Here is a 144,179-nt window from a genome sequence, read left to right on the forward strand (position 1 = left end):
AATGTTGGACATGTGACTTAAAAATGTGGCAGGTCACTGTGATTGGACTATTTCATTACCATACTTTGACTCAGAGGCAAATGTGGCTTATTTAAACTCTTAACTGAAACATTGGTATGACGTAAGATTATAACAATAAAAGACATAAAATGACTGTTTATTGGGGACATCTTGAAGGACCAGGGGAATCCTTGTTTTCTTATCATCTCCCATCTTGCACTTGTTGATAGTTATTCATCATTCATTTGGCATTTACTGAAAGTTTACCATATCTCAAGTAATATGCAAGGTGTCAGAGGTGGCAATAAGGAGAATACAACTGAGTAAGATATAGTATCTGCACTCAATAAAACCAGCTAACAACGAGCACTTATATAGTGTGTACTATGTGCCAGACTTGTTCTAGGTAATATAATATATATATCCTCACCCAATCCTCATAACAACCCTGTGAGGTAGGTACTATTATTATCCCCATTTTACAGACAAGGATACTGGGATACAAGAGATTATGTAACTCGCCAAAGATCTCACAACTGTTAAGTGGCAGAGCAATATTTGAAAGCAGACAGTCTGGCTCCAGAAATGATGCTTCTAGCCTCTGTGCTAAATAGCCTCTCAAGGAATTTATGATTTCAGTATACATAGTTAAGTACCTCACCTTTCAGGGTAAGGCAGTGGGGAATGGTGTATAAAGAAGCAAAAAGTGACTCAGATTAAGTGTTTCCGTAAACTAACACCAAGGGTGTCTGACTCAAGAAATGCTTCAGTTTGTGCTCCAGAGAGAAGAATGGAGTAACAAGAAAGTATTAAATGCAGCAAAATGTTGGATATATTTACCAGTGGATAGCCATCCGGTTTAATTTTATGTCCAAAACTACAATCCTGCATCTTCCTTTCATATATACAGTATAAGGATTAATGATTACAATCAATCTGATAACATTTCTTTTCTCCCTTTGTCTCTCCTTTGGTAGAGGTACTTGTATGAAGCCTGCTTCACTATGGAGGTTTGGTTCTGTATAGGCATGTCTGGTGAACTGATGGGATGGGTCTGCTGGGATAGTACTTACAGAATACTGGAAACCTTAGGGAGAAAATTCCTGGGGGTGGAGAATTGCAGAAATGATAATAAAGCCTCAGTTATTTCAGGAGAGGAATGATTTCAATACTTGTGATACAGAAGCAGTATAGAGTCAAATTATAAGAAAAACATGAGATGTATTTCTGTAGATCTGCCTGTAGACCATTTAGTAGTAATATGTAGTCAATAAATATTCATTATTATTTGTATCACAGTGCTTACCCCAGGCTGTCCTTATAAAAACATATTTGCAGAGACCTAAGAGAGAAAATGTAAACATGCCAGGGGGCTTCTTAAGACTTTACATGTGCCCTTTAATGACCCTATACATTTCTAAATGTTATCAACAAATGTTAGTTATAATAAAATATTGGTAGTAATTATCATTATTACTCTTATTATGTCCTCATTTCATGTTATCACTAATTTTACCTTGGGGTTAGTGAGAAAATAGGATTTAATTTTCAAAATATTCAAATATTTTAGTAGATTTATTATTTATTTATTTATTTATTTATTTATTTATTTATTTATGGCTGTGTTGGGTCTTCGTTTCTGTGCGAGGGCTTTCTCTAGTTGTGGCAAGTGGGGGCCACTCTTCATCGCAGTGCACGGGCCTCTCATTATTGCGGCCTCTCTTGTTGCGGAGCACAGGCTCCAGACGCGCAGGCTCAGTAGTTGTGGCTCACGGGCCTAGTTGCTCCGCGGCATGTGGGATCTTCCCAGACCAGGTCTCGAACCCATGCGCCCTGCATTGGCAGGCAGATTCTCAACCACTGCGCCACCAGGGAAGCCCCTAGATTTGTCTATAAACAGAAAGAAAAGGATGAAATTTATACATATAGACAATTAACTTAATTGTCATTCCTGCGCCTTATGGATTTTGCTTTCCTACAGAAATGAACTCCTGAACTATGACTTTATTACCATAGAATTAATTTCTTGCTAAGAGGCGCTTTCTGCTTATCTCACCTTTGGATATTTGCTAGATCACTAATATTGCCTCTATCCATCCTAAATAAATACATAAATGAGTAAATAAATACCTTACTTCCTCTTTCCAGACAAGTAGAAATTTCAAAAAGATGATGAAGAAATTCTTTTCCTTCTAATTGGTTCTTTGGCCGTTTTAATCTCCCCTCCACTCCCAGCAAGGGGTAGTCATTAAAATGCCTCAGAAAACTGTGGAGCTTTCATGATAATAACTATGATATGATCATGTTACACACCCATTCAAAGTCCTCTGCTTCAGGACCAAGGTTTGGGTGATACCACATAGCCTGTGGACTTCCTGCTTCCTGGAACGGCTTCACTGTTGTGAGGACAGGAAATGAGAGAAAGACGAGCCTACTGTAATTCTGAGGATCAGATTTAATTAGGGTCAGGTAAATCTTGAGATATTTCCATGTTGATAAATTTATCTAATGTATTCCTTTTAACCTAGTGTGTAATAATTCTGTCATCTGAAAATGTCACATTTTATTTATCCATATTGATGGATATTTATTTAGGTTCTTCCTAACTTTTTGCTATTTCAAATAATATTGCCATGAAAATCCCTACATGTTTTCTTATGCACACGTATGAAAGTTTTTCTAGAGTAAGGAATTTTTTAACTATTTTGCTAGCTTATCCCACAAACAATTTGGACAAACTTTTCTTCCTTACACATTTTAGAATTGGAATGAGACTTTTCATTATGAGTTTAAGTAGTTACAAAGGAAATAATTTCCTTGTAATGTAAACATTAACGTTTAAAAGTAGAATTATTAAATGTATCTAATGGAATATAAATGCCGTAGTGATTTGATATATTCATCATTATCCATCAAAACATTAACAACATGGACAAGTGCTTCTCTTATAGTGGGAAATTTTACATCACTTCATTTTCTCTTTGCACTTGAATTTTCTTTCCACTCCTGCCACAGATTTTTATCTGAACGTAATATACATTATGTGTGAATATCTTTAATGATCACTCTATCGTACTTCTCTGTAACAAATTTTATACATAAATTTAAATTAAATTATGTTAAATTCCTTTGACCATAATACTTCTAAGTGTTAAATTATTCTGAATTATCATTAATTATTTTTAGTTCATAATTTATCAATTAAATACTTTAAAATGTTGTAACTATTAAACATAAAAAAGAAATCAATAGGGCTTTAAAAAATTATATATCATAAGTGAACTTTACTTATTTCCAGAAGGAGACAGGTTCACACATCGGTTTATTTCTAGTGTTTACTTTTATATTATGAACACTGAGGAATATTGTTTACATAGATATGTGATTGGAAGGAATTGTTTTAGTGATGTCACATTTATTGGAAAGCTTTCCAAGTTGTATGCCACACATCACTTAGTGATCTTATCTTTAATAATTTTTCAGTGGACAATATAAATAGGTCTTCCTTCAACTTACTAGAAAACATGTATTGTTAAACAATCTAACTTTCAAAAGGGTTTGTTAGTCAGTAAAATCATTTAGCCTCTCAACACCAGTATCATTATTTCAGAATGTCTCTTCAGGTCCTTGCAGGTTTTTACACTTTGGAGCAGTACACCACTTTAGCATTTAGGTAGAGGTATGCCTTTCTCTTTTAAAGTGGGAGAAAGGGCCAGTGTGAAAAAGGAGGTGGGGCTAGGAACCACAAGGGCCACTTAACTACACTGGTTCTCAGGAAGATCAGATTTGGGAGGAAGTATATATTGAAGTTAAAGATCTGGAATTGATCGCCTTAAAACTATCTGAGTGTCTCAGTTCCCTAGTTTGAAGACCACTACTCTGAGAATTATACCCAGAAGTGAAATTACTACTGTTGGAGTCTCCTAAGCTATATGACTGTTTCACTGAACCCTCATCACTGAGGACATTGCTATGCCTCTCAAGGACTTGGGAGAAGTCCCTCCAAAGTTCCCTGTATGTGAGTCATAGGAATTTTCTAATTTGGGGAAAATCCCATGGTCACTTTATTTAAATAACTGGTGACCAATGTGTAGTAACCCACCAGGGCTCTATGAGACACTTTATTTCTTTCTATAATTTGCTTTGTGACAACCTCTGGAAGTATGTATTTTTTAAGATTTTTTTGATGTGGCCCATTTTCAAAGTCTTTATTGGATTTGTTACAACATTGCTTCTGTTTTATGTTTTTGGTTTTTTGGCTGTGAGACATGTGGGATCTTAGCTCCCTGACCAGGGCTCGAACCCACACCCCCTGCGTTGGAAGGTGAAGTCTTAACCACTGGACCGCCAGGGAAGATCCCCTCTGGAAATATTTTTATCCATGATTTTCTTTCTTTAAAGGGCATCCTTAGTCTACGTGAACAAGGATGGTAGAAAGATAGCAATATAGTTGGTTTGCATTCTGTGCCCTGAAGCAGAAATGTCTTTAAGGCCTCCTTTACCCTCTGTTAACTGCAAAATAAACAGATGTCTAGTAGAAAAGGCTATTAGCAATATTCTGTGCAGTTTGGGAGAACAAGAAGTTGGGATCGCTTGACCTAGCTTCCAACAGCAAACTCAGGCCAAGTAAACTACCAAGCTAAGTATACTACCAAAGTAGCTTACTCTTAGGGCAAAATTTTTCTGGTTTACAAGTTTCTGGATGTAGTTGAAAAGGATAGTACATTTCAAAAATAGAATAATGGCCATTCTCAGTCAGGGACCAGTTTAATTCTACTTAAAGACTGAGAACACTTAATGTGCCAAATTCAATTCATAAGAAAAAGTTGACCAGTTAATAGAACAAATGCCTCAACAGTATAAAATAAACAGAATATGAAATGCAGACAGTCCTATTTTACAGCTACAAGTTATTTTAAAAATCATTATAAAGACTATAATAAAATAATAAAATATAATATTTTACAGTTAGTAAGTCCACAAGAACACATTAATAATAAGACATCTCAATTAAGGGTTCCTTTGTACTTGCTTCAACAGGTAATTTAGGAAAAAGGTGGTCTCATGAGCTTTAGCAGCCAATGGCCTGGGGCTGCACCTTGGGAGGCATCCAAGACAAAGGTATTATGTCCAGGAAAATTTCAGATAAAACTTAGGGCTCAGAGCTAGGTAAATGAGAGTTTTGTTTTGTTTTTCTCAGAAAATAGACTGTTTCTATCCATTAGCTTTCTCTCAGTTTCCCAGCTTCATGAAATTTATGTTAAGGACCTGAAATATTCCCAAATTAATTTTTAAGTACCATGACCTTTGCTTACAGACCTCCTTTTCCTCGAGAGTTTCCTGAAATATAAAACCTGTACATCCTTTAAGAAATGCAGTACATTCAAGTACAATTAATTAGGAAAAATTCACAGAAGAGAATTGTTCATCTATTGTATTTAGAATAGGTAAAATTTTCCATCTAAGTTAGGTCTGACAACATTAGATTTTTCTGTGGTTTCTTTCTGAAGTTCTGCAAGGTAGAAAAATCTAAATCACAATGAGAGTACCTTTAGAACTTATTTTATTAATCCTAAGAAATTGTTAATAAGAAACTGATAACTGGGTAAGGTCCAGAACTGCTTTATTTTATCATTAAATGGAAACACGGAATTAACCAGTGGCCTACCGTTGGGCCGCTAAGGTTAGGTTTTAAACAATTAAATATAAACTAAAGATACTACATTCATGTGGTTGAAAAATCAAAAAGCAAGACGTAGCAGCATCCCATACAATGTGGATTGGGGCCCTTGGAGCTGTGTAACTTGGCAGTCCTGTAAATGTCACCTTCCCACCTGGTCTCCTAGCCATATCAGTTTCTTGTACATTAATAAAGAGAATCTAGGAACATAGAGGTTAGGAGGAGGAAAATGGGATAGGAAGAAAGAGAATGGTAAGAAAGAGGGCAGGAGAAAAGAGAGCGGAAGGATGCTGGAAAGAGGGTGTCTTAGTCTATTCAGGCTGCTATAGCAAAATGCCACAGACTGGGTGGCATACGAAGAACAGAAATTTATTTCTCAGTTTTGGAGGCTGAATGTCCAAGATCAGCGTGCCCACATGATAAGGTCTGTGTCTAGCAAGGGCCTGCTTCCCAATTCATAAATGCTGTCTTCTAGATGTAACCTCACCTGGCATGGCAGAAGGGGAAGGGAGCTCTGTCAGACCTTTTTTATAAGGGCACTAATCCCATTGGTGAGGGCTCTGCTTTTGTGATCTAATCACCTCACAAAGGCCCTACCTCTTAATACCCTCACCTTGGGGTTGGGTTTTTTTTTTTTTTTTTTTTAATAAATTTATTTATTTATTTATTTATTTATGGCTGTGTTGGGTCTTTGTTTCTGTGCGAGGGCTTTCTCCAGTTGCAGCAAGTGGGGGCCACTCTTCATCGCGGTGCGCGGGCCTCTCACTATCGCGGCCTCTCTTGTTGCGGAGCACAGGCTCCAGACGTGCAGGCTCAGTAGTTGTGGCTCATGGGCCCAGCCGCTCCGCGGCATGTGGGATCTTCCCAGACCAGGGCTCGAACCCGTGTGCCCTGCATTGGCAGGCAGATTCTTAACCACTGCGCCACCAGGGAAGCCCCTTGGGGTTGGGTTTTAATGTAAAAATTTGGAGAGGGCACACTCAGACCATAGCAGAGGGGAAAGGCTAAGTCTTTATATAAAGGATCAGCAACTTTCTCCCAGCCCTCTCTTGCAATTGTCCTTTGTGTGTATATTTGTATGTGAATATTAGAAGAAGAGTAAAAAGGAAAAAAAAAAAAAGACAGTCTGGGGAGTGGTAGTAGTGAGCCACTGGGAATTTTTAACCCTGTGCATATGTTATATGAATAAACTTCTTTGTATTGCTTTTTCCTCTCAGATCACTTTTATCTTGTCTCAACCAAGTATATTTAATTATTTTGAGATTTAGGTTTTGGGAAAAAATTCAGAGCTAATAGGCATAAATATTCATAGAAGAAAGGGGAGCAGGGATGCAGGCCTCTACCATCCTCACAGTAGAGACAAGCTGACCTTTCTCTACTACAGATTGGCCTGATGAAATCCAGAACTAAACTTTCTCTCTGCACTGACCTGCTCAGACTGCAAATAGATTCGTTAACTGATTTTTAAAAATTAAAAAAAAATTTTTAAACATCTTTATTGGAGTATAATTGCTTTACAACGGTGTATTAGTTTCTGCTGTATAACAAAGTGAATCAGCTATACACATACATATATCCCCATATCTCTTCCCTCTTGCTTCTTCCTCCCTCCCACCCTCACTATCCCACCCCTCTTAGGTGGACACAAAGCACTGAGCTGATCTCCCTGTGCTATGCGGCTGCTTCCCACTAGCTATCTATTTTACATTTGGTAGTGTATATAAGTCCATGCCACTCTCTCACTTCGTCCCAGCTTACCCTTCCCCCTCCCCGTGTCCTCAAGTCCATTCTCTACGTCTGCATCTTTATTCCTGTCCTGCCTCTAGGTTCTTCAGAACCTTTTTTTTTTTTTAGATTCCATATATATGTGTTAGCATACGGTATTTTTGAGCCCTGCAGGAGATGCTCCCTCTAACCGTGCCTGGCACCACTTTCATTGACTCCAACTCTTCAGCAGGTGGCAGTGTTTCCCTCTATTCCGGGAAGCTTTTGGCATTTCCTTCCTTTCAAAAGAGCACAGTCCCTTTTCTTTTTCTCAATCCACGTATAACAGTTGCCTCCTTTCCATCCTTGTTTGGAAGGTATTCTCCCAATGATCTTAGGAACTGAGGAGGAGAAGCAGAATTGTAACATGCAGCAATTCATGTTTGATCTTTAAGGCCCTAATTCTCATGGTTCAATTTCAGGACACTTGAGGACAGAGAGTAAGCGTCAGTCACCATCTTTCCCTATTCCAAACCCTATTTACTGTTTCTGGTTAGGTAGTCTTCTTGTTGCCTTCATTCTCCCCTGTACAAGCTTGAAAATACCACTAACAGCCTTCTCCAGTGAAATTTCTAATTAAGTCTCTAAAAGCGAGGTTTTCTTCCCATCTTTATTCACTGATGGGAATTTATTCAAGAAATTTCCCAAACTCCAATCCAGGATCCCTCATTGAGTAGCTATGTAATCTGGGCATATAAACTCCTTGGGCTTCAGTTTCTTCCTTTGTAAAATGGGATTGGTGAACTAAGGGACCTTTGAGATTTCTTGGATCATAAAGTAATCTGCCACTGCTTTGAATGGTGGTATTGCTGTGGTACCAGATGATTATTTCTGGAGCATATTTTCTTTGAGCAGCAAAAGTCATTAGATAGTACAAAGAGTGAAGAGTAGATCTAGTAGAGATGGTTGATCTAGGGAGAGAGGGTACTCAGGGTAAGATATAACCTGTCTACTATACAGCATCTCTACTAGACAGCACTTATAGCAGTTATTCTCATGTATTTCTGTTGGGCAGCAGACATCAAACAGACCTTTAGGCTTAAATGCTGGAAATTCCTTAGTGAGCTCATTTATTTAAAAATGAAATTACAGTTGAGCTCTTTCCTTGGTTGATTTGATATTCTTTTGATAATAGGTATTTGTTTATTTTTAGTCTTAATTCTATTTGATGAAATAACTTTTTCATAATAATAAATGATCATTGTAAAGAACCTTCAAATCATATAAAAATCAATAAATGAAAAGAGAAATTCCTCTCCCTCTGAGGCCCTCCCTCCCCATCCTAACCTCAGAGATAACCAGTGTTATCTTCTCTCTGGTTTATTCTTCCATATATTTTCCATGTAATTATGTGAACATATATATGTATACATGTATTATCACTTTTTTTATTTTACTGAATTTTAATGAACACTTTTGTGAAATAAATTAATCCTAGAGTAGAATTATGCATGTGAAATAGATGAGTGAGGAAATGAAAAGATTACATGATTAAGGAACAAAATAGGTAACAAACTGAAAACATTCAGTTGCTAATCAAATTGTCAGCTGATAGTGGTGATTCTTAAATGATAGAGTCTAGGCAGAATTGACCATGGAAAACTGTCTGATTTGAAGAGTCATTTATAAGGAAGAGAGGGCTTCCCTGTTGGCTCAGTGGTTAAGAATCCTCCTGCCAGTGCAGGGGACATGGGTTCGAGCCCTGGTCCGGGAAGATCTCACATGCCGCAGAGCAACTAAACCCGTGCACCACAACTACTGAGCCTGTGCTCTAGAGCCCACGAGCCACAACTACTGAGCCTGCGTGCCACAACTACTGAAGCCCATGTGCCTAGAGCCCGTGCTCTGCAACAAGAGAAGCCACCGCAATGAGAAGCCCGCGCACCACAACAAAGAGTAGCCCCCACTTGCTGCAACTAGAGAAAGCCCGCGGGCAGCAACAAAGACCCAACGCAGCCAAAATTAAATTAATTAATTAATTAATTAATTAAAAAAAATTTTTTTGAAATAAGGAAGAGAGCTAGGGTCACAGTGGTAGATGACCATCAACAATTCCTCCATCTCTCTACAAGCTTACCACCAAGAGGCAAAGTCTTTTTCCCCAGTCTTGAATCTTGATGGGTCCGGTACTTGCTTTGGTCAATGGAATGAGGCAAAAATGATGCTACTACAGTTCTGGGCCTAGACCTGGCAACTTTAGTTTTTTCTCTCTTGGAAAATAATGACCACGTGAAGAAGTCTGACTACCTTGCTGAAGAGAATGGCCTCGTGGAGGCAGTGTGCCTCTTTTTTAGAGGATAAGAGAGTAAGGAGGGAGTTAGGTCCAGCCAGCTCCTAGCTATCCCAGCCACTCCAGCTAAGGCATTAGACATGTAATTGAATCCATCTTGGATCCTCCAGCCCAAATCAAGCCACCCCAAACAACATTACACGACGGAGAGACAAGCTGTCACCATCATCCTGTCCATATTGCAGAATGGTGAGCAAAAAAATGGTTGTTGCTATTTTGAGCTGCTACATTTATTTAAAATGCTCATTTATTTAAAAATGAAATTAGGGGTAGTGTGTTATGCACAACAGATAATAGAAATTGATGTTTGAAAGTTGGACCCTGGCATAACAAAGATCTAAAACATGTGGCATTGATTTTGGGACCCAGCATTGGGTGGAGGTTGGAAAGGTGATGAGGGAACTCTAACTCCTAAAATTTTTTTTTTTTTTTTTTTAAAGATTTATTGATTGATTGATTGATTGCTATGTTGGGTCTTCGTTTCTGTGCTAGGGCTTTCTCTAGTTGCGGCAAGCGGGGGCCACTCCTCATCGCAGTGCGCGGGCCTCTCACTATCGTGGCCTCTCTTGTTGCGGAGCACAGGCTCCAGACGCGCAGGCTCAGTAGTTGTGGCTCACGGGCCCAGCTGCTCCGCGGCATGTGGGATCTTCCCAGACCAGGGCTCGAACCCGTGTCCCCTGCATTAGCAGGCAGATTCTCAACCACTGCGCCACCAGGGAAGCCCCTAAAATTTTTTTTTTAATTTAGTTTTAAAAAATTTATTCTGAAGCAATTTAAACTTACAGAAAAGTTGCAAAATGGTACAGAGTTCATGTATATTCTTTGCTCAGCTGCCCTAATGTAAATAGATTACATAGCCATAGAATAATTATCAAAATCAGGAAATTAACATAAGGTACAGACCTTATATGAACTTTACCAGTTTTTCCAGTGATGTTCTTTTTCTGTTCCAGGATCCAATCCAAGATCCCACATTGGCATTTAGTTGATATGTCTCCTTAGTCTGGGCAGGGGCTCTTTTTTCTTTCTTTTTTTAAAATTGAGGTGTAATTGACATATAACATTATATTACTTTCAGGTGTACAACATAATGATTCGATATACACTGAGAAATAATCACCACAATAAGTCTAGTTAACATCTGTCACCATAAATAGTTACAAAAATTTTTTTCTTTTTTTCTCCTGATGATGACTTTTAAGATGTATTCTTTTAGCAACTTTCAAATATGCAGTACAGTATTATTAACTATAGTCGCCATGCTGTACATTACATCCCCAGGATTTATTTATTTTATAGCTGAAACTTTGTACCTTTTAACTTCTTCACCCATTTTACCCACTCCCACTTCTCCCCTTCCCTCCAGCAACCACCAATCTGTTAATCTGTTCTCTGTATCTATGAGCTTGTTTTTTTTATTATTATTATTGTTTGTTTTGTTTTTTAGATTCCACATATAAGTGAGATCATACAGTATTTGTCTTTCTCTGTCTGACTTATTAATATTTCACTTAGCATAATGCCCTCAGGGTCCATTCCTGTTGCTGCCAATGGCAAAATTTCATTCTTTTTTATGGCTGAATAGTATTCCATTGTGTGTGTGTGTGTGTGTGTGTGTGTGTGTGTGTGTATTTATATACATATACTACATCTTCTTTATCCATTCATCCATCAATGAACATGTAGGTTGTTTCATATGTTGGCTATTGGAAGTAATGCTGCAACGAACATAGGGGTGCACATATCCTTTCAAATGACTATTTTTGCTTTCTTCAGATAAATACTCAGAAGTGGAATTGCTGAATCATGTTGTTCTATTTTTAATTTTGGGGCGGACCTCCACATTGTTTTACAAAGTGGCTTTACCAATTAACATTCCCACCAACAGTGCACAAGTGTTCCCTTTTCTCCACACCCTCACCAACACTTGTTATTTCTTGTTTATAATAGCCATTCAAGTAGCCAACAGATTTGAGGTGGTATCCAATTGTGGCTTTGATTTGCATTTCCCTGATGATTAATGATGCTTAGCATCTTTTCATGTGCCTGTTGGCTATCTGTATGTCTTCTTTGGAAAAACATTTATTCACATCTTCTGCCCATTTTTTAATTGGATTGGTTTTTTTCTTTGTTTGTTTTGCTACTGAGTTGTATGAATTCTTTATATATTTTGGATATTAACCTTGTATCACATATATGATTTGCAAATATTTTCTCCCACTTCGTAAGTTGCCATTTCATTTTGTTGATTTCCTTTGAAGAGCAAAAGCTTTTCAGTTTGATATAGTCCTGCTGTTCATTTTTGCTTTTGTTGCCTTTGCTTTTGGAGTCAGACGTAAAAAATCATTGCCAAGATCAATGTCAAGGAGCTTACCACGGATGTTTTCTTCTAGGACTTTTATTGTTTCAGGTCTTACTACATACAAGTCTTTAATCCATTTCAAGTTAATTTTTGTGTATGGTGTTAGATAGTAGTCTAGTTTCATTTTTTTGCATGTGGCTGTCCAGTTTTCCCAACAACATTTGTTGAAGAGATTGTCCTTTCCCCATTGTATGTTTTTGCCTCTTTTGTAGTAAATTAATTGACCACATATGCATGGATGTATTTCTGGGCTGTCTATTCTGTCACATTGGTCTATGTGTCTGTTTTTATGCTAGTACCATACTGTTTTAATTACTATAGCTTTGTAAGATAGCTTGAAATCAGGGAGTTTGATGCCTGTAGCTTTGTTCTTCTTTCTCAAGATTGCTTTGGCTATTCGGGGTCTTTTGTGGTTCCATGCAAATTTTAGGATTGTATGTTCTATTTCTGTGAAAAATGCCTTTGGAATTTTGATAGAAATTGCATTGAATCTGTAGATTGCTTTGGATAGTATGGTCATTTTAACAATATTAATTCTTCTAATCCAAGAGCACAGATTATCTTTCCATTTGTTTGTGTCTTCTTTGATTTCTTTCATCAGTGTTTTATAGTTTTCAGTGTACAGGTCTTTCACTTCCTTGGTTACATTTATTCCTAAGTATTTTATTCTTTTTGATGCAATTGTAAATGGAATTGTTTTCCTAATCTCTCTGATAGTTCATTGTTAGTGTAAGAAATACAACTGATTTTTTTTTAATTTATTTATTTTTATTGATTGATTGATTGCTATGTTGGGTCTTCATTTCTGTGCTAGGGCTCCCTCTAGTTGCGGCAAGCGGGGGCCACTCTTCATCGCGGTGTGTGGGCCTCTCACTATTGCGGCCTCTCTTGTTGCGGAGCACAGGCTCCAGACGCGCAGGCTCAGTAGCTGTGGCTCACGGGCCCAGTTGCTCCGCGGCATGTGGGATCCTCCCAGACCAGGGCTCAAACCCGTGTCGCCTGCATTGGCAGGCAGATTCTCAACCACTGCGCCACCAGGGAAGCCCCCTGCAACTGATTTTTGTATGTTGATTTTTAAAAAAAATTTTAAATACATTTACTTATTTATTTATTTTGGCTGCATTGGGTCTTTGTTGCTGCGTGTGGGCTTTCTGTAGTTGGGGCAAGCAGGGGCTACTCTTCATTGCAGTGTGTGGGCTTCTCATTGCGGTGGCTTCTCTTGTTGCGGAGCACGGGTTTTAGGTGTGTGGGCTTCAGTAGTTGTGGAACACAGGCTCAGTAGTTGTGGCACACGGGCTTAGTTGCTCCATGGCATGTGGGATCTTCCTGGATGAACCCGTGTCCCCTGCATTGGCAGGCAGATTCTTAACCACTGCACCACCAGGGAAGTCCCTGTATATTGATTTTATATCTTGCAACTTTACTGAATGTGTTTATTAGTTCTACCAGTTTTTTGGTGGAGTCTTTAGGGTTTTCTATATATAATCTCATGTCATTTGCAAATAGTGACAGTTTTACTTGTTCCTTTTTGATTTGGATGCCTTTTATTTCCTTTGCTTGCATAAATGGTTTGGCTAGAACTTCCAATACTGTGTTGAATAGAAGTGGTGAAAGTGAGCATCCTTGTCTTGTTCCTGATCTTAGAAGAAAAACTTTCAGCGTTTCGCTGTTGAGTATGTTAGCTGTGGGATTGTCATATATGGTCTTTATTATGTTGATGTATGTTCTCATTATACCCACTTTGTTGAGATTTTTTTAATCATAAATGGATGTTGAATTTTGTCAAATGCTTTTATTGTATTTATTGAGATGATCATATGATTTTTATCCTTCATTTTGTTAATGTGGTATATATCATGTTGATTTATTTGTAGATGTTGAACCATCCTTGCATCCCTGGAAAAAATCCCAATTGATCATGGTGTATGATCCTTTTAACGTATTGTTGAATTTGGTTTGCTAATATTTGTTGAGGGATCTCAATGGAAGCTATAAGAGTAGTGAGGAAATTGCTATTGGAGGCTGGCTAAGTGGTGTTATGTAGTGGCAAAATGTTTGGAAACATTTGCACTTGTGTGCAGTAAAACATAGAAAATGTACCTAATGAACTTGTAGACCTAGCGAAGATTTTCAATGTGAATGTTCAAAGTGTCAGTTGGCTTCTTTTAGTGATGTGTCATGTATCACAAGAGAGAAATGTGTCAAAAAAAAAAAAAGAACTATTCAGTTTTTAAGCAGAATGTAGAAATATACAGGGCCTAGGAGAGTCTTTATAGTCAGCAAAAGGTCTCAAATTAAGAAATGGCCTTAGGGACTGCCTATAAAATGTGACCTCAAGGAAAAGATTTAATCAAAACTCTGTTGAGACCTCTAAAAAATTTAAGACATTGCTTCGTAGACCCTCTCATCTAGACAAAAAGGGCTTCTAAGAATCTTAAGGGTGGTCCAACAGCAGTCACCTAGATAAAGGCCCAATGTAGACAGAGGTTTGTTTTTGAAAGAATTCTGGATGTTGCTTTGTGGTCAAGGAGTGAACTCCAATTAGAGTCATAGAAAACCCACACACTTTTAAAAAGAATTTTATTGATAAAAGCACCAGGAGCTTGGACCAAAGAAGCAGGAGACAGTTCAAAATGAAAAAAAGCCTCTGGGCCCCCAACTTTCTATGGGCAAGAAGCAGGCTGAGAGAGTTATTCAACTGTAAAGGGCAGGCAGTTTTAGTTTATGAAAAAGGAAGATTGACTCAGAGGTCAACTAGACCCCAGAGCAGGGAGCCAAGAACAGTGGATTAGGAAACTACTCCCAGGGAGAAGAACCAGGCCTAATGGAGAACTAGATCCTTAGAGTCAGGATGACAGCGCTTGGCTGGCTTTCAGAATTGCTACAGACTAATGACTGCTATGCGCCTTCCATTTCCCCCTGCCGACCTTTGAAAAGAAGTATCTATTGCAGTTATTCTATCCCTGTTTCAGCATTGTATGTTGTGTATTGTAACTTGTCTTTTTAGTTCATGGATCTCCAGATGAAGAGGAGCAGCATCTGAAATGCCTCATTCACATCTGGGCTTAGTGTGTATTACCAGATCCTAGACCTTAGAGCCAATGCTAATACAGAATGATAATTTGGGGGGGAGGACGTAAGTGTCTTTTGCATGTCTGTGTGTGGGTGTGTATGTGTGAACATTTGTGGCCAGAGGGTGGATTATGGTAGAGTGCTTCCAAATATGACTGCCAATAATTCCTCTCATCCCAGCCACTCCTTCCATTAAGAAGTGAGACTCCTCTCCCCTTGGATCTGGGCTGGCCTTGTGACTTGCTTTGGCCAAGAGAATAGAATGAAAGTGAGATTCTGGGACTTCTGAACCATGCCTTTGAGAGGCCTTGAAGCCTCCGCTTTCTTCCTCTTGGGATTCAGTCACTGTGCAAAGATGCTTGGGCTGGACCACTGAATGATGAACGATCACACGAAGAGAGGGAGGCCCCCAGGCATTTCAGGTGCTCCAGCTGAGGTGCCAGACATGTGGGGAATGTCACAGACATTCCAGCCCTAGCCAAAGTCATAGCTGAACGTAACCACATGTCTGACCCAGCTGACATCATGGGGGAGCTGAAGAACTGTGAAGCTGTGATCTTCCCAAATTGCAAAATTGTGAGAAAATAAATGGTGGTTGTTCTTTTAAGCCACCAAGTTTACAGTGGTTTGTTATGCAGCAATAGATAATTGAAACAGTTATCAAATATTAGGGTATTTTCTACAGCTTTAACTTTACTCCTAGACTGTGAAGAGGTTGCAACAGTGTCAGACAAAGAAGCCAAGTTTTCAAGGAGACTAAATTCCATAAAGGCTGGACCCTCTATGCTATAGTCATTGCTCTGTCCACAAAGCTTAGCATTATTAGTACTGGCACATAAGACTCCCACATATTTGTTGATTGAATCATTAAATGACTGAATGGAGTTAAGACCCTGTACCATCAACACAGACAAAAAAGCTACCTTAAATAGAGTTTTTTTTTTTTTTTAATTTTTAAATTTTTATTTATTTGGCTGTGTCAGATCTTAGTTGCGGCATGTGGGATCTTCATTGTAGCATGTGGGATCTTTCGTTGTGGCGTGGGCTCTTTGTTGTGGCACACAGGCTTCTCTCTAGTTGTGGCGGGCAGGCTCCAGAGTGCACAGGCTCAGTAGTTGCGGTGTGTGGGCTTAGTTGCCCCCTGGCATGTAGGATTTTAGTTCCCCAACCAGGGATCGAACCCACGTCCCCTGCATTGGAAGGTGGATTCTCAACCACTGGACCAGCAGGGAAGTCCCTTAGATAGAGTTTTAACCATGAATTTTCTCTTTCAAAAAGGTTTTTTGTTGCTTTTTGTTACCAGAAAAAGTGATACCTCAGAAGCCAGAAGGATGTTCTGAAGGGAAAGATTTGTAGGAGTGAGGCAATAGTTAACTTTGACTCCTTCTCAGTGTCCCTCCTATACCTGGACAAACGAGGGCTACTCCGTGAAGCACCTGGTAAATGCCCCAATATCTGCTGGTAACATAAAAATTATTATCTTTTTCTATTATCGGAAGAGCTAAAAGGCAAAAAATGTGTTCCTAGGGCTAGAGTTAGTATTAAGGGGACCAAAGTGGAATATCCAATAGCCAGTGTTAGATCGGAGACTAAAACAATCAAAGCTGTCTTGTCATGTTAGGTCTTTCTTTTCTATCACTCTCTAGTCCAAGTCACAATTTCTAAATGCCACTTGGACATAGTGAGTGCCTAGTCTGCTCTGTGGTTCTCCCAGTAGCACCCAGCCCAGCCCTTATTTCTCTTTGTGTGATATTTCATACAGCACACCTCTCTACTGAGATGTGAAAGGAGACACAAGTGCCATCTGAAATAGCTCCAGGAGATTAGGGCATGAAGAACTTGTAGGCAACAATGGAAAATTCTCTTTTAGGATGTGGTTGCTTTTATGATCCATACTGGTACCTTCTGGAGAAATGTTGTAAGCAAAATGTCTTTATTTAAAACAACAGGAACATTTGTAATTAGGATAACTGAAATAAGGGAAAAGTCTTCAGACCATTGGAAGAATGGGATGGTTTAAATTAAAATATATAATTATTATATACTTTTTACTCTGTATTATTTAGAAAACAGTGGTTAAGCAGATAAAAATAGAGAAGATTACTTAAAAATTGAAGCCATTGCTTTAGATCTCTATTTGAAAGGTCAGTGTGTGGGAGATGAGAAAGGTACTATAGCAATCAGTGTTCAACAAAAGACATTTTAGCAGCAGGACCTACAAAGAGCACATCAACTATTTATATCATCCCCATTGAGTTGCTGGTCATTTCACTTATCAAAGAAAATAAGAAAGGAATTTTCTTTAGATATTCTCTGGGTGCAGTAGCAATACAGTTTTGGAATCAGCTGTTAGAAACTATAATTAAAGCTGGTTTTTCCTGTTCACTAATTATTCTGTATGGTTAGTCTCCCTGAAGCTTTATATAATTCTCCCTTTGTTACCAGCTTCTGTTTCTCCCCAGGGCAGTCTGAATCCAGACAGGTAAATAACTGAAGTGTTTAGAAACCAATGTATTGTAATATCTGTACAGCCAAGCAGATATTTGCAACTGAACTTGAAAAAAAAACTTAAAAAATCTTTCTGTACATTAGATAGGGTCAGCTATTTAAAGGTTTCAGCTCTACCACCTGGGTATGGAGACCTCTTGGGTAGGAGGACAAAGTGAAGAAAAACCAAAATTAAAAAAGGATTTCCTTCAGGAACCCACTTAACACTGGGAAGGGGAGGAAATTTTTTACCCAGCAACTTCTAAGAACCACCTGATATTGCTGTCAGGCTGGTCAAATATCTGCCAACACTGGTGGTCCTTTCACTCACCATGGAGATAAGTAGAGGGACCTGATGTTTAGAGTAGCAGCAAAACTCATTTTCCAGTTTCTTCTTTCAGCAGATGGAAGTGCTTGTGGGCCAGTCTCCTATTCCAGCATGTTAGTGCTGGTGACGCACACCCTCTCTGCTCCAGAATAACTCTGTGCCACGGGAACTGAAAAGGATTCTCTCTCCTCATGCCTAACACCAAAACACCAACAGGGCAGGAATGAATCCACTTTCTTCCTAGGAAGTGGATTTCAGAACTTCTCAGATACTGTGAGACTAATCTTCACATGGAGTGGGGGGAGAGGGGTGGGCAAAGTAGGGCAGTGCTAATAACAGGAACTCTGGGGACAAGATCAGCAACTGGAAAAACAAATGTGGGACATTTTACCCCTCCCTAATTACTTGCCTTCATTTAACTTTATCTTCATTTTCCCTTTCCTCACCAAGCAGTAGTTGATAATCAATTGAGCGTAGCTCTCAGGTTCTTGCCATGCAATCTAGTGGAACACCTAGAAATCAGGGACTTATCCTTGGTTATTTATAAAATAAAGAAATCTCTAGGGCTTCCTTGGTGGCGCAGTGGCTGAGAATCCGCCTGCCAATGCAGGGGACACAGGTTCGAGTCCTGGTCCGGGAAGATCCCACATGCCACGGAGCAACTAAGCCCGTGCGCCACAACTACTGAAGCCCGTGCCACAATGAGAAGCCCGCGCACTGCAACAAAGAGTAGCCCCTGTTCACAGCAACTAGAGAAAGCCCATGACCCAACACAGCCAAAAATAAATAAATAAATAAATTTATTAAAAAAAAAAATCTCTAGCTTATCTAGGCTGTGTGGTCAGGACTTTCATCTTTGGAAACCAAATGGAGGCCTTTCTCCTACTCTTTCTAGGTTGCTCTCCATTTCTTTTTCCACTTGTTGCCCCTCCTTCCCCCAAGATGACCAGGACCATGCACAAAACCAGGCTCCAATAAATATCAAGACTGAAGATTCAGCAGGTGGCTAACTCCTGCAGAGCTATCTTAAAAGGATGTTGCATATAAATTCAAAGTTTTATGAAGCCTCAGAGATCTCTAAGAACAGTGTAAATATCCCTGGTTTAATTAGTAAGTAGTCCTGGAGTTAGGTAATGGTCTGTGGCTTCTAAGGTAGCTCTCTTGAGATTTCTAGTCTTCAGGGGCTGCCTGCAACTATGATGTGTTCTTTCTCATACACTGAATAAATCCTCTTTTAGACCTTCCTAGGCATCTATTCACAATAACTGCAACACACATGCAAATTGATCCCATTCTCTCAGTTCTAAAAAACGACCAGCGCCTCAGTCTAGGTATCAACTTAAATACTTTTGGACTCAAATTCTCCTTGAGTTCTACTTCCCAGGGGAAAGAAAGAATTCCTACGCTGGTACTGATGCCCACTCTCTCCAAGCAGACGGTGGACCACTCACTTGGCAGCCGATCGATGTCAGGGTAAATGCGCTCTAGTTTTCAGCATTTCCGAACCAGATCTTTCGCGGTTTAGGTCAAACAATCCGAGCTCTAAGCAGACTTGACAAGTTTGTTCTGGGCTGAAGGCCATGGACTAGGTTCTCCGACCAGATAAGTCACTAGGCTGAGTCTACAGTAGGTGGGGCGCGCTCACCAGCTCAGAGGTAGTGACTGAAAGTTTGTCGCAACATCGTTGAATTCAATCACCGGGCTGCTGCAGGAGATACCCTTTGCACCGCGAGTGCAGCACCAGAAAGGTTCGTCCTAGGGGGCAGGGCACTAGCAAGGAAGATGCGCCAGACCCCCGGGGCCCAGCCCCTTCTCCCACGGTTTGGAAGGCGCGGTGGTAGCGGATCCAGAGCTCGGAGTTTCAGGTCTCCGTCCTCTAGCTTGCTCTGTGGGTAGCAGGAAAGGGTGCGACCAGCTTGGGAACTCTTGCTCTGAGATCTGCAAGAATCAGCGGCGGCAGCCAAGGTGAGGGGAGGCGGGGGCACGTGCTTGGATGTGGGTGCTTGTGTAACCAGCTCCTCAGGCGCCAGCACCGACAGCGCTCCGGCGGGAGGATCGTCTGAGCCTATTCTTCCGCCGAAACCGGGGAGGCTCCGGGGTTCAGCTACCCGTACATGGCGGGAGCACACTGGGCAGAGGAAGCGAAGCACTTGCCTCTAGAGCTATCAAATGGGAGTGGGAATTTGGAAAGTTCCCCAACTAGGAACACACGTGACCTCCTCCTGAAAGTAGTTCCGACTGTGGCCCGTGTATCCCTCCACCTCCTTTTGAACCCTCCTAGGTCTCCTCGGCTCCGCCCACTCGCTGGGGCTGCAGAGTCCTACCGTCCCGTAATTCATACTCCCGCCCTGCAACCCCGGTCTCTAGCGTGCACTGACCCGCTAGAGGAGCGCGGAACCTGGCCCCGGGGCGATCCACCCAGCCGGGTTTTCACTGCGGCCCAAAAGGGGCGGGGCGAGGAGCCGCTAAGGGTCGAGCTTGAGTTCGAAGCGGTGAACCCAACTGGAACCCCGAGGGGAGAGATGCTCGGCTCTCCGGGGGAAATGCAGGGGGCTGCAGCGTGCATACCATCCTCGGGGATCCGCTTTCAGTTCACCTGGACAGTTGCCCTTTGGGATCTAGAAATTCAGGGGCGATGTGCTCACACTCAGCGCGCTCTGCTGGGAGCTTTCATTTTTAGGGCAAATGAACCGAGTACCGGGGAAGCGGGAGGTGGGGCGGTGAAAGGGAGCCGGATGAGGTGATACACACTGGAGACACAATAGGGGGTTATTCTTTGTACTAAGACTGACACCTTGAGGACACGGGTGGGGATGGGGGGAGAGGTGGGATTTCTCGGCAAGGGCTGCTGCAGTCACATCCCTGCGAACGATTGTGATCCGACATCCGTGCAAAAGGAGAAGGAGGCTGAAGGCCGTGCCGGGGAAATCTGGAGGTGGAGGCAGGGGGAGGGGTGTCCTCGCTGCAGGGATCTTCCCTGCGTTTTCCTGTACCCCGACCATAGCAGTCACCTGGTCTTTTCCACCTGTTCACAGGTAACCTCAGACTCAAGTCAGTGACACTGCTCAACGAACCGGCCACAGCCTTCACCTTCGCTCCCCCTCTCCCCCTCGCAACAGCCTACTCTGCCTGTGGCTGGGTTTTTCGGCCGTGGCTCAGCTCGTTCCCCCCACCCTGGGCTGCTGCAGAAGCAGCCGCGGCAAGTGCAGCTACAGGCGGGCGCCTCGAAACAAGCCCGAGCGAGCTCCAGGCAGTCATACTGGGCATGCTCAGTGCGCCTGCCCGTTGGGGACTCGGCGCTCGCACCCGGAGCTGCTGCTTCTGCCCCCTCCCTACAGCCCCTGCCCTGCCCTTCCCTCCCCCGGCGCGGTCCGTCCGCCTCCCGCCTCCCCTCGGGCTCCGAGGCGCCTGGGCTCCCGGCGCGGCGGCGCAGGGGGCGGGCAGGCCGGCGGGCGGTGATGTGGCGGGACTCTTTGTGCACTGCGGCAGGATACACGTTCGGGTGCCGGGACGCGGCTGCGCTCAGTTCTCTCCTCTCGGAAGCTGCAGCCATGATGGAAGTTTGAGAGTTGAGCCGCTGTGAGGCGAGGCCGGGCTCAGGCGAAGGAGATGAGAGACGGCGGCGGCCGCGGCCCAGAGCCCCTCTCAGCGCCTGTAAGCAGCCGCGGGGGCAGCGCCCTCGGGGAGCCGGCCGGCCGGCGGCGGCGGCAGCGGCGGCGTTTCTCGCCTCCTCTTCGTCTTCTTTTCTAACCGTGCAGCCTCTTCCTCGGCTTCTCCTGAAAGGGAAGGTGGAAGCTGTGGACTCGGGCGGGAGCCGGCTGAGGCGCGGCGGCTGCACCTCCCGCTCCTGGAGCGGGGGGGAGAAGCGGCGGCGGCGGCGGCGGCTGCAGCTCCGGGGAGGGGGTCGGAGTCGCCTGTCACCATTTCCAGGGCTGGGAACGCCGGAGAGTTGGTCTCTCCCCTTCTACTGCCTCCAACACGGCGGCGGCGGCGGCGGCACATCCAGGGACCCGGGCCGGTTTTAAACCTCCCCTCCGCCGCCGCCGCACCCCTCCTGGCCCGGGCTCCGGAGGCCGCCGGAGGAGGCAGCCGTTCCGAGGATTATTCTTCTCCCCATTCCGCTGCCGCCGCTGCCAGACCTCTGGCTGCTGAGGAGAAGCAGGCCCAGTCGCTGCAACCATCCAGCAGCCGCCGCAGCAGCCATTACCCGGCTGCTGTCCAGAACCAAGCGGCAGCAGAGCGAGGGGCATCAGCCACCGCCAAGTCCAGAGCCATTTCCATCCTGCAGAAGAAGCCCCGCCACCAGCAGCTTCTGCCATCTCTCTCCTCCTTTTTCTTCAGCCACAGGCTCCCAGACATGACAGCCATCATCAAAGAGATCGTTAGCAGAAACAAAAGGAGATATCAAGAGGATGGATTCGACTTAGACTTGACCTGTATCCATTTCTGTGGCTGCCGCTCCTCTTTGCCTTTCTGTCACTCTCTCTTATAACGTGGGAGTAGACGGATGCGAAAAATGTCCATAGTTTGGGTGACTATGACATTTAACCCTGGTCGGATTTCTAGATCATGTATATTTTGTGCCTCTTTTGAATGCATTCACCCTAGGGTGTGTTCGGCTATTCGGAACTCTTGCCTGGATGCAAGTGTCAAGGCACTGATGGGTTTCTTAGTCTGTCTGTGGGGACTCTCCCTAAGGGCTATTGTCCGTTAATAAAGAATACAGTACACTGCTAGTGGATTAGTGAGCTCGGTAATCCGGTCTGCTAAATGAACAGAAAAGTAGATGCTTTGAGGTTGAGCATATTTCGATTAAATCTTGGCTTTAGGCCCTAGATCAAGGGTATAGATCAGATTAAAATGAAAATTAGTGTTGCGCGTACGCATATTGCATCAGAATCTTGCAGTGATTGCTTTTAGTTTCCTGAGTTGCATTGATAGATTCTTTTAAAATGTGAGTTGTGAACCGAACTGATTTGCATAACTTTAGAGAGAGAATCATTTTAGCATATATGGTGCTCATTTGAAGGCAAAAGTAGGTTTGTGTGTTAAAACTAAGTTAATTACAACTTTGAATCGCATTTAGAAGTTTTGTAGCTTGAAATCAATAGCACCGTGTTACATCTCAAAGGCGCTCTTACTAGATCTTTGTTAAATTTGCTTTTTTTGTCTCGTGTTGGGGTGAAGTGGGATAGGGCATGAAATTTGCAGTTCAGTAGCACTGTATATTCAGTGCTCTTGTGATACATAATAGAATGGAGATTGAGTGGTTTTTGATCCCAGATGATAATGTTGTGTAGGTTCAAGGGTATTGTGTGTAGCAAATGGTGATTGCAGAGATTAAACTTCAGTTTCACTTGAAATTTAAGTATTATTGTGATACCAGAATTAACACTCACCTTATTTAGGTTTCAGGTCCTGTGACACCTTTGGGTATCCATTAACTTTACTCTGGCTTGTGTAGAATATCAGTATAAGTATAATTTACCAGCTAATAACCAGAAATGCTGGCAAGAGTGGATTACTCCAGTTTCGGATTGTAGGTGTGTTCGCTTTTTTCATATGGTGTATTAAATTTACTGAGTCAGCTTGTTGGATAAGACAGAAACCCAAGAGTTTCAGTGGTATATAATTGGTTGCCTAAAAGTTAGGCCTTTATATTTCAAAAGATAGTGGTTATCGAAAGGCATGAGTCTTTGCAGTTTCAGGTATAATAAACCGGTTTTGATCAAGGATGGCGATAGAGCCCTCCTTTTTTGCAGAATGGAAAGTATCGTAGGAATTGAGAGTCACTGGTAGGCCAGTGTAAGGCATGAAGAACAGGATTAAGTTATTGGTCTGAGGTGACTGAAGCATTTTATTAAGGCCTCTATTTAAGATAAAAAATTTGGTGCTGTGAGTTGTAGCAGTGGACAATACTTAGTTAAAACTACATAATTGCATAGGTGTTAATAGTCTTAATAAAAATGGTTTCTTAGCAAGTATCAGTAAACATTTTGCCTAAAGGTGGAGTGACACTCAGTGTCTATACGTCCAGGTAAAAACTGTGGGGAAGATTTTTTTGAAGAAAATGTTACATATCTGAAGAGGTTTTATTCCTTTGGATTATGTGCCCACACATAAATGTGCACAGCTAATTTTGCCCCAGTTTTTGATATGAAATGAAGATAAAAGTTACTGAAGAAGTAGCTTTACAACACACACAACGTAAGTTTTCTGTTAGGTTAAAAAATGCTATTTTAAAAGAATATTTGGAAATTTTGGAGTTGCATTAATTGAAAAACTTTACTAAATCTGAACTTGACCCGGTTGCCCAGAAGATAATTAACTATGAAAAAACTCTACTGATTTGTAACCTATTTCAAAAATAGTCTACTATTGGTGTGACTTGACAGTCATCTAGATGTATAGGAACAAATTAATTAAATGTTTAACTTTTTAAAATAAAGCCCCATTCAAAAAATTTTCTAGAATGCTGTTTGTTGGGCAGATTGCTTTTAGTATTCAGAATATGTTTATGCTATTTTTGCTTTACCCATTCGATTTAAAATTATCAGAGTTATAAGACTACCATTATTCTACCAGGTTCTTATATGTGAGCAGTGAGGTGATTAGCCATTTCTCCTTTGATTTCAGAGTGTGTGTGCCTCTATGTATGAAATTTATGTGACTTACAACTTTCTCTAAAACTGTCCTTTTAGTTATGGTATGCATAGAAAGCATTATCATATATTGCATCAAATGACTAATAACACTTAATTTCTAGAGTTGTGGTTTTATTGAGCCAAATGTTTATATGAAAAAAAATCACTTAGGGAAGTCAGTAAAGGGTTTACTTTTTTGGTAGTTGCACTTCCAATAATTTTGAAATACCAAAGCACTTTGGTTTGCTTGGTTTCACTTTAGTGTTTATTGTGGTGGGGGGAAAATTAAAATGGCCATTGAAGGCTTTGTCTCTAGCAGGTTGTAGTATCTATTTCAACAGCTAGCCTGTTCAAAGTTAAATTCTTTTATGAAAATAGTGATTGGAGTATTTTTATAAAGATCAATAATGAAGTGATTTCCTCAGAGGAAAATTGAGGACCATAATTTAGTTAATTTTTTTTGCAGCATTGAATTATTCTAAAAATAATTTGTTGGTGGGGTTTTATCCTTAATGTTAGTCTGGAAAGTAGTATTAAACATGAGACTATAAAAAATTCATTGTCTTTAGATTTCATGGAAACTTTAGGCTTCTATTGTATTTTAATTGATAAGTTTGCGTCTTCATAGGGAATACTTTTTAATTCGTAGAGAGTACAGGGACTATTGAAGTTAGCTGTATTATCTTTTAAGATTAGTGATTACTGAAATGACTGTATTGTGAGGTTTTTTTAAAAAAAGATTCTACTCACGATTTTTATTTTACACTGTTTTGTATCTGTTAAGTTGTATTTCTTTCCTGTGCAACATAATTGGGCCACCTAATTGCTATACAATAATTTATAAACTTCATTTTCATAAAGCGTATTAAAGAATAAAGCGCATCTGAGAGGAATTTACAGTTTATGTAACTCTTAATATAAGGAAAAAGGAATTTTATTGCTGTTCATTGTAAAAGTTTGCACAGTAGTACAGTCATCAGTGCAGATTTAACATTGCTTATGATACACTAAATAAATACTAAGTAAATATAAAGTGTGGTGAGGTATAACCACCTTAATTTGAAATAGTTTTAGAAAGATAGTAGAGAAAGGTGCATTTGTGTGTATTACCTTTCAGAATTTTATTTTAACAATATTCAGGGTAGCTGGTGATATTTTAATTCTTGTGTGGAACAGTATAGTATCTGCTTTTTCCCATTAACCACACACACAATAATATAAAACTCTTAATGTTACAAAATTTCTTACTTTTTGGAAGTCTTTAGTACCGATTTTCAAAGGTCCTCATTTTGAGATTTGCCCCATTTGCTATTTGTTCATTTGATGATAGCTTAATACTTTTTAATAATTCCTAAGCAACTTAAGAAGTAATCACTTCAGTGACTTTTTAATGTAGGAGTATTTATTATGGGAAAATCACTTCACAAAGTTTCTACGTTAAATCACTCTCACTAAACATTTTATTTTTAAATTTTTCCCTTAGCATTTTTAGTAAGACAGCAGTGTAGGAAATGTTTTTATATTAATATTGTATGTGAAATTTGAGTTTGTGAAAAGAAATTTAGAAGTTTGCATGCATATGACAGTTTTTCACTTGCTTGAAATGTTAGGCCTTGGCTGTACTATAAGAATTTAGCTTCCAGAAACATACGTTATTAATGATGGTGTAAGAAATTTATTTGGTGTGTTTTTTTTCCTGTAGCCACTATTAGTTCTGAAGTTTTATTTCTATTTCATAGAACCGTCACTCTTACCTTTTCTCCTGTCTCTTTTTTTGTTAGATAAACTTGATTTTAAGTAAAATCAGTATTCTTTTGTGGTATGAATTCATTAAGAAAAGGTGTTAGGATTTGTTCTAAGGATAGTGACTTAAGACATTTGTATCAGCTTGTGAGATTGAGGTCAGAAATGATTTCAGTAAATATTCAGTTTTATGATATTAAATATTCTGTTTTACAGTTGCTTTCTATGTGGTAGCTTTGAGGTTAACACAGTTGCTATCAGAAATACCAATAATGTTAGACTGAACAACCCTAAGTTGTTAAGGATTTGCTGAGCAAACTGATGTCCTTAATTCCTTTATTTAGGCCATATTAGTGCCACATGCATTCTTTGCTAGGTGGTCAAAAGTGTTTTGGTCTGTGATTCTCTAAGTATTGAATATATATATGCATTTACTAATGTAAAGTACTTTCGTTTGTCAGGAAAGGTGAAATTAGTATATTGGATTTGACTATTCACATATCCCCAAATTTTTGGAATTTTTTCATGGGTTACAGAAAAGCTATTGGCAATTTGGTTCTTTTAAAATAATTTGCACTGGCATTAAAAAAGGCTGTTAGAAAAATATTAGTATAAGAAGAATAAACATAATTTAAGGGTGAATTAATTTTGTATGGAAAGTCTTAATTTAGTTCAGTATAGTTAAGGCAAAGTCACTTCATTTGCAACAGTTTGCATTAAGAGATGAGTGGGCATCTTCAGGGTATTAGGTATACACTTGTTGGTAGTGTTGAGAATATTGAGAGATTTGGATACTGTGGTGCACCTTACAGCAAAAGAATATTCTTAACCTGTATATAGTGTGGAAAAAAAGACTGTTTATGTATTATATTTTATGTGGTTATACACTTAATTATTATCAGTAGTCATCACTTCAGATATGGACAGTGAATCTAACTTATAAGGGTTTGAATACTCTGTGTATATATGTAAATAAAGGCAGAATGAGGAAACTCTAGTAATATTTCTAAAAACTGAACTTTCTTCTCTTTAGAGATCACCTTGTGGATGTGGTTTTATAATTTTTAAATAAGGTTAAATCTATTTTAAATTACATTAAAATATTGAGTATTAGTTTTATCTACACACTGTTTGTACATTGTTTCATTTTAGATTTTAGGGTGGCAGTGTAGGCTCTGGAACCAACACTGCCTGTGTTGGAATCCTGACTCTGCCACTTAGTAGCTGGATGGCTTTGTGTAGGTTACTTTTCTCAATCTGTTTTATCTGTAAAATGAGGATGTTGGTACCAACCCACATAAAGTTTATTTTGAAGAATAAATGAGATAATGTAAGTAATTCACTTAGCATAGCCCCTACCACATTGTAAATACTTAAATGGTGACAGCTGCTCTTAAAAATTATAATTTCAGATTACCCATGTATGAGAAATTGTTTGTCTTTTCATTTATGGGAGGAGCAGTGATTTTAACTGAATTTCCTCAGTTTTGGATATGTTAGCATGTTAATTGGTTCAGGCTATGACTATTTTTTAAAATAGGGGTATTCCTTTAGGAGTTGTGAGTGTAACATGTCTGTGATTTTGCTGTTTCATTGCAAATAATTTGAAGCTCTGCTCCCTCATACTATGGAGCAAAGAAGAGTTAATCATACTAATTGAAGAGTATTTGCTTTAAAATACTAAGGTATGATGAAAACTTTCTCTGTTATGGCTTAATGCAGTAGAAGTTTTAAAATAAAAATTTGCTATAATATTAAATTTTCTTTAGTGTTAAAGATAGGTCAGCTAAAATATCATGTAGTTTTATTCACAGAGTAATAGCCATCTCAAAACTTTCAATATATGATATAACAGTTATATAAACTGTCTATCAGTAAAGGTATCTTAGCATTTCTTTTTAAGTTCAGATTTTTGGAGGAGTCATGCAACTTTGAATGCCAAGTTACATTTATTACAGTAACATTTACACTTAATATAATTTGGCAGTGCATTAATATAGGAATTTTATTTAGGTTAAACCTTTGTATTGTTGTTTCCCATTTTTGCTTTTGATCAAGATTCTCATTGTAGGCCCTAGAAATGGGAAGAAGAGCTAAAGGATTTCTTTCTTCATTTATTCTTACCAGGTATGGGGAAGGATGGGATAAGCTTGAGACCTGCCTATTAAAGGCCATTACTTATACATAGGGATCAATCTTTTTTCTCCTTTCCCTGTGCTGGTCTCCCAGCTGTGTCACAGTACTCTCAGTAGTGAAGCACTTGATTTCCAGTGAGTTTTTTTGTACATATTTGTTTTGTATTGCAGAATGAATTGTGCTGTCTAATTTTGTATGCAGTTATCTGATTATATGATTTTTATGTGTTTTGTTATGTGTTGGATAAACTAGCTGTATTTTTGGTCCAAGTCTAGGTTGTAGAATTGAACTGTTCATTTTGACAACTTTTAGGAAAATTTAGTTATCTAAAATTCCCTCTCTTTCTCTCTTTCTCTCTAATGCTTCATGCTCCTGTATTTTGTTTTATATTACTACCCAAAACTTAGTTGATTTAGTGTTATTAAAACACTTCTGAATAGTTTTCAATTTTATTTATTTTGATTTTTGTAGGTTCTCAGGCTAAATATAATAAGGTTCTATCTTCTTTAGTAGTAATTGCAGGGATTGCATTCTGCTAATTTTATATGTTTAATATTTCTGATCTTTTAAGGAGGATGTAATTATTTAAGGTATTATGAAATGGGTTGTGATCTGATTATTTAAGTCATATGTATTCCTAAAGTGATTTATAAATATAGCATACATGTTCAGAGTTGCAAACAACTTGTTTTAAAATGTGTGCAATTTTTTTTTCCATTTAAAATTCTTTTGCTCTCATGAATTTAGTGAGACTCTTCTTTTTGAGTGTTGTAGTTACTCGGAATTTACTGGAGATTAAATAAATAGAATTGAAATCTTTTCTCTACTTTTAAAATGAAGTTTGGGTACCTGTTTGGATATGAAACAGTGTTATTCCTTTTTTGGGGGATGGGGGATGGACAGTGCTGGATATTCTCTGTTTGCCCATCAAGATGCATTTTCCGCCTTTCTCCACCCTTCTTTGAGGCCTGGTAGACTGACATCCTTAGATGGCTCATTCAGGCTCCCTTATCCTCTGGCTTCCATTTGGATTCAGCCCCCAGGAGGCTCTAGCAGAATATTGGAGGGAAGAGGGCGAGTTGGCAGGGGGTGCTGTTGGGCACTAAGACTATAGCTCCTTTATGATGGCTCCTCTTCTATGGCTCTTTATTTCGATAATGGCTGCCTTCCATTGTCCCTTTAGGCCTAGGGGTGAAAATGGTTTACAAGGCTTACCACCATTGCTAAATTCTGTGATGCTTCAGTATTCCTTATTGGTTACCTTGCCTTTAAGCAGTCCTTGCATTAAACTCTCTTCAAATCAAAAAAAAAAAAAAAAGTTTGGGGAATGTTACCAAACTTGATATTTAGGTGTAATGTATTTATTAATTACTCTGAGTCTATCAGAGTTAAAGTGGAATGCCTGGACTTTTTTTTCTTCCGTAATGTGAAAACAGTATTTTGCCAGGCTTAACTTAGCCTTGTAAAATTTATTTAACATTTTAACTTACTCGTTTATGAAATATGAAAGATGAAAAAGTGAGGACTTAAGTCAGAAGGTTTTTTTTCAATTAATAGAATGAGCTAGCATATACCCTAACAGTGTCTTATATTTGTTTAGTATTTTTTCACTAACAAAGCCTTTTCTTAATCATTAGCTCATTTGATTTTGCAAAGAAAAAAGGAGCAAACTAAGAGATGGTACAAGCATTACTTTCCTCATTTTTTGTGGTATAGGAATCGTAGTTCCAAAAAAAAAAAAAAAAATCAGTAACTTGTTAAAGGCTACCTGAAGATTGAGTCCAAAGAAGGATGCAGGGTTTTTAGGTACCTCGTGCAGTATTTTTCCCATTATGTTACATCGGTGGTTCTCAAACTTTAGATGGCATTCGAATAACTTGCAGGGCTTAAGTCATAGATTACTTGCCCCACCTCCAGAGTTTCTGATTCATTAGGTCTGCGTTGGGGCCTGAAAATTTGTTGTTTTTTTTAAAATTAATTAATTTTTGGCTGCGTTGGGTCTTCGTTGCTGTGCGTGGGTTTTCTCTAGTTGCAGCGAGCGGGGGCTACTCTTTCGTTGCGGTGCGCAGGCTTCTCACTGCGGTGGCTTCTCTTGTTGCGGAGCACGGGCTCTAGGCGCACGGGCTTCCGTAGTTGTGGCACGCAGCCTCAGTAGTTGTGGCTCGTGGGGTCTAGAGCGCAGCTCAGTAGTTGTGGCGCACAGGCTTAGTTGCTCCGCGGCACGTGGCATCTTCCTGGACCAGGGCTCGAACCCGTGTTCCCTGCATTGGCAGGCGGATTCTTAACCACTGCGCCACCAGGGAAGCCCCAGAATTTGTATTCCTAACAAGTTCCCAGGTGGTGCTGATGATGGTAGTCTGGGGATCACACTTTGTGAATCACTGTGTTATATTATCTCCTGTCAAGCAAATCCTTAATGTCTTATCTCTTTTAGTTTAATAGAATTTACACATACATTATATCATTTGATTTGTAAACCCTAAGTAGCTCAGCATGGCAAATGTTACCCTGATTTGTGTGGACGAGGCAATGAGTTTAGAAAAGCAGCATAGTGTAATGGAAGGAGCATAGATTTGGGAGTCAGCTAGACCTAAAGTGTAGCTTAAATCCTTGCTCAGCTACTTATCAGTTATGTAATAAAAGATAAACTCCTTAACCTTAGTGAACCTTAGTTTTCACATCTCTAACATGGTCAAAACCCTTAACTTGTAGGGTGCTTTTTTAGGTTTGTTAGAAGGATATATTTTCAGAATATTGTTTGCCAACTGGGGGTGATCTCCTTCCGCCTTGTCTGGGTATTTGGCAATGTCTGGAGACATTTTTGGTGGTCACAGCCCCGGGGGCGGGGGGGGCGGTCAAAGGGCGGAAGCTGTTGGCATTTGTCTCAGAGTAGAGGCCGAGAATGCTGCTCAACGTCCTGCAGTGCACAGAGCAGCCTCATCCATAGCAAATAATTGCCTGGCCCAGACTGCCAACACTGCCGAGGCTGAGAAACTCTGGTTTAGAGGTGTAAGTGTCTGGTATGTAATAAGTATAATATTTGATAAGTCAGTACCTTTGTCCTTAGGTTGTGGTATTTAAGGTGAAATTGCTAATAAATGATAGAGCTAGGCTTTTAACATCGACTTTTTCTGACTGCTGCTAGGCCAGTATTCTTTATAATAACTTTTTCCACAAAACATATCCCTGGTAACAAAAAAGGGTTTATTTGAAGAAGGCTCATGTGTGACTGACTGATTGTGAAGGTGTTGCTTTGAACTTCCGTCAGAAAAGGCTGAAGATGTTTTCAATAAACGTGTAAGTATATTGCAGTATATGAGGTATTCAGAAGGGTGTTACATAGAACTCTAACAGGATGGAGATGCTTTATTAAAGCATTTTTCTTTTCATTTTTATATTGCCATTAGTTTTAAAAGTAATTCTTAGCTTGCTTCCTTTAGTTATGTAATTAAGAGGTACTTTGCTCACAGGATACTTGTTTTGTGCTGTTTAATTCATTCTTTAATCTTCTGCTTTTTTTTTCTAAAGCTGTTTTTGTTACAGTCAGATGTGGTGAAGTTAAATCTGCTTATGTAAAATGGCAAATTTCTGACAAGTTATAAGAACTTCTCATATCTTTCCAGATGAAGTAGGGCCAACTGTAAGGTTCTCTGATGCATGTGTTACATTCTTTTCTAGACCCTAAATTTGCTATGTCAGCCTGTTGAATTAAAGTGCTTTATTTATCTACATTAAAAACTTGCGTTAGTGTGTGAGATTTTTAGAAAAAAATTGGGATGGAGTTTTAGACTAGTCCAGAGATGAGAAGATGCCAAGGGGGTAGCTTAGTGGATTCTGAATTTTGTTTTGTTTTTAGGGCAGACAAACATAATTACGAAAGTGTTCTAGGAATTGATTGTTTGCTCTGATTTTTTTCTGTTCACTTGATATTACAATTTACTTTGCTTCTCAACTTTGCACAGGCAGATTAAAATGTCAAGGCCTATTTTAAAAATCCTTATGAAATTTAAGTTTTGACTGTTATGATTCTTTGTGAAATTACGGGAGATAGAGATACTAATATTTTAAAACCAGGACTGCTAATCATGTGATAGCTTCACATTTATTAAGAAAAACAAGTAGCATTTATTATTGTAATTTAATTGAATAAATATGGTGTTTATTTCAGTATATGAATAAAACATTCCAATTGCTTTACTGTACTTAAGAATATTTCTTTTATAAAAATTAAAAATTTTTAAAAATTACTCATTGTCCTACTTCTCTAAAACTTCATATATCCATGTTAGCTTCTACTTTTTGTTCATATGCATTTATTTTAAAATATAATTCATCATAGTGAACTTAAAGGTGTGTGTGTGTTTTCACAATTTCCAAAGCACCTCATAATTACCTTAATTATTTTAAATGGCAAAGTCATCAGAAATATTTGTTTCTCTGTAGTTATACATTAAACATCTATCCAATATTTGGCCAATTTTTTTTTTCTGCCCTTTTCAGATTTTCTTTAGTGTGGATTTAAGCTGACCTAAATATTAGAAAAGGTTTTCATGATTTTGATTCACAAAATCAGTCTGTTACAGAAAAAAATAGCTGAAGTTTGAAGTCTAGAAGCTTTTTTTTTTCCTTATTTACTTACAGGACAGTTATTGCATATTTAAAATTTTAAGCATATTTTAATTATGTAAAAGTGAGGCGAAATAAAATGTATCTAAACACTTTTGATCTGTCAAATTTTCTTTTGCTATTGTAGGAATAGTAATTCTATTGTGTTGAAATTAAAGTGGATATAGAAGTAATTTGAATAAACTGTCACATCACTTTATACTAAAGTTGTTATAACCCTGTTGCTGTCCTCTCTTTAATCAGAAAGGGTATGACTTGTCATGATGTTACTGTTCCTTAGAGCATATTTTGAATGATACAGTTAATATTTGCTTAATTGCCTTGGTGATAGTAATTGGTGATAGTGATTGATGCAGGTTTGATGTGCATTTGCATTTATAATCAATATTAATTTTTGTGGTAAAAAATTGCATTTGTTAGTCTATATCAAATTTTAATTTTAAGTGTCAGTTACTACAACATGGAAATAATTTTAACCTTATTAGCTAAATGGTAATTCTCAATGAACTTATTCATGTAGTTAGAAAAAAAAATATTGCGGAAGAAACGAACTTTTCTCTTTTTTAAACACAGTTACTTGTTAGAGTAACATTTTTCCAAATGAGATAAAATTGTTTCAATTCTTAAACATAAGGAAATTTTAATCTAGGTGTGGTGTACCTTCTTGGGTGTTCATGAAAACATAATGAAGGCAAAATGTTTTGTTTGTAAGTAAATATATGTATTTTTTTTAAAACTCAAGAAGAGATCTAATATATGAATAGTTTTCATGGACTAGTGGTAGGAAATCTAAATAAAATAAATAACTTAGTATACTGAAAGTATACAATTTTTCATATCTAGGTTCTGTCCAGTGTGATCAAGTTTATATCTAATACTGTAAAATACACTAAGGTACTGGTTACTAAGGCTAGTTGGATTCTTTTTGATAATGAAAAGGTCACACAGATTGTGATTTTTGTATAGTGTCCAAAAAGTAAGGTTTGCCATCTGTTACACAAATATAGGAAAAAGTTAAGATAATCTAGTGATATAAGTGGTTTTGACACTTCTCTTTTTGGAATCATCTATTAATTACAATTTTTAAAAACTAATAGCAAATTTTAAGCTTTTGCAAAAATAAAATTTAATGGTTATGCCAGTGTTGATACTTTTCTACTAAAATACAAAGATAGCAGTTGGGAACTAAAGATTATGTAATGAAAGTCTGGCTTTTAGTCATTTACTTTTAGAAGATTGTTTGGATATTTAAGTGGAAACATCATGTTTTAACTTGAGGTATTAAGTTATACAAGATTTTGATACTGTAGTTATACAAGATTTTTAAACTGTAGTTTTCCTAAGAGTTGATATATAGGAATTCATTATTACAGAACTTAATCAGGGATCTGATTGAGTAAGTATTCCTTAAAGATTTGCTTAAATATTTTTCAAGTTCTCTTCTTTCTTCTCCCATAACTCACTTCTTGTCTGTATGCTAGTAAATGAGTTTCCCCTAAAATTTTGCTATTGCATTTTGAACCACTTCAGTAGTTGTTTCTATAACTTAATTTCTTTTCACCCCCAAGAATTTAATCTTGCCGAGTTGCATAGAAGTCTTTAAAATTGCATATTGGGCTTAATAGGATCTGATTAATTTTAATCTACTTTGTTTTATTTATTATGTTGACATTGTTTTTTATTGAGAAGTTTGTTATCATGCCAGGTGATTAATATGATCAGATATAATATTTCAGTTTAGATACCATTTTGAATTTATGTTTTCAAATTCAACTTTGTGTCCGGGGTTTCTATTTTCTGTGTAAGAAACATCTTGCCAATTTCAAATTAATGTCTGATGAAAGTAGATTGTTTTACTATCATCAGTTTATAGATTTTGTTCATTCCTGAATTGTAGGCCATGAACAGAATGATGCCTTTGTGTATCTTTTTGGATAGATAGTGTGTACATAAATTATATCTCTTACATGAAGTGTGGTGCATGTGTAGGTGAGATTTTTTTTATCCAAATACTAAAAGCGTAAAAGTCTTCACCTGTTCTGTTTACTTAATAGTATTTAAACGGTGTGAGGTGTTAAGAGCTCCTTTCCCCTCTTTTCATTTCTGTCCCTCCTAACTTGGTATTTTTGTTTTTCTGTATGTTAAACGTTATGTTTTTAAAAGTTTATTTACTGGTTGAAAAAGTTAGTAACCTTAAGTTAGTTTTTTCTTTAATGTTTCAGTCTAATTAGTTTCCAAGATTTTTACTGTGTTCTCCTTTGAATACGAAGATTCCACAGCTAACCATGATCAGTAATTGTGTCTTCTCCCCCATTTGCAATATTGGATTCATACTAATAATGGTATCCCTTGAGGAACATGCTGTCTAAAATTGTGTTATCAGTTCAAAGCAAGCAATGTACCTTATTCTCATAGCTGTTAGTATATTCTAAAATTGCATATTATTAAATCTTAAGATGAATTTTGACTAGTATTTTAGTATATGTAATTTCAGATTTTTTGGATAATATACTTATTCAAGCAGTTATAAATTGATATAATGATTAAATACCATCAGTGGGAATATGAATCATATTATACAGTAGTATTAGAACAGGCACTTATCATAAAATCAGTAATATGATTCTTACCAATAGAGTAATGAATGCCAGTATGTGTGCCTTCATATTTTAAAATCTGTATGAATTTCTAGTTTATATTGTTCTTATCCAGATTAAAATACTGCACTTAGGCAAAACTTTTTGCTAATTGGGGAAAAAAGTAAGTCATTTCCAGATGATTTTCTGACTTAAGATATGGAATAAAGAGATTTGATTTTATAATATTAAAGTCAAATATAAAATGAAACAGTACACACTTGTTTGGAGCTTTTCTCCTTTAAAATGTTTCAAATTAACAGGACTTTCTTTGAAAAGTAAATTTGATTGTTAGAAGTAAATTTAAAAATCTTGCAGTTTTGGCTTAATTAATAGGAAAAAGAAAATCCACTTGGAGACACATTTGTATTAGAACTTTGTTTTTTTAGTACCTTGTGTGTGTGTGGTAGTTTTTGAATGTTAGGAAATTTGTTCATGATTGTATCTAAAAGATCAATTCATTTACAAATATTGGAATCTTTTTGTTCCTTCCAGAATGCAGTTTGCTAATAATTGAGTGAATTGGCACTAAACGTTACTAGGCCTTTGTTGTCAAACTACTGACAAATCCCTTGGCATCTTGTACCTTTAACTCTTTGAATGTCTTTTTTCTGTAAAAGTTAATGGCCTTTTATTTTTTTGCATAGCTGTAGAGTAGCCAAAACTAATATTTTAGGTAGTCACTTCTATTAAATGATAAAAGAATGGCTTTTATAATAGAATGATATTACAGAAGTAATTTATAAATCTAACATTGAATATGAATATTAGAGCATAAAAGACACCCTCTTATGTACTTCAGAGTAATGATGGATTGATATAATTTTAACTTTTACAGTCTTTAATATGCTTTATTAAGATTTTATGGTAGAAAATTAATTAGAATTAACATTTGGCTTGGTTCGAGTATATAATGTGGATAAGTATATCTAGTGCATGTTGTTGAACTGATAATCTTTTTGAAAGTTATGTGTTACAGCCATAATTTGTTCGATTTGTCATTGGTAGTCAATCTTAGATGTTTTTTAGTGGGAGCAGCACTGTAGGGGTGTGTGTGTGTGTATTTTAACAGCAGCAGAGTTCCGAAACAGGAAATCAGTCTTATCGTATTCATCCAGAGACCTAGGAAGAAGGTAATTGTTTGGTATACTCGTTAAAACCAGTTAGTTGGGCAACTTAAATTTTTAGAGGTTCACAGATGTAGGCTTGAACAGTTGTGGATATATTATTTCATAATTAACAACTACTCCGGAGAAAAATTGATTCAGTTAGTTGAGGGGACTAATAATCCCTCAGCTAATACACTAAAAAATTGTACTTTGGATTTTAGACTATTGCTTGCATTATCAGTGACTTGATATTTTTCCATGGTTCTAATTTGATTAAATTTAAATAAATTTCAGTGCCTTGATTATTCCTTTAAAAAGATTTTTTTTTAACTCAGTGGAATCAATATATCTAGCTTGAAATGTTTTCAAAATGATTCTTAAATTTGAACAATTTAATAGAAAAAAAATTACTTCTGTTTCAGATATTTGTCACTGGAAATTATCTTTCCCTGTTTGTTAATGTACATATGAACATAAGTAGATCCTTGTAATCAGTGTTTTCATACTGTTCTGTGTTCTCTTTTATCACAAACTTTTATCTGTCAATGGGTACTTATTTTAAAAGCTATATAGGTAATATTTCATCAGGCTAAATATCATGGTTTGCTGAAACAGCACTAATGTAGATATCTTTGTATAGTTTACTTTTTTTTCCTTGGTTTGTTTTTTTAGATTATATTGTTAGAGTGGGATTGTTGGAATAAAAGATACAGCAGTTTCATGGCTCTGTAGGTTGCAGATTTCTTTTTTTTTTTTTTTAAGATGCTCATTCCTTTATTTATTTATTTAATTTATTTTTTTGGCTGCATTGGGTCTTCGTTGCTGCACGCAGGCTTTCTCTAGTTGCAGCGAGTGGGGGCTACTCTTCGTTGCGGTGCGTGGGCTTCTCATTGAGGTGGCTTCTTGTTGCGGAACACGGGCTCTAGGCACGTGGGCTTCAGTAGTTGTGGCACACGGGCTCAGTAGTTGTGGCTCGCGGGCTCTAGGTCGCAGGCTCAGTAGTTGTGGCGCACGGGCTTAGTTGCTCTGCGGCATGTGGGGTCTTCCCGGATCAGGGCTGGAACCCGTGTCCCCTGCACTGGCAGGCGGATTCTTAACCACTGCGCCACCAGGGAAGTAACATGATTGCAGATTTCTTGCCAAACGAACCAGTTTATAGTATTGCTTCTAAGTGGAAGAATTACTAGCAATTCTTGATATTACCTTTGAAGAATGTAATTTTTCATTTAGAAAGTGAGATATAACTTGTGTAAACTTTTCAGTCAAGAAGAGTTGGTATAATATAAAAACATCAAAGAAAGTTGTGAGGTTCAAATTGCTTGGAGAAGTAGAAAACTTTAGTAGAGTTCCTCAGTTATTTGGCAGTCAGTTTTCCTTTCTGGTTTGGCACTGCTAGCAGATAATTAAAAAGTGTTAAAAGGAACCTAAAATTTATGCTAAAGTGAATTTAAGTTAATATATTGGAATTCCTTTTATAATTTGTTTATGAAAACTGTCTTGAGTTGCCTTGTAATGAGACATTTAAACTAAAAAATAACAGGACATTTCTAACTTATGCAACCTCAAATAATAACAACCCCTTATTTACAATTGTAGACCCCTTTGCAGTTTTACAGATTTAAAGATATTTCCGATATCGCATTTGATCTTTGAAACAACCGGTGAAGAAGTTACAGCAAGTGTTATTATTTTACAGAAAAACAAAAATATTTGAGGCTCAGAGATTAACTTAATCTGAAGCCTAAGCTTTTAAGTTGCAAAGCTAAGAATGGAATTCTGGTTTTTCTATATTAAATGACAGTATGCATTAAGTACTTAGTACAGGACCTGTCATCTAGTAAATATTTCAGAGTTCCTGTGTCCTGTGTTGTTCCTGGACATTTCTTCTGTATTCTTAAAATTCCCATCTTTTTGAGCATTCTTTCTCTTAATATTTCTGTAGTTCATGCTTTTGTATCTATGTACCCTTTTCACTTTAGAAAATAAAATTTTAGGCTGCATTAATTTGGTCTGTACAGGGATGATTATATGATGTATATTAGGGCAGATGTTCTTAAATACTGAACAGTTAACACTTTATCAACTGGGGAATTCAAGGAACTCCTATTTCTGCTTTCCTCCCAATAGAATCATCAGAAACCAGATCCAAACATTTAACATACTTATTAGGGAAAAATAAAATCTAGTTAAGAAATATAAAATCTTTTATTAAATGAGAAAGTCATAGAAGTCTATGAGCATGGGTGGTATTTAAAACATAATTTGATTATAAAAGTTGATAACGTGGATTAACTGTGACATACTTGGAAAGTCTTTGTTAAATTTAAACCTGTTAAAATTTGTTGAAAGAAATGTAAAGCTGATGTAGCTAATGAATCAGTGGCTGAATTTCTTTTCCTCTCACCTGAGCCTTAAGTGTCTGTGAGTTGAAAGCACTGACAGAAATCAAGGAAAAAGCTCCAGAAATTCCTCGAAAATGAAATTAAATTGTGACCTCCTGGTATTTGCTAACGTGCTTTTGATTCTTGTTGTCTTCTCTTGTTAGTCTGACTTTATTCCTTTACTCCTGCTGCCAGTTTAGCTCAGTGTTCCTCTTGTGAGCCAGACAACTTGAGATTTGCTTTTGAAACTTTTTGATCACTACCTCTCTAAAATCTGTATGTCACTTTTTATTTGACCTGTCGTGTTCCACGTATGCTATAGCTTCACATTGTATGACTTTCAGTTAACTAGAATTCTAAAAATAGTTTTTATGTGGTCTGTGGAAATAATTTTCCTTAAAATAATTATGGCAGGAAAAATAAGTTATTGGTTTGTATACGAGCACTGCACTTCAGTTTATAAGTTAAGGGATAAGTATATCTATATACTATACAGAGTACTACAGAGAAACTTTTCAGAACTGCTTTACTGTTAGTAATTATATTTATTTTTAATTAATTAATTAATTTTTGGCTGTGTTGGGCCTTTGTTGCTGTGCGTGGGCTTTCTCTAGTTGTGGTGAGTGGGCTTCTCATTGTCGTGGCTTCTCTTGTTGCGGAGCACGGGCTCTAGGCGCGCAGGCTTCAGTAGTTGTGGCACGTGGGCTCAGTAGTTGTGGCTTGTGGGCTCTAGAGCTCAGGCTCAGTAGTTGTGACGCACGGGCTTAGTTGCGCCGCGGCATGTGGGATCTGCCCGGGCCAGGGCTCGAACCCGTGTCCCTTGCATTGGCAGGCAGATTCTTAACCACTGCGCCATCAGGGAAGCCCCCAGTAATTATCATATTTAAAATAAGATTCAATCTGTGTCAGGAACACATTATAAAATAAAGCTTAAGGAGCTATTTTTTCCCTCCCTTGTCATTTTAATAAAATGTGCAATAGAATGGAAAGTAGTAAAACAAAGTATCTTAGGGAGCTATTTTTGGTTGTTATCCTCTATTTGAAAATTCAAGGTAAATTTATAGTTTAAACCCCATTAATTTAGGCTCAAATAAATTTCTGAGGTAAGGTAGACTCATGAGATCTCAAGTCACAAGTTTTTTGAAAGATGTTTTGTTAATTAGAGGTAACTTGGAACATGTTTTTAGTGTTTTATGTTATGCTTGGATGCTTAGAACAGCCAATAAAAAATTATTTAACTCATAGTAGCCACATTATTTTATAATAGGTCATTTATATTATGGGTTGAATCAACTTCTGTGCACAGATTTTAAAACTTAACTATTATTTATTCATTATTTTCTTTGGGACAGTGTTCTGTGGTGTGAGAAGGGATTGTTGTAGCGCTTGAGTCAAACATGATATACTGTATATAATTATCAGAACTCATAAACCAGTCACTTAAGATCTGTGTATTTAATTGTATGTAAATTATACCTTAATTAAAGGAAAACAAAACACATTTTAACATGTTTACTTGAAGGAGGGGGAGTGGGGAAAGACTGTCCAGTGTATATCAGATCTCCTGTAGCTATGGTGGCATCCGACCTAGGCAAGATAGTACCATGTATGCATTTCTTACTCTCTCCTTATTGCATGTGCAGGAGCCACTGATGTGGGGAAAGAGGCTTTTTTTTCCTTTTGGAGTTATATTTTACATAAGTTAAATAGAAAGGCAAATTGATATAGTAAAGATTTTAAAGAGTTAAAGATTCTGTTGGGTTTTGATGTTCCTTAGAAGGGTTAGGTTATTCAACAAGTCATTGTCATTGAAAACCAACCAAATAGCGGTGGGCTCTTAAGATCTAGGGTTATACCATTTGTTCAGTTCATAGACATCACTGTGTTCTAGGCATTGTTCATGTATTAAATCATTTAATCTTTATAACAACCCTATATGATAGGTACTTTTATTAGCCCACTCTACTTATTATTCAAAATAGTATCCAGTAAGTGCAAGTTAAGTCTATTCTGTATTAGAAGTCATATATATATATATATATATGTATATGTGTATGTATATATATATATGTATATATATATATATATATATATATATATATATATTCCCCCCCCCCAGTTATTCCTATTTGGTTTAAATTGTCTAAAAAAGTATGTCATAAAAATTTTAATGGGAAGCAAAAAAGTCATACGTTAGAAAGGTTTTATTTATTGACATAATTCTTGGCATGAGAAATGTTTGCCTCAAAATTGAGCATTCATAAGTTGCTGACATCAGTTTTGGAAATACCAGTAGATTTTTGTATTGTCTTTTAGAAGTTTTTTAGTTTTAATGTGTGATTAGTAAATTACTTTCATTTGAATCTGCTTCCTTTGAAAATTTTATGTTTTTATTATTGATTTGGAAGTATAGAAAATCTTAATCTTTTGAGGCAGAATGGTACAAAAAGCTTGGGCTTTAGAGTTACGTACATAATGGGTTTGAATTGTAACTAACTACTTGCTGGCTTTGGGACCAATCTTTTTGACCCTCAATTTCATCATCTGTGAAGTGGTAATGTTACTTCATAGGATTGTTAGGATTAAATGAGAATGTATTTGGTATACTGTCTGGGACGTGTTCTCTGTTTTTCTAATTTATTTATTTATTTATTTACTTATTTATTTTTAAAAGAAATTCACGTTCTTTTATTTATTTATATATTTATTTATGACTGTGTTGAGTCTTCGTTTCTGTGCGAGGGCTTTCTCTAGTTGCGGCAAGTGGGGACCACTCTTCATCGCGGTGCGCGGGCCTCTCACCATCGCGGCCTCTCTTGTTGTGGAGCACAGGCTCCAGACGCGCAGGCTCAGTAATTGTGGCTCACGGGCCCAGTTGCTCCGCGGCACGTGGGATCTTCCCAGACCAGGGCTCGAACCCGTGTCCCCTGCATTAGCAGGCAGATTCTCAACCACTGCGCCACCAGGGAAGCCCTGTTTTTCTAATTTATGATGGATGCCAAAGTGTTGGGTAAAATCTCAAACTGTATGAATAAGGAAGTTGGGAGTCTGACGAAAAATGAAACCTTAAGAAGGCTAAATTCCTAGATTCTGTTTAAAGGAAAGATTGTATTGTTGCTCTGCAAGAAACTCGCATGTTGATCCTGGCCTTTGACTCCTTATCTGTCTGATTGAATTGAACTTCCTGTCACAGCATCCTTAAAACCAGACCTAATCTTCTGTCAGTCCTGCCACCTTCTCCATAAAGATTTGTGTGTGAGCTATACTGGACTGCTCGCTTTTTCTGAATATTTTATGTATTTCCATGTATCTGCTCTACCCTCTGAAATGTTGTAATTGTTCTTATTTCTTCTTCTGTTTACTGGTGTATGACCTATTTCTTAAGGATTATCTAACATACTACCTACTTTGTGAAGCTGTATCTCTGCCTCTACAGAATTAATCCCTCTTTCTCTAGCTCTTAAAATATCTTGATCTTATGTATATATAATGGGGCCTTTGGCATAGTTGTATGTCTGTGTGTCTGTCTTCCCTGATAGAATAGGAACTCCTAGAGTGCTGTAATCTTTGCTTACTTAGTCTTACGTTCTCAGTGCCCCTTGCACAATGTTCAATGTGTTTTTGAATGTTCAAAATGTGTTTGGACATTATTATTAGTTGCTGACATCAGTTTTGGAATTCTGTAAATTCAGTCGGCCTCCTCCTAATTAAGTAAATAAAGGAGGGGGCTGACTGAATTTACTTTAATGAGTATATAACATCCCCAGTTATGTGTAGTTACTGATAAGTAGTTTTCTTAAGTAAGTTAACCAAGCCCTTTGCAACCTTATTTACTTTATTAGTTAGTATTCATAGTACAAGGATAAATTTGAGTTTAGTCCTTGTTAAAATGACTGCATTTCAAGGGGCTTTATATTTCTATGCTTTTCTTTCTTTCTTTCTTTCTTTTTTAATTTATTGAAGTATAGTTGGTTTACAGCGTTTCAGGAGTACAGCAGAGTGATTTGGTTTTATATATATATGATTATAAGAATATATATATTCTTTTCCATTATAGGTTATTCAAGGTATTGAATATGATTCCCTGTGCTGTGCAGTAGGTCCTTGTTGTTTATCTATTTTATATATAGTAGTGTGTATCTGTTAATCCCAAATTCCTAATTTATCCCTCCCCACACTTCTTTGCTTTTCTATAAGGCTAGAATCTTACTAGCATTCTCACAGAAATTAATGGTTAGGTAAGTTAGTAGTAATAAAATTTTTTTTACATAAAAAATTTTCTGTTGCATTGCTCAGAAAAACTTGGCATTATTTCAATTTATATTTTTTACTAAAATGTATTTATAATTTTTTAGGTAGGAATTCCAGATATGTGGTAGCTGCCACTGCTTTGGGTTCCCTACTGCTGCCTCATTTTTTTCTGACTGTTATTTCCCATTTTCTTATGTTTCTACTCTATAAGACAGAGTTAAAAAGTAAAGATGATTCATTTTCAGGAATTGTACTGCTTTAGGCTTGATTTGAGCCTCTGTTCCGGTTTTTGTGTGTGTGTGTGTGTGAGTGGATACAATATGCTAAAACATTTTGATAATTGAATAAGAGCTACATTTTTAAGTGGCGCTACTTTCTTATGTGAGAATAATAGATGACAGCTAATATTCATGATGTTAAAAATGTTAATCCTAACGGTTTTCTTTGGGAGTCTTTATAGTAGAAGAACCCTTTGAGGTTGAGGGTGAATTTATGTATTCTTAAAGTGACAAAAATTGTTCCTGGCCCATAGTAAAAGCTATTTAAGTCTTAGATACTTTTATTATTATACTTTTTTTTTTAAAGAAATTCAGCATTTAAAAAAACTACATACAAAGCTGATTGTTAAGTCATATAGGGCAAGACAATATTTTGTCAAGACACTTAGTAAATAGATTTGGAGGTAATTATAAAGCAAACAATTTTTAAAACCCGTTATAGAAATAGTACAGGTGCATCATACCAAAAATAGAGAACACAAAACAAGCAAAAATGAGAAAAAATATATACTCCTACCATCTAGAGATTATTACTTTTAGTACTTTAGTTTGTAATCTTTTTGTCTACATATTTTAATTTAATTAAGTATACAGGTATACTGAATATGTTTTCTTTTATCAAAATGGTGTCACACTGTACCTTCTCTCTTGAAACCTTTTTTTCAGTCAATAATGTCTACTATTCCATTTCTGTAAATTTTCATCTCAGCCAATCCTCGGATCATATTAAAATTTCTAAAAATGTCCTTAATGGCTGGTTTGTCTAAAACAGTAACCAGAACAGGATTGTACCAGTGAACTTGACTGTTAGAACCCTTATGTCTTTCTAAATCAAGGATAGCTACCCATCCCTCCCCTCCTCACCTTTTACAATGATATTTGACTTTTTAAAAAGATAATTTGAAAGAGACTGCATCATGTCCTGCAGACCTTTTGAATTTGTCCGGTTTATGCTCATAATGTCATTTAGCTTGTTCTATCTCATATAGTGTCTGTAAGTTAAAATTTATATCTCTAAGTGCTTGGTGGATTCGCAGGTTGAAGATGATTTGGCTATCATAGATGATGCTGTGTTCTTCATATTGCAGCACATCAAAAGTTATGTGATCTCTACTTAACTTTCTTGGTAATGCTGAGATTGACCACTGAAATTGGGTGATGACAGTCTTTTCTGCCCATTATTAAGTTATATTTGTCTTCTTACATTAGAAGATACTTTGTGTGGTGTTACTTTGGCTCTGTACGAAAGTTCAGGTCCTCATTATCCACTCACCTATTGGTTTAGCACCATTTGTTGATCCTTGCCTAAATCAATACTTTTATTAGGGCTTGCAAAGTTTGATTTTTCTAATTCTGTCTTTTTATGTTTATTAACTGGTGTTTTCTGTTGCGTTTGCTTTATGAAATGGAGTTATTTGCTTGCCCTGAAATAGAGTTCCTACAGGAAAAGTAGGATAAATCCTTAATCTCCCCCTTCACCAATTTCAAAGTAAAGAACTATTCCAATAGCCACTTTTATCAAAAGTTATAAATGAAAATAATTTTTTGTTTAGTTGCTCTAACTTTTTCTCTTTTGAGTATCTTTATAGACTCACGGATTTTCATTTTATTCAGGATTCTTTAATTTACTACCATTTAAATTTTTTCTTTGATACTCAGTTTGTCACACATTTAGCCATTGTGATATCCTTCATGCTAGCTTCTATGTCTGTTTGATATAGACCACTAATCTCTGTATGCCTTCCTGCTTTTTGGCACAGAAAGATATCCCAGGCTTACCTTGTACCTTCCCTGCCCCAGATCTGACATCAACCAGTTTTCCAAGGAGTTGGTACCTTTTCGTGTATTATGATATTAGGGATGAAATCGGGTTCTAGAAGTGTTTACTACTGCTAAGGTGACATACTTTTAGGCCATTTTTTTGAAAAGACCTAAACGATATAGAGTTCTACAAACATGAGTTCACATTAATATTTTCAGTTATTACTTGAGTTCTTGATTTTATAATGGTATCTCTTTTCTCTTACAGTAACAATCATGAATCTTCAAGTCATTAACATAACTTCATTGTTTTTTCCTATAATATAAGGAAAAAATTTGAAGATATCAATACTGATATTATTAGAAATAAACTATTGGAAGAAGTTTAAAATTTCTTTGTAGCTCTCTTCCTTCTTAGAATACTTCCTGCCCAGAAGTACAGTAAAATTAGTGTCCAAATAACCCTTGAAATAAATCCTTTCTCCTGGTTACCAATTTGATATTTAATCAGATTTATTTGTTTCAATGTGTGCTTCCCTCTTTCCCCTCCCCTTCTCTATGAAGCAGCCATTTTTGTTAGTTTCTCAGTTATCAGTGTGTGTGTGTGTGTGTGTGTTGGAGGGTTCAAATTCAAACAAAAATATGGGTAAATAATTATTTCTTTTATAAAATATTCCTTTTATACAAAAGGTAACATACTATATACTCTGTTATGCACATTTTTTTCTTAAAATATTCTGTAGATCTGTCCAAGCAGTACTAGTAATCATAAAGGTAGAACATATAATAATATAATCTTTTCTTAAATTATAATGATATATCAAAATGAAAGCTTTTAGTAATTTAATAGTTATTTTTAGATTGAAAATAATACTGAAATAAGCTCAGTAGTGTGAATGCAGCAGAAATAAAGAAAAAAGATCTTTAAAAGGGCACTGGATTTGGTGAATTTTGAATTGTATTTGGAAGATGAATGGGTCCAAGTAGGTGGGCATAGAGCTTTAGAGATGGTCTTGAGTGGCTTAAGGCAGATTAGCTTGGCTGGTTTTTGTGTCAGAAAATCATGAGATTAGAGAGGATTGATAGAGCTCAAGAAATGAGAGCTAGTATGATGGACAAAATGCATAGAAATGTAGATTATTGGTGTTTTTTTATGGTTAATCTGATACAAATTTTTGAGGTAGAAGTTTGTTTTATGCAACTGTAGTATATAACATAAGTTAATAGAATGGGCATGCTAAATATTGATTACCTTGTTTGGAAATGAGAATAAGTTTCTACCTCAGTTCAACATTATCAAGTCATAAATACCAAGGGCTAGAAGAGATCATAGTGGTCTTCTCAGCCTATTGTGTAGAATAGGAAACGTTGAGTTGTCCAATTTATACAACTGTTTAGAGGCATAGCCAGTTCTTAAATCTGGCTTTCTAACTCTTAATTGTATCTACTTTTCTCTATACTGTAGTACCTTTTACAACCATGAAAAATGAGAAGTTGTACAGCTGTTTTTTGTTTTGTTTTTATTTTGAGTTGGGTTTTGTCCTGATACTTTAGGACTGTAAATATGGAAGTTATCTTTTACCTTAGGTGCATTCTAAATGTACTGAGTAGAAGGATTTAAAAATTGTTTTGTCATATAATTGTTTTGAGGATCTTTTTTGGGGTCAATGTATTTGCCTGTATTTCTTAATTACACATGGTGGCTTATAAGTAAATACATTTGACAATCTTTTATTAGCATAGCTTGTAGTGGGGAAAGCTTCTTTTTATAATCAGCTAATGTTTTAAAACATGTACATGTAGTTTGCATTGTTGTGTATTTCAATCAGCTAATGTTTTAAAATGTGTACATGTAATTTACATTGTTGCATATTTCCTTAACTTAAGTACTCAGATATTTATCCAAACATTATTGCTATGGGGTTTCCTGCAGAAAGACTTGAAGGCGTATACAGGAACAATATTGATGATGTAGTAAGGTAAGAACTCTTTAATTTTCTGTTTCAAATATTGATGTATATTCATGTTGTATTTTCATTTAGAAAAGATTTCTAAACCACAGAAAAAGATGTACCTTGTGATGTAAACTTTATTTTTATTATGTTGGTGACCTATAACTGCTTTTTTCTTGCTTCACGTACCTACTCGGCCTCAATGCGATAAAACTCATTTGATAAGAACTGACCTTTTACATAATCAGGTGTATGTGATATGATTTCATGGACTCCATAAAATGCCCCTCACCAGTTTAATGTCTGGATTCCATTACAGTATGATTTTTGTCTTTTATTTCACAATTGGGTATTATCCTTAAAATCTTGAGTGGATTTATTCACTTAAATTTATTTATGCTAAGGTGTAGGTACCTGGTACCATGTAATTTTACATAGAGCAGTTTATAATGGGGCATAAGTGTACCAAGGAATTGAAGAAGTATTTGGTACAGGGGATCTAGAAAGGAGTTGCTGGGCATACCAAAGCCTAAGTGTTTGCTTTACAATTTTGCATAATTTTCTAAGTGTAATTATCATTCAGTTCTGAACAGTAGTTCTCAAGGCTCATTTAAATAATTTTAAATACATTTATGACCTAAGAGTACATAATATATTTTATGAGAGAAGGAATTTTTGTCTGCTGTGTAAATAGTCAATATGTTTTCTAATTTCAGAGCAAAAAATATGTGTATAAATAAATTAACTGTAAAATGTCAGTAGGAACTTTAATTGGCTTTTAAAAGTTAAAATTTTGGATTATTCCCTGTACTCTCAGAAGTATCTTTTTTGGAGACTTTCAATTTAAATATTTGGTGGTTATGAGAATTAAATGTTATAATGCGCAGGAAAACACTTTGTAAAGCTTTTTGCAGATGTAGAATCCTTTTTAAATAGTTGTCTTAGTATATAAGACTATCTGTACTCTTACATGAGCTAACCATAGTTGTTTTACTAAGTGGTTAATTTTTAGCAAGTTGCTTTGAGCCAGAGTATATTTACATTTTTGCAGTATTGAGTTGTATCCAATTGGATTTTTGTAATGTTGTGTTCAGAATTAAATTTCAGTATCTACAAAAAACTCCCAGAGTTCTTTGTAGTTTCTGTTACGGTTATAGATGGTACATGAGGCTGTCAGAGGAACTATTTAAGAACTTGAAAATAGGAAATGAATTTGCCTTCTCATAGTTGGGCAGGACACAGTGGAAGAATGTTTAATATCGCAGATCCATGGGAGCAACAGCTTGATATGGCTTAGTCAGTGATAATACCCATCTACAGAAAATGCAGTGAATGATAGAAAAAAGAAAAAGAGAAGTAAAGTTTGACTCAAGAGATGGGGAATCTGGGAAATGAGCAGTGCAGTCATCAAACGTGTTTGCTGCTATGGTGCAGGAATGTTTATCAGGCCTCTTTATGGCCTAGATGAAACATCTCTGAAGTCTGTCTACTTCACATTACTATAATTCTGTATTCAACCAATTCAGATTAATACTTAATACTGAAAAAGAGTATGAGTACTCTGAGCAGAGGACACGTTTTCTGATGTCTGTAAGGATATCCTTGTGATACATTAATCTGGTGTGCTAATTTTTACATTGTTCTCTTCTGAATGTGAATTAGTCTCTTTTGACTGAATTTACTGAGACTGATTGATCATGTTTCAGGTTACTGATAAAGTCCAGTTTCTGGTTCTATACATATGATTATCGGATCTTAGGTTGTAATAACGTCATCAAGCAACTACTGTGCTGGGAAGTATTTTGATCTGTCATCTGACTTCATAACCTCTGCCTTTATGCCTCTGAATTAAGATTCACACATTTAGCTTGTAATCAGGAACAAAGGTTGAAGTTTATTCTATCTTCTTTAAAGTTTATTTTATCTAGCTTTTGACTTTTTCAAATGTCACTCTTGAAAAAAGTTTTATGTGTATGGATTGTTATTTAGCCAGTGGGTACTTTAGCCAACTGATCTTGTCACCCCAGTGATAATGGTAATAGCACATAAAAATGAAAAATTATCAACTGAATATAATAGCTATGCTGTGCTTGTTTTGTTTTTGTTCGTTTGTTTTGGATTGGTGGATAAATGGCCAGTAAGGCTTTGTTGGCCTCAGTTACCCGCCCCCCTTAGTTTATGAGAAAGGATGAACAGTGGCCAGGAAGGAAGATGTAGTTTTTCCTATGAAGTAAAATGAAAATAAATAATTCCTAAGTAGATTGTGTGTTAGGATTAACCTCTCCATGGAAATGACTGTCTCTAGTAGCTAAATAATTGATTTCCTTGAATGGCTTACACTATATTGGAGACACTAGTACTAATCAGTAATGATTCCTTTTTGGTTCAAAGATGATAACATCTCAGTGAAAAATGTCTTTATTTTCTTATATCTTTCCTGTTAACAAAAAGAAAACATTGGGATTTAGACATTGGGATGTCTAAAGAATATTTAAAATTACCTTTTCTTCTCTAATTCCATATTTTTCCTATGATTTTCCCCCCAAGCAGGAAATATTGTACAGAATTCAGACTTGGTTGTTGCTGTACGTCATTGCTTTGAGTAAAATAAAATCAAATTACAAATATCTTCATGCTTAAATTATTTAACCGTTTAGGGATATGGTTTATTATAGCAACGTGAGATTTTATACTTGAGGTACTCAAAGTAATACTTCTGTGACAAATATTTAACTTCTCCTTTCGAGGTTGCCTCCTGGGATCAGGAATTTAATGTAAAAAATAAAAAGAGAGAGGTGAAAAAGTGATCCAAGTTGAAATTTTTTACTATCTTAACTGCAAATGTTTTCTTTAATAAGCGATCAGAATTGACAGGGCAGGACAGGGTCATTTCATAGAAGGGAAGTTGAAGAACTAGCTCTTCCCAGATTTTTTTTTCTTCTTAATACTGCCTTCTCTCCCCTTTTTTTCTTGCCACTAAACTCTTTCTGTGACCAGCTGGTAATATGAAACAATGTTTTATTCAGGTGATTGATTATTCTTTGATATGTATATTAATCTTTTGCCTGTGTGTGTGTGTGTGTGTGTGTGTATGTGTGTGTATTAATCTTATCCCTCAGGCTAATATTGAAGTTATCTAATTTATATGTTATCTGGTGTAAATCTAGGCAATCTTTAACAAATTGATGCTTCATATGTTTAACCGACATAGCTTGAGAACTGTTCTGTACCTAATAAATCAGGAAAGTTTAGGTTTAATAGAGGTGAACTGGCTTTCTTACTGCAGAACCTTTAATGTGCTATTACTCATTGTAAATCTCCCAAGAATGAAATTTTAATATGTTGCTTTCCTTATTTTTTCTTTTCTTTCCATTTCTCTTCCTCTCCCTCCTTTCCCCCTTCTCTCTCTCTTTTCTTTTGTAGTATAGTAAATAGCATCTCTCTAGTGCTAATAGTGTTCCATGGAGCACAATTTGGGAAATGTTGAAAATGAAAAAAGATGTATATAACAATATTTTCCTCTAGTTTGTCAGTAGGAAATAATTTACTTCTTCCTCTTTTATTGGAAAGATTTTAGATGTGGGAAGATTTCTGTATTTATTATGAGGAAATGCTTAGAGCTCAGTCTCCTGATATATAGTGATTTTTGAAAAAAGCCTTTATTCATTGTCTGGTATACTATCAGCTTTTTTACCCATATTAAGCAGCTGTATTATAGATTCAAAAGTCCATCTTCCCCTTTCCTGTTTTATACGTTTTCTTCCCGAAGAAAATTTTCAAATATTCTTCTCTTAATCACATGCTGATCTCTCAATCAACCTTAATTGTATGTTGATTTTCAATAAAAAAGGAGGTGTTTGTCATCTCAACATTACCATTATTGGTTATTCAGTTAAAAAGAGTTGAAAAGAGATTATTTAGAGGAAAGCTTCAAAATGATTTAGAGGAAAGGATATCAATTCCCTCTCCCTTTCCAACAGCTTTCGACTTCTTCCCTCATATTGCCTCTCTGTTTCCTGCTTCCTTTTTTTTATTGAGGTGTAAATCCCATAACATAAAATTAACCACTTTAAAGTATACAATTCACTTACATTTAGTACCCTCACAATGTTTTGTAACCACCACTTCTGTCAAGTTCCAAAACATTTTTTATCACTCCAGAAGAAAACCCTGTCCCCATTTGCTGCCTCCCATTTCTTTTGTTAGTCTTATTCTTTACAAATAGTGGAGCCATGAAGGATTTGACAATGATTAAATTATCTGCACCAATTCAATTTTTGATATTTTAATAATAGGTAACATTTATTTACATTTATTGTATACACGTGTTACTGTTGTATAAGCAGTTTACATGTGTCATCTTATTAAATTGCTACAGTAATCCGATCCCCATTTCATAGATGGTTTAAAAGAAGCTAACTTCCCCAAGTGCCACAGCTGGTAAGAACTGAGGCTGAGGATTGAGTCCAGGTCTGTCAGATTCCAAAGCTGATTTCCTTAATAACCATAGAATCCTGTATATCAGAGGGCAAAAACTGGAAACTCTTGGGCTCATCTAGCTTGTTGATTTCCTTTGTTTGGCCTAATACAGTGTTGGTCCCCACACAGTGTGGAAAATCATCAAAGAAAATCGTTTCTGGTATTATACCAGACATTTCTTTAGGATTTGAGTCTCCAGATTGAAAAGACCTATATAGTGCCAAGCACAATAAATGAAAACAGGCCAATACCAGGCAAATTATTTTGAAATTAAAAATACCAAGAATAATGAGAATTTCTCAAAAGCTTTCAGGATCATTTAGAAAGGATTAGGAATATCAGTGGCATCTAACTTCTCAGCAGTAGAATTAAAGATAGAAGATGGAGGAACAGCACTTCAAATGTTCTGCAGTCAGCCTAGAATTCCGTATCTAGCCAAACCATCAATCAAGTGCAAGAGTAGGAAAAAAAAGACACTCAAGGACTAAAAAAAAATTTGTCCTTGTAACATATCTTAAGAGATTACTAGAAGATGTGCCCTAGCAAAACAGGGAAATAAACCATGAAAGAAAAGAAAAGGGCTTCGATAAACAGGGAATACAACTCAGAAACAACAAAGGAAAGTCCCAGGGTGACAACGGTGCCACAAAGCTGAAGAGCAACCAGTAGTGATTAGAGCAGTAGGACAGAGGGCTTCAGGGAAATAAATTATAGGTGGATATTGAAATATTTGGGAGAAAATATAATAGATTCTTAGGAAATTAGGTGAGTTAGAAACAGGAAGCAATTTAAATTTAATATCTGTTGGTTTATTTAACCCAAAATTGTGATGTTGCCATTTGAAGGGGATTAAGAGAAGTGAAATATTTGTGTTGGGGGTACTACTGGTTTTGTAAGCCTCCTCTAACATGGAAGAAAATATGTAGGTAATTGATAAATCTACAAGAAGCATTATTATGTATATTATATAGAAATGCTGAATTAAATACCAGGAAAAGGAATTCCAGTACTTTAGGGTAGTTGCTTTGGGGGGGAAAATATGGGTTTGAGGATGAAAAGAGATGGAGATGAGTAAGTTTTTTTTATTGTGGTATAATATATATAAGGTAACTTCATTTTAACCATTTTTAAGTGTACAGTTTCAGTAACATTAAGTATATTCACATCCTTGTGCAACTATCACCACTATCCATCTCTAAAACTATTTTATCATTCCATACTGAAATGTTGTACTCTTTAGACAGTAACTCCCCATTCCCCCTACTCCCAGCCCCTGGAAACCACTGTTCTATTTTCTGTTTCTATATGTTTGACCATTCTAGGTACCTTACATAAGTGGAGTCATTTAATATTTATCTTTTTGTGACTCATTTCACTTAGTGTAATGTCTGTAAGGTTAACCCATATTGTGGTATGTGTCATTGTCTGTATATACCACAATCTGTTTATCCATTCATCTGTTGATGGACACTTGGGTTGCTTCCACCTTTTGACTATTGTAGATAATGTTGGTATGAACATGGGTGTACCAGTACGTGTTCAAGTCTCTGCTTTGAATTTGTTTAGCTGTACACCCAGAAGTGGAATTGCTGGGTCAAATGGTCATTCCATGCTTACTTTTTCGAGGAACTATCATATTGTTTCCTACTGTGGCTGTATCATTTTACATTCCTACCAGCAATGTACAGATGTTCCAATTTCTCCACATCCTCGTTGCCAACACTGATATTTTCTGGGCTTTCTGGGTTTTTTTTGTTTGTTTGGTTGGTTTTTCTGGATGATAGCCATCCTAATGGGTGTAAAGTGGTATCTCATTGTGGTTTTGATTTGCATTTCCTGAATGATAAATGATGTTGAACATCTTTTCACGTGCTTATTGACCATTTGTATATCTTCTTTGGAGATATATCTACTTAAGTCCTTTGCCTGTTTATGAATTGGATGGTTTGTTTTTTTGTTGTTGAGTTTTATATATTCTGGATATTAATCCTTTATTAGATATGTGATTTGCAAATATTTTCTTCCATCCTATGGGTTGTTTTTTTACTATGTTGCTTTTGTCCTTTGATACATAAAGTTTCAAATTTTGATGCAGTTCAGTGTATCTATTTTTTGTTGCCTGTGTCTTTGGTGTTGCATCCAAGAAATCATGGCTAAATCCAATATCATGAGCTTTTCCCCTGTCTTTCCTTTTAAGAGTTTTATAGTTTTAGGTCTTTAATTTAGGTCTTTGATCAATTTTGAGTTAATTTTTGTATATGATGTAAGATAAAAGTCCAACTTAATGCTTTGGCAAGTGGATATCCACTTTTCCCAACACCATTTATTGAAAAGACTCTCCTTTCTCTATTGAATAATTTTGGCACACTAGTCAAAAATCATTTGACCATATATACAAGGTTTTATTTCTGAGCTCTCTATTCTATTCCATTGGTGTATGTCTGTCTTTATGCCAGTACCATACATTGTAGCTTTATACAAAGTAGATTTTGAAATAGGAATTGTGAGTCCTACAACGTTGTTCTTCTGTTTCAAGGTTGTTTTGGCCATTTAGGGTCCTGTGAGAGTCCATATGAATTTTAGGATGGAATTTTCTATTCATGCAAAAGAAAATAGTTGTTGAGATTTTGATAGGAATTGCATTAATCTATAGATTGCATAGTATGGTATTGAAATCTTAACGATATCAAATCTTCTAATCCAGGAACATGCGATATCTTTCTGTATATTTAGGTCTTCTTTAATTTTTTTTCAACAGTGTTTTGTAGCTTTTTGTGTACAAGTATTTCACCTCGCTTAAGATAATTCCTAGATATTTTATTCTTTTTGATGCTATCGTAAATAGAATTGTTTTCTTAATTTTCCTTTTTGGATTGTTCATTGTTATTGTATAAAAATGCAACTGATTTTTGCATATTAATTTTGTATGCTGCTACTTTGCTGAATTTGTTTAACAAATTTTTTTTAAATTTGTTTTAACAATTTTTTTTGTGGCATCTTAAAAAGTTTTCTATATATAAGATCATGTCATCTGCAAACATAATTTTACTTCTTTCTTTCTAATTTGGACGCCTTTTTTTCTTCTTCTTGCCTAATTACTCTGGCTTGAACATTCAGTACTATGTTTGAATGGAAGTGGCGAAAACAGGCCTCCTGCCTTGTTATTTACTTTAGAGGAAAAACTTTGTCTTTTACCATAGCATATCATATTAGCTGTGGAGTGTTGTTGTTTTTTTTTTTAATAGACTTTATTTTTTAGAGCCATATTACATTCGCAGCTATATTGAGCAGAAGGTACAGAGATTTCCCATATACCCCCTGCTATTCATGCATAGCTTCCTCGTTATCGATGTCCCCAACGAGAGGGGTACACATTTGTTAAAATTGATGAACCTACATTGACACATCTTTATCATGCGAAGTCCATAGTTTACATTAGGGCTTCCTCTTGATATTGTACAGTCTGTGGGTATGGACAAATTTATCATTATAAATATATATCCACTATTATAGTATCATACAGGGTAGCTTTACTGCCCTAAAAGTGGTCTGTGCTTTGCCTATTCATCCCTCTTTCTCCCCAGCCTCTGGCAACCACTGATGTTTTTACAGTCTCCACTGTAAAACTTCTGTTTGACTTTTCCAGAATTTATCACAGGTAGAATTATCCAGTATGTAGCATACAAAAACTCTCTTCCTATTCAATATGGCAGTATATGAAAACTCCACAGCACACTGTGTACAACTACTTTGGGAAGACAGTTGGTGGTTTCTTACAAAACCACACCTACTCCATACAATCAAGCAATGCACCCCTTTGGCTGTTTACCCAAAGGAGTTGAAGACTAATGTTCACACAGAAAGACTTAGTGTTCATCCTTTTCATGGATGTCATACTTCTTAAATGTCTGGCTCCCAAAAGAAGAAAAGGGAAAAAAAAATAGGCTCTGGATCTCTAAATCCCCTGGAAGCCATTTCAGTTGTTGGGGATTGCAGCAATGGCAGCCTGCTTCTGTGTCTGCACGTCCATAGTCGTAATCAGAAGCAGCAGTCAAGGATCAAGACACAGATCTCTGATATTTGGAGGACAAGTCCCACAAGCTCCATCAGGCTACTCTAGGAATACATCCATGGCTGCCTGCTGGGAGGGGATGAGGGGTGGATAGCTGCTACCACACCAAGAGTTGAAATTGAAATTAATTGTGATTTACTGTCCAGACCTTCTCCTGGAAGCTGCAAGCTTTTGAATAGACTCCAGAGTTCCAAAATAGTTACATCAGACAGATTATGCCAGTACAATTTTTGTCTAGGTGGGGAGATGCATTCCTAGTGCTTCCTATTTTGCCATCTTCCCTCAAGTAATTTTTTATTACAAACTTTTTATATCTTTTGGAATATATATGTTTATATATTATTTTGACAAAAATAATTTTAAAAATTTTGCGCATTGGAAGCTTATTTAGAACTATCTCATAGGAATTCTTTGAGGAAAGGAAAGACTTAAAAAATAAGACAGTGTTTATTCTCACAACTGTCTTTAATGAATTCAGATTTTATATATATCTGAAATTATTTGAAATAAGGTATAGAAATTAGAAAGATTTGAATTCTAGATTTTTTAAGTTTTGAGGGTATTACCTCTCTGCTCTTGTCTAAGTTCTTATTCTCAACTTTCCAAGTATCCACAGTTAAATTTTCCCATTTCCCTTTGGAAAGTGCTGTTTTCTTGCTTTTTTCCGCCTTTCCATTGTATCAAACTTATACGGCAATGAGCCAATTGTGGGCCTGAAATCCTTGGGAGGAGAGAGGAGGAAGTGGGAGGGGCAGTCATGCGGAATGTTTCCCTAAGTAATATTCAAGTTCTTTGAGAGAACTTACCCTCCCTCCTTTAAAAAAAATGCTGTGATGTTTTCTTTTAAATAGATTGTTTATTCTCCTGCCTGTCTCACTGTTGCCCGCAGTGCTAGATAAGAAATTACAGTAAAGTTCAAATATTAAAGGGAGCACACAAAAAAGTATGTGTATGATTTCACCAACCCTCATTAAAAAAAAAAATAAATAAACTATAGGAAAATAAAAGAAAGAAGTCAGGGTTCTTGGTTGCACATGACAAAAAGTAACTCTAATTAGCTTAATTAGAAGACAATTTTTTGAAAAATATTAGATAGCTCATAGCTAGAGAACCAGGCTTTGAAGATTTTCAGAAGCTAAGAGAAGCAGGGCATAGTCAAGAGGTTATAATAAGAGTATCCTATACTGAGGACATTGCTGCTTGGATATTTGCTGTCCCAGATACTGCCACCATGGCTGGATATTGGTGACTGTGCTCATAAACTTTAAGTTCCTCTGGAGATCTCTCTGAATAATCTCTGACTCCTCCGCACCTTGCTCTCACTACCTGGGATTCAGTGTTCAGAACACGAGGACCTAACTGATCTTAGACCTTGTACATGTGATGCGAGAAAGATGGGGAAGGGCGTATTTGCTTCTCATCTCTTGAAATTCTCCAAAATGGAATGGTTTTGGATGCTCAGCAGCCTAGAGATAGCAAATATCCCCTACAGATTTCTCCTATTTTACACGTCCCATCCTCAGACCCTCTTCCCAAAGATATCTACAATTAAAAGTTTCACATATTCTTTAAAAAATTGTTTTCATCTTATACTCACTTCTTAAAGAATTACAAATGAGAACATACTACATATTCTTTTTTCATTTAACATACTTAGGAATCTTCCATATTGGTGGGGAGATATAATTGATTCTTTTATTGGTTGTCTTTTATTCCATTTTATGATCATACCATAATAAACAGCCCACCCAGATACATTTTTTAGGGTATTTCCAGTTATTGCTATTGAAAATAGTGCTCTAATGAAAAGCTTCACACATTTATCTTGGTGTCCTTTTGCAAGTACTTATAATCCTTAAGGTAAATTCTTTGCAGTGGGTCCAGTGGGTCCATGGTTTAAACTAAAAAATGGTATCGTTTTATATTCTCACCAACATGTGTGAGTCTTTCCCCTCTCACAATCTTGGTGAACTGAATATTATCAAACTGAAAACTTTTTACTATTTGTTGTAATTTGATTTTTGATTGCATTTCTTTTCGAGGTTAAACAACTTGGTGATCTTTATTGGTCTTAACAAATTTTTCCTTGGTTTGTTTGTGTATACTACCCTATTATTATTATTTTTCGTAATGATTTTTATGAACTTTTTGAAAATTAGCAAATTAGTGGTACCATTTCTTCAGACCATTTTTATAATGCTATGCCACTCTTGCCATTTGAATTTTACAACTACAAGATTCAGATGAAGCAGTGATAAAGAGCTTGGTGGATTATTTCTGTTTTGAATTATTTATTGTTAACTGTCTGCTCTACTAATATGTATAATCATGGAATATCAGAGATTTTTGTTGATAGCTGTTTGTTAAGAAATGTTCTTTAAGAGATAGCCTTGCTTAAATTGCAAATAAAAAATGCTTTTAATCCAAAGAAATATCATGCACCCATCAGTCTTGAGTTATTGAATCAGAGCAATATTCTCTTGGACAGAGAAGATAGAAATGAAAAGGAGATTTAGGAGTTCCTGCTTTTTTTCTACCTCTAGCATTATACAGCTGTCTAACTCACGGAATTCTACCTTATTTATTGTTCTTTTTTTAGTCTAAACATTGCCCCGCACTCCAAGCCTTTTCTTTTGTCTTTACCATTTTTATGTTCCTTTATATATGCTACTCTTTTATATTCATCTATAACTATTTCCCTCCTTTTTTCTGGAGATATGTATTTATTTGTTTGTTTATTTTTAAAATAACGTTGTGGGTAAATTCTCTGCAGCTATGTTTATTGGTTTTAGATAATTTCTGTTTTTCCTCTTTTGTCTGTTTTAAACTAGAGTCATTTGTAATTGTTTATACAGAATTTTAGTTTTTAAAGCCTCTCTATGGTCTTTCCTTTTAGATATTGAGTTATGAATTCATAGCCTGTTATTTAAATGAAGCTTTTGAAATCCGTTTTACTGATCTGTATCATATCTAACTATGCCAGTATTTCCTTCCTTGTCTGACGTAAATTCTAAAATTATATGAACACTTTCTCCCTGCTTCCTGGCATTTCCACTCAAACTTGTTCCTCATTCTTGGTTAGAAATATGTCCAAATTGTAGTTCCCTTCTTTATTTTATTAGTCTACTGATAAAAGAAAATTAATTTAAAAAATCAAGAATTTGTTAGAAAATTGCATATAGTTTAAAATATCTTTTTCAGTGGATATTTTGACAGTTGTGAAGTCCCCAGTTATTACTGTATCTTTCTTCTGTTTCAATTTTATTCTCTATCCCAAGAATATACCCATTTCTGTTTCCTTTCTAAGAAGCATGTGCATTGTATTCCAGTGGATTTTTTCATAGATACATCTTTTAGACTTATGCTATCCAATATGGTAGCCACTAGCCACATGTAGCTAATTATGATTAAATTAACATTAATTAAAAGTAAGTTTACTCATTCATTTTCCTTTGCACCAGTCACATTTCAAGTGCTCAGTAGCTACACGTGGCTAGTGTCTACTGTGTTGGACAGCACAGATGTAGAACATTTCCATCATTGTGGAAAGTTCTATTGGACTACTATTCTAGACAGTGCCATTTTGCTTTTCATTCTAAAAAGTTCTAATTCCTCAAGATGATGTGCTCCTTCTATTGCTATGTCTGCTATTAATCAAAATAAATTTGAGATTTTTTGAGGTGGGTTGCATTTTACAAATTGATGCTTATAATCATATTAGTCTTAAAAACCAATTTTTCAAGGTATAATTTATATGCAACATGTACCTTTTTTAAGTGTACACTTCATTGAGTTTTGACATATATACGCCCATGTAAACATCACCACAATCAAGATGTAGAACATTTCTATTACCATAAAAAGTTTCTTAATGCCCCTTTGCAATCAGTCCCCAGCCCTGGTTCCAGGTAATCTCTAAATTTGTCTTCTCTCACTGTAGATAAGTTTTGCCTGTTCTAGAATTTTATATAAATGTAGTCATATAGTATGTACTGTTTTGTGTCTGGCTTCTTTCTTTTAGCATAATAGTTTTGAAATTCATCCCTGTTGTTAGTAATTTGGTTCTTTTTATTGCTGAGTGGTATTCCATTTTATGGATATGATATAATTTATTTATCCATTCCGCTGTGATGGACATTCGGGTTGTTTTCAGTTTGGGTCTATTATGAACAAAGCTGCTATGAGTATTCATGGACAAGACTTTTGTGGACATATATTTTCATTTCTGTTGGCTACCTATGAGTAGAATTGCTGGGTCATATAATATAGATCAATGGAACAAAATAGAGATTCCAGAAAAACTCACATATACATTAATTGACAAAGGCTTTATTAACAAATGAAGCTGGAACAACTGTAAGTCAGTATGAAAAGTAAAATGAGCCTTTCTCATCATACAGGCATACCTCATTTTGTTATGCTTCACTTTATTGCACTTCACAAATACTGCATTTTTTTTTTTTTTTTTTGCAAATTGAAGGTTTATGGCAGCCCTGAGTTGTCAAGTGATGTTTAGCATTTTTTAGCAATAAGGTATTTTTAAGTTAAGGTAGGTACATTGGTTTTTTAGACATAATGCTGTTATTGCACACTTAATAGACTATAGTATAGTGCAAACATAACTTTTATATATGCACTGGGATACCAGAAATTTCATGTGATTTGCTTTGTTGCTATATCTGCTTTATTGTAGTCGTCCAGAACCAAACTCAAAAATATCTCTGAGGTATGCCTGTACACATAAATTAACTTAAAATGGATTATAGATGGAAACATAAAAGAAAATGTAAAACTATAAAACTTCTAGGTAAAAACACCAAAGAAGAAAATCTTTGTGACTTTTTGTTTAGTCAAAGATTTCTTAGTACATACAAAATTAACCATATAAGAAAAAATTGACAAAGTGAACTTCATCAACATTAAATACTTCTATTTTTTGAAAGACACCATTAGTGAATAAAAAAGCAGCCACAGTCTGGGAGGAATATTTGCAGTGCATATATCTGACAAAGGACTTGAATTCAACACAGTATAAAGATGCTGTTACAAATTCATAAGAGGACAACCCCATAAAGGGCAAAAGATCTGAACAGAAACTTTTTAAAAGAAGATTTATAAATGATCAATAAGCATATGAAAAATTCAAAATCATCAGGAAAATGAAAATTAAAACGCAGTGAGATCCTATTTCATATTTACTGGGATGGCTAAAACTTAAAGGGCTAATGGGTAGGCAAGGATGTAGATCAACTGGAACTCTCATCCATGTAAAAGCACAAAACGATACAACTTCAGAGAAATGTTTGGCGGTTTCTTATTCATAATATTTTTAATAGCCTTCTGAATTTTTTTCAGTGGGTTATAGGTTACTTACTACACTGTTTATTTCTTTTCCTTCTAATTTTATACCTCTTTAGATAGAATAGATTTTCTTTAGTTCTGGGGATTACTATCTTTCACCTGAATATAATATAAAGCTCTTATTTTTGCTCTTCTATTTAACTTGAGATAATGTAGGAGAAAGTACTACTGTGCAGGCAGGAGTGAAAAGTAAATTTTCAACAAGATACTTACTTTCCTTGTGTCGGATATATGACTGATTTTAATTCTGACAACCTGAAGATGACTAGAAGAAAATAGTCAAGAACTAGAATATTTGCAGTTTGCCTGTGTTAATGGGATTAAGGCAGATATAATTTATGTGTTAAAAAGAAAAACAACAATCCAATTTCATGTTTTAGTAGGAGCAGTAGCAACTGTAGGTATATTAGGGTTCTAAGGGCAAATGTTGATTCAACATGGATACAGCAGATGAATTAAAAATGGTTACCAAATAGTGACTCACCTACAGAAAAATGTAGCAAATAAGTAATTATTTTTCTTTTTAGCCTATTTCTGGATTAGTAAGAGCAATCTAGTGTTCTTAGGCTATTTTCTGAATGGGATACCTTGAAAGGGGGTTTGCTGATGGGTTTTTCTCAAGCTGCTAGAAGCAATTGTTATTACGATTGTGGTTGTTCCTACTTGGAGTTTTGTTACCAGTGTATCCACAGTAGTGCTTGTCACATTGCAGGTGTTCAATAAATATTTGTTGGATGAATTTTTATCAGTTCCCAGCTCTAATAATATAGACTTTAATATCAGTAAGTACTGGCACCAAGCAGAAATATACCAGTTCACCTTTAAAAAACAGAATGACTCTCAGGCCTTACAGTAAGACTTCAATTTAATGCAGTGGAATATATTTAGTTTGTCAACATAAAGCCTTTCGGTGAAAAGAAGGATTGGTTAGCTATTGAAACGTGGAAAAAGCACTGCCAAGAGAAAGGAAGCCTTAGCCAATGAACTTTAGATATGTTTGGCAAAACCATTCCTTTTGTGGAGATGGAAACATCAGAATATCATAGTCTATTAAAAATTGCTTCATTTAACTAACTTCTCTTGTTTGATTCCACATTTATTCAGCAACATTCTGATTTCACTTCTCAGGTCTGCTTATGGTGAGATATGGTCATAAAGATATGAATAATTTAGTTCTTATGGCAGTTGGATTTTTCAATAAATTAGTATATTGCCATTATGATCATTATGATATTTATACATCAGTCATATGATATGGGTTTTAATTTGTCCCTGGGGGGGGAAAAAAAACACCACTCAATATGCTGACAGGGTCAAGTCTAACCCTGAAAGGTAGAGGATCAGACTCTGGACCACCAGTAACTTCACCAAAGTAACAACTGAGTTTCTTATGCCTTCTAAGAGTCAGTATAAAGCTTATCTTGCAACCTAGATTCTTTCTCCTCTATTGGAATGAGTTCAGTAGCATGGTGTTAATGTATAGAGCATCTAGATTGAGTTTTGCATTTGATTTATGTAATCTTGTCTTGCTTCTTCAGAGTTGAACATTGCATAGTATATTAATTTGTAGAGTGTGACAACTTGTATAGCAAGTATATGTAAACATTTATATGTACTATATTTCATGAAGAAATATTATGAAGGTCAGTTTTGAACTTGCTTTGTAATCACTGACTTTTTTTTTTTTTGGCTGAGTTGGGTCTTTGTTGCTGCGTGCAGGCTTTCTCTAGTTGCAGCGAGTGGGGGCTGCTCTTCGTTGCAGTGTGCGGGCTTCTCATTGCGGTGGCTTCTCTTGTTGCGGAGCATGGGCTCTAGGTGCATGGGCTTCAGTAGCTGTGGCTCGCGGGCTCAGTAGTTGTGGCTCGCGGGCTCTAGAGCGCAGGCTCAGTTGTTGTGGTGCACGGGCTTAGTTTCTCCGCAGCATGTGGGTTCTTCCTGGACCAGGGATCAAAACCGTGTCCCCTGCACTGGCAGGCGGATTCTTAACAACGAGCCACCAAGGAAATCTCCAATCACCAACTTGCTTAATTGGAGTGTTTAGTCCATTTATATTTAATATAATGATTAATATGTTTTATTTAAGACTAACATCTTTCTACTTGTGTTTAGTTGTTCATTCCTATTTCACTCTCATTCTCTCCATTCCTCTTTTTCTGTCCTCTTTGGGGTTAATAGAATATTTTCAGGTATTCAATTTAAATTCTTCTATTGACTTTTTATTTGTATGTATAAATATATATATATTTAGAGTTTGTTCTAGGTATTATAGAACACATTCTTAGCTTATTACAGTTCCCATTAAAATACAAGAGCCCTACAACAGTAAAATTCTGCTTGCCTCAATATTTTTGGTATGATTTTATATCTATGTATGTAATAAACCCCATAATACAGTGTTATTTTATTTGCTTTAAACAGTCAGTTGTCTTTCAGTGGAATCAAGAGAAGAAAAAGATGTCCTTTTATATTTATTCGTATATTTACCATTTCTGATGCTTTTTGTTTCTTTCTGTAGACTCACTTTTCATCTGGAATTAGTTCCCTTCAGCCTGTGGGCAAGTCTGCTGGCGACAGATCCTCTCAGCTTCTGTTGATTGTTTTTGAAGGGCATTTTGCTGGATATAGACTTCTGGGATGGCTTTTTTTTTTTTGCTTTTCAGCACTTCATTAGATCTGATGAGAAGTCAGCCATTACTCAGACTGGTATTCTCCTATATATAATGTGTCTTTTTCTTTGACTCCTTTTGTTTTTTTCCTTTTGTCTTTGGTTTTCAGTGGTTTTGATCATGATATGCATAGTGTGGTTCTTTTATATTTGTCTTACTTGAAGTTTATTGAGCTTCTAGTATCTCTAAGTTAATGTTTTACACCATGGGTGGGAAATTTCCGGCCGTGATGTCTTTAAAATTTTTTTTCAGTTTCTTTCTTCTGTTCTTCAGGTTAGGTAATTACTACTAATCTGTGGTCAAATTCATATCTTTATTTTCCAGCTAATATTTATGTATAACAAACCACCTCTAAACATAAATAGCATAGAACATTTATTTATTTTATACTCACGGATCAAGTGAGTCAGGAATTCAGACAAGGCATGGTGGAGATGGCTTGTTTCTGCTCCAGTGTCTGGGGCCTTAGTTGGGAAGACTCAGTGACTGGAGATGAGTTGGCAGGTTGGGGGCTGAATCATCTGAAGGTGTTTTCACTCACATGTCTGGTAAATGCTGTCTTTATCTGGGTCTTTAGTTGGGCTGTTGGCCAGAACCCCTATACTTGGCCTTTCCATGTAGGCTAGTTTGGGCTTCCTCATAGCATGGCAGCTTGTTAAGAATGAAGTGCATGGGTAGAAGTGCATGGCATTTTTATGACCTAGCCTTAGAAATAGCTTTATGTCACTTCTGCCCATACTGTGTTGGTTGAGGCAGTCACAAAGGTGTGCCCAAGTTCAAGGGGGAGGGACCATAGACCCCATCACTTGATGGGAACAGTGTTAAGGTTATGTTGTATGAAGAGCATGTGGGCTGGGAGATGTAGTCATTCTTAGAAAATACAATCTGCCACATCTTTCTTCTGCAATCCCCAGTCTTCCGTTAAGACCATGCAAGTAGATCTTTTTCTTTTCAGATACTGTACTTTTGAGACCCAGAATTTCTGTCTTTTGTAGTCTCTGTGTCTTTGCTGAGATTTGTCTTTTCATTTGCTGTAATCATTTTCCTTTACATTCCCATATATATTTATAATAGCTGCTTCAAAGTCCGTGTCTGCTAATTCTAACATGTGGTTTGTCTTGGTGTTGGTTTCCACTGGCTGCTTTTTTTTTTTCTTGGTCATAGGTCATATTTTCCTGCTTTGCATGTCTAATAAGTTTTAATTGTATGATGAATGTTGTGGGTGATATGTTGTAGGGAGTCTGAATGTTAATTTAAGGGTGCTGAGTTTCATTTTGGCAGGCATTTAAATTAATGGTTAATCTTGTATTATCGAGCTTGGTTTTCTTTGTTAAGGCAGGCCTATTTTAGTTTTGTTTTTTGTTCAGGGCATGGTCCTACTCCTAACGTGTGGCCTTTCTGGGTTCTCAGCTGAATACGTGAGTCCCTCAATGAGGTCTCTCCACTCTGGCTGGACCAGAACTCCTTCTCCTAGAGCTGTGCTATCTCTGGTGTCATCTCCATTATTCTTCCAGATTCTGCACATATGCAGCCCAACCCATGGCCAAGGCCCTGAGGTGAATTTCCATACACACTTCGAAGTCCCTCTGTCTGTTCATCCTCCTTTTTCTGCTACCCTCTTCCACAAACTCTAGCTGCTTTACCACCCAGAACTCCAATCTCTGCCTGTTTACCTCAGTGAAACCTTTGTTCCATTTGTTCTCCTTCCTTCTGCTGTGTCAGAAAAGAGTCTCCAACCTGAAAACAAGGCAGCCACGGGGTAACCTCATGTTTCTTTTTCCCTAAGGATCATAAGCCTGTGCTACCTTTTGTTTAGTGCCTCATACATTTTGCCCAGTTTTACAGTTATTTACAAGAGGAAATTTCCTGTACCAGATACTCTTTAATCGTCAAAAGTATATACATGCTCCTGTAAGAAAAATTTTAAGAGATGGCCCCTTTATATTGAATGCCAGTATAAAAAAAGATTTTTAGAACAAAGTTATTTAAGGCCTATTCATAATAGAACTTTAATCTGGTTACAATAACTTTGCTACTATATAATAATTTATAACGTTCAAATTTTGCTTTTTACTGAATTTTACCCATAAATTTGTATTGATGTTCTCTAGAAATGGCAAAGTGAAAATTTTTATTTTATTCTCTCTCCCTCACTAATGGCAGATATTCTTTCCCAGTCTCCAACCTGTTTTAATAGCCTTAACATTGCCCCTCAACAAGCCACTACTAGTTTGACACCTATTTACCATCTCTAATGTATTTCCATTTTACTAGGTCAATCAGTATTATTTTGTGGGATATTTAATTTAATGAAAGGTTACCCTAATAGATACTTTTCTTTTCTAGAAGTGAAGTGATTTTATTTTTAAATGTGTGTTATAAGACATCAAATGAGGCTGTTTATTTAGGAAGCCTCTAGTACTTCCTGAATGGAATGTAGAAAAATAAAAGATTGGGAAGCAGAAATTCTTAGCAGTTGTGCCCATAATAAATAATACTTGAAAGTTAAAAGAGGATAAAAGTTGGCTTTGAATATACATTGTAGACACCTAGCTAAAGTAACATAAGAAGTGTCCTGATGAAATTGAAGGATAGGCTTTCCATGGCTGGAGCCTCTAGGAGGGATTTAAAGAGATAACACATTACCAGCATTTTAATGAATTGTTTCTGTTTTGTTGACATCGTTTCTCACTGATGTTAGATTTGTGATTTTGGCATACAGTGTGTGCCAATAATTTTTTTTTTTTTTAACATCCTCAGGACAGGCTCAGTATGAATGAAAATATAATTAAGAAAAACCTCATGAGTCTTTATAAATAGGAATTGCATGAATCATTAAAACTAATTATTTCTCAAGGAGGACTGTTATCACATTTAAAAAAAGCTTTGATCCTTGTTTTTTCTACTTTAAAAATAGTATATGAAAATATTAATTTTATGTAAACTCTAAAAAATACTGTTTAAAAGAACCTAGACTTTTAATGAAGCCCACTTTTTGGAGGTAAAACATAGTGTGATATAACTTCATCAGTTCTTACTTTTTTGGGAAAATACATTAGGATAGAAAACTTTTTTCTTTTGAAAGTAGTATGTGCTTATGTTTTAACAACAAAATTGTAGAAGTGTTGAAAGTAAATCATGAAAGCCTCCATCTCTCCCTGAAAACCCAGGATAGCCACTGTGATCATTTTGGTATGTGTCCTGTCAATCCTTTAGACTCCAGTTTAAGTGTACGAAGGGCTGCCACATGTGAATAGTATTCCTTGGAGATGGGCAATAGGATGTGTACATACCTATTAATATAGTATTGGTTTATGTATTTGGATTCAAAACATAAAGTTACCAGACTCAGAATGAACTAAAAATGAACTGTTAATCCTCCAAAATACCTTTTTTCCCCCCCTCTGCTCACATTTACATTGTAGGTTTTCCGTGAGAAAATTGTATTTTGTAGATCATTTTTTGCTTATTCATTTTCTCTCAGAAGAAACCTATGGTGGAAGATATGGCAGGTAGCAATGAGTTGTTGTTTATTAAATTTTATGATCACTGTCCTTCAAATCATTTGTCTATGTTTTGGTTATTCTAATTATCTTTAATATTTACCTAAATTTCCAACCAAATTAAAATAGAAACTGAGAAAAGTCTAAAAGTATGTATAAAGCTTCTAGAACAAAACATAGAGAATATCTTTATGAATTCTTTATGTGTAGGGAAAGATTTCTCAGAGATGATGCAAAGTTCTAAACAAAAGAAAAATTTGATGTATTGGATTTTATCAAAATTTAAATTTGTTGATTATCAAAGCACAATATTAAGGAAATGAACAGGCAAGTCGTACACAAGGAGCAAATATCTGACAAAGGACTTATACCTAGAATATATAAAAGACTCCTATAAATCAATAATAAAAAAGACAAATAATCCAGTTGGGGGAAGAAATGAGCCAGTGACTTAAACAGACGTTTCAAAAAAGAAAGTGTAAAAATGGCTAATAAACAAATGAAGGACTAGAATTTTAAGAAGCTGACAGCACCAAATATTGATGAGACTGTGGAGCAACTGGAACTCTTAGAATGTTGGTAGGACTGTGGAATGGTACAGCCACTTTTGAAAACTGTTCAGTAGTTTCTTATAGAGTTAAATATGCACCCACTCTATCTCCTCTGTGACCCAGCAGTTCTACTCCTAGCTGTTATTTACTAAAGGAAATGAAAGCATAGGTCCCCCAAAAGACTTGCACGAGCATGTTTATGCACTTTATTCATAATAACCCCAAACTGTAAACATCCCAGATATCCATCAAAGGAGAATGGATAAACAAATGGTGTTATGTTCACGCAGTGGAATGATAGAATAAAAAGAATGAACTATCCATACATGTAACAACTTGGGTAAATTCGAAAAACATTAAGTGAAGGAAATCAGTTTAAAAAGAATGCATATTACATGATTACATTTACATGAAATTAAAGAACAAGGCCAAACTAATATATGGTAATAGTAGTAGCTACCTGAGAGCTTGGTGGGGCTTGACTGAAAATGGGCATGAGGGAATTTTCTGGGGTGGTAGAAGTGTTCTATATTTTGATTGGAGTGGTTGTTACAAAACTTATAGAATTGTACACCTAAGATCTGTCTATTTCACTGTATGTAAATTTTTACCTCAATTTAAAGAAAAATCCAAAAGTAAAAATTGAGAAAAAGGTACGGCAATATAGAAGATAAAGAGGGTAGAACAGACAGGAGTGAAAGGGTCTGTAACAAACCACTTTTTCCTGTAATATATTTATAGACGTCTTTGTAGCAGAATCAGTGCTTCCTGGGTTGGTTGAAGTAGTGGGTTAAAGCAAAGAATTATAAAAAGTTACACGTACCTTAAATATTTACTTTAAAAAAGTTGTACACGTGAAATACTAAAATCAAATAGTTCTATAGGGTTTATTAACAACTACTGCCACAACAAAAAAAAAGTGGTTATTTTCCTTTGTTTCCCTATGCCCTGTGGCAAGAGTTCTTAATCTTAGGCCATGTACCTTTTTGACAGTCTGGTGAAGCTTATGAACCCTTTCTTAAAATGATTTTAAATCCATAAAATAAAATTCATAGGATTATAAATGTGCCTTTTATATTAGTTTTGATTATAATTGTTATAAAATATTTTAAAACATCTATATAATAATAGTTATTAACACATTTAAATCAAATCTGTTGGCAGGTCTAATGACTATGTTAATTTTTGCAGTGTTGATTGTAAATAATATTTTGATATCTTCAACAACTGTAGTATGACATATCAGTTAGTGATAAAGTTGTAAGTACTGCTTGTATTACTGTGTAACATAATTTTTCACATTCAAGTTTATGGACTCTTTTTTTCCCTCTTAACCCAACCACATATTTTCATTCTCCCATTCTTCCAGTAGTATATTGTAATTTTGGTTATATCAATATTGGGTTTTTATGTCATTATGACTAGATAAATGTCATTCATAGTTAAGCAATATAGTATATTATAACTGGTTTTTCCTACACATTTTGTTTTCCCTGGATTTACAGTTCTCCCTCTCTCCATCCCTTCTTCCCTCCTTTTTTCTCCCTCTCTTTCTCTCTCTCATTTAGTTTCTACATTCTTAACTTTAATTCGTCCCTAAACTTACCCCTAGTTGTATAAATCTCTGTATATGTTTGAGCACATTTTTTATTATATCAATTTCATCTTCTCCAGGAACCTTCTGGTCTGCCCTGATCTGGATTAGTCGTTCTCTAGGCTTGCTGTATGACTGTCTAATCGAGATGTCCCTTCACTATTCATTCTGGGGATTCTCCTTTTTTCCTTCTCATGCGTTGGATTCTTCAGTTTCTGGAACTTGTCATCTTCTTTCACGGTTTCCCACCCTTGTTTTGGTGGAACATGTCTTGTAGTAACTTCCTGAGAGAGAATATGTGGAAAGCAAAATTATTTGAGACTTTGCTTATTTTAAAATGCCTTTATTATATATTCACACTTGTTTTATAGTCTATCTTGGTATGGAATTCTAGGCTGGGAATAATTTTAAGTCAGAAGGTTTTGCCCAGTTGTTTTCTAGCTGCTGGTGTTGCCATTAAAAAGGATGATGTTATTCAGATTCCAGATTCATTTTATGAAACATGTTTCCTTTCAGGCAGCTAGGATCTTATGTTTATGTCTTCAGCATTCAGAAATTTCAGTGAGATATATATGCCTTTATTTGGGTCTGTTTTAATATTGCTGAATACTCATTATACCCTTTCAGTTTGGAAATTCATGGGCTTCAGTTTTGGGTATTGTTCTTGAATTATATCTTGGATTTCTTCTCCTGTGTGTTCTGTTGTTTTCTCTGGGATGCCTATTCATATGTTGAATCTCCTAGACTTTAGATCTTTTAAAATCTTCTCTTCTGTTTTCCATTTGTTCTTCTATTTATTCTATTTCCTCAGCCTTATACTTTTCTAACCCCTCTATTACCTACCTTACAGAATTAAACAAATTTGTATGCATAAAGTATTTAAAATAGTGCCTGGCATATAGTAAGTGTTGGCTGTAATTGTTGTTGTTGTTTAGTTTCTTAACTAATTGTTGAGGGGAGAGGTCTTTGGTCTTTTGACGTAATAGCTGTATGACCTTGGGCAAGTCCTGTAATTTCTTTGATACCTACTTCCTTCATCTCTCTACCTCTCAGATGTTTGTGAGCATCAAATGAGACTATGTATGTGAAAATACTTAATAAACTTTGTACAGAGCTAATAGTTATTACTTGCATCTTTCAAATATCAAAAGTTTTTAGTTTGAAAGAAAATGATGGCTGAATTTCCAGGGTTATTTTTAAGATTTCTTGATTGCATGGAACTATTTCTCACAAAACTGTATAAGCTAGGTGAACTTGAGCTAAATGCTAATGCTGCTTTTTAAAGGAGTTATTTCTTAATACTCAATCTCATTATGTTAGGCTGAAGAGAGAAGATTATGAAAATATTCATTTTATGAAGAGCTATGGCTTTACTTCAGATTGTATAAATCTGTGTAATGTAATAATTACTTAAGAAAGACCTGATTACTAGTTTAAACCCATGGATAGAATATTTATTGGAGTTTATTTATTTATTTTTCTTAAATGGTATTTGAGATTAGGAAAAATAGAATCTGTCTTTTGGTTTTTCTCAATAGTAGTAATGTAATTTCAAATGTTAGCTCATTTTTGTTAATGGTGGCTTTTTGTTTGTTTGTTTTGTTTTAAGGTTTTTGGATTCAAAGCATAAAAACCATTACAAGATATACAATCTGTAAGTATGTTTTCTTGTTTGTATGCTTGCAAATATCTTCTAAAATAACTATTGAGTGAAAGTTATTTCCTTGTTAGAATGAGGTAGAGTTAAAGATATATTTTAACAGAACTGTATTCCTAAAACAATTAGTTCAAGAAGTCTGATTGAGAGCATAGTTAGGTCATTTAGAAAGTGTAGTGATGAGGTAAAACAATGTTGGCACAGATTCATGTTACTTGATCTGCTTTAAATGACTTGGCATCTAGCCCATCTTTGGGCCCATAACCATGTGGTAACTTGAAGTGTAATTCACACAGAGCTTCTGCTAAAGCATTAATGCCATCTTCCATGGAGGGATGCTTCTAGAGTAGACATAATTTTATTCTGTGTCTCTAGGTCAATTGATTGAAAAAGCTATTAGCATATTCTCTAACTGTATATAAAATAAATAAGTTAACTAAAATTGTTGAATTGGGTGGCTTCTCTTGTCTGGGGCAGGGATGTAAGGATTGCCTCTTGATTCAGCTAGCTGACCTTATCTTTAACCTTTCATTTTTTCTTTTGACTTTGTGAGTAGAGGTGTAAAGTAGAAAAAAAAAAGAAGGAAAGAAAAATGTGAAGAAAATATCTTATCATTTTTGCTCTTGACCATTTTTTCCTTCCCAAAACATTGACCATTTTCTAATTAAAAAAACAAATTGTGTATAAAATGTGTTATGTTTCTACCTGGCTTTTATTTTTCCTATGTGATATGTATAAGTTATGCAATGGAAAAAATTTTAATCTAAAGTTATGTATGCTAATTTACTGTTACAATTTCTGTAGAGTTTATTTATAAAATATAAGAACAAGGTTTTTTTCTGCGTTCAGTGGGCTTTCAGATATTCACTAAAAAAAAGAAAGATTCTCTCTGCCTTATTGGCTTGTGGGATGTTGCTTTTTTATCTTTAATTTAGTGATCTTTGTACTCTGATAAGACTTCAGAAGACCCGAGAGTGAAGTAGATACCAGTATTGTATCTCTTAGTGAGTTGTCACTGATTTCCTCAGATGAACAAAGAAGCAAACATTTATTGAGGGCTTGCTACATGTTAGACATTCTACAACATTTTGTTAGTGCAGAGGTGAATAAGATGTAGTTCCATTCCTCAGGTAATTATAGTCTAATGTGAAAGGTAGACAAAGTATTATAGAAGAGGTAACTCTTGTATAGAAGAGAGCTGTGTAGACAACAGTCAAAATAGTGATTGCACCCCGTAGGGAAGGTTTCATAAAGAACGGCATGTTTGAGCTGGGGTGAAAAGAATCATAGAGGTTGACCTGAGGCTTAAGAGGAGGGGAAATGGCAGTGCAGGCAGAGAGAATGGCATGTAAGAAGCTTGTTGGCATAATATTGTCTAGAATATGGCAGATAATCCATTATGGTCAGATTATGGTGTGTGTGTGTGTGTGTGTGTGTGTGTGTACGGTGTAGTGGTAGTAAGTAACAAGATGAAAGAAAGTAAAAGGTGCTGTAGAAACTTAAGTTTAGGTGGGTCCCAACTTACAGATGATCTGTGCGTATATCCTTCTCTTTTCTGGATTAACCTCTCCTACAAAAACTCTTGTTACAGGTGCCAGAGTGTTTCTGTGGAGGAAAATAAAAACCACAAAGTTTTGTAGTTTTTGAACAACTGGATTCAGAAGTTAAGTTTCAAAAAAAAAAAAACAAACAAAAAACCAAACAGGACATGAACTGTCAAAAGCTGGAGTCCACTAAATGAGTCACCTCAGGCTTAGACTCTTAGTACTGGGCATGTAGAGAGTCCCAGAAGGAAGGTAGAAAGATACTAAAGACAGATTCTGCCTTATTTCAAAATTTTATTTGAGTTTAACATTATATCCAAAGAAAGGAAAGGAAATTCTTTTCATTCCTGTATGCAATGGCTTCCTGCTTCTAGAATTTAGGACTCAGGTTTGTACTGTCAGTATTGTGGGTCACTTGTGTTATTATGGTTAAAGTTGGCATTGGTATCTAGACTGGAGAGTTGATTGCCTGTTTGTTTTTGTATATCCAAACATCGGACCCCCAAGTTAGTGAACTGTCTCATTATTAGTTGAGAGTAGCTTTTGGTGCACATATTTTAACTCCCTTATTCCCCCATTCATTTAATGGAATCATAGACTGGAAAGTACCTGAAAGAGATCATTTAGTCTAACCTTCTCATTTTACTGATGGGGAATCTGAAGCCTAGAGAAGTTAAGTGAGTTGAACAAGGTCACACAGGTACATATGGTAGCAGACCATCCACTGTTGATGCCAGTATTCCCTTTCTGTTTTTTGTTTGTTTGTTTCTTTGTTTGTTTTAATCTCCCCAAATTTTACTTTCTTCAGAAGTTTCTAGAACTACCAAGTTGTAGCATGTTTTGATTTCTGATGTCACTTTTCAGTCTTCTTTGCTTTTCTACCCCTGTTTATATTTCTGGCTCTGGGTAAGTGAGTCTGATAAGTAGCAGATGTTTCTATTTTATTTCTTTTATTTTTAGGATATTAATTTCATGTGATGTATGTCTTTGCAAACATATGTAAATGGAAAGATCTTAAAACATTTGCACTTGACATACCTGTATTTAATAGTATATTAAACTTTTTATGGCAACTATGACATATGTGGGTGAAGAAGAGTTCTTAATGTGGACTTTCTAATAATTGACTGTAACTGTTTATATCTCTATTATCAGGCATTCAGTAAGTTATTTTAAGAAAGGACAAAATTAGCCTCATATCATTAACCAAATTCAGGTGTACTTGGTGAATTACTTAGTACATTAATCAGTTTGTTTTATGCAAGTGTGTGTACTTCATTTTTGTATGTTCCTCTGTAATCTGTCTTCTGGTGGGGGTAAGGGGAGGAGGGGGGAGATAGGGTATAAAGACATAATATAGTTCTTGCCTTTGAGGAAGTTAAATGTTCACTGGGTACTAATTTTTAAAAGGTTGACTATACTTCATGGTATATTCTATTTGACATACAGCTCTGCATCATTTTGTGGTAAACCTTCAGCTGTTGTTAATTTTTATCTATTAAGTTTTCTTTTGTAAGATAGGGATAACTCCATTGAAGAGAGTAAAGTAGAGACCTACATGCCTAGCTGATTCTATGACGAGTCTCATTTCTCTGGAAGCATTTCCTATTAATCTTACCCCTTTCTTCACTTTCTGTCTACTGCTTCATAAAAGCTCTCTTTCAGTGCATCTTTATTTCTCTTGTCTTATATAAGCCAATATGAGGTGATGATTTAAAAAAAGATATCTTTTAAGTTGAGTTCTAGTTATAAGGAAGTACAAATGGTTAGATCTACCTAACACTTGTCTTAGTCAGATCCCATTTACCATTCATGTATCTTTAATTTTGGTTTGTTGAAAGACTTGTCTTATCACTAATATCATAAATTTACAAGGGTCTCTGTGTGTGTGTGTATGTGTGTGCAGTTATCAGAGAAAGTTTGTGTTTTGTTTTTTTTAATTTTTAAAAATTTATTTATTTGTTTATTTTTGGCTGCGTTGGGTCTTCATTGCTGTGCGTGGGCTTTCTCTAGTTGCGGCGAGCGGGGGCTACTCTTCGTTGCGGTGCGCGGGCCTCTCATTGCCGTGGCCTCTCCTGCTGCAGAGCACGGGCTCCAGGCATGAGGGCTTCAGCAGTTACGGCACGTGGGCTCAGTAGTTGTGGCTCGTGGGCTCCAGAGCACAGGCTCAGTAGTTGTGGCGCCTGGGCTTAGTTGCTCCGCAGCATGTGGGATCTTCCTGGACCAGGGATCGAACCTGTGTCCCCTGCATTAGCAGACGAATTCTTAACCACTGCACCACCAGGGAAGCCCCATCAGAGGTTTGAATTAAGAGAGTCTTCTTTCTTTCTTACCCGACCAACCACTCCCCAGATCACTTTCATCACTACCAGGCCCAGTATATGTTTTCACATACCCCCTATCCATACCTGTAGATATTTTCACAATTTTTTCATGTTTTCATTATCACTGTTTGTTGGTTCTTTTATGCCAAATAATGCTCTTGTTGGAATGCTGACTTTGACTAAAATTTGTTATTGTTTTGTTTTTTAAACTTTTATATTTTTTATTATGTGTGAAGTATGGAACAATACTGAAAAAAGTTTGACTTTTGTAATCAGAGGTGCTGGGCTCTTCCATTTACATATCGTGGTTTGGGGCCAGTTTTGTAATGCTCTTCTAAATTTAGCTTTCTCATATATAAAATGGAGACAGTATTAACTATTATATGATTGTGAGGATGAATTTAAAAACACGGAAACTTTGTAAGGTATGCACATCTAATAGACATTTAGTAGCTCATTATTTTCACTTTCCCTCCATTTTTTTCCTCTTAATAATATTTGAGAATCAGTGTATGAAGGCAGTCATCAGCAGTGTTTATCAAGCCAAACATTTTGAGCTGCTAAAAAAGTACAGGAATATTAGATAACTGAAGCTGTATGAAACTCAAAATGTTTATTTTTTGTTGTGCTCTCATGAGACCAGTTTCTTAGAATTGTTTCCTGGTATATACCTCTCCCCTCACCTCGTAAGCCCTATTTTACATGATTCCTTATAAAATATTCCATTACGGATTCTTCTTATTGACCATACTCCTCTTTAACCTGTACCAAAGAAAGTGTAAAATGTTACTATTTTCTTGGTCAGTTCTCTTCTTCCTGCCTGTCATTTTTTTTTTAAATAAAAGTGAGTATGAAATTATTTAGCAAGGATGCATATATGTGCATATGTCATTGTTAAATAAATTTTCTTTCTAGCAAAACTCAATATACTAAATTATAGTATGCTAAAATGGAAAAGCTTTGTTTTCAGCAATATTATGAGAAGCTGATTTGTTTCAGGTCTGACCAGTTAGAAATTAGTGGATTGCAGTTTGCTTATAATTAGTTCAACCTTCATGTGGATTTTTTTTTTTTTTTTTTGCTACACCACCTGGCTTGTAGGACCTTAGTTCCCTGACCAGGGGTTGAACCCAGGTCCTCGGCAGTGAGAGCACCAGGGAATTCCCAACCTTCATGTGGATTTGAGTTTAAAAATTGTTTAAAATAGATGAACTCTACAGATATTTCAGGATTTCTAAATGTAAAGCACAGGTCCATAACCACTTATGTGAAATTCTTTGGGCTAGTTGTGTTTCAGCATTCAGAATTTTTCAGTTTTTAGAAAGGTAACATGGAAGCATATATTTTGTATTGCATAACACCCCAGTGGGATTTGGAACAGTACCTAGAATAAAATGTTTTACTCTTTGCTGTAAGTGTATTCTTATTAATTAAGAACTACACATTCTCATAAACTCAGATCAAGTTCTACTGCAATTGAGTTTGCCATACAGTTAAAAGAAAGTTTCAGATGCTTCAAAATTTGGGGATTTTGGAATGGTGGATTAAGAGGCTACGGACCTTTATTTGTTTTAAAATGCTAAGTTTTTATTTTAAATAATTTTTAAAATATCTGGTTTGGTTAGTAGTTGGAGGTACCAGAATGCTGCTGACCACAAGCTAATGTATGGAATCCCTTTCTGAGCCTATTAATGTTTATAAACATGGCCTGTTAATCATGAGTCAGCCACTGCATGATAACAAACATGTGACTACTATTAAAAAGACAAATTTTAGCATGCTGTAAGTAATGCTAAGTCAACATTACTTTTTTCTCTTCTGTATTGATTTTACTTACTAGTCTTTCATTACTCTCAGACATTAATTAAAACTTACAACCTGAGAGATTATTGAAAAAGATGACCTTTGGCTTCTCTAAAGAGAGAAAGATCTGGTTAAAAAATTTAGTAAGTGTTGTGTCTGAGTAGATTACCATCATTCAGTTTTTCTTTACTTTTCCTTTGCCCTTATAATTTTACTGTTTTTAACATACATCTTTTGTAGTAATAGTTTGAGAAAACTGTATATGCTCAATTATAAGGCAAAGATAAAATTGAAGCTAGTTAGTTGTTTATACATATCTTGTGAAATCAAAAATAAAGACCATTAGCATATATAATTTTCACAGAGGGAATGTGAAGGTGTAGATGCAGCTGAATTTGCAATGTTGTATATTAGTGGCATTATAAGTTTTGTAAGCAAATGTATAAGCTCTGATTGCATATACTTAACATTTTCAGCCTTGATTTTGTTAATCGTAAAATGTGGATAATAACAGTACCTACTTCACAAGAGTTTTAGGATTAAAAGCAATAGTTAATGTAAGACATATAATGCTTGGTACATTATAAAGGTTCAGAAAATGTTTGTTACTAATATACTTTTTTTTCTCAAGTGCAAAAGATAATTTTATATCACATTTAAACTTTTCTTTTAGATGTGCTGAAAGACATTATGATACCGCCAAATTTAACTGCAGAGGTAGGCATAAATACACTGTATTATGTTTGATAACTTGAAGCCAACAGTCTAAATCTTACTGTCATACCAATAATGAATAATCTCAATTATTAAGTGATATATTTATCTTAAAGATGGTCTTAGAAAATTTGAAAAATAAATTTAATTTTGCTATTGTATTTTTGGAAACAAGTATCATATAAACTTGCCAGTAGTACTAGAAAGACTAAATTGTAGAATAGACCGAGAATTAGGAGAAATTCCTAGACTAACAGTAGAATAAAGAGAGGGTTATACCTACAGTTTGAGGCATTTGGTGTAACAGTAAGAGATTACAGGGAGAAAGAAGAACAACTTAGCTCCTGTCGAGGAACATGACCTGTGTGGTGGAAAAGGGTATAATGAAATATGGATAAGAGGAGCCTGGTAGATGAGAGCAGGAGATGATTTAAATGTGTTCTTCTCCAGGTGTAGTAAATTCTACCTCAGAGCCCACAGAAACTTTCATTTGTATTTGTGGAACCCTTTGAACCATGAGCGACCTGGAGAGTTGAGAAGCTTGGCAAGATGCTGCCGTGATAGTCAAAAAGAGAAAGTGGGTGCCTTGACTGATTGATATATTTGCCATTGATCCCTCCTAAATATTTAGAATGGACTTTCAAACAGTTGGTTTGAGAATTCAGAAGTGCTAATGGCTGTGAGAGCCAGGATAGATTTACTAAGAAGGTTTCATTTTTAGTGGATTTAGGCTACTGCTTATTGGTCAAAGAGTGTTTTACTTGAGGTTTATCTAGCTTTAAATAGGCGTTTAACAGGTTTTTCTGGATGTTTTTGTATGCCACTGGGGAAATGAAGATGGAATGATGGTACAGCTGGGCAGATGACTAAGTAAAAGCTGTCCTGATGATTCCCTGTAACGGTAGTCATTGTCTCCTTGAAGAGCTGTCCTGTCACACTAAAGGCTTAATTGAGTGTATCTTGTACCCCATTATGAATGACTTGGTTGAAGATATAAAAGACATACTTTTCACATATTTAGATAACACAGAAGATAGATACATTGAATGTTAGTTGGCATTTTTAAGAATCTTAATAGAGTGGAACCAATAAGATAAAATTTAGTAGTGATATATTTAAAGTCCTATTTCTAGAAAAAATTTTTAAAAGACCTCAACTCTAACTATAGGGAACAGAGAAGTTTTGAGTTCTTATAACTCATGTGAAAAGACCTGAAACTTCGCTTGATAAACTTTACTACAATTGTATACATTTTATAACTTGGGGTTTTTTTTCCCTCAATTTCTTTTGTAAATGTCTTTAAAGTCATGTGTATGCAACACTAACATTTGCAAGACCATCTTTAAAATAACATGTTTGACGTTTTTATTATATGAAGTGTAAAATGCAGTCTTTTCCATTGTTGATTTGTTAGTGATCTGTACTTTCTTTGGAATATATGTTTTGTGATTATGCAATATTATAAGTGTTACAATTCCTTTTGTTAGAAAATGTATTGAGAGCCCTGATAAGAGGCTCCTGTGACATTTAATTTTGAGTTTACCTCCACCTCTGGTATGTTGTGACCTCTGATACTTCTTTGCTACTCTATTGCAAAGTTTCCTCCTTCATAAAGTGAGGAAAATAATACCTGGTTTCCCTGTCTAATGGATAAATTTGAGTTGAGAGACTATTTTCTATTCAAAAATTAGAAAATTATGAGACAATAAATTATTTTTCTCTGGAGTTCAGTTTTTCTTTAAGAACTCTGTTAAGTTTATATGCAACATTTCTAAAGCTAACCTACTTTTAATAAGCAATTCAGGAGAGATTTTTTTCTTATTTGAGGTTATCTTTTTACCACAGTTGCACAGTATCCTTTCGAAGACCATAATCCACCACAGCTAGAACTTATCAAACCCTTTTGTGAAGATCTTGACCAATGGCTAAGTGAAGATGACAATCATGTAGCAGCAATTCACTGTAAAGCTGGAAAGGGACGAACTGGTGTAATGATTTGCGCATATTTGTTACATCGGGGCAAATTTTTAAAGGCACAAGAGGCCCTAGATTTCTATGGGGAAGTAAGGACCAGAGACAAAAAGGTAAGTTATATTTGATGTTTTTTTTCTTTCTTCTTCCTAGATCTGAGAATTTATTGGAAAATAAATTTTTAAAAAGATAGTTGTTAACCCTTATTTTCTTTCCTCTAAACATTTAAATCAGTATACTACCTTAACTTTCATATGAGCAAATGACAGATTCATTCAATTTTTCTGTTCATTCTTGCATTTTCATGTAACGCTAGCAAATCTTACCCATTAACTGGATTGCATATTTGGTATCATGAAATCTTTACAAAGCATTTAAAAAAAGCAGCACATTGATCAAAAGTAAGCTTGATATTCCTGAAGCTTGCTTGAAAATAAAATGTCTTTGGATAATAACTTGGATGCCATTACCTAGTAAAGTGTGATCTTTACTTTTAAAATACATAGAGATTATTCTTTGATTTGAATATTCATAAATGTAGTTATAATTAAGATTAGTCAAAGGTTCTTCTCTTATTCAGAAGACTAAAGACTACGCTGAAAATCATTGACAAATTTAATTTGTGTAGTACATTAGAAAGCAAAAAATGAACTCTTGGGAGAATTTTTTACAGTGAGTTTCAAGGGATTTATTTCTTTGGATAGTAAGTATGGCAAAACATGTTTACATTTCTTACAAATGGACTTTGTACATTTCTGTCTCCAAGAAAGAAAAAAAACCAAACTACTTCAGATAGATGGAAAAACTCATTTAGAGAGCTCTATTGAGGAAGACATCCTAATTTTATATGAAAAATTTATTCTAGTTTTAATAATTTTCACAATGAGGAAGGTTCTCTTACAGTTTAAGCTAATTTCTTTTTAATTTAACTTCAGAACAGAAACATAAGTGATCATAGCCATCATTTTCAGCTGGATAATGGCATTGATTCCTGGGTCCTTTACTGCTTCCTCATTTCTTGTTTTACTTGTCGTTGTTACATTTTTGAATTATATCTAAGGATGCCAAAGCACTGTTTATTGGTGATAGTTTACAAAATTAAATCTTATTGTTAATGCATGATTTTGGTGAATGTTGATTATAATAACTTCCCAAACATTTCTGTATACTGTGTGCACCCTGGGATGATAGCACTAGAATGAATTCCAGAGCAGAGGACAGAGATGTTTTCTTTGGTTCATCCTTTCTTCATTTAGAGGGAAACAATTGCTTTTACTGATTAAAAATATAGAAGGTAAATTTTTCTGTACTTAAGTGAATAAATATAGGGCAGCACAGGGAAAAGAGACTGAATGAGAAGAAAACCTAGAGAGATGGGTCAAATTAAAATACAGTCACAGGAGCAGTGGTAGAAATTTAAAACAGGGTTGATGAGCAGCAGACATTTTGGTAATTGAAAAGAAATCAGGTAAAAAGAATTTAAAATAAAAACAGAAAAGTTGTGTAATGTGGAGCCAGAACTAGCTTTAAGTTAGGGGCTCTTAAACTGTTTATGTTATATACCTTTTAAAAATATGATGAAAACGGTAACTATTCTCCCACAAAAAATGTGCATCATGTATATGAACATAAAATTTTGCTTATAGTATTTAATTGCACTGAAAATTATTTTTTTAACCAAGAATGTAAAAAATACTTTATAAGAATAATGTCTCGTTTTCTTTTTTTATGCCAGGCAGTGGCCACTACTTGAGACTGCTGAATAAATCCAAGTGGTACAAATTAACCAAAATTAAGCTTTAGTTCTGCTCAGTAGTAAATTTTCATGAAAGGGCTACTATTATTTAGCTTTTAAATAACACATTGAAACTATGCCATTGTCTTTGACTTGGTAACTTTTATGTCATTTTTGATATCTAATTAGTTTTGACTTTGTTTCCCTATCTCATGAAAGAATGAAAGAGCAAATGGACTCTGGAGATTTTTTTTTTTTTTTTTTGCCAGATGAAAGTAGGCTTGTGTCAAGAAATAAGAATTCTTATAAGACTCTTCAGATAAATTCATGTTGCATCATTTTCTTTGCCTTCTAGTTATTGAGATCATTTTTTGGCAAGATTCTGGCATAATGCTGTGTTTGAAGGAAAAGATTATGACTCCACATTTTAGATTTAATATTGAAGAGTTAAACTGTGTTAATGAGTTTGTATTTTATGCAGGTAAAATTCTAGCTATAGAATTTGTCTTCCTAAAGCAAGTGAACTTATGTGTAGCAAAGAATTGCATAGTTGCTCCCACTTCTTGACAAAACCTCTTAAGAAGTCCTCGATTGAAAGTCTTGGCTTTTCTGAATTTGGCAACTCTCACAACAGTAGATTTTTTCGTGACAAATCCTCTTGCACAGTCTGTGATTCAAGACTTGGCTCTCATGAAGTCGTAGAATACTTTTACAACAATAGCTAAGCTTTCTCTCAGGATTCATGGTAGAGTCTTACACAACAGTGCACACTGGTGAACAGAGCATGGAGTCACAGTGACGTGTAGAACTTCTGTCTTTACCAAAGCAGCAAAACCAGATGTTTTGCCAGGCATTAAGGTGTACTCTCTGTCTACAGAATACTGAGATTTCTTCAGGGGACTTTTTTTGGGCAGAGAAACTTCACCGTTTTGAAAATGTTACTGTCTGCTGAAGTTTCCAAAAAGGACTCCAAAATAGGAATTATTGTTTGTGTCACCGTGCATGTATTTGATGAAAACTAGTAGCTGGCTAAACTGAGACTTCATATGCTGAAGAGAAGTGGTATCTCCAGTCCTTTCATGACCTGCTTCATAGTTTTAGAAAAAAGTGTCTGTTTTTTTGGAATGGATAAAACTGTTTGATAGAGATACTACAACAGTCTTACTTTTCTGTTGCAAACTACAAGTATGTTTGACCATTTCTAAGGTATTTGCCTTCACCACGTTCACTCTGTGAATTTTTTGTTTGTATGGCATTACAGTATCCTTGTAGGTTACTTTAATCAAGGATTTTGAGTTGGGGGGCAAATAAGGTATTTGTAATGGCACAGCCTTTCTAACTAAGCTGTGCTCTCACGTGTTCTTACACACACCTCCCACCCCCGCCACACTTCCCTCCTTCTTACTCTCTTATACCCACCCACCCACGCACATGTGAATATATACTCTGTCTGACGTGGGTGCTTCTTCAGGATAGTTGGCTGAATGCTTCTGATAGTGAGAACTAGCCATATAAGAAGCACTTGGGATATTCCGTCCCATCGTGTTCAGGGAAAAAGTAAAACCCAAGGATACTTAAACTTTATTGTATTTTATTTTCTCTGTTTCCCATTTAAGTTAGATTCAAGAGATGTCTACATAATGAAAAATGAGGCCATATTTTAATTTGTCAATGGCAAGATATTTTAGTCATCACAATCTGGTAATACAATTGTCAGTTCTGTTTCTCTGTAGAGGAGAGGAGAGATTTGATGAAATGGCAAGCCCCATGGGATATTGTGAAACAGGGGCCAGAGTGAAAAGATAGCAAGAGAAGTATTTATGAAAATAAAATGCAAAGCCTGTAGTATCATGTGATAGAATATAATAGTAGCTACATCATCAGCAGAACTGTTCCAGGCACAGCATATTCTCTGTCCTCTCATAGGTTAGAATCTCACCCAAGTGAAAGGTGATGGGTTAATAGAAAATGGAGTTCTGTATGTACTACTAAGGATGTACTCAGTAAAATTATGTTTAACTGTTACATGATATTAAAACTCAGAGTTATGAGTTTGGCCAAAATTGATCACTTTAGCATCTTGAAGTCAAAGTAAATCATTAAGATCTGCTGTGCTTATTTTATTAGCTCATGATTAATTAATATACCTAGACTACTTTTTGGATGAATTATTCACAGGCTCTAAAGGAGTATCGTAATGTGCTCCTACCTTTATCCTTGTGTATATTTTAAAAGGCAAAAAGACATTTATGGGCAGATGCTGTTGACAAAGCTGTATTTTACTAAACGGTGTTGTTTCCATTATAGGTTGAAACAGCATTAGAAAGCTAGACAGAGTAGATAAAAGTCATAAGATTATGAGGTTTTTTGTTTTTTTTTTGCAGGAATATTTCTTATTTTATAGATGATAAAACTGAGGCCCAGAAAGATGAAGTGCTTTGAACAGGATTATCCAAACAATTAATGACGGTATTCAGAGTAAAATTTGAATCCCCTGACACATTGGTGAACTTCTTTCTACAATATCAAGTCCATAAATCCTGGAATTGTAAAAGAGTTTTGAAGCTCTTCAGAATTAATCTCTGCACAGAGTCAAGCTCTCCTGAAAGGTCACATAATGATGATGAAATTGGCCTCTTTTGACAAGGCTCCTCAGTTTATATTTAAAAATAGATTCTGGAGCAGTAAAGACCCCTGATTAAGTAGAATAAGGATAGCTTGAGTTTGTTGGTGTTAAAAATATAATGCTGCAGGCTTCCTTTAAATCTTTGGAATTTGTCTTACTAATTTTCAAATAAATCACATGTTTACCTAATGGTAAGAGTGCTAGTGAAATAATAATATATATAATAATATATTTTTAACCTTTAATGAATATAACTTATCATAAGAAAACTTAGCTGAGCATGGTAAAGCTGTTGTTACACAGCTGTGGAATTCTTCCAGAGAAATAAGTTATCTGATAATAAATATAATTGATTATCCAAAGTAGTTTTATTCTTGAAACATCTGTTAAGAGATTTATCCTCTTACCAGTATTTTAGGTTGTGTCTGTAGATTTGCATTTTTGTAAATGTGAACCACTCTTAAAGAGATACGTACATTTTATCAGTTTTTCAGTTGGTGTAGGATTAATTTTATTAGAAATGTCTTTAATGTTCTTTTGCTTGTAGCCTTAATTTTAACTAAGGAGAAACACTAAGAAGCTGAAGAAAATTGTGTTCTGGTGACATTTTTATAGGAGCAGAATGTTTCTTCTTCTCCTCCTCCTCCTCCCCCTTCCTCTTTCTCTCCCCCACCCTCTTTCTCTTCCTCCTTCTCTTCTCCCCCCACCCCCTCACCTTCCCCTCCTCCCTCTTGTTTTGAAGAAAGAGGAGCCAGTTGTCATGTTTTTGGTGAAGATTTATAGACTTTGCAGAGACTCTCCTCAAATTAACCTGGTAGAGTCTTGACATTTTTCTCAGGAGACTTGGTACAAATTAGATGGCAGAGTGGTGGGTGCCAGCTGACCATAAGATGTGCAGCTGTGTTAGTAAAATACCCAAATAATACTTCAGGGTTTGAATGTTGCAGAGAAGTCAAAGTACAACTGATACCTCTTATTTAAAAAAAAAAGTTTTCTGAGAGTGGTGTAACTACTTGAGGGAAGACTTTCTTATTCAATAATTTACAAGAAGGCAATTATGTTATACTTCTCTAGGAATCATTTCTTTGCATATTTGATCTTTTGCTTTATGAGCACGTGGCAAATTACTCTAAAATGAACTGTCCGATGGTTCCCACCCCAATAAAGCTCCTAGGGTTGCTTCCTATCTAATCTATGCCTTACACTGTCTGTACTTATGTTTCAGAATTAAAGTAGATAACTCACAATATTTATTACAGACTATGAATAAAGAATTAAAACATCCTACCAGTAGTGGTAAGTGTATATTTTGGGAAGATTCCCAAAATTTCTGAATTTAGAGAGAGAAACTTCTATTACATGACAAACTTACCCAGAATCTCTCCTCTCTCTCTCTTGTCTTCCTGCTTCTAGAATGGTAGCAGGTAAAGTAAGCATTAATACTTAACTTTCTTTGATTAAACTCTCAGGAAAAAATTTTGAGGCTTTGATTTTCTTTTTTGGGGGGGGGTTTGTTTTCGAAGCAGTTATTAAAGTTCTTATGTATTATGATCTCTCTATGTGAGTTCATTAGCTTATCTTTAATGAAGACTTCTGTCTTCTAGAAATAATAAATATTAACTTTATTCTAAGTGATCCCAAGAAGAGGAAATTTTCTAGTGTCTGTGAGGAATGAATTTATGTTCTAATATATAATCAGGTTATTTTTTTCTAGTCTGTTTACTAAATTTCCCCATATGGTAACCTAATGAAATTTTCTCGTTTTCTTTTTATTTAAAACAAAGTAAGGAAGAAGAAATGAAGTAGCTGTAACAGGAAAAGAAATGTGTTTATGACTTCTTTCTGGTTTTCCTGACAACCTCGTGACAATTTATTGGTTGTTTTTTGTTGTTGTTATTGGGTGGCGGGGAGGAGCAGTGTTTGCGAGGTACACACTTGAATTAGTACATATGCACTCTCTGCTATGCCACGCCAGGATAGCTGGACACTTGAGAACAGCTCTGCAAATATTTATTTGTTACGAAACTTTGTCTTATGCGAAGCCTTCAATTGTGAAGCATTTAAAACTTAAAAGAAATTAGGATACTAAGAATGTTGTCTAAAATTGTATCTAAGGCGATAAGGACACACTTATGAATGGGTACATTTTTACTGTAGGGCTTAAAACCGTTTAAGGCTTCATTTTTATTTTTTAATTTATTCCTTGATTAATTATTGAGATATAATTGACATAAAACCGTGTGTAAGTTTAAGATGTGCAACATATTTATTTGATACATTTATATCGCAGTATAATTGCCATTGTAGCCTTAGCCTCTGTTGTGCCACAGAAGTATCATTTCTTCTAGTGGTGGGAACACATAAGATCTTGTCTTTTGGCAAGTTTAATGTTTATAATGTAGTTTTGTTGTCTGTAATCCCTGTACTTTATATTAGATCTCCAGAAGTTATTTATCTACTAGTTGTTAAGTATGTACCCTTAAACATCATCTCTCCCATCCCCTCACCCACCCCCAGTGTTTGGTAACCATCATTCTACTGTTTTCCAGTTCAGTTTTTGGTTTTGTTTTGTTTTTTTAAATTCCATATATAAGGGATATTGTACAGTATTTGTCTTTCTCTGTCTGATATATGTCACTTAGCATGACGTCCTCAAGGTCCATTGGTGTTGTCGAAAATGGCAGAATTTCCTTTTTTCTCAAGGCTGAGTAGTATTCCATTGTATGTATATATACATTTTTATCCATTCATCTGTTGATGGACACTTAGGTTGTTTCTGTATCTTGGCTGTTGTGAACTACAATAAACATGGAAGTGCATATAAAAAAACAAACAAAGTAAGCTATAATTACCCTCTTTTTTGGCTTAAGAAAACTCCAAATATAACATTCTTATTTTTTCTAACACATTAATTCTCCTGGGCTAAACTGTGTTTCACTAATACATGGTATTTAAGCCTGTTATCCAATCTGTATATTCATAAAATTTTAAGAGTTTTATACCTTGAAGGACCTTAGCAATTATTTCAGACCCATTTTAGTATAAATGATAAAACGGATCTGCAAAGATAATTTTGTCCTAGGTCATTTAATCTCTCTGTGTAACAACTCAAAACCATATCTCCTAACCTCAAATCCAGTATCCTTTCTACTGTTCTATATTCTCCTGTCCAAATGATTTTTCTTTATTATTTTGATCCCCAAAGTAGAAATAGAAAGTTAAAAAGGAAAAAAAAAAGTGACTGTGTTATAATGTATTATAACTCTTTCAGTTTCAAGTCACAGAAACCCAACTCAAAATAGCTGAAACATAAGGAGACATTTATTGGCTTATATAACCCTAAAAGCTCTGGCCTGAATCTAGATGCTTAACAGATGTCAGAAATCTCTCTCTCTACTCTCTTTTTTTGTCTTTATATACTTTATTTTTAGGCAGACTCTCTGCAAGTAATGGCAAGGTAGTAGCTCCAGGTTTACGTGCTGTCTACTTTAGCAACTGCGATGGCAAGAGAGCTACAATTTGAGCAAAAATTTCTAGTTTAGGTTCTGGTTTACCTGGATTAGGGCATGTACCCATCCCTGAACCAAACATTCTGACCAGAGGCTTGGGCCATATATCTGAAGCTGAAGAATAGGGCCCCCCCTCCCCCAAACCACAGGGAGAGAGATGGCATCCCAAAGGGAAAGGATAATAAAAATATCAGTTTTCTGCTTCATATTATTCTCAAGAATTCTGTGGTTCATGTACCACTATTTAATACACTACTCATAATTTGTTTCATAGAACTGAAGCACTGTAATACTCCAAACTTTGGAGATTTTTTGTAGATGGGAAAAATAAGAGCTCAGAGAGGTTGTGAATCTTTCAGATTACATAGTTGGTATGCATGCTATTAGTAAAACCCAGGACGTAGGAGTAAAAAAAATTAGAATCAGACTCATATTTAGGTTCAAATCTTGTTTTTGAACAAGGTGATTATGTGCACTAGGACTGTTTTCTTATCCTTAAAATAGAGGAGATCTATCTTGTAAAGTGGTGGTAGTTTTAGGGATATATGTAAAATGTCTGGCATGCCGCTTAATATACAATAACTACTGTTATATGTTGTCATTGTAGGAACTGGCATTCCTAAGAGCCACATTTCTTCCTTTGTTGAATTACTTTCCTGTAATAATCTTATTGTGATCACTCTGAAACATGGATTTCCAAGCTTCAAGCAAACACTATCATTGTAAAACATCTACATTATTTCTGAGTTTAGAAGTGCCAGTGAAAAGTTTACTGAGATAGAAAATTAATTTTTAAGCTGAGGAATCTAGATTGTGAATTCATCTTAAAGAAGATGATTTGAGAGTATTGATGCAGAGCAAAATGTGTAAAACTGGAACAAGAATGTCATTTTATTTTAACACAGGGTGCACTCCACAATGAAGACTTAGCAGTTATGGACTTTTTAGTGCTAAACATAACATCACAATATATTAAGCAAAAAATGGAAGAAATTAAGAAAAATTGATAGCAATGCTAGTAGGGATCTTTTTTAATGTACTTTAAGATCAGGAAGGTACAAAATAAGAAGATATATAGCTGGCTTGAATAATATAATACAAGCCCATAAAATGTATTTCTTTTTTTTTGTCATTCACAAAACAGTTATCAATATTAATAATTCATTAGGCCAACCGTAAAATCTCACCTCCAAGTAGAAATATATAAATCTCATCCCTTGGTTACAATTCAATAGAATGAGAGATTTTGTTAAAAAGTTTAATCAAACTAAATCAGCCATTTGGAAATTTAAAGCCACTTACTTAAATAACTTTTGGACAATGAAGAAATAGAAATTTATATTAGATATTATTAAGATAATAACAAATAGATGGATTAATAAAGATGAAAATATAAATTTATGAATTAGCAAACAGTAAGCCATTTGAACTAATAAATCCAAACACTGTATAAAAATGCCAATAAGATCAATACATCTCTTTTAAAGCCAATCAAAGGACAAAGAAAAGAGAGGGAAAACAAAAAATCAGATGTTGGAAGTTTGAGAAAAGAGATAAAACTACAGTGTGGAAGTGACATTAAAAATTATATTCAGGTATATGATAATTAATTTGAAAATTTCAATGGAAAATGGACAATAAATGCTTCAAGATGAAATCCAAAATCTGAATAGACCATCTAAGAGTGAAAATGTATAGGAGCCCTCAAGAAGTACCTGATGTGAATTGCATTTCAGATGGCTGCTATCAGACCTTGAAGCATCAAATAATTATGTTATTTAAATTGGTCCAGGTGTTAGAAAGTATGTAAAACTCCCCATATGACTGCTTGCATAGCCCTTCTACCTCAATATGATAAAGATAACATTTTTAAAACCAGAAAGTATAATATGGGGGAAATTAAATGGTTTGGCGAAAAGTTAAGAGTACATGGAAGGGAGTTGTGAGGGATAAGAGTGGAAAAAGAGGTTAGGCTATATTTTCATGTTGTTAAAGAATTATAGTGTTTGTTAAATTTGTTGTTATTTGGGTAGACACTGGGAAGCCATTTAACATTTTGAATTATTTGGTAATGTGATTAATCTTATATTTTTGTAAAATTAATCCAAAAGCAGCATAAAAAATGAATTGGAGAATAGATAAATGAAAGGCTGATAATCAGTTGGCTATTGCAAAATTGCAGGAGGCGACTGAATAGAAAGGCCACAGAAAACCAGAACTGGTATTTTGAGAAGCATTTCAAAGTCAGAATCTGGGTTTTGACTGAATCTTTTTGCTATATACCTGAAACTAACACAACATTGTAAATCAACTATAGTCCAATATAAAATAAAAAATTTTTTTTAAAAAGAGAAAGAATCTGGATTTCGACATCTGAATAGACGTGAAGGAATCAAATATGAGTATTCTAAACAAGCTTAACCTCTGGTTTGCCTTCCATTTTGCATGGAGTGTGTGTGTGTGTGTCTGTGCTCACAGACACACGTGCATATGTGTTTGTGTGTGTGTGTGTGTGTGTGTGTGTGTGTGTGTGTGTGTGTATATGCCAGGTAGTTGATATGCTGACTGATATACCAATCTCTGCCTCGACTCTGCTGCCTGGACCTTTGCCATAGTGCTGGGGTTCCCTCACTTCTCTTTACTATAACCCTGTGTATATCACTGCTGTCTCTCAGATTGTTTCCTTCACTCAACGATGGTGATGGTATTAGAATAGATTTTCGGCTCAGATGCTGGAGAAGACAGTGAGTTGAGTATAACGACAGAAATAACAGGTTGGTCTGTGCAAGAATGTGAAAGCCTCAGTTCTAGGATATGTTGTGTTTTAAGTGCTTCTGAGATTTCCAGCTAGAAATGTCCAAGTGTAGGAAATTCTGGACTGGGAGTTGGGAATAAAGTCATATTGAGAGACACAGGTTTTGGAGTTAATGTGTAAGACATAATTAAACCAGTGGAGTAGATAGGATTGACATAAAGAGGGAATAGCTGAGATCAATTTTTTGAGATATACCTGCATTTAGGGACAAGAAGAGAAGAGATAGCCGGTAAGGATAGGAGAAAACCTTTATTATTTTTAAAAATATTTTATTTATTTTTATTTTCGTTTATTTTATTCTATTATTTTATTTTATATTTTATATTTTATTTTATTTTATTGTTTTTGGCCACACTGCACCACATGTGGGATCTTAGTTCCCTGACCAGGGATTAAACCCTCGCCCCCTGCATTGGAAGCGGGGAGTCTTAACCACTGGATCGCCAGGGAAGTCCCAGGAGAAAACCTTCAGAGAGTGTATCCTATGAAAATGACAGCTAAAAAATGAGCCACAATGATAATAAGAAAACAGTAGGAAATGACCATTAATGACCGTTAAGAACTAATGACCATTAAGAAATCAGCCTCATAATAACAGATTTCCAAGAGGTAAGGAGTAGAGGCTTCTCCTCAAGAGTTTATATATAGAGAGAAGATGATAGTTTGAAAGAGATACAAGATTTTGGGGAGAGTGTGGGTTTTTGGTCTTAGAATTGTTTGCTTGTTTTGGATAAAGGATAAGCGTTACCTGAGCTTTTTCATTAGGAGGAGACAGGTGGAGAGAATAAAGGCAAATGCCAGAGAGCAGATAATTAATAGAACACTTGCAAAAATGGAACCAATGTGAACATGAAGAGACACTGTTAGAAAGTATCAGGACTAAAAAGATTTTAAGATGAGAGAAAATAATTTTGAGGGCGCTCACATTGGGTGACCTCAGGGTTCCCAGTAAAATGGGAACTTAGTTCTTTGAGGATGATATTTGGGACAGGACAGAAAGAGAGGTTTTAAAATGCTGAAATCATTATAGTCAAGTGTTAATAAGTGCGTAACAGAAGAAAGAGTTATTGAATGATACAGATTTGGAATAGGTGAGACTGAGTAAAGACAGTGGAAAAGTGGGTTGGAAGGAATAGGGGGAGGAACACCAAATATCCTCCTGGTCTGTGAATATAAGGGAATTGAAGAAGCAATGGCTGCCTTTTGAGATGATGGCCAGGAATGTGATGCTAAGTCAATCTGAAGAATGCTAAGTTTAGCTAAAATTAGAATGTTTTGAAAGTTTTACTTGAGGAAAAAAGTTAAGCCCTTTTCTCTACCACCCCGCCGCCATCATGGGTCGTATGCGTGCTCCCGGGAAGGGCCTGTCCCAGTCGGCTCTGCCCTACCGTCGCAGCGTCCCCACCTGGCTGAAGCTGACGTCTGACGACGGGAAGGAGCAGGTCTACAAACTGGCCAAGAAGGGCCTGACTCCCTCGCAAATAGGTGTGATCCTGAGGGACTCACATGGCGTTGCACAAGTACGTTTTGTGACAGGCAATAAAATCTTGAGAATTCTTAAGTCCAAAGGACTTGCTCCTGATCTTCCTGAGGATCTCTATCATTTAATTAACAAAGCTGTTTCAGTTCGAAAGCATCTCGAGGGAAACAGAAAGGATAAAGATGCTAAATTCCGTCTGATTCTGATTGAGAGCCGTGTTCACCGGTTGGCTCGATATTACAAGACCAAATGAGTCCTCCTCCCCAATTGGAAATACGAGTCATCCACAGCCTCTGCCCTGGTTGCATAAATTTGTCTGTTGTACTCAAGCAATAAAATCATTGTTTAACTAGAAAAAAAAAAAAAGTTAAGAATATAAGTATTTTTCTTCACAGTTAGAGTAGGAGAAGGAGAATAATTAGTGGTAGAGAGTAGAATTATATTTTTGGGATATAGTTATAGACCAGTTTAGCTTAAAAATTCTTGATTCAAGAATAGAATTGATTTTTATTAGTCATAATTTAAATGAAAAAATGGAAAATTTGAAAATGTAGTAATTTTTAATCTTCAAGAGCTTTAAAGGTCAGCCCTCTTTTCAGATATGTAGAATTTTTGAAGATCAGTAAAAAGTTCATTTCTTAGATTTTTAAAAAGATATATATATATTTAAATTTAATCTTAATATTCAAGATGCTGTACGTAAAACATGCACATGAATCATTGTTTTCAGTGTATGCATTCAGGAAATATGATATTTGAAGTGTTACAAATCACATTGTCAACTTAGTGTGGAAGTTTTACTCATTTTATTTCAAATCCTAGATTACAGTGTATTTGTACAGTACATTGTATTGTTAATTAAATTTTAGTGAGTGCATGATGGCTGTAAGAGATGAGAACAGAGTGAGGACGACACATTAAGGGCTATGGTCCATACACATTAGGGCCTTCCAAACTTTTTTTTTTTTTTTTAAGGAAAACAAAACCAGAGTTTATTCATTACCAGATATCAAGATCTAATATAAAACTGTAAAACTGGCTTGGTGGTGCTGAATTCTTTCAGCTTTCACTTGTCTGTAAAGCTTTTGATTTCTCCCCAACTTTTTAATTTCTGTTAATTTGGACACATTGAATTTGAGGTGCTGGTAAGCTAACAGGTAGGTAAGGATTGCAAAGTTAAGGTACAGAAGACTAATTATGCATAATTTGATAGTAAAATAATAAATTTACAATTATGTTTTTCACCATTTTTCTTTGAATTGTGTCAATAATTTTGATTCATCTTGTATTTACACATTAATTATTCATCCGCTGGTGAGAACTAACAGATTCATAACACTGTTTCTCTACACATTTGCCTTTCTGTTAAGGATTAACTGGGTGTATAAACACCTGCATTATAGATATGCTACCAATCACTTGCTACTTGAGTAAAATTAAAGCTTTGAAAACCTTTTAATTATTTCATGCAAACTTACACCAAGAATGGAGATAAAGAGAAAAAATATCATCTATCATTCCACTAAACCCCAATAAATAACTTGACAGCTTGGTCGTCTTGTAGACTTCCATTGATTTAATTTTTAAAATCTTATTTAATTTTAATTTTTAGACTAGATTATAAATACACATGGTTCAAAACAGATTCCCTCCCACCCACCCATCTTCTGTCTGCTGTTTCCCCCAACCTGCTTTGCAGTTCTGTATTTTATCTTGATAAATATGAATGATAATTTTTTTTGCTGAAGTGGCATTAAATAATTATAAAAAATAATTTTAAGTTTAAACACTTTTTAAACTTTAATGATAATTTTTAGCATTAGTGTTTGTAGCAGCTATTCAAAGCAACACTGTTTTATTGCCATTTCTTTAAGAAAATATGTAGAACTAAAAATCCAGCAATTCCAAAATAATAACTTAAATATAGGTAGAATTTCTAAAACTGCTGATTCAGATTTTTGTAACATTTTGTTGTTTTAGCATGCTTTTGTCGAATTGTGTTTAGTGTTTAATCCTCATGAGAATCCTGTGAAGATGGTATTGTCTTCATTTTCCTGCAGAAACAAAGTTTGTGTTTTGACTGTCAACATTCAAATCCAAGTCTTCTGATTATATGATTTTTGTACTATAGCCAAAATCTTAGATCATTAGTCCTGATTTGAAATGGCTTTTATCCATTTTTTGGCATTTTATGTATTTTAAAAATTGTAATAAAATCATGCTGACCTTTAAAAAAGAAGCAAGAATACTGAAACAAATACCTACATACCTGCCATTCAACATACTTTTCTTTAAATTCACGGAAATGTACTTTCCACTTTTCATTGGGGAAAGAAAAGTTTTTATGTCCAGAGTTTTTAACACATTGGGATATTTAGGTGCCAATATAACATCTAAAAGAGAAATATTGCAAATTCTAAGTTAAATGCTTAAATTATTCTGAAGTCATATCATGTAATAGGAAAAGAAACCTTAGATAAGTTCCCTAATACCTCACTTATTCAGCATCATTAGTGAATGCATTGCTGCACACAGTAGATTTTTTTTTTTGAGATAAGTCAGGGTCCCCATTTAAACACCACATGAATTGTATGTATTTTTAGCACTGTAATACTTAACTTTTCTAAAACATTATATATTTCCCTGGTTACATGCAAAGAGGTGTGTGTAGCTCAGGGACATCGCTAAGTACCTTCGTTATCAAACTGTTGCATACATTTATGTCAACTGCATACTCTAGTTTTTGTTGGGTTCTAAAGCCAGCATCGCTTTTTGCTGCTGCTATTTCTGCCTCCTAAAGGCAATATGCCTTTATCTGACTTGCTGATTTTGATATGCTTTTGCCTGGAAAATAGGTATCCAAGTTTTTGAGGAATTCTGTGTTTAATAAGAATCTATACATGCTTGTGGGGAACCCTACGTGTAAAGAGCACAGCTGTAGTGCAGAGGCCTTTGACAGTTATTTTGGATATGCAGTGGCCTTTGCTTATTGGGTACATGGGTCAGAGATTGTTGTGACCGTTGAATAGATGGGGGTGTTACGATAATTGTATTTTAAGGGAGAAAAGTTATTCTGATGTTTCCTTTATATTGATGTTGCTTTGATTTACTCTATTACTGAGCTGGATTTAAATATTAAATCATTTAAGGTCAAATTTCTAATGTATATATGTTCTTCAATGGATACAACCCAGTTACCATAACGATTTAGTGAAATAACTATAATGGAACTTTTCTTTTGAATTTGGCTTTTCTTTTTTTTTTCTGTCCACCAGGGAGTAACTATTCCCAGTCAGAGGCGCTATGTATATTATTATAGCTACCTGTTAAAGAATCATCTGGATTATAGACCAGTGGCATTGTTGTTTCACAAGATGATGTTTGAAACTATTCCAATGTTCAGTGGCGGAACTTGCAGTAAGTGCTCTAAATTCTCATCCTTTGATGTACTGGAACACTTTTCTTAACATAGCTAGAAGTTTATATAAAAGTCTAAAAAGAAATTTACCACACTTAAAATTTGTTCAGGTTTGTGTATTTCTTAAGTATCCAAACTAATTAATTAGCTCAGTTGTTCAGCACATTGGGCTATGGAAGCTAAGGCCATTGGGTTTTAATGTCTTTGAAGCCAAATTATACTTATGAAAGAAATATTCTGTGCCGCAACTACCAAATGCAGCCTATATTCTGACTAGATGACTAAAATAACCTGTCCCGTCAGCATGAGAGTAGCATTGGGATTCATCCCTTTACTGGTGTTAGGTCAAGGGCCAATTCCTTGATATCTTAGTAAGACTAGATATTAATAGTGATGGTGATAGGGACAATAAAAAGAAAAAGAAAACGATGATAAGAGATGGCAACAAGCTGAAGTATATTGAATGAATAGGGTAGATTCAGTGTGTGTGGAGTATTAGAGAAAACCTGGATTTAGATCTGAGTACCAGTGCTAGATTTGTCCTTAATGTGCTATGTAACCGAGGGCACATCATCTACCTCTCTTTGTCTTTGCTCATCAATAATATGAAGATATTTTGAAATCTGAAACTTCCTAGAAAAGTACTAAATAAGGATCATGTCATTGATGTCTGCCTCTAATTTATTTCTCTCTTACCCTAACCTCTATAAGCCTACCTCAGTCACCCTGGTCCTGTTCTGCTTCTCTGCTATTCTTCGCCAGAGTTCTTAGCTAAACTGATAGGAACCTTAAAACTTTGACCCAAAGCAGGTAGTCAAGGGAGAACACATGGAAGGAAGTATTGTTCAGCCCTGTAAAAGACCAGACTGTTGCTGCTTTTTTCTGTTACAGAGTTTTTTATATTAGTGTCTACCTTGGAAGTGATCAGTCATGTTTTCATGTTTAAAAACTGTGTTTTATTTATTCAGAATACAATTTTGTAGTTTCTAGATAAGATACCACTGTATTATTTTTTCTAATACCTCTAATAATATTTCAGTGATATTCTGCAATTTGTTGATGGTTTCAGTTTTTAGCTTAAAGTTTGCTTCTTGACAGTATTTATGTAATTTAAAATTTTTCTGGCCTTAATTTATACCTAGGGAATTAATTTCTTGATGTTGTTTATCTTTGTCAGATAGGTGTGATCACCTTCATTAGATCTTTTCTGTATTCTTAGGGCAAATAACTTTATCAAAGACCACAGATCTATTAACACAGCATATGAAAGGCTTCTAAGAGACCTCATTGATGCTTTTGTCATCTCAGTACAATTTTTAAAACTCCTGAGTGCAAGGTACTAGGCTGTCAGAGATGATTGGCACAGGAACTTTAGATTTATAGTGGAGAAGGGAAAAGGAAGAAAATAAAAAAGCTCACGCTCTTCCTATAGTATGAGATATCACTGTAAGAGCCAAATGGTAAGGTATAAAATATTAGAGAAATAATAAGGGAGAGAGAACATTCAGTTCAATAATCTTATCTACTATAATTTTTTTTTTCACATTGGTCTCTCTAGCAAACATCTGTCAGTTCTGCTCTACATTTAAATGGTGTGTGTGTGTGTGTGTGTGTGTGTGTGTGTGTGTTGGATCTCTCAGTGTATTACATTTAAACTTCTCAACTTACTACTGAAATCTTTTTAATCTTTACCAATTTGCTAGTTCTCTGTTTATGCACTATGATATAATACTATGTAGTAAAGCTGTAGTATAAGTAATATATAACTAATGGGAGGTTGTATGTATAAATCATAAATGGTATATTTAGAAAAATCAAGTTTGCAGGGATTGTCAAATAGTTTCATGAAGGAAGTCCAGCTCTTTATTGAACATTTGAGAAAGCATACACTTTAGGTTAGCCTTAAAACCAAAGAAAGTATTACAGGCAATAGGGAATAGCTTGAATTGAAGCACAGCAGAAGGAAATGAGCTAGACAAGAAATATAGAGATGGAGAATAGAATAGGAACGGAGTGTGTGGCTGACTGTTGGAGGACTCCAAATGGGCATATCGGACTTGATCTGATAAATACTATGGTGTCAGTGGTCATACTAGAGGCTTAATAAGCTGTATTTAGGTACAGTTTTGTAGAAGGTAGTGATTGCAAGAGGGAGAAAAATGGTGGAAAGGAAAGCAGTTATGTGACTTGCTTTAAGCCAGATGTGCTTTGCTTGGGCAATCAAATGAGATGTGATTAGTTTTTCTTTTGCCATTTATATCTAAATATTTTGTCGAAGTTTTTATTCTGGTCAGGTGAATAATTCACAGAAAAGGGAAGACAGAAAAGACAATCTAACTCAGACTTGGAGACATGAATGTTGATATTTTGGTTTTAAACATGTTGTAAACCAGGTAAAGGTGAGCTATTTACATGAAGATATTTAGTGGGTACTTGAAAGTATGGATTTGAACTTAGGTGAGAGATATACCTGATATTTTGAGAAGCATTAGGAAAGAGACATAGTAGTTAAGCCTTTCATGTAAATTTGGCGTGGGGCTAGAAGATGGGAAGGTTCAGAGGAAAACAGGGTGAGGGCTGAGACAAATAGGATTTGTAACAGTTTGGGTTCAGGAGGAGGAAGAGGAATAAGTGAAGAAAACAAACCATGTGAAAATAAAGTATCTTCTGCAAAGTTGTCAGGGGTTAACAGCCTTTTTCTTATTTGAGTATTGTCGTAATATTTCTAAATAAAGGAAAAGTTACTATCTTCTGTGTATCTAAAAGGGTTGAAAAAGTTAATGAAAGATGATCAGTGTGATTTTTCTCTCATACTGTATCAATATGCATATATCCAAGAAAATTTAATTGTAATTTTTGTCTGCTACGTATCAGCGTCTTCATTTCTTTTTTTTAGAACACAGTCGATCATATCAAAGATATATATCTCAGAGTTGTGTCTTAGAAGTCAAAAGAACCATACTAATGTTGGACAACTGTTAAGTTTGGTCTTATCTATCTAAAATGTGAAATTCATATTGTAAAGAAAATTATTTTCTTTAGTGATTTGAAGAAATATTTTCTACTTATTTTTATTAAAATGTTTTAGCTTAGTGTTGCTTAGATATTTCCTCAAAAAACTAATTTCTAATTAGATTATCAATTGTATATATAATTCTAAAGTTCTTGAAGGTACACATTTTAGATGTAGTTTAATTGAAATCTGGCTTACACAGTTAATTTGCTTTTTAAAGTCCTAAGATCAGGATTATCAGATTCTGAGTTAGTGGAGTTTGAATTAATAAGATTACAAGGCATTTCCCTCCTGGTTGATTTTTATCACAGCTTTGAAATCATACCTTGTTTGTTTGCTTCTTCAAGCTAGGCTTCCCAGTGAAATTTTCAGTATCAAATAAAGTCTTGTAAAATAGTTCCTTGTACTTTGAATCTTTAGTCAAGGAAGTGAAAATTGACAGGTTGTTAGTGTAATGTTTCCCTTTTTTAGAGTTCCTTTTTCTCATGATAAATGTCTCACAAATCCATATTGGAATAATCCCTCATGCTTTTATGAAGCCTACTATTTATTATGTGATTGATGATACTGCTTTAGGTATTATATAGATGAGCCAGTAGGTGTATATTACACTGGAAAATTTATTTAGCCTGAACAAGCTTTTTGCCTTGTCCTCAGTTGTTGGTCACATTGATAAAGAATGTGATACTTCTTTTTTTTGTCTTTAAGGATGATGCCTTTTGGTGCTGAGAACTTTATGTCTATATATATGTATTTCTCATGTACTTTATGCAAGCTTATGTTTTTATTTCTTGATTATCTTGGTATGTTTTGAAACTTCAAGACCCACTTCTTACCTCCTCAGGTTAATTACTTTTTTTCCTAATGAACTCTTGTTTTTGAACTTGGTGTACTACAAATGAATTATACTTTGTCAAATTATTTAGGTAACTAAAGTTTTTAAAGTCCTAGGATCTTAATGTTCATGACTTTAAATTCTGTCATTAATGTGATTAGGTATAAATGTATTTATGAGTAGTTTTTAAAAATAAAAAACCATAATCCTTGCCTGTTCACACTTACCTACCTTTTAGTTGCGTTGCTAATGTAAGCATGATACATCTTGAGAGGTCATATTTTACCAGTTATTTTAAAACACACGTGGGTCAAAGCCAAAATACTTGTTAATGAAAATGGAGTGTGTTTTGGAGAAAGGGGGGGTTGTGCTGTAATTTGTACTTGATGTCTGTTGCATTTCTTTGCAGACATTTCACATCTCTTTCCCCCTGTTTCTTGTGGTGGTGGCTTTATATACCTTTCAAAATAAAATATGAGTTATAAGTAAAATTAATTATGGTTAATATTTTTATAAATATTGAAACTTGTGCTTATGGAATATATTATAACTTTGTTATAGATTATATTCTCTTCTTGTGAATGTGTAATGATTGGTATTTTGTGGGTTTTATTCCGTGGTAGAGACTTTAAAATGCTGCAGCAAATACTTGTTTTAAAAGTTACTTTTTATGCAGTTCATTTTAATTCTTAAAATAATTTATATTAGATTTTAACATTGTAATGTTGAAATTTTGATATTACTGTACAGTGCTAGAAGTCCAGTCTTGGTACTTACTAATTATGAAATAGAATTGACTTTAATACCAGTTATAGAACCTTATGTTGAAGGCTCAAATTAGGGAAAACCTTGTATTGATTTTATTTTGCCCTAGTTTATTTCCGCTGACTTGTTTTATTTATTTATTTATTTATTTAGCTATCTATTTACTATTTTCTCTCCACTGATTTGTTTTAGATCAGGGGTTAAAGATGCAGAATTACTACTTTGTGTATATTGCTAATATTAATCATCAAAATAGCTTTTGACAGTTTGACAGTTAAAGGTATTTCCTGTGAAGTGATACTAGTTATGTATTTGACCACGCAGATCCTCAGTTTGTGGTCTGCCAGCTAAAGGTGAAGATATATTCCTCCAATTCAGGACCCACACGACGGGAAGACAAGTTCATGTACTTTGAGTTCCCTCAGCCGTTGCCTGTGTGTGGTGACATCAAAGTAGAGTTCTTCCACAAACAGAACAAGATGCTAAAAAAGGTTTGCACTTTACTTTTATTGGGAAAAATATCCAGAATAGCCATACCTTGAATAGTAACCTCAGATCTTTTGCTTAAAGCATTTAGTTAGGCAGAAGTCATTCTGTAAGGAGAAACTAAAAGATGTATTTTATGACTGACACCTAATGAATCATGAATGATTTTCTATTAGATCTGCACATGCTTTGCTTATTATGGCATCGGTGAGCCATTATTAATGGTAAATAGTCCTATTAGAAGGAAACAGCCATGTGACATTATAATTTGAGATGAATTTTCTTTAACTTAGGTTATGCATATAAATTTTATAAAAGGATTAAAGATTGCATACATATCCCATTCAATCAGTTACAGTCCTTTCAGAAGGGATGATTAATTACTGAGAAGTTAACATGGGACCATGAGTTTGAAAAAAAAAATTTGGTCTGTATGTATAAATAAAATCTGTTTTGTGGTCTTGTGTAATGACACAAACCACTTTTCCCCCATTTTGGTTAATGTTTCTTGAGACTGGGTCATTTTATATTTAGCTTCCTCAAATTTACTGAGTATTCTGATTTTTAGTTAGGAGAGAAATAAATATGAAGAGGAAGTAATAAAGAATGAAAAAGTGTGGTATTATTTAAATATGCAGGTTTAGAAAGTTAGTGAGGTTTGCATCTCACTGAGCTATATTTAGAGAATGCAGGGGCTCATTTTAAAACAAACTGTCTTGGTTTAAAATATTAAGTGTGAACATTTAAGGTGAACCTAAGGTGCAAAATTTTTAGGTAGTAATGAACAAAAACATTAGCTGTGTATATTGTTACTGCCTCCTTAAACATACCAGATAGTGTATTGCTAATCTTTAGACAGTCTCTGTAATAGGATTGATTTCATTTTCCTGAATTTTAGCTTTTTTTTTTTTTTTTTGAGAAAAAATAAGAGGAAGCTTCATTTACTACAAAAATTTTAACCTCTATTTTGACTTGTCAAAAGAAGTATAATTTCCTTTATCCAGAATCTAGGTAGCTGGAAAATCACAAAATGTAAAACTGATTTTTTTCACCAGAAACCCATTTCCTACATGTTCTGTATAAATAAAAGTTAAGTATATCTCAGTAACTTTGAAAATATATTTTTCAATAATCCAAGAAGTATTAACAAATGTTTTAAAATTAAGGTAAGTAATTTTTTCCTTCTATTCACTGTAAGACTGGTACACATAAGATTTTATGTTTTGCTTTTAAAAATAGGCACCTGTATCACTGTTTCCCTGTATGTTTAGGAGTGTACTAATTCTTATTCTTCTAGTTCTTATCACCTATACATTATATTAACACATGTAAAATTGAGGATTAAGTTAAATATTTATAATAATTTGTGTATCTTGAATTACTTTACATTTATTTCCATTTTATGTGATTTTCCTTGCCTGTTATAAATGTTTGTTCTGATTTAAACAAGAACAGTTTTACTATAATCAGTACATTAGCAGAATCTACATTTTTTGAAATTTAAATTCTACTAGCTTATTTTCTTCTGACTCTAAGTAAAATATGTGTCTAGTTATTACCAACTCAGTAACTTTGCTAAAATGATTGAAATTAACAATATTTTCAAAGACTACCACATATAAAATTGCTATGCTAGGTACTGTTAAAAGATACAAAGACATTTAAGACATAAGTTACTTAAGGGTCTTACCGTCTTCCTGGGAAAATAAACTTGAAGGTAAATTAAAATAAAAGATTTAAATGGCAGTTTAAGGTACCAGATAAGGTGTCATGGGGTTGTACATCATTAATTGTCAAATAATGCATACAGGCCAGTTCCACTAATAAAGAGAGAGAACATTTTCTATGTTGGTCAAGAAAGGTTTGAAGTAATGAACTTCTGATGTGGTTTTTTGATTTACAAGACCTCATTATTAGTTAATAAGTGATTTTTTAAAAATAGGCATTTTATAACAACAAAAAGTTGACGTTCTTACCCCCCCCCCATATTGTATTATGAAAAATTTCAAACATACATTGTCATGCAAGAAACTGGAGCCACTTAATGTTTGTATTGCTGTAGAAGTAAAAATGTATCTGCCTTGCTTCCTTGGGAAGTTGTAGTGACATTTTAAGAACTTTTGGTAAAGTAAATTTTGTAATAGCTTGTTGAAACAAAATTAAATCCATTTCTGGGTTTTTTAATATATACATATAAACTCAACACTTTTAAAAGCTAGTGTTAGACTAGAAAAGGAGATATTTTACTTAAAGTATTAACTTAAGTTTATTTTAGAGCTTGTGGAATTACATTTTTGGTCTAGATTTGAATTAAAGAAAAAATCCTATGTGAATTAGATGCAACAGATAACTCACAGATTGCCCAGTATTAGTCTTTGTGTTTACCTTTATTCAGAATATTAATGACACATGGCATAATTTGTTCACTTCTTAGGGCAAATGTTGAATATAAGTAACATTGTCTTTTTAAAAAAAATTTTATGTCTGTTTTCTTTTTTTTTTTTTTTTAGGACAAAATGTTTCACTTTTGGGTAAATACATTCTTCATACCAGGACCAGAGGAAACCTCAGAAAAAGTAGAAAATGGAAGTCTATGTGATCAAGAAATTGATAGTATTTGCAGTATAGAGCGTGCAGATAATGACAAGGAATATCTAGTACTCACTTTAACAAAAAATGATCTCGACAAAGCAAATAAAGACAAGGCCAACCGATACTTTTCTCCAAATTTTAAGGTCAGTTAAAAACATTTTGAGGAGTTGGTGAGTGGTTCTGTGTGTGTGTTTGTTTTATTCCAGGTGTGTAGCTGGTGAAAGACTTGCTTGACTTATTTTTAAATTACGTATATTCATAAGCATTGTTTATTTAGCAGTAAGGTGAAAGTTTCTAATGAAATCCAATGCACAGAGAGTCAAAAGGCTACAGTTTCCTTACCCTATTCTTTGTTACTTGGTGAAATCTGGGAGGGGATTTAAGTAAGTTGGATATGAAGTAGGAATAGGTGAAAAAAGAAGTGGAAAGGAACTCAGCCCTTTGGGAATGATTCATATGGAATGTTTTCACTGCTTTTACTCTTGTCCCCCTCCAGTTTATTCTCAACTCCTTAGAGTGATCTTAAAAATGACTTGATTGTGTCACTCCTGTTTATACTTTTTAAAGACCTTGTGCTTTTTTGATGTGACCTGCAGGAACCTGCATAATTTAGCACAGGACTACCTTCTGCATCTACTCTAGCCACATTCTCTCCCTGCGATTCACTCTCAGACCTGGTCTCTTTTCAGTTCTTCAAAATGCTATACTCTTCTGCCTCAGGTCTTTACAATTCTTTTCCTTCTCCCCGAACCTCTCCACCCTTGGCCTTTCCCTGCCCTTCACGTAGCTGTCCCTCACATTCTAACCTTAGCTTCAATCCCATGTGCTCTGTAAGGCCTCTGATCATCCTCCCTTCTCCTTCTCTTTTTAAAACTCTGTCTACTTCCTCTTATTATGGAATTATTTGGTTCATTTTACTTTTATCTAAATGTGATATGTATGTGTATATTTCTATTTATATTTCTAGATGAGAATTCTCCAGGTTAAAAAGCTGACTTGTAAACATTCCCAAATGGTGGTTTGCCACTTTTTTCTTCCCCTTTCCTATTTCTTATTCTACTTCATTTTTCTCTCTTCCTTTCACCATACCCTCCTCCTTTCTCTTTTTAAATTATCTCTTTATTCCATTTTTATAGCATGTAGCAAACCTAATCATAGCTTATAAGAATATTGCTAGTAATAATAAAAATAAAGGGGGGGGGCTACCTGTTTTAAGTGAAAAATGGATCTAATAATAAGTGCCTTTAGATCTTATATTTAAAGTGTTTAGTAAAGTGTTTAGTAGTGTCTTCTAGAATTCGTAGGTTTCCATTTACTTTCTTTTCTCTGTCTATATTTTACTCAGTTATTAGCTTTTAAGATGTGACTTCCTCTAACTTTATTATTTTCTGTTTTAATATTGCAAGAGGTTTTATATTTGTAATTACAAATAAAAACTATTTGTTATCAGTAAACACATGAGTGAGCTATACAAATACCTGGGAAAAGAGGGAAGAGCTGGTGCAGAAGCCCTGAGACAGGAGTGAGCTTGGTTTATTTGAGGAGCAATAGATAAGAAATTGTTTTGACTAATGCACATCAGTCCAAGTGTGAAGACGTTGAGTGTTTTCTGCACGGGAAAGATGTAATCTGAATTTTGTCTTTAAAAGTTTACTCTGTCCCCTCCTTTAAAATATAGACTCGAGAGGGGTAAGAATGAAAGCTGAGAGGCTAGTTGAAGGTAGAACTAAAAGGATTTACTGATGGATTGGATATTGGATGTAAGAGAAGGAGAAAAATTGATAATGATTCTTGGATCATGGGGGAGGGGCTGTAGATGTAATAGAATGATCAAAGGATTTGAAGTCAGATCTGATTTAAATCCCACATCCACTACCTACTAGATATGTGGCCTTTAACAAGTTCCCTAACCTTTCTGAGCTATAGCTTTCTCTCTTTTAAAATAGATACCTACCATTTAGAGTTGTTTTGACAGTTATTTCAGCTCTGCCTATAAGGCTGTTGGTTCACTGTTAAGAGCACTGTAGGATATTAACTTTCTTATTACTCCCTTTCAGTGAAGTTTTTAGGGCGAATGGAATCCTAAACATCATTGTTAATCAGTATTTTACATAGTGTAGTATTTGTAGTTTTTAGTATTGTTTGTATCAGAAAATACATTGAATTTCAGATAAGTAGTTAGGTGAAACATTCTTTTGGAACTCAACTCTTTGTGAGTTGAATTTTGTGATTGAAAATAGATTATGTGGACTGTTGAACTCAATACATTTCTTTTGCAGAATTATTTAGTTAATGCTTGTAACATGCCTATTAAAAAATATAGTATATTAACATCCCAGTTTCTTTTCAATATATACCAAGAAAGAAAATGTAGGAAATCTTAAGAAGAGGGTCATTTAAAAGGCCCTTTAAAGATCATATGTGTCATAGTACTTAAAAATGAATCTGTCAAAAATATGTATCTTTAAATAATTTAAGATTAGTCAGATTTATGGATTTTTCCATTTACACTTTCTCTTCTTTCTCTAGGTGAAGCTGTACTTCACAAAAACAGTAGAGGAGCCATCAAATCCAGAGGCTAGCAGTTCAACTTCTGTAACACCAGATGTTAGTGACAATGAACCTGATCATTATAGATATTCTGACACCACTGACTCTGATCCAGAGAATGAACCTTTTGATGAAGATCAGCATACACAAATTACAAAAGTCTGATTTTTTTTTTTTTTTTATCAAGAGGGATAAAACACCATGAAAACAAACTTGAATAAACTGAAAATGGACCTTTTTTTTTAATGGCAATAGGACATTGTGTCAGATTACCAGTTATAGGAACAATTCTCTTTTCCTGACCAATCTTGTTTTACCCTATACATCCACAGGGTTTTGACACTTGTTGTCCAGTTGAAAAAAGGTTGTGTAGCTGTGTCATGTATATACCTTTTTGTGTCAAAAGGACATTTAAAATTCAATTAGGATAAATAAAGATGGCACTTTCCCATTTTATTCCAGTTTTATAAAAAGTGGAGACAGACTGATGTGTATACGTAGGAATTTCTCATTTTGTGTTCTGTCACCAACTGAAGTGTCTAAAGAACTTTGTGATATACAGGTTCACATCCTACCCCTTTGCACTTGTGGCAACAGATAAGTTTGCAGTTGGCTAAGAGGAGTTTCTGAAGGGTTTTGCTACATTCTAATGCATGTATTCGGGTTAGGGGAATGGAAGGAATGCTTAGAAAGGAATATGTTTTATGCTGGACTCTGGACCATATACCATCTCCAGCTATTTACACGCACCTTTCTTTAGCATGCTACAGTTGTTAATCTGGACATTTGAGGAATTGGCCGCTGTCACTGCTTGTTATTTGTGCATTTTATTTTTTTTAAGCATATTGGTGCTAGAAAAGGCAGCTAGAGGGAGTGAATCTGTATTGGGGTACAGGAATGAACCTTCCACAACATCTTAAGAATCCACAAATGAAGGGATATAAAAATAATGTGGTCATAGATAAGAAACACAGCAACAATGACTTAACCATATAAATGTGGAGGCTATCGACAAAGAATGGGCTTGAAACATTATAAAAATTGACAATGATTTATTAAATATGTTTTCTCAGTTGTAATGCCTGCTCCATCTCCTGTGTAATCAAGGCCAGTGCTAAACGTCAGATGCTATTATTGCCGACATCAGTCAACAACGTACATTTATTTTATTAGTTTTCAATCGTATACCTGCTGTGGATGCTTCATGTGCTGCCTAAAAGCTTCTTTTTTCTCATTAAATATAAAATGTTTTGTAATGCTGCACAGGAAATTTCAATTTGAGATTCTACAGTAAGCGGTTTTTTTTTCCTTTAAAGATTTATGATGCACTTATTCAATCCAATAGATGTCAGCCGTTGCACCCTTTTGACCTTACACATTCATTACAATGAGTTTTGCAGTTTTGCACATTTTTTAAATGTCATTAACTGTTAGGGAATTTTACTTGAATACTGAATACATATAATGTTTATATTTAAAAGGACGTTATTTGTGTTAAAAAGGAAATTAGAGTTGCAGTAAATTTTCAACACTGCACAAATAATGTCATTTACTTTTTCAGTAGAAATTGTCCCACATAATGCTTTTATCAATTTGCTATTGAAAGAATAGATTTTTTTTAAATGTGCAGTGTTGAATCATTTCTTCATAGTGCTAGAGTTAGGACTAGGGCTTCAATTTCACTTCTTAAATATCATATATTTGATATGCCCAGACTGCATACGATTTTAAGCAGAGTACAACTACTATTGTAAAGTTAATGTGAAGATATGATTAAAAAGAATTTTTTCCCCCAGAAATTTGGTATCTTTCAAATTATACCTTGACCTTGAAACATTTGACCATCCAGCCAATTTATTTCTTAATGGTGTAAAATCTCATTTTCAATAACTTATTGGTGCTGAAATTGTTCACTAGCTGTGGTCTGACCTAGTTAATTTACAAATACAGATTGCATAGGACCTACTAGAGCAGCATTTATAGAGTTTGATGGTAAATAGATTAGGCAGAACTTCATCTAAAATATTCTCAGTAAATAATCTTGATATGTTTTCCATACCTCATCAGTTTCATTCAACAAATAAAATTTTAAAATTTTTAACAAAGCTGTTAGGATTTACACATTTATATTTAAACATTGATATATAGAGAATTGATTGACTGCTCATAAGTTAAATTGGTAAAGTTAGAGACACCTATTCCTAAGATCTCATCATTGAAATTTATATGTCACCTTGTCTTTCATAAAAGCTGAAAACTGTTGACTAAAATGAAAATCAACTATTCATGTTTTGAAGATGATTATTAATACTGTTATTTGTTACAGTTTTGGGCACAGTATATTAAAGCGTAACTTGTATGGTTCCAATATGTAACATGGAGGGCCAGGTCATAAATAATGACATTATAATGGGCTTTTGCACTGTTATTATTTTTCCTTTGGAATGTGAAGGTCTGAATGAGGGTTTTGATTTTGAATGTTTCAGTGTTTTTGAGAAGCCTTGCTTACATTTTATGGTGTAGTCATTGGAAATGGAAAAATGGCATTATATATATTATATATATATAAATATATATTATACATACTACTCTCCTTTATTTCAGTTACCACGCCCATAGAATTTGACAAGAATTGCTATGACTGAAAGGTTTTTGAGTCCTAATTAAAACTTTATTTATGACAGTATTCATGATTAGCCTGAAATGCATTCTGTAGGTAATCTCTTTGAGTTTCTGGAATGTTTTCTTAGACTTTTTGGATGTGCAGCCGCTTACATGTCTGAAGTTACTTGAAGGCATCACTTTTAAGAAAGCTTACAATTGGGCCCTGTACCATCCCAAGTCCTCTGTAGCTCCTCTTGAACATTTTTTGCCATAATTATTAAAGGGTAGTTGAATAAATAGCATCACCATTCTTTGCTGTGGCACAGGTTATAAACTTAAGTGGAGTTTACCGGCAGCATCAAATGTTTCAGCTTTAAAAAATAAAAGTAGGGTACAAGTTACTGTTTAGTTCTAGAAAATTTGTGCAATATGTTCATAACGATGGCTGTGGTTGCCACAAAGTGCCTCGTTTACCTTTAAATACTGTTAATGTGTTATGCATGCAGATGGAAGGGGTGGAACTGTGCACTAAAGTGGGGGCTTTAACTGCAGTGTTTGGCAGAGTTGCCTTCTACCCTGCCAGTTCAAAAGTTCAATCTGTTTTCATATAGAATATATATACTAAAAAATTTCAGTCTGTTAAACAGCCTTACTCTGATTCAGCCTCTTCAGATACTCTTGTGCTGTGCAGCAGTGGCTCTGTGTGTAAATGCTATGCACTGAGGATACACAAAAAATTACGATGTGTACAGGATAATGCCTCATACCAATCAGATGTCCATTTGTTATTGTGTTTGTTAACAACCCTTTATCTCTTAGTGTTATAAACTCCACTTAAAACTGATTAAAGTCTCATTCTTGTCATTGTGTGGGTGTTTTATTAAATGAGAATATTTAATATTTATAATTGATTAGATTTATTGACATTTTAAATGATGGGCAGCCAAATGTGATTAATAAGTTTTTTGTAGGTTTTTTTTTTTTTCCCCTGCTGTCCTTCAAAGCCTACAGTTATATAAAAACATGGGCTCTTGTCAGTTTGGGAGTAGAGTATCAGTCTACTCATGTTTGAGAGAGGCATTTAGCTTTTTTAGTGTCTTAGTCAACACTTAATATACTGTTTCAAGCACATTAAATAATATGCTAATCCTAAAAAGTTCACGAGTCTTGAAAAATTGTGCATATATATATTTTTTACTAAGATGTCTGAAGATAATTCCCCAGAATGGATTTGATATCTCAGATTTCAATTTTGTGGCTTTTCCATTCTTTATGATTCTGTAGTGTGCCATCAACATATGGGGAGCTTCATCTACTCATTGTGACTTGTGCCATTTAAAAATAGATATTCCAGAATAGTCTAAAGGACTTTGTGTACTTGAACTTAATCTTGTTATTTCTAATATTCTTAAAAGCTTAAAGACTAAGTAAGGCACATCCTTTCAACAAAGCATAGTAAGGTAATAAGTGAAAGTGTAGCTTGTACAAATGTTTTGAAGATAAAGCAGATCATTTATGTAACAATAGAATTTAATGTTATTTCAAGTTTACATTTTCTCCATGTGACTTTTTTTATAGTAAATGTGAATATATAATGTAAAGAAGTATGAAAAGTATGTGTGTGTACACACATTTTTTCTTTTTAGGTATTGTAAGTATGGTTGAAAACTATACTGGAGTTTAAAATTATTCTGACTTATAAGATGATCTTGGTGATGTCTGAAAAATAGGAATTTACTGGCAATTTTGTTTTTATTTGCATGTTCTCACTACTCTTAATTTGAGCTAGCTTGGTTAAGTGAATGCCATCACCATTTCCATTGAGAATATAAAAATCACCAGTGTTTAACATGCAGGCTTCCAAAGGCTTACAAAAAATCAAGACCCTTAAATCTAGTCAATTTGCTGCTAATGTGAAACTTTTGTGTTCTTTTATTCTTGCCAGATAATTAGCCACAGATCTAAAACTTAGTCTGAAATGGCTTAAGTGTAAGTTTTGATTAGCAGTGCTGTTACTAGTGCAGAGAGAAATGTTTGTGAATAGAAATAATAATATAAATATTCAGTCTAAACTGGTATAAGTACCTAAAAAACTAGCAAAAAAGATAATAGAGGAAAACATTTTAAAACTTTTAAAGATGAGATGTTCGAGACCGATTTTCCTATAGAATTATGTATCTATAGGAAGCCTAATGATTATCAGTTGTTTTTAATTTTAGAGCAAATCTATTCCTTTATGACCATGATCTTGGTATTTTTCCATTTTTTAAGAGATCTTCCTTCTTCAAGTATTGGGTTGGCCCAAAAGTTCGTTCGGGTTTTTAACATCTTACCCAAAAACCCAAACGAACTTTTTGGCCAACACAATGTATCAGACTGTATGTAGCCATTCTGACAAATTCACATGTGTTGGTAGCTTTAAAAGTTTGTAATGTGAAGTCAGTAAAGGACAATAGTTTCATTGGTGGTAATACCCTTTGGTTCTTAAGTTAGCTTTTTTGAGAATAGTTTCCTGTAACAACAAAATCTTCAGTCATAATCTCACCACCTGGAAACAGCTATTATTAATGCTTTAGTGACTATACAATCATTTTTTTCTGTATATTCATGTATATATTTTCTTCAAAAAATGAAATTTGTACTGTGCATACTCTCAAGGCCTTTAAGCTTAGTATTTCCATCACGGATTTGTAGAATGTTAAAGTACATCAGAAAATAGACAGTGACTGGATTCTTTCTAACGCTACAGATGCGGATTATGTGCAGTTATTGAGAGCCCTTTCCAATTCAGTGGGTCAGTCATGGACGTTTAAATATTGTTAGCATCAGAATAATACATGTCTAAGTAAATAAAACAGTTACATTTATTTAGCATAGACAGGCTTAACATTGTAGATATTTCTCTTCAAAAGCCATTTCAAACATTTGTATTTTGGAATTAGGTGTTAAACAGAATGTGTGAAACACTGTATTAGTAGTGAATTTCATCATCACCTTTCTATTTCTCTTATAGGTTGGAAAAGAAGGATGAGCTTTTCATTTTTTATAATTCCCAAACAGTTGCTCAATTTAGAGTGAATTAGTTTAACACCTGGAACACAGAAAAAAAGCCACTGCTGGTTTATCACTTAGCTGTTTTTACATCTGTGTGCTCGTGAGACTTCCATCACATCAAAAACTATTTCATGAATGGTTCACCTTTAGCTCTGGAACTTAACCATGATTAGTATAATGGTGGGCTTAGAACATAGAACTCAAATTTTAACAGTTACTTGAGAATTTGGTGGAAAAAAGTTTAGCTGGAGGGCAGTACATAACTTACAAACCAATGTATTGATATTTTATGAACATTTTTACATATATAAGTGAAGTCAACTGCCATCTTTTGAGCATTACCACATTTTAAAATAAAGCTGCATATTTTTAAATGAAGTGTTTAACAAGGATTTATATTTTTCATTTTTTTAATTAAAAGTAATTTATATCTCCTTTGTTGCATGTGGATTCTCATCTGTTCTTAAAATGGTTAGAGATTTTGTTTGTGTTAGAATGGAGCAAGGCCTGTAGTCATGGCTCTAGTGTTTCAGTTTGTCAAATCTGTTTACTGTAGTGAGATTATCTTAAAATGTTTAGATGTGGCTTTCTGTAGCTTATCATTTATTGGCTTTTATTTATGTACACTTTTAGGATTTTCTGCCTACTCTATACATTTGTCTAAATGATATCCCACGTTTACAAATGCTCATTCAGTTTCTATTTTCTTTTTCCATTATAATGCCTTAATGGGCAGTTTTTAAGTGTGTGTGCATGTGTGTGAGTGTTGGGAGGTCTGGGTGGGTGGTGAGAGTGCTAGGTTCCGATTTTAGAGATTAACTAGTTTGATTCAGGCAAACAGTTCTCACTGGAATTTTACAGTTCATCGTAATGAAAATAATGTTAACCCTGGATGACCTTTGACATACAGTAATGAATCTTGGATGTTAATGAATTTGTTGGTAGCATCTTGATGCATGCATTATTGAGTTATTTTCTAAGTTGTGCATTTATCCAAAGTTGGTATATTGGAAATGTTTATATCAAATTCCATTTGGCTACTGATGGACGTAAAAACAAATGCTTTATTATGGAGAGTATTTTTTCTTTAAAAAATTAAAAACGTTAATTATTTTTAATATTTGGTTTTAAACTTTTTATTTGACAAGTATTTATCAAGTCCCTGCTATATATGACAGATGTTTGGAATACATTAGAGATCAAAACGACACCCTCTCTTGCCCTTGAGGAGTTTCCACTCTAGTAGAGGAAATAGACCTTATTAAAAAAGTTATAATATGTGACACTGTGATGATTGCCAAACATTCCATATGCTCCTCTAAATTTCCACCCCTTTGAAGTTAGATGGGGCCATTGTAACTAGTTTATTCCAACAAAATAGCACTGAAAGTGATGTGACACTTCCAAGGAAAGGCATTGTAAATAAAATCCCTTGTACAATCCTTAGGCTTCTCTTTACTACAGTGACTGAGTACATGACATGTTCCAGATGGTGCAACTCTGTCAGCTTGGGTCTTGAGTGACTATATGGAGCAAAACTTCCTCAAATTCTCCCCCTACATTGAATGTGTTAGATATTAGCATGAGCAAGAAGTAAACATATTGACTTAAACTGAGAATTTGGGACAATTCGTTACCATAGCATAGTTAATTACATTCTGACTTATGCTTTGGAAGGATCAGGGAAGGCTCTCTTGAGCAAGGAAGGAGTTAAGAATAAAGCAAAACGGAAAGTGACACCTTTAAACAACATGATGCAATAAGGAAACTAAGCTGTAAGTCACTCAATAGTTATTGAGCACTTGATATATGTCAGGCACTGTTATAGATGCTTGGGATACAAATGGGTGAACAGTGGATTCCTGTCTTCATGGATCTCACATTCTAGCAAGGAATAATAGATAATGAACAATCAACATACCATATGTAAGTTAATAAATGCTATGGGGGGAAAACGTGGAACAGGGTAAGGAAGACCAGGTACGCAGAGGTAGAGAGATTGCAGTGTTGAATAGGGTAAGTCCAGAATAGGCCTCACTGGGAAGGTGAGAGTTTAACAGACCCCCTGAAACAGTAGTTAGAACTTTTCATCCTTTTAATCAGCAAGGTGCACTCATTATCCTCTATAAAATTTTATTCTCACCTTTTACAACTCTATATTAATTCTTGAGTTTTTAAGATCATTATTGGTGTATCTAGATAGAATTTTTAAGAATACCACTCAAAATAGTCACAATGTTCTAAGTTACTTTATTTTCTAAATTGGTTTGGCAAAATCTATACAAACAATCTGTTTCTCTTCATTTTCAGAGTTGAGTTCACTTTTAAATTTCTTACAGTCTTACTAAATGTGTGTGATTGTGCTTTGACAATACTTGATATCACTTCAGTAGAAGTTAAAGTTTTGTTACAGCCTTAAACACTACTGTAAAGCTGAAAGGAAATGTCACTTAATGATTTATTGATGGGAAACAAGTTGTAAATTTTGAGTTAACTCAAGAAACAAAAGGTGAAATTTATGGCCTAGTTCTTTATATTCTTAACTCATGAGCAAAAACCTGTGGAAATGTATAAATATCTAAATAGTAAAAGAAATATTTGTTCACAAAGAGGGACCCGCCCCCCACTCTTCTCCTACCCCATTTCAAGATCCAAGAAGTTTAACTTTGTGATCAAGGGAAAATAGTATAATTAAGTTGATACAGTAGAAATTTGCAACTATTTATCAGGAATATTTATTATTAACTGGTATTTGCTATTGATCAGCTTCTTCTTCCTATCAGGGCAGGTATGTATAATTGGACATAAAATTTTGAAAGAAAATGTTAACTTCAGCTTTTTTAAAAATAGAATTATAAGTGGTTTAAAAGACATTTCCTTGACAGTTTTGCATTTTGTTTTTATTCTGAGTCCAAGGCTTTTTTTTTCTTCTTTTTTTTTTTAATACATTTTACTTTGCTTTGGAAAGAATTTAAGGTAGCTGACTGGGGTTCCCTAACGTGAGAAGAATTGCCAAGTCAATTTAGGAAAAAATATTACTTGTATCCATTGGTCTTGGCCTAAGGGTTAAACTTCACTTACTGGGAATATCTCCTGAACCTACCTCACTGGAATTTGAAAATCCATACATTCCAATATTATTGTGAATTGCTTCTTTAAGCATTGATAAATAAGCCGTCAACCTAATTTTCAGGGAAATAAGCCACGTTTTTACCGCAGTGTTTACTCTTCTTGAAACAGCTGAGACTTGGGAAAAATTGAGTTATGTTTTTCTATTTGATACATTTACAGGTAAATATGACCTGTAGATATTGTGAAACTCACCAAAAATATAAACTGTAAAAAATTTTTTAAGTATGACAATACTACCTATGCTTATGTTTATATCTATGTTTATGCTTCCCTTTTCCGTTATAATCATGTTTTTGAAATGAGAGATTTCCTAGTTTTCTAATCCTTACTCTAAGGAAGAGAAATGTATTTAAATTTCATGGATATGAAAATTAGCAAACTTCTCAGTTTTATTCAATATTTCCATGAAGACATCTTTGGCAGGAAAACATTTTACATGGTTATCCTCAACAAGGGAACCACAGGCGTTCCTTAAGTAATTAAATAGCTAATATTTTGTTTACCGTGTACAGCCATCACAATTCATATGAATAATGCATGGGCTTGTTATGACTATTAGTACTGTATATTAAATGATCGTTTGAAAGAGAAAATGAGTTTTAGTCTTTGGTAAAATAGTAGGTATGAGGTAAAATTTCCCTTTTGCCAGACTCAGCAGACATCAGTTAATGTGTTTAGCTGTCCTTGGAGAAGACTTAAGCCTTTGTTTCTATGAAAAATCCAATAAGGTTAAAACAAAAGTATCACTAAAATTAAACACAGTTCTACCTCAGAAAACCTGATGACATGTATTTAAAATTCATGGGAATTCTGTGATGTCAGGTACCTAGAGACCAAAATAAAATAGCACAGAGAGAGAGAGGAAGGTGAAGTAAGAAAAGAAGGGAAAGCAGGAAGAAAAGCATGGGAGAGCTCAAACTAACTCTTAGTACTGGAGGGCTGGTAGAGGGATAGGGAAATAATAAATATCATTCTTCTGAGTCTGCAGTATGTGCCAGACACTGTGGTAGATATTCCACATGCTTTACCCACCCTTCAAGGTAGGTAGTTGTATCTCATTTTCTGCACAAAAACTGAAGGTCGGAGTATGTTAATTTCCCAAGTCTGACAACTAGTAAGTAGAACTGGATATGAACAGGGCAGTCTGCTACCTGTTAAACAGAATCAAATTTACAAAGTGAACAAAACCCAAAGCTTAAACAACTAATGGGTAATGAAGTCATACAGATATTCTTTATTACTGACAGAAGAAAAGCAAACCTCAGTACCAGGTATAAGTCATGCAAAATGAATTGCAAAGAGAAATACTTAACAATTGTTTGAGCCATAAAAGAGAAAAAGAAAACGCTATATCTTGCAAACTTCTTGACAGGTAAGATGGTAAGATGTTGGCACGCATTTTCATATTAAGACTCAGAATGAGAGCTCTTTTATTTACTAGTTTATTATTAAATCAATTCAACAAACTTGTACTTTATTTTTGCTTGAACTAGAATACCCGGACTGTTCAAAGTAATTGGTTCTCAGTTAAGCAGGCCAACCAGCCATCCAACAAGTATGTGTTGCATGCTTTCTGTGTCCAGTTGGAATTACGGTAGTGTAGAAGTCAGAAAAGTTCATAGAGTTTACATTTTAGAGTGGGGAAACAGATTTTACATAGAGGGAAGAGCAAGTAGCATGGCTTGCTGTAGGTGCAAACTTGGCCATTTAGGAGCCTGTAAGAAGAGAAAGGCTGGTGTAGAGTAAGTGACAGGGGAGAGTGGTGGAAGATAAACATTTGGAGAAGTAGGCAGGGAAACTTCTGGTTCCAGCTGAGGTGGACCAAAAGCACTCAAGTCTGTCTTCCTTGCTAATGACAACTAAAAACCTCTGGAGCAAATGTGAAAATCAAGTACCTAAGAACTCTGAAGAGTAAACAAAGGCAGGTAGATTGTGAAGGAGTGTCAAAACTTGGAAAAGCAACCTGTATGAGGATGCTTCCCATTTTTTTTCTCTTTTCTCTTACAGCTTTTGCCTTAAGGGTGGGCCCCACTTGTGGAGCTGCACGGCACTGGACACATGACTAGCTAAAATTCAGAGAAATCCAGCTTTCTGTCCAGAGGAACCAGAAAAAGGGTCTCCTTTGAGCCAGAGAGCATAGGGTTGGGGAAAGTGGGAAAATCTTGAAGAGATGCTGAGAAAAATCCTGAGAGTTGGAAAATCTTCTAATTCTGTGTATGACATTCCACACATCCTGGGCTCACTCCTGAGCTGGCATGCACAGGACAGACCCAAGGCACCATAGCAAAGTCTTTGAAAATGAAACCGAGATCGGAACCACCACTCTCAACAGGTGAGACAGAATATGCAATCTGAGCCTAATTGGGTTGATTGCCTGTTTAACTAAACAAACAAACAAAAACAAATAAAATGTTTTCCCCCAAGTTCCAACAAGATCCAGAGTTAGTATAACCCAATATTCAAAATTATATAACTAGGAAGAGCCAAGAATATTTTTTCTAAAGAAAAAATATCAAGAGATGCCAGCCTTCAGATAACCCAGATGTTGGAATTATCAGATGTAAATGCAGCTATTGTAATTATGCTTCATGAGGTAAACACACTTGAACTGAATGGAAAGATAAAAGTTCTCAGCAGAGAAACAGAAATTATAAAAAGAATCACATGGAAATTTTACAGCAAAAAGTACACCATCTGATATTAAAATAAAAACCACTAGATGGGCAGCAGAAAAATGGAAATGATAGGAGTCAGCAAACTTGAAGATAAATTAATAAATGTCAGATTTTAATGATGACTTTAAAGTCTTAAAGGTAGATGAGTGCTTGAAAAGCAAAATATATCTGATTGTAATTAGCTACATGTGCCTTAATAAGATATTAATCCAAGTACATTCATGGGACTCCCTCAGATATATATGAAGAAGTTCCTGCTATTTGTCAATAACACTGAGTGAAGAATAAGCATTATCATAGGTCCAACCATAATTATGTCAATTTTATAGTGTTTTATATAGGCTTAATATGTAAAAACATGTTTCAAATGCTCTGTGACTTACAATGTCCAAAGTGGCATTGACAAAGAAAAGTTTTCTGATTGGGTCTATTACATTGTATACCTGCAGTAAAAGCAATTTTGAAACATGGGAGAATCATCGCCAGATAATTGCTAAGCTCATCCTCAGAGTCAGTGCTTGGTAATCGCTTTGCTCACCTGCTCATGTTAACTCTTTGATTCATCCTTTGCAATTGGGCCTTTTCCCAAATATGGATGTTATTATAGAGATGTCCTAAGAAAATCGACCTATCATGTAGGCATAATACATGCTCTTTGATTTTAAAACAGAAAAATATTCGATGTTTAATGCTGCTGCCACTCGGAAATCTTAACAAATTTCTAGGATGGTTTGGAGAAAAACTGAACTGGTATTGCAGTTCATTTGGAAAAACTACTTCTGATGATGGAAGAGAATTTCAAGGCTTTAGAATACCTCCCATTGTTATAGTAGCACCATATTACTCTCAAACATTAGTGTAAATTTTTGTGATTGCAATGATTATTCTAGATAACAAGTTTTGCCATTTAATTCTCATAAGGTAGGAAGTATGATTATATCCATCTGGTACACGAGGAATTGAGGTACAGAAAGGTTCAAAAACTCGTTGAACATAGCAAAACTAGTAAGTAGTAGGGCCAGGACTTAAATCCAGGTCAATCTGATTGCCAACCCTAGGCCATTAACTACCGTGTTATACATGTTACTTCCTATAACAACTTAATGAAACCTTTAATTTCTTTAAGAGGGCATAGTCTTCAAATTGGAATGGGTAGAACAGTGGTGTAAGGAAACTTTTCAAGCATTTTGGTCTCAGAATTCTTTCACACTCTTAAAATTTATTGAGGATATTAAAGAGCTTTTGTTTGTGTGGGTTATACTTATTGATATTTACCATATTAGAAACTAAAACTGAGTACTAGCTTTGGCAGCATGTATATTAAAACTGGAACGATACAAAGAAGATTAGCATGGCCTCTGCAAATTTGTGAAGCATTCCAGGATCTGGAACTAACATAGTGTTGTAGGTCAATATACTTCAATTTAAAAAAGAAAGATATTTTATAGCTAAAAAAAAAAAAAATTAAAACTGAAGCATTATTACCTGACATATTTATTAATTAAAAAAATAACAATAATAAACTCATTACATGTTAACATAAATAACATTTTTAATCAAGATGACTGTGCTTTCCAAAACAAAAATTTAGTGATAAGCATGGCTTTTTAAAAAACAGTTTTTCACATCTTTTTGTTATGTGCCTTAATAGAAAAGGGTTGGATTTTCATACACGCTTCTGTATTGAATCCATTATAATATGGTTTTTGGTTGTAGTATGTAAAGAAAATACGGACTCACATAGATATGTAGTTAGGAAAGGGAGAAGTATGTTAACGGCCTTTTCAGATAATTGTAGATTTTTTGTTGTTGTTGTTAATTAATTAATTAATTAATTAATTTTTGGCTGTGTTGGGGTCTTTGTTGCTGCGCGCGGCGAGCAGGGGCTGCTCTTCGTTGCGGAGCGCGGGCTTCTCATTGCAGTGGCTTCTCGTTACAGAGCACGGGCTCCAGGCGTGCGGGCTTCAGTAGTTGTGGCGCACGGGCTTTTAGTTGCTCCGCGGCATGTGGGATCTTCCCGGACCAGGGCTCGAACCGCTGTCCTCTGCCTTGGCAGGCGGATTGTTAAGCATTGCGCCACCAGGGAAGCCCTGTAGATATTTTTATTTGGTACTACCAGCCCATCAAGTTGTAATTTCTTTAAGGTTAGTTACAATGTGGAATTGGAAACCTTCAATGAACTTTTTATATTCAGTTTAATGCAAACACATTGATTTATCCTGTCCTTTGAATGGATCTTTTACCCATGCATGATTTTGTAACATCATGCATGGGTTATTTGGAAAATATTGGTTCACTGAGTTGTGTAGATCTTCCAAATGTTGACACATTTCATTACACAATGTGAAAAAAAAATCACGTTTGCTATTATCACTCTGGGCTCATCAGAAGAGTCTTTAAATATTGGGGAACTGTCAAGTTCATGGTGGCAGATGTAAGTTTTAAAAAATATTAATTTTTACTCAAAAGCTTGAATTTTATTACTGACAACAAATGCTGTTAGTTGTTTTCCTGAAAGGGTCTCAATATTCCACAGGGGCTGCAGGCCACACTTTGAGGATCACTGATGTAAGAGCTTTGATTGGGAGGAGGCAAGTAAGAGAACATTTACCTAAAAGGTCCAAAAAAAGTTAATTTTCAGAGTGATGAAGGAACTTGAAAATGAGGTCTCAGAATCACTGGCAGTAATCTATGATAAATTAGGGGAAATCGGAGAGAGTTCAGACACACAGAAATGAGAAAAGATTGCCTTAACTCTCCAGAGGGATATATTCTGGGCAATGAATGCCAGTGTGTTTAACACTGATTCCCAGAAAAAGACTATACCATATTCTGTAGCCGGTAATTGAAGAACATTAGATAATAATTCAGTGATTACCAGATGTCATGAGGACGAGGTAGGTCATCTTAAATTTCATTTTTCCTTTATGATCATCTGACCCAATGCTTTACAAGGTATACATGCGAAAATGTTTGAATAACTACATAAAGACAGTTGAATAATCATTTGTATAGGCACTGCTTGTACAATGCACAAATCTCATTTGATTAAAAACCATTTACAGAGCACCCGCCATATGCAAAATACTCTGTTAGGTAAGGGGCTGGTCTGAGAGGCACATATGGAGGACAACTAAAAGAGTTTTCCTTGGGAACAGAAGCCCAAGGGTATTTTCAAATGTTGTAAAATATGTGAAGTCTGCCTTGTGAGAGAAAGCAGTGTGGTGTTTTGGAAAGAGCATAGCCCTGGGAGTTAGAATATCTGAGAGCGCATCCTGACTTTCCCACCACTCAGTGGATGACTTTGGGCAAGTTACTTCAATTCTAGATCTATATTCTGTATCTGTAATACTAAAGAGGCAAAGGCCCCTGAGAGGGATGAGTTGTACTCATGTAATCAGAATTTATGAATGGAATATTCGAAGGCCAAGTTTGCCTCCCAATACGTAAGTTTCAGCTCTGTGCTGTTCGATACCATAGCCTAGCCACATGTGTCTGTTGAGAACCTGAAATGTGACTAGTCTGAATTGAGATTTGCTGGAAGTATAAATTACACACCAGATTTTGAAGATTTAGTGTGAGAAATAGCATGTAAAATATCCCCTCAATACAGTAAGTCCCCTACATACGAACCTTCAAGTTGTGAACTTTCAAAGAGGCAAATGTATGTTTGCATGTCCAATCACGTAAGTTAGTTCACTTGTCTGGCATACATTGTCATGTGCGTGCATCCTCTGCAAGCAGTTGTGCTTTTGTGTACTTTACTGTATAGTACTGCAGAGAGTACAGTAGTACGGTATCTTTATTTCAAGCCCAGGATGTCTGGAAGCAAGCAGAAAAGCAGCGGTGATGTAGCTGGTACTACTGTACTTTTCAAAATTAAAAATGTACTGTAAGATTAAAAATGTTTTCTTTATTTTTTGTGTTTGTTTCTTATGTATTATTTGTGTGAAAAGTATTATAAACCTATTACAGTACAGTACTATATAGCCGATTGTGTTAGTTGGGTACCTAGGCTAACTTTGTTGGACTTATGAACAAATTGGACTTAATGAACGTTCTCTCAGAACGGAACTTGTTTGCATTAGGGGACTTACTGTAATTTTTATATTGATTACATGTTAAAATAACTTTCAGATATGTTGGGCTAAATTAATATGTTATTAAATTAATTTCACCTGTTTCTCTGTACTTTTTGAAATATATGGCTACTGGAGAACTTAAAATTACGCATATGGCTTGCATTATATTTCCTTTGGACAGTGCCGTTCTAGCTAACAGAGTTTACAACAAAAGAATAATAACTTGAAGAACTTAATCTTACTTTTTTTTTTTATGTAATATGTGGGAGGTTCTTGGTATTTTGATTATTATTTATTTATTTATTTATTATTTATGGCTGTGTTGGGTCTTCGTTTCTGTGCGAGGGCTTTCTCCAGTTGCGCCAAGCGGGGACCACTCTTCATCGCGGTGCGCAGGCCTCTCACTATCGTGGCCTCTCTTGTTGCGGAGCACAGGCTCCAGACGCGCAGGCTCAGTAGTTGTGGCCCACGGGCCCAGTCGCTCCGCGGCATGTGGGATCTTCCCAGACCAGGGCTCGAACCCGTGTCCCCTGCATTGGCAGGCAGATTCTCCACCACTGCGCCACCAGGGAAGCCCTTAATCTTAGTTTTAACTTTACCTTTTGAAGTACATAAGGAGAGGCTGGGTCACATTCCACTCAAATGCAGAAGTAAACCAAGAAAGAGGAAGACATAGGATCTGGAAAAGGGGAGGGAGAGCAGCAAAGAGAAGTCCTAAAAATAAGAGCTGTGTAGCAGGCCTAGAGAAACAGCAGCACAGAAGCAGAAACATGGAGTCTTCAAGGAGAAAGATCTCCAGGGGGAAAAAATGGAAAAGATGTGTTTGAGTGTATTCAAAAAGTTACTGACAGGTAAATGACAGAGATGTTGGGGCATCGGGGGCAAAAAGTGTTAGAGGTACATTGAAAATCAAACAAATGAAAAGATGGAGCAGGGACTTCCCTGGAGGTTCAGTGGTTGAGACTCTGCGCTTCCAATGCAAGGGGTGAGGGTTCGATCCCTGGTCAGGGAACTAAGATCCCACATGCTGTGCGGTGTGGCCAAGAAAATATTTTTTCAAAAATGGGTTAATTATTGATTCTAGGAAAAATGAAGGGTTGAACAAGATAGGATGTGTGGTTACAAAGTTTCCTCCAAAGCTATTATTTGGTTCCTCAGAAGCATTACTATACATTATTATAATGTAAACACTGTTTAATGATTTTACCAAAAATTCCTAAGCTGTTGGTTTGGGTGGGGTGATGGCGTGGGGAGAAGAATGCTGTGGGAGCTAAGTGTCTGTCCACCATAATGGGAAGGCAATCGTTCATACCTAACACCTAACATTGATGAATCAAGAGATAGAAGCATAATGTTTAGTTAAATATATGGAGGCAAACACCAAGGAAAACAAGAATAGTTGAGAATGGATTTGAGACATTTCCTCTGGAGGGTCAGGGCACAGAGAGAGGTGGAGATAGGAATCTGTCCCTTTTCATTATAAACCTTTTAGCATTATTTGAAGTTTAAAATTAGGTACATGTGTTATTTTAATACAAAATAATTAAAAATTCAGCATGAGATTTTGATGCTAATGTTTTCCAGGGTCCTCAACTTCTCCCTCTTCCTTTCCTCTACCCCAACAGCTTGCTTGGGTGATTTCTTCTATTTCATGCTATTAACTGTCATTAGTAATCTATAACTCATATCTGACTTCCCTCAAAAGGCACGGCTTCCCTTGTGGCCCTCTCAAGTAGAAGCTGATTTTACCTTTACATTTCAGATAAATCAAGATTTGGTAGGGATGGGGTGGTAGGATAGGCATGGTCCTTGCTCCTCATCGTTACCTCTCTTGTCCTAAAAAACAAAAAAAAAAACAAAAACAAAAAAACACATCCCCTCTGAAGTTTATGGCATTAGACTTTACAATTCAATACCCTTCCAAGTTGCAATTTCCTGGTCACCTGCTCTTCTTCACTGATGACTTTTGTACCTTGCTTCCTGTTTTCCTACCTACCCCTTAATCTTATGATTCCTGGTAGGTTATCTATCTGATACACCCACAGTTCCCTGATCTGATCACTTCCATTGATCTTTTCTTTCCCTCTACTAGCAGCTCTCATTGTCATAGGCTGGCCGTTTCCAATTATTCAATGTCTCCCAAATCTCTGGTTTTGAGCATCCTACTCTCTATTGCTTCATTATTTTCACTCACTTATTCTTGTACTTCTCCTACTTCAGCATATCTTCAACCTCATAAGACTTCCAGGCTATTAACCCTACCACTTTAAAATTAGTCACTTTCCCCTCTATATCCTTACATATATTTGTACCCATTTTGGGATTCATCATTATAATTATTCTCTTGTAGAGCATTCTTAATTTCTTTGACACTCTCTTTCTCGTCATTTGCCTGGCAAATCCCAAATTATTCATGTACTATGTGCCTGCACCTCAGCAGCTAAACATTGTAGGATAAAATGCACAACTGTGCTTACTGGTTTCACGCTGCGTGAATTGCCCGAGCAGCCCTTCTATTTTTCCCTGGTAAATTTACTTTCTCCTTCTCCAAGATGACTGTTTCACATGTTCTCACTCTTCAAACCTCTAAAACCTTGATCAGTGACCTAAATTTATATTTTATAATCATTTAAATAGTCACATGCTAACACTCACATCTCCTAACACAGAATCTGATAACCTCTCAGAATCAGTCCCCATGTTCTGTGACTTTCTTCTTATTACAACAAAAGGGAAATTTTTGCTCATTTCAGAGACCAAGCTCTTCATGTTGGCCTGATTTCTATCTCTTTTAGTAGTTTCAAATCTTTTTTTCTGTAATCATCTCATCTCTTCCATCAGTGGTTCTTCCTTTTATACTTGATCATTCCCATTACCATACAAACATGTTTGGGTATTTCTACCAAGTAAATTCTCAAATCCTTAGCACAGCAGATCTTACACCCTTCGTAAAAAGTAACTCAGAGTGGATTATAAACCTAAATGAAAAATGTAAAGCTCTAAAACTCCTAGAAGACAGTATAGGAAAAAAAATCAAGACAACCTTGGATATAGGGATGACTTTTTAGATACAACACCAAAAGCACAATCCATGAAAGAAATAATTGATAAGCTGAACTTCATTAAAATTAAGAACCTCTGCTCTGTGAATGAAACTGTCAAGAGAATGAGAAGACAAGCAACAAAGTGGGAGAAAATATTTGCAAAAGTCATATGTGATAAAGAACTATTATCCAAAATGTACAGAGAATCCTTATAACTCAACAACAAGAAAACAAACAAATGGGCAAAAATCTGAACAGAAACCTCACTAAAGAAGATATACAGATGGCAAATAAGCCTGGGAAAAGATGCTCTATATCATATGTCAGTAGGGAACTGCAGATTAAAACCACAATGAGATACTACTACACACTTCTTCGAGTGGTGAAAATCCAAAACACTGACAACACTAAATGCTGGCGAGGGTGTGCAGCAACAGGAATTCTCAGTGCTGGTGGGAGTGTGAAATGGTACAGCCACTCTGGAAGACACTTTGCTGGTTTCTTAAAAACTAAGTATATGAAAATACAATAATTAATAACTAAATACAATATGATTCAACAATTGTGCTCCTTGGTATAAGTACCAAAGGAGTTGAAAACTTATATCCATACAAAAACCTGCATACAGATGTTTACAGCAGCTTTATTCACAATTGCCAAAACTTGGAAGCGATCAAGATGTCCTTCGTGAATATCCTATTCACCAGTAGGTGAATAGATAAACTGCAGTACATCCAGACAGCAGAATATTATTCCACACTAAAAAAAATAAGCTACCAAGTCTTGAAAAGACATGGAAGAATCTTAAATGCATATTACTAAGTGACAGAAGCCAGTCTGAAAAGGCTATATATGGTGATTCCAATTATATGACATTCTGAAAAGGCAAAATTATGGAGACAGTTAAAAAAAATCAGTGGTTGCCAGGGGCTGGGGGGAGGGAGGGATGAACAGGTGGAATAAAGAGAATTTTAGGGCGGTGAAACTATTTTGTATGAACTATAATGGCAGATACATGTCATTACACATTTGTCAAAATCCATAGACTGTACAACACAAAGAGTGAACCCTAATTTAAACTATGGACTTTGGGTGATAAGGAGGTGTCAAGGTTCATTGAGTGTAACAGATTTTCCACTCTGGTGTGGAATGTTGATAGTGGGAAGACTATGCACTTGTTGGGGCAGGAGGTATATGGGAACTTCACACTCAATTTTGCTGTGAACCTAAAACTGCTTTTTAAAAAAGTCTATGATCAAAAATAATTGACCAGTAAAACAGACCCAGAAATAACAGAGATGAAATTAGTAGAAAATAATCTTAAAACAGTTATTATAAATGTTATAATATGTTAAAGGATGTAAAAGAAAACATGATTGTCAAATTGGATAATTCATTTTTAATATAAAGACACAGATTAAAAGTGAAAGAATAGGAAAAAATATACTATGCAAGTACTAATAAAAAAAAGCTGGAGTGGCTATACTAATATCAGACAAGGTAAACTTAAGAACGAGGAATATTACAAAGGTTAGAGAGGGACATTTCTTAGTGTAAAATGGGTCAACTCATCAAGAAGCCATAGCTGCTTTAAATGTGTGTACATCTAATAACACAGCTTCAACTATATGAAACAAAAGCTAATACAACTGAAAGGAGAAATAGACAAATCTACAATTATAGTTGAAGACTGCATTTATAAATATGAAGTAAACCATAATTAAGCAAAATAATTTAATTTTAATTTATTTTGAATGACTATTCCATTCACAAGGTTTAAAAAGTATATACTGTGTATAGTATACATAGTATAAAGTATACAGTGAAAAGTCTCACCACCTTGTTATACATTCCTTAGCCAGTTCTTTTTGGAGGCAAACACTGTAACCAATTTTTATGTATTGCCTAAAGATATTTTATGCATATATAAAAACACTTATATATCCTCTATTTTCATTTTTTTATACAAACGGTAGCACGCTGTACACATTTCAGATACTCCATTTTGTTTTAATATTTAATAATATTTTGATTTCATTATTGGTACATAAAACTCTACCTTAGGTAATTTAGGGCTTGGCACTTTCTCCGTAGCTCTGTGGATTTTTTTTGTATACAGTTGTGCATGCTGTGGCTTGAAACTTTTCAACAGTTCTCAAGCCCCCAGGGAGATTGCAAGAGAATTTTTTTTTATTGAGATATAATTCACATACCATAAAATTCACACTTTTAAAGTGTACATATCAGTAGTTTTGGTATATTCAGAAAGTTGTCCAAACATCACCACTTTTTATTTCCAAAACATTTTCATCACCTGTATGCATCAGCAGTCACTCCCCATTTCCCTTCCCCACATCTCCTGGCAACCACTATACTACTTTATGTCCCTATAGATTTGTCTAGTTTGGACATTTCATATAAATGAAATCATACAATATATGGCCTCTTATAGCTGGCTTCTTTCAAGTTTCATCCACGGTGTACTTCATTCCTTTTTGTGGTTGAATAATATTCCATTGTGTGGATATACCACTTTTGTTTGCATTAGAAGTTTAAACATCCTTGTTAACAACATAAAATTGAATCAATACAGGACCAAGTGATGTGATGTAGTATATATATTGAAACGTAAGTTCTTTTTAGGTTGTGAATTTGAAAAGGTCTATTTTTAATACACTTTACAAGAATATTTAGATATGAGTTAAACATGTTTAGGAGAATTGAGAAACCTTGCCATTTGCGACAGATTTCTGGGAAAGATGGTAGCTTACATGTAAAATTTTGAAGCTTTTCTCAGAATCAGAAATGGCTAAGAGACATTGAAGAAACAAAACTAAAGTACCTCCAACTAATTTGTTTTGAAACCAGGGAATGGTGCCAACCACATTCCACAAAATTCAAAGAATTTATATCACATATGGTGCAATGGGACCAGACTGAAGTGACAGAGAAGAAGGTAAATCCTGGAAACCCTACTGGCACCCCTTAATTTAAAATGATCAAGGTTATGAGTGAGGGTGGGAGGTGTGGCTATAATAAGAATGTGATTCAAGAGCAAGTTGGGAATTGTTCTTTGATCCATCTTCTCAGTAACTTAGGGCTTCACATCTGGGCAGATAAGGACTTTCCAGATCAGGAGCGGTATAAATGCCTACATTCTCAGCAAGAGGATGGAACACTGTTCCAAATGAGTGGGTGTACCAAGAGTGGCTACCAAGCCAAACAGTAAACTAGGCATGGAAAATTGCCTTCCTGTGACAAGAGAAAGAAATATGGAAGGCGAACAACAGAGACAAATTCTGCCACCCCAATCTGACCCTGGGGCAGGCTCTGGCCTCCGTTCTCTCCAGCCTTCTGTAAACTTCTTTTGGAATGGTAATGAGAACACACATGGTCAGCCTTCCAGTTGGATCTAAGAGGAGGTGTCAGGGGTGCTCAAGATCAGCAACAAGCCTCAAGGAGAATCTATGCACACTATTTGGGGCAAATATCCGATGTGGTACTTACCTCCATGTGTCTAAATAAGATGTCAATACTCAATCTCTTTATTATTTAATTTTAAAGATTATATTGACTTCCTATTTGGTAGATGCCATTTATTACACATATTCCCCAAATCTTACCCCTTTTCAATCCTCCTGGTATAGTTATATCACAGTTTTTAGTTAAATCAGTATTAAGTATTTGCATCACTGGACTAAATAAATATTGCTCTCTTTGTCCTGATTGTTTCTTATACAACTTTTGGTTTTTCCTATGGTTAGTAGTTGCCTGGTTTGTTTTCATTTGTCTATTTCCTTATGCCTTGTACCCTTTGCTATTTTTTCTCCTTTCTTTAATGCAATTTTCCACATGGTCAAATCTGGCTGTAACCTATTCATTCCATTTATTTTCCTGGAGCTGTTCCTTTGATTGTCACTGGTTGCCCTCTTGGCCTGCTATACTGAGGTGATACTGGGACTTTCCTTTTCTTTTCTCTTGTGTTACATTCCTTTTTCCCCTTTATCTTCCAATCCTTTCCTGGCTACTGTATCTTCCTCTTTCTTGGTTTAATTCCTGTTTTAGTGATGCTCCTAGTTCTGGAACTTCCCAAGGAAAGGTACAGAGGAAGTAAAAATTTTTTTTGAGATTTTTGCATGTCTGAAAAGATGGTTTTTTTTCTATTTTCATACTTGTTTAAGAGTTTTAGTTAGGTATTGACTTTTAGGTAGCAACTCATCCTTAGAATTTTGAAGTCCTGTTCAATTTTCTTCTTTAAGTTTATTTAGGAGATACTTTGCAAATATTAGGTGCCAGACATTATTCTGAGCACTTTACAAATATTAACTCATCTAGTCCTCAGAATAACCCTATGAGGTAAATACCATTATTAATGCCATTTTTCAGATGAGGAAACTGAGACACAGAAATATTAATTAACTGTGCAAGGTTACATCACTAGTAGGGATCAGAGACAGGATTCAAACCCAGGCAGCCAGGTTCCCAACTTTTACACTATTGTGCCACCTCTGATGTAAAGTTCAATAGCATTTGGATTTCTGTTTCTTTTATGGGACCCTTTTTTTTTTCTCTCTGGAAGCTTTTAGAATCTTCTTTTTATTTTTGGTGTTCTAACATTTTATAATGTGCCCTAGGGATTTTAAAAAATTCATTTTGTGTAATAGTAGACTCTTTTAATTTATAGTTTCCTGTCTTTTAACTCCTGAAAATTGCATGTGTGTGTATGTGTGTGTGTGTGTGTGTATTTGATAATTTCCCTCCCACTGTTTTCTCTTTTCTTCCTTTCCGGGACTCCTCTTAGTCATATGTGAACTTCTGGATTGATACTTTAATATTTAAACATCTTTTGTCTCCTTGTTCTACTTTCTGGTGGACTTTCTTGACTTTATCTTCCCAGTCCTTCTATTGATTTTTAAAAAAGAATTTAAGTTACATTTTCATTTCTAGAATCTCTTTCTTGTTCTCTGAATTTTTCTTCTGTGTGTCTTCCTGTTGCTGATTTATAGACACAACATATTCTCATCATTCTGAGGGAAGTAATTACATTTTTAAAAATTTCAAGTTTTCATCTGCTCTTTGCATTGTTTTTTTTTCTTCTTCAAGTTCCTTTTTGTTTGTTTTGATATCTTTGTTCACATTAATAAAAATGTCTTTCCAGGTATTGCTTGGTTGTCCATTCATATTGAGGAGTAAGAGATCCAAAATCCCAAAGCTCTGTTTTCAGTATTACCCCTCTTTCTACAACACTGGGCAACTCTGCTTCCTGCACCTTTTTGGGGGTTTGACAGAATAAACGGACTTTCTTCTTGTAGGTATCTTTCACCATAGGCATTTAAGTTTCACTTACTACTGTTCGGATAGGTGGTTACTATTCATCCATATCTTTTCCATTCTTTCCATGTTTATGCTTTGCAGATGTCTCCAGGATTCATTAAAGTTGAATTTGTGTTTCTGTTCTCATTCTCCTTGCTGTTTGGAGGAAGGTTCTGCGAGGAAATGTGTGCAGAGGTATCTTTACTTTGCAATTTTAAATGGAGGTCAACCACTCTTTCTTCTTGAAACACCTTCCTTTCCCGGCTTCTGTGACTTCACAGTCCTCAGGTTCTGCTCTCACCTCTTTCTTCTATGTGATACATCAAAATTTCCCTCAGGCTGTGGTCCACGGCTATCTGCTCATCTCTCTCTATACTTTACTCAACGTGCTCTAATCCATTCATGTGATATTAATTACCTCTGTATCCTAACTTCCAAATTTATATTTCCATCCAAGATCTCTCCTTAGAGTCTCAAGCTTGTCTATTTTTCAAATGCATCACAAATTTAACATGTCCCAAACTCTTGATTTTCAGCCTTAAACCTGTACCTCCACTAGTCTTTGACATCTCAGTAAATAACAGCACCGTCCAGCCAGTTGCCGAAGCCTAAAGCCTTGTAATTTTTTTCCTCTTGCTTAACAACCCCCTCCAGTCCATTTGGTCCAAGATTCTAATTCCAAAATATAGTTTGAATCCTTCCACCATAATCCAGACAACTATAATTTCTCACTTGGATTCCTGACCCAGCCTCCCAACTGGTCCCCTGCTTCTACTTTTGCCTTTCCGCCCCACGCTTCAGACAGCAGCCACAGTGAATTCAAAATATCCATCGGATCATGCGCTCCTTTTCCTTAAAGATCCTAGTAACTTCTCATAGCATTTCCAGGAACATCCAAGCTTATATAAGACTGGGAATGTCCTGGTTTTCGCCAACCTCTTGAACTTTATCTCCTGCAGAGTGATTAGGGTAGGGAGGAGCAAGAGTGTCTCTGGCCTCAGGGCTTTTGCATGTGCTGTTCCTTTTACCTTCTTCACTCTTACACACTTTCTTCATATGGATTGCTTATTTCCATCCTCCAAATCCCATCTTAAAGTCACTTCTCAAGAGGTCTTTTGGATCACCCAATCTAAGATAGGTTCCCCCAGGTTTTCTCTCATAAGACTCCCTTCTTTTTCTTTGATAACTTGCTCCAATTCATATTGGATATTTGTTTTCTTACTTACTTAAAGTCTGTCTTTAACGCTAGAGGATGAACTGTAAGCTAGTGCAGGGATTTTTTTATTTTCATCATTATCCTTCCAGTGCCAGAACTGTGAAGATCTTCCATTAATACATTTTTCTTTTTTTTAATAAATTTATTTTATTTTTTATTTATTTATTTTTGGCTGTGTCAGGTCTTCGTTGCTGCACGTGGGCTTTCTCTAGTTGCGGCAAGCGGGGGCTACTCTTCGTTGCGGTGTGCAGGCTCTCACTGCAGTGGCTTCTCTTGTTGCTGAACATGGGCTCTAGGCACGTGGGCTTCAGTAGTTGTGGCATACGGGCTCAGTTGTTGTGGCTCACGGGCTCTAGAGCACAGTCTCAGTAGTTGTGGCGCATGGGCTTAGTTGTTCTGCGGCATGTGGGACCTTCCTGGACCAGGGATTGAACCCATGTCCCCTGCATTGGCAGGTAGATTCTTAACCACTGCACCACCAGGAAGTCCCAATACATTTTTCAATTAAATGGATGGTTTCAAAAGTAACTAAACAGCAATGAAACAAAACAAAAGTGAAATATATAAAAAAATTCTGCCACATAAATTAAAGGATTACCATAGTATTTCAAGACCACAGGATGAGCATACTTTAGGAAGGACAATTAAATTTTTGGGAGTATTTGCTTAGCATTTTCAGGGTACTTAAAGAAATTGTGAATCCTTTGAATAAGCTGTAAAAGGTGATATGGTGAGACAACAAGATGAGAATAAAAGGGAAATGTGAGACTAAAATGTAAGGGAACAAGTAAGAGCATAAGAGAAATTATGATGACATTAGAAGCAATAAAGAGCAGAATCAATATTGCAGAGAATCAAATCAGTTAAATGAAAGACAAGTGTAAGAAGCTCTTTAAGAACACAGAAGAAAAGGACAAAGTCTATTGGAAGGAATATAATAGATATGGGAGATAAATAACATGAATAATAACATACTGGGAAAAAAATCCCAGATCTTACTACCCCCAAAGTGGCTAAATGGCAGCTGGAAGGGAGGTGATGAGAGAGTATATATATATATATATATATATATATATATATATATATATGCCAAAGTCCATAATTTTTATAGCAGACACCAGTGGATACCATTCATTTGAGACCAGAGACATTTGAGAATATAGAAGAGAAGCATGGATTTAAGTAGTTTTTTTTAAAAAAGATAACCATAAGTAGAACTAAAATATTCCAAATTACTATTGAAGGAAAAAATATTAGAGCACCAGCTAAAAGTTAGAAAATGGTAATGAAACATTTAGAAACATATAAGATGACAGAAATAAATCCAAATGTATACAACCTAAAAATAAATATAAATGGGATAAAATCACCAATTAAGGTAAAAAGTATTAAGTTGGATCAAAAAACAAAATTAAATAAGATGCTATTTACAAGAGACATCTAATATGAGGTAACAAAGGTTAATCAGCATTTATTGATTCAATCATGTGATCAAATTACTGAATGCCTACCGTGCGCCAGGAACTGTTATAAATGCTGTATTAAAAATGTAAGAATTGGGGCTTCCCTGGTGGCGCAGTGGTTGAGAATCTGCCTGCCAATGCAGGGGACACGGGTTCGAGCCCTGGTCTGGGAAGATCCCACATGCCGCGGAGCAACTAGGCCCGTGAGCCACAACTACTGAGCCTGCGCGTCTGGAGCCTGTGCTCCGCAACAAGAGAGGCCGCGATAGTGAGAGGCCCGCGCACCGCGATGAAGAGTGGCCCCCGCTCGCCGCAACTAGAGAAAGCCCTCGCACAGAAACGAAGACCCAACACAGCCAAAAATAAATAAATAAATTAATTAATTTAAAAAAAAAATGTAAGAATTGGCAAAAATATGCCATACAAATACAAAAAATAAAATAAAATAAAATAAAGCAGGGCTCCCAATTTACATAGAATGTTTTCATATTCTTATAAAAATCAACAAATAGGACAAAGAGGATTATTGTTTTATTCTTGGCACTTACAAACCTCAATAAATACTTAACCATAGTAAAATTATATGCATTGAACAACATAATGACAAAATATATAATGCTAAATCTATTTGTAATGCATGAAGAAAAGGATCAGAACAATAGTGCAGGGAAACATTAGCATATTCCTTTGAATCTTTACCTAACCAAAGAAACAGAAGTATATATGATTATAAAAAACTGAATAACATAAGTTACTAATATTTAGTTAAATATATAACAAATCTTATTTCTTGCAAAAAAAAACTCTCTTATTTTTAATGTCCATGGAACACTAAATGAAAAAATTTTAATGAAAAATGACTCATTGTATAATATAATTTTATTTTAAAAATCTGTATATGTATATTTATACAAATATATTTAAATAGATAAAAAGAAAGCAAGATGAAGACTGCTGTAGTAATAATGTTTTTCTCTGGGTAGTGGGATTTCTAGTTATTAATATTTTCCTTTTATTTATAGGTATTTTCTAGCATTTCTACAATGAAGATGTATTGCTTGTATAATTAAAAAAGTGAAGGGGTGCGCTAGCCAATTTATGATAAAGTGAAATACATATTATTAGAAAAGAGGTGGACCATAATAAGAAAGAGGTGATCAGTAGGAAGGAGGAAGTATGACCAGAGTGGGGGAAAACTTTAGTGTGTTTTGGGAAGTTTTATTAAACTACAAGAACTGAGAGAAGTCCAAGAAAAAGACATTATTACTTCATATATGGAAAAGGAAGCCAAGGCAGTACAACATTAGAATGAAAGCTCTTATCATAGGAGAACACTTTCCTAAGCAGAGTGTACCACAAAGTAAAGAACAGAAAGAGAAATAGATCTCAAAGGAATATAGGTATTAAAATTAATGCTAATCCTGGAGGGATTATATTCCTATGTTGTTGATTTTGGAAAGTGAAAAAAATTTCAAGCCTCATGAAATGACAAGAGGCACTGTGGTGTAGTAAAAAGAACCATGTGGAATTAGGCCTACTTGAACTGGAATTCAAGGTCTGCCACTCAACCGTTTGTTTCCGGATTTAAAGGTCTCTCACCCTATTTTCTCATCTATAAAAAGGGGATAATAATGCTTTCTTTGGATAACTGTTATATTGAATTACCTAAAGAAAGGATATATGCATATATGTATACATATGTACATGTGTCTGTATGTATGAATATATGTACATATACACATATACGTGTAGCATCAGGCATAAATGAATCCAGAGTTGGTTAGAAAAGCGTTTGAAAGAAATTGAGCCGCATCTTGAAGGATTAATTTGGCATTTATGTATTGAGTACTTACTACATACCAGACCCAGGGACACAGAGGGAAACAATAGAGACATCATCTCTGTCCTCAAGAAGCTTACATTCTAGTCATGACTAAGAGTCTTCTAAGCAAAGAAGAATCCCTGAGCTAAAGAATAGTGGAACTTAGATTACATTTGTAAACATCCAATACTGTACAAATAATTATAAAAACCTTGTTGCAAATCCATCATCTCAATTATTCACTAAAACCTTTAAAGCAACAGTTTACCTAGGGTAGCCATTTATATCCAGGAAAAATGTATTCCTTCAACAAATGTTTAATGAAAATCTTTTATAAACCCAATACTCTGATAGATCCTGTAAAGATAACATAGTAAGAGCATGTGTATTTTTTTCTTAAGGACCTTGCAGTGCAGTAGGGAGTTAAGACATATAAAGTAATGTCTACAAATGCAGTATCAGGTATTAGAAAAGGGACTACATTGAGGACAGAAAGATTATGCTGGGCAGGATAGCACCATGGAAATTTCATAGAGGAGTTGCTGGCATTTGGAAATGTTACATGAAAGCTAGAATCTGGATATACTAATCCCTGGGTAGGAGGAAGCATTATAACGCACACTCCTGGGATACAAAAAAGGATGAAAAAAGGCCAGAGAGAAAAGATAACAAGTCAACAGTGAGTATTTTGATTTGATTAGATCAACAATTATCACAGCATCATTTAGAGCGTTTCAAAGATTATTGTTTGGGATAACAATGCAGGCATATAGAATTGAATAGGTGCTTATGCGAAGTTGGTAAAAATCAAATTCTCAAGTATTTATTTCTGCCTGCCTGCCTGTGACGAGTGTTTCTCAAAATCAATGAGACATTAGTACTCACAGGCTGAGTAAGATGTTCATGAGAATGTCAGAGAGCTTGTTTGTCAACCCTGATTGACAACTGATGTTTAAAAGACAATAATGTAACTTTCATGATTTAATGCGAATATGTTGCTGTTTAATGCCAGAGGAGGAAGAACCAATATATGCAAAAGCCTGTAGAAATGAGAAATATGGACAAAATAATCCCCTTTTTGTTTCAGAAAAATGTAAAGCAGTGCCGCAGGGATTGTTGGCAAATATTATCATCTTTGACAGCTGCTACTCAACACAAATTCCAGGAAACCAGAGGCTTCTGGGTAATGTGAACCACAAGGAAAGAATGCCACACTTTGTGGCTGAAACTTTTTAATGGAATACTGGTTGATCTTAGTGAAGAAGGCCAGGGGTCAGGGTCAGTTCTTGTTCCTGTAGAGGGCCCTACATAGGGCCCTTCTTTCTTGGCCTGTCTGATTGAAATGTCTAGGGATATGGTTCCTTCTTTTTCTCTAATATATTGAATTATAGGTGTATAACTATTGCTTAACTTAAGACATAGCTTAATAGGGCTCTACTCATTTTCTTCCCCACTTTGGTCACGCCGCGTTGCTTGTGGGATCTTAGTTCCCCAACCAGGGATTGAACCCGGGCCCTGGGCAGTGAAAGCACGGAATCCTAACCACTGGACCGCCAGGGAATTCCCTCTGCTCATTCTTTAAATGAACATGTACTAAACAGTGGTTGCATACATGGTTCCTGCTTGGAGGACCTTGATTTAGAGGTGGTATATATGAGTCAGAGCCACTCAGTAAAACAGACTCACTCCACATTTTAAATTAGAGGGAATTGATTACATGATCAGGGGAAAACTGGGATGGCAAAGGGGATGGTGAAGGCATAGTAAGAGCAGGAAACTGCTACTGCCCTAGGGCAGAGGCACAGGGGTGGGGGGGATGGGAGGGATGGGTGTGGAGGGGTGTGGAGGGGTGTGGTAGGGGAGAGCAGTGTTGCCAGAGCCCAGGAGGACTGTGTGGAGGGGGCTAGAACCATGGCAAGAACCATGGTGGGGCCTGACTGGTGCGAGTGGGTCTTGTGGGGAGCAGCTAGAGACATGTCCAGGAACATCACAGAAAGCTAAGGAGGAGGGGAGAGGAATATTCTGGCTCCCCCCAGCTTCTAGCTTCCTAATCTTTCACACGTGTCTTCCATTGGCCAAACCAATCCAGAGCTGGAGGAAAGGGAACCTGGAGAAAGTAGTTCTCTGCGGCATAGAGTGGAGCAGGGGACAAGTGAGGTCACTGTTGCACTGGGAGAGAGATGCATAAACAATGGTCACAGTGAGATTGGTGCTGACGTAGCTCTCGAAAGCAAATCCTACGGGAACAGGTTGTACGAACCTCTGTGTGGCGCGGAGGGCTTCAAAAAATGAGATTATTTGAGCCACTTCATGATGAACAGTTTATGGTAGGAAAAGGCTGGGTGGGGTTGGGGAAGGGGAGGAAGGGCACTTTGAAAGAGAGGTGAAAAGACTTGGAGGGGTAAAAACGTATGTTAGAGTCGAGGACTGATGACAGCTCTGCGGAGTTAGAGCATGAGTGCACTGGGAATTGATGCATCAGTGCAGGGGTTGAGGCTGGAAAGAGTCTGAGATCTGACCAGGCCCTTCTTGTGCTTAGGACCAAGAGTTAGCCTCAGCTAGGACTGGTGAGAGTGTCATTGAAAGTTCCTGCCCAGATCTGCACCAGCGTGAAAACGTGGTGTCGAGTGAGAGATGGACGGGAGGGAGTTTCTTTAGGAGGAGGAGAGCTTGGGGAGAAGGGTTGAACTTGCCAGGGTGGAGCACACAGAGAGGAAGGGAACTTGGTGATATTAAGGATGTAGACTGTATAGGATTTGGTGATTTAAATGTAAATGATGAGGGGAGATCAGGCAATCCCCTTTGGATTATATATGCATATATACATATATACAGACATACGCACATGGCTTGGGTAATTGTGGGTGATGATGGTGGTACCATTTACCCAAAAGGAGGAGGAAACTTTGTATTTACCTTTCTGATGTTTTCTCTATATGTTGCTTTTTCTTTTTGGCTATACTTGCTACAAGCTGGTGGAATTTGAAACGGAGAAAGTTAAAACTGCCTAAATGGTTGCTGCCCCATCACTAATAGGAAGAGAATGGGTAGCACACCCACTGCTTTCCCCATTAGCTAACTCACTACCTAGAGGAGAGGCAGGTTGTGCAAGCACACAGTAGAGGTCACTGCAAGGAGCTAAAGAGCTGAAGCGGGAGCTAGCCTCTCATTCTGCCTGGCGCAGAAGTGGAGGTGGGGTACTGGTGAAGGCTTCCAAGAGGAAATGACTCTTGAATTGAGGTGTGAGGGATGAGTGGGAGATGTGTGGGTAGAAAAGGGAGAAGAAACATATACATATCATATGCAAGAACATGGCTAATTTGGGCAATAGTAAATGGTCCAATCTGGTTGAATACAAGTGCGAGAAGGAATGAATGATGTGAGATGAGGCTGGAAGATAATCAGAAGCAGAGCAGTAGGGGCCTTGATGCAATGATAAGTTACAATTTTTACCCTATAATGGATGGAGAGCCATTGGAGAATTTTGAGGAGAATCTTCACAGCTTAATAGCATCTTGCTCACTCACTGCCTCACTCCCTCACTCAACAAATATTATCTAAGTTCCATGTTGGAGCGCCCTGGTAGCAATGTGAAGGATGAAAAAATAAAAGATATTTGGCAAAGAAGAGCAGCTGTTTTCCAAAATGTGCTTCTTCTGCCTGGATACACAGCCAGACCACATCTCTCAGTCTCTTTTGCAGTTAGTGTGGCTGTGTGTCCTTATTCTGTGGAATATGTGCAAAAGTGAATTGTGCTACCTCTTGGTCAGTCCATTAAAGCCTCACGTATACTGGGTTTAATGCTTTTCTTCTTACTGGCTGACTCGGTTGAGACCTTGGAAACCAAGTCATGAATATACTGGTGCTGCCATCATTACAGGCCTCCTTACTATCTTGAAACACACTCTCGGACTGTCCTGTGAGCCAGAAATAAACATTTGTGATGTTGAGTCATTGTGTATTTGGATCTATTACCATAACTTAGTCTATGCTAATAATACAGAGTGAGATAAAATCTTGGTGTGAGAAAATGAAAGTTTCAACTAAGAACAGGGGATAGAGAAGGGGGAATGGGGTAATAATAAACAGCTATTTAGGACATGGAGCAAGCAGGACCTGGAAAGTGGTTGGCTAAGTGGTTGAGAGTGGAGACAAGGTCCAACATGATTCCTAGGTTTGTGACAATGGTGACATTCATGAAGATAGAACATACCATAAGAGGAGCAGGTTTGAGGGAAAGAGATGTTTGGTTTTAAAAAAAAGAGATTTTGATTTGTCATAAGTGTTAGGTATATGAAACTGGCTTAGTGCAAGAGTCTGGAATTTAGATAAATATTTGGGAGACTGAGGTGATAAAGGTGTGAAATCATTCATTTAAATGTAAAAGTACAGTGTAGAGAAGAGGATAGATAATAGACTTCTATGAAACAGAAATATTTTGTTTTTTAATATTGACCTTAAATTATTATAAAACTTCAAACATGTATAAAATTGAGAGAATGGTGTACAGTCAACACTCCAAATCCTGAGGCTATGCATCCGTAGATTCAACCAACCATGGATGGAAAATATTTTTAAAAAATTCCAGAAAATTCCAAAAAGCAAAACTTGAATTTTCCATGTGCCAGTAACTATTTACATAGCATTTAGATTGTATTTACAACTATTTGCATAGCATTTTCACTGTTAGTCATTATAAGTAATCTAGAAATAATTTAAAGTATATGGGAGGCTGTGCATAGGTTCTATGCAAATATTACACCATGGATTTTGGTATCTGCAGGGGGTGCTAGAACCAATCCTCCACAGATACTGAAGAGTGACTGTAATGAACTCCTTGTGCACCCATCACCACACTTCAATAATTTCACTTTTACTAGTGATCTCTTGTACATAACAAATTACCCCCAAACTTAGCAACTTAACACAATAAACACTTATTATTGCACATTGTTTCAGTGGGTCCTATGTCCAGGAGTGGCTTCGCTGTGTGGATGTGGCTCAGACGGGAACTGTGGTCATCTGAAGGCTTGACTGGGGTTTGAATATCTACTTCCAATTTGGCTCGCTCACATGCCTGGCAAGTTAGTGGTGGTTGTTGGCAGCAGACCCTAGATTCCCTTCATGTGGATCTCTTCACAGAGTTGCCCAAGTGTCCTCCTAACATGTTAGCTGACTTCTCCCAAAGTGAGTGATCTTAGAGATAGCAAGGCAGAAGCTATATTTGTGAGTTCTTCAGACACCTTCATTTCCACAACATCTTATGATTACACAGGTCAACCCTATTCCATGTGGGAGGAGATTACACAAAAGCATGAATACCACGAGGTGGGGTTCATTGGGGTTATATTGGAGGCTGGGTACCATAGCACTTACAGCCAATCTTGTTTCTTCTGTACTCTAATCCCATTCCCCCTGCCTGGATTATTTTGAAACAAATCCTCAACATTTTGTCATTTTCTTAAAAAATATTTCCATAGATATCTCTAAAAAAATAAAGCCTCTTACTATTTTCACACCTAAAAAAATTAACGATACCTTCTTAATAGAGTCCAATATCTAGTCAGCATTCAAATTTCCTTGACTGTTTTGTATATTCATATGTCCATATACATATACATATATATTTATTTATCTTATAATTTATTTATTTGAGTCATGAGCCTACTAAGGTCTGTATATTGCAATTAGTTGACATAACAATTAGGTCTCAATTTGTGGGTTGGTTCACCCTTCTGTTTTAAATTTTTTTTATTAAGGGTTACATTTACTAATTGAGGAAAATAGGTTATTTGTATTGTACCACAGTCTGCTTTTTGGTGACTGCAGTGTTATTTACATGTCTCTTTCCTCCCTGTATTTCTCATAGAGACATCATCAATATTTAAGGAGTCATCAGAAGAAGAGGGCTTATAAGCAGACAATTTTGCTGAGTAACCTAGCGTTAAGATCAGTATTTGGCCAAAACTAATACACTATCACAGAGTGGAATTCTGGCATATAAGAATGAATTTGAATGCTTATTTTTAAATGTAATTATTATTACTATTTTTTAATTTAAAAATTGAGTAGTCAAATTTGAAAACTTTGATATCACAACATAGAAACCATCATTCCTTAGTGCTGGCTCTACCTGGACTTCTCCTGTAGTCAAACATCTGTACATTCCCAATAGTGAATTGTTGTTCTCTTTCAGTTGAAGTCAGTGGAGGAGCAATATATTTTGGGGTACCCCATTGTTCTCTAACACTTTTTTTCTTTATATCCTTTATATCCTTTCTTTTGTTTGCACAAAAGATAACTTATTGTTGTGTCCAGATTTTAGAGACCTTCCTGCTTGTGAGACTTGGAGGTGGCAAAGGTGATATTTTTCTTTTTATTTATTCTCTCAAGGCATGAAAGGATTTCCAAATAGGACTTTTTCTTGAAAGACTCATGGCCTAATGCAATTAAATATTTGAATGTTAAATATAGTTCTTGAAAGTGATTTTATTAATTTTCATAAATGTTACAAACCAAGAAATTCCACAATGACTAAAATTATATCTTATCTTTACTATTTTTACTTATATCATTATTATTTAAAATTTTGTAAACATTTTTTGATTCAAGGTATGTTATATTCTTGTTACAGATACTTAGGTAGCATTCTGTCTACTAATATTTACATAAACTGATATATTTCCTTGTTTAACTATTTGAAAGCTTTTAATAATTGTTTTTGTGCATGAAATAGACAGTTTTCAAATTATTATTAATTATTTCAGCATTTTACTCTTATAGTGATATCTATTTTTCAAGTAACTGATAGTTTCTACATATATAGCCTCAAGATTTTCACCCCAAGTTACATCTAGAATATTTATTTATATTTAAAGGTGAATATATATTTTAAATTAATTACTTAATTTGTTTCTGTATTTATTTATTATTTTTGGCTGCGTTGGGTCTTCGTTGCTACTTGCGGGCTTTCTCTAGTTGTGGTGAGTGGGGGCTACTCTTCGTTGTGGTATGCTGGCTTCTCATTGCAGTGGCTTCTCTTGTTGCGGAGCACAGGCTCTAGGTGTGCGGGCTTCACTAGTTGTGGCACGTGGGCTCAGTAGTTGTGACCCGTGGGCTCTAGAGCACAGGTTCAGTAGTTGTGGTGCACAGACTTAGTTGCTCTGCAGCATGTGGGATGGTCCCGGACCAGGGCTCGAACCTGTGTCCCCTACATTGGAAGGCGGATTCTCAACCACTGCGCCACCAGGGAAGCCCCTAAGGTGAATATTTTGATATTGACAATAAACCTGGGTAACAACTCAACATGGTGACAATTTGGAAATGTATAAAAATATCAAATCATTATGTTGTACACCTAAAACTAATATAATCTTGTAAGCCTATTATACTTCGATAAAACACAACAAAAACAAAACAAAACAAACCCCAGTAACTCTGAATGCCATTCTTTTTCTGTATTACTGGTGTATGGTCAGATGCAATGGAACCTGTGCTGTCATAAGATTATCGGTATGCACAAGTTCAAGGATGCCAGGAATAACTATGAAGCTGCATTCAGTTATTCGGCCTTTCAAAGCTGAAGCTGCGTATCAGCTGAATACTGAGGTGGAAGGACACTGAAAGAGAATGTCCAGATAAGCAGGAGAGACCAGGCAAGAATAATAATTCAACAAATATTTATTTAGGCTGTTATAGGCCAAGCACTATTGTAGGCACTTGGGATACATTAGTGAAAAATAAGAGTTTGTATAGGTCAATTAAATAGAAACAGAAAAAATGTCCATTGGGCTTGGCAGTTCAAGAGTTAAGCTAGTAGCCTTGGTGAGAACAGTTCTAGAGGAATTGTTGGGTTGGTGGCTGATAGTGAACAGGAGGTGAAGAAGTAGAGACTATTGTATAGGATTCCTTTAGAAATTCAGTTGTCCAAAGAAGGAGGAAGAGCAGTAGCTGGAGGATAGATTGAGTGGAGGAAAGGATTTTTCTTTTACGATAGGGAAGGCTTGTGCACATTGGGCTGAGCGTGCCAATGAATGTCAACATCTGGAAGAATAAGGCCAGTTAGTAGATGTCAGTGGTCAGGGGCGAAGCAAGATAGAGATGGAAAGTTCTCTGAATGTGCCACAGCTGACGGGAAGGAGAACTCCTTTGACTATACTGAAATGGCCTTTGCAATATGCTCTCCCTTCTCACTAATGGAAACAGTGACACACACAGCACTTCCTTTCAAGAGCCGTGGTAGGAGATGCCCTTCGACTTCTGGGTCCTCATTAGTGTGTCCAACCTGCTTAAGCACAGGGCTTCCTTCCAAACCACAGAAAAGACAACTAGAAGTGGTGGGGCCACTTCTCAAACCTGAAGCCACCCAGAAGAAGCTGAGGCCATAGAAATGAGGAAATGGCAGGATCCCTCCTACCTCGGCCTGGTTTTCAGAAAATCAAGAGTTTCACATAGGAACTCAAAGTGACAGGCTCAGGGCGGTAGGATAAGGTCAAACAGATTGTTCACTGTTCAAGTGTGCCTGGGCTGGGGAGCCAATGGAGACTGAAACCCTCTGTTCATCAAGGCTCATGCCCAGGGCCAGGGAATGGGCTACAACCCTAAGAAGGACACTTTTTTTTTTTTTTTTTTTCTAATACATAGTACTCCATATGAGTAACAGCAGCCCTGAGAAAACTCAAAAAATACTTCTATTGAAGCTCTATCAATGGCTCAGATGAAGGATTCCTAATCATTTAGATGCTTAATTCCACACTCAGATATATTTGGAACATACCTGGAACACAATTCTATTTCCTGAGTCCAGTAAGAACTTCTTAAGTGAGTATTTTTTAAAGCAATATCTCTGATAACCAAGAAATAATCCACAGATGAGTCACACAAGAGGCAATGTGAATATTAAAGAAACACATGGGGAAAATCTACCATCTCATTAGACCACAAAGAAAGTAGAATAGAGCAGCCTTGAGGCAACATTTTAAACACACAAAAATGCAATGATTATGCCCGAAGACGGTGATGAAACTTACATTCACAGGACAGCTGGCATCATTTGAGCACAAACCCATTTGGAAAGCAGCATGGCAACATGTATAAAGATGTTCCTATTCTTTTCTTCCTCACACAGTTATCCCATGCCTGAACATTTATCCCATGGAATTAATCAGGAAAAAACAAATGCTATATGCATGAAATTGTTCATTGCAACATCTACAGTGTCAGATAAATCATAGGAGATCAAAAAATAATCATGTATTGATCTAGCAGTGAATGAATATATGTTTCTGCTACAGGAAATTTCTATATAGGATAACTCTATGATAATGGGATGTTACCAGAAATCATATGTGCAAAATATGTGCCACCATTTTATAATCAGATAGCTTATCCAAATTATACAGTGGTTGCTTTTGTATTCACTAGTGATCGTATGCAAATTTTTTACAAGGAAAATAATCTGGGCATTGTTTAGTGCTTAATATAGAGTAATGGTTCTGAAACTTATGTGTACATCAGAATCACTGGAAGGACCCCACCCCGAGAGATTTTGATTTAGGAGGTTTGGAGTGGGGCCTGAGAATCTGTGTTTCTCATATGTTTCTAGGAGATGTACTGCTGCTGTGGTCCCAGGACCTCACTTTGAGAACCACTGGTTTAGAGTCACTAGCTTTCGCCCAGGGAATCATAATGATAACTAAGAATCTGGAGTAGAAAACAAAAACAAAGATATAAATTCCTAGAGGTCAAAACTTGTGTCTTACTCATCCATGTGTCCCCAGTGCCTAACCCCATGTAGTGTCTAGGTAAATGCTTGTTAAACTGAGTTGACCCACAGCCAGGAATTTCATTAGATAGTGCCGATCTTCACTTTCCAGTTTCTTTCCATCCACTGGAAGTAGGACTGACTGCACTACCTGCTCATCGAAGTGTTTTTGTTGGGGCCAGCTGGTTGACACAGGCTCTCTGATCTGACCCCTGGAGTATTCAACCTGGGTAATGAGTCTGGGCAATGGGGCAAGTGGTGAGCTCTGCTCTTGCTGTTTTCTGTGCCTCTTAGATCTGGACTCTCAGCAATGGAAGCTGAAAAATCAACGCCCTGGCCTGCTATGAACTCCATTTTTAGCTGTGAGGAACAGCAAAGAACAGTGCCTGTGAAGTCAGCAGACTTGAGTCTACTGAATTGATGCACTACAATTTAAAGAACACTTCAA

The 144,179-nt window shown here is 35.7% G+C and overlaps 2 protein-coding genes, 1 long non-coding RNA gene and 1 pseudogene across 6 annotated transcripts; 3 read left to right on the forward strand and 1 right to left on the reverse strand.

The window, feature by feature from the left end:
- Positions 1-16,127: 16,127 nt before the first annotated feature.
- KLLN (killin, p53 regulated DNA replication inhibitor) lies at positions 16,128-20,985 on the reverse strand (the record flags this gene model as incomplete). Its single annotated transcript, XM_082406654.1, is given in 4 exon segments — positions 16,128-20,048; positions 20,052-20,087; positions 20,091-20,303; positions 20,629-20,985. Coding segments are annotated over 4 exon segments (795 nt in total). The 3' UTR covers positions 16,128-19,859.
- A 363-nt stretch (positions 20,986-21,348) lies between these two features.
- Positions 21,349-109,031, forward strand: PTEN (phosphatase and tensin homolog). 3 transcript variants are annotated; one of them, XM_082339535.1, is made up of 10 exons: positions 21,349-21,637; positions 22,325-22,419; positions 47,443-47,527; positions 71,336-71,380; positions 77,728-77,771; positions 79,614-79,852; positions 95,180-95,321; positions 100,260-100,426; positions 102,932-103,156; positions 105,543-109,031. In XM_082339535.1, exons 2-10 carry the CDS (start codon positions 22,341-22,343, stop codon positions 105,726-105,728), a joined length of 1,212 nt encoding a protein of 403 aa, XP_082195661.1. In that variant the 5' UTR covers positions 21,349-21,637; positions 22,325-22,340; the 3' UTR covers positions 105,729-109,031. The 3 variants fall into 3 exon arrangements, with proteins under 3 accessions (XP_082195661.1, XP_082195660.1, XP_082195662.1); XM_082339534.1 differs by lacking the exons at positions 21,349-21,637; positions 71,336-71,380 and having other exon boundaries at positions 21,643-22,419; XM_082339536.1 differs by lacking the exons at positions 21,349-21,637; positions 22,325-22,419; positions 47,443-47,527 and adding an exon at positions 65,282-65,634.
- LOC309604723 lies at positions 22,428-45,919 on the forward strand. The gene is made up of 2 exons (XR_014231019.1): positions 22,428-41,875; positions 42,225-45,919. It is a non-coding gene; the product is annotated as an uncharacterized lncRNA (long non-coding RNA).
- Positions 91,713-92,270, forward strand: LOC309604696 (small ribosomal subunit protein uS15 pseudogene; annotated as a pseudogene). The gene has a single exon. The product of its transcript is annotated as a small ribosomal subunit protein uS15 pseudogene (transcript).
- Positions 109,032-144,179: the final 35,148 nt, after the last annotated feature.

The sequence above is a fragment of the Balaenoptera borealis genome (genome assembly GCF_965194805.1).
Source record: "Balaenoptera borealis genome assembly, chromosome: 10".
In the NCBI taxonomy this organism is placed as follows: Eukaryota; Metazoa; Chordata; class Mammalia; order Artiodactyla; family Balaenopteridae; genus Balaenoptera; species Balaenoptera borealis.

What these genes read in the sequence shown, in the direction of transcription:
- PTEN (XM_082339535.1), top strand. Translation starts at nt 22,341, where the DNA reads ATGACAGCCATCATCAAAGAGATCGTTAGCAGAAACAAAAGGAGATAT. An exon ending in TAAGGACCAGAGACAAAAAG is followed by an intron (nt 79,853 to 95,179) that starts GTAAGTTATATT and finishes TCTGTCCACCAG; the next exon opens with GGAGTAACTATTCCCAGTCA. An exon ending in GTTCAGTGGCGGAACTTGCA is followed by an intron (nt 95,322 to 100,259) that starts GTAAGTGCTCTA and finishes TTGACCACGCAG; the next exon opens with ATCCTCAGTTTGTGGTCTGC.